Consider the following 132,736-nt stretch of genomic DNA (forward strand, 5'->3'; position numbering starts at 1 on the left):
AGAAATAGAAATAGAAATAGAAATAGAAATAGAAATAGAAATAGAAATAGATATAGATATAGAAATACAAATAGAAACCAGATATTGAAACGCCACATTATAAAAAAAAAAACAAAAAAAGAGTAATATAACTAGAATAGAAATAAAACAAAAAACAGCGTAAAAACATTTAAACAACAAGTTATATAATACTATACTGACATGTGTGCGGTTGTGGCGTGTACAAAAGGATCCCATTCAGCTAAAGTCACAACCAAGGCTAGGTTGTGACGCTGGTTTTCAATGGGTCCTAGCTGAATGAGTGAGAGTGACGGACGAATGCGTCCCGAAACAGAAAATAAAATAAGCTACGTAAATACTTATGTCTTATGTGTGTATCGTGTTATTGCAGTGTGTACTCATATATCGAATACATACTTACACATAATCTTTGCAATATATACACACAGTTATAAGTGCATATAGTGTGAAAACAAATTAATAAAATATTTAAAGTACATTACTACAAATATATTAAACAAGATTAACTATTCTTCGTAAAATACAAGTTCTGAGATTTGAGTTTGATGTAATGATAAAAGTGAACATAGCCCTGATATAACTGAAGCGTTCGGCACAATTTGAATGAGTGGCTGAGTGGAAACTTGGCTCTAACACACAAATTACAAAATTAACAGGATAAATTACAATTATTTTAAAGGGAAAATGAATAAAGGATGATACTATGTTGAACGTTTTGCATTTTTAATAGGTATTGTATTTTACTTTGCTTTGGAACACGACGATAGTTAAGCATGTATAAAAAGGAAAAAAATATAGTGTTTTAAACTTGACCAACTCAAAATGTTACGTGAGTATTTTATTGTATTCTTTATCATAAAAAATTCACTATAATATAAAGTTTATGGAATATCCGATGTTTTATTATCATGATGTCGTCGTTACGAATACGGGCTTGCACCTCTAAGTTTTTTGGAATTTATATGCAAAATTTCATTTGAAATTTACCAGGAGCTTTTCGGTGAAGTTTCCTTCACATGATAATGAAACCTGCACGCTGCCGTACGTTAACTAATAAACGCGGCTATGTGACAAAATAATTTTTGAGATATCGCTCTGCTATTACAATAGTGTTGTAACACAAAATATGTGAAATTTAATATTATATCATTACTGAACTTAAAATTTGATTCTCTACACGTCAAAAAAACCGTCGGTAGAATATTGTAAAGAAACAATCAAAATATATCTATTTAACTCAAAATGAGAGAGCTAGGAAATGAAACTATTTTTCCGGATTTAAATCGCGTATATTTGTTTTTTCAAACAAACCGACGTTTCGGGCCCTTTACAGGTCCCATGGTCACGGTTGACTGAGGTGGTACAGTCTTCAACCAGTTATGTCTAATATTAATGCAAACCACCCTATTTTTTCACTATAGTTACAATAGTTATTAATTAAATACCTTATTTTTAATTTTACAAAGAAAACATTTACGCTACATTAAGTTTTACAAATTATTTTATTGAATGAATTTTTATTAAGTTTAATTTATTATTAATTATTAATAGAAATTAGAATAAACTAAGAACTCGATATGAGAGAGCTAGTTATTATAACATATAAATTTTAATGATTTTTTGCGGGAAGTGAGTAATTCGTTTTTCATCGATTCTGAGAAAATCCTCGTTTTGAGTTAATACACCATAATATTAACAGTGCGAATCATAAAAGATCATAACCCAGTTTTAGAATATTGAAATTGTTTAATGACATTTTAGCTATGTGTAATTAGTGTAGGTAAGTGTTTTGAACGTGTGTTTGTAAGTGTTTGCTATTTAAAACGGATGTTTGATCAATTGTCACTGAACCGCGTTTTAATAGTGGACAGCAGCACGATGAAGAAGTTTCTCAACCCTTAGAAAACGTTCACACGTCGCCAATCCGCATAGGGCCAGCGAGGCGGACTATCGCCTAACACCCACGCCTGATAGGAGACCCGTGCTCAGCAGTAGGACGTATAAATGGGTTGATAATGATGTTGTGACAAAAGTACTTTTGACCTTAGAATAATAACGCATAGAAACCTAGCCCGCACACGCTAAGTGAGGCAAATTGTAACGCTCCCAAAGGGCGTACACGAGCGGGCGGGCCGTCAGTGCTCAAGGTCAACTTGCACCGCGAACAGCTCAAGAATTATAGCTAAAAATGAGGAGATGTGCGGTAAAAGAGTATAAAAATACGTCAGACAAACATAAAATAGATACGAACATCACATTCCACAAGGAAGTAACGCGTTTCAACTTGTATTTTTATATAAATATTCACTAAAACCGAAAAGTAACCTACTACTAAAACTAGCCTACATGAATTTGATTTTTGCCTCACTTGTGACAGTTCGTTTCATATGATACTATCATTCTATGCGTTATTATTCTGAGCTTTTGACATATAATTACGTAATTACGTACATTATTACATCAATAGGGTATACGGTATACGGTATACGGTATACTTTTTCGAATGTTTAAGTTGTTTTTTTTTTTTGCTAAATTTCGTTAAATGAAATGTAGTTTTAGTAGCAGTAGAGCTCGTGAAAGAGTTCGTCCAGGGAAGTACTGCCACCTTACCTATTTCTGCCGCCAAGCAGTGGTGTGAGCATTGAGCATGTGAGGTTTTGAAGGGTAAGGGTGCTGGTGAAATTACAGGCATCCATATGCCTATAAGTCCCATGACTTTTCAACTTATGTCTCAAGGTGACCGGCGCAGTGGCAGTGCCCCTGATCTTTGCGATTTAAAGCTCTGAGTGGCATTGCAACTGTTATCGACAGGCGTGTAGTGTACCATCACTTGATTGGTTAAAAAAAGATTACGAGGTCGACGATGGAGCATACACACCTAAATAATGCCTTATTCACTTTCTTCTGGAAAAGGCCCAAGTTCTAGCATTCAGGGAATAACTCTGCAAGCAGGGAATTCCACTCCGTCTATAGCTGATCGCCATATAAATGTGAAATCGTAACGCTTCGTGCGAAACCTTGTAATATTCACAACATAGGGGTGGAACCCCAGCCTATGTCTAGTCCCTCGATGATGTAAAGGGTAAGGCGGTATTAACTGCCAGTTCTAGTCATCTGAGGTTTCCACAAGGTGAATAGAATGCTCCATTCGTATTATTACATAGCAAGAGTGTTTTTTTTGTTACAGTAGTCTCCTGGTTGTTGGCGTTTCTACATCTTGCCAGTTCTATTTATGGCGAAGAAACCAGTTTCTACCACAATCTATCCAAACAACGGTTCTCCGTAGATGGTTTGAACCACAGCTCTTTGTTCGGATATAGTACCTCCTATCTACACTATAAGACACAAAAAAGGTAAATACAGTCACTATTCATTTGAATCATCACATGAAATCACACATCGAATCATCCGAAGAACAGAGTCCTACGTGATTATACAGCGAAAAGAGGATAAATATATAATATCATAATTCAAATCAAAGCCTAGCTATAGGCGTTTATCAGAGTTTTTATGTCTTATTTCGTTTTGGAAATAGAAAGTCGAACAACGATCGAACTGATATCCACAGCGAAGAACAACGAACAAAATGTAGTGGCCTGAGAATAAGCAGTCCTGCACATAGGACTTTGTTTTACGGATGAGTCGACATGTATCTAAAAATTTCAATATTAAAATTTAAAAAAATATTTAAATTGAAGATCAAATTGAAACACAGAATCGAAATCCGTTCAGCAGGAAATTGAAAACGCCAACAGCTATATATGACGTCACACATATCGAATATATATTTATTTCGTAGGTAAACAAATTACCCTTGAAATCTTCTTAATTAAACTGTACTACTCATTCCCTATTATCTGACCCGAGAGATAGGGTTCTCCGGAGAGACTTAACGGCAAGATGAGGGAACGACGGGCGTCCAGACCAAGCCCTCCGCCAGTCATACGCTTTCACGGGCGTCTCTGGCGGACCCGGACTTGGGTATGGACTCCGGGGTTTGCGGTTAGCTGTAAGGATGTGATGGACACGTTCGTCTACCCCGGTGGTGTGTGGCCGGGGTGTTCGTCCCGCGTGCAGCTAGCGCGTCTTAGTTGAGGGCCTGAGGCGAGGAGACGCGCGGGGCACGTGAGTTGCTCTTTAAGTCGATAGCTATGTCCGGACACTGATACTTGGCGTCTCCGGCACTAACCCGGAGAGCTAGTAGTGGATGAGCTAGACATTTTCCGGTCCCTCTGGGCGCGTTGGAATTTGGGAACTGGAGAGACGCCGTTCATTCGGCGTCGGGAAGTGAGCGTGCCATACAGCTCCGCCACCAATGAGTAGATTTATTAGTCGACTTAGAATCGGCGGCTCAGCAGTGGCAAAGTCGTGCGCAGCGCGACGGGAAGTAAGCGTGCTTACAGCTGGTGCCTATCTGAAAAATAGGGAGGGTGCTGTATGTGCACCCGGGGCGGGTCACCTAAGGCACTAGCCTTACAGAGACTGGGATGAAGTCCGTACAAACGTGCTGATCCGGGGTTAGGACCTGACTTAGATGGTCCCGTTGCGGGTGTACTCGCACTGGGGGCCTACCACAACCTCTTAATACAATACATAGACTATTCGTACCATGACGCGCTTAAAATAAGCTTATTATAATGTTAAAACTATGATGTTTTATTGGCAGCTTTGTGACTATTTATTCACTCAGTTCGTACTATGACGCGACTTTAAAGTAATATTGTTCTTATGTCAAATTTAGCAATTTTGAAATAGTTGCACGGAAGCAATGGAAACAATATTATTTTCGAACTTATTGTCTAAATGTTGATTTGTATTGATTAAAAATTAAGTTGAACTTATTTATGTACATATATCTCTATAATATTTTGTTTATTTTAGTACATAGGAAATAATTTCTCGTTAAATAAAAATACGCGATGTTTTGTTTCGTAAAATTATGACAGCGTCATCTACATGCTCCTTGGCGACACTAACAGTTAACAGTAGACTATAATTCCGAATTCACAACGTGACTATCAAGCCTCGGCATATTTTATTTATTTTTCTTCAAGAAAATGCGGAAAAATAATTAAAAACAACGTAATTTTAATAGATTTTATTACTACATACTTTTCTTTTTTTGGCAGTAAATTTCTCTGAAATTAAATACTTTACATTACACTACGATAGGACGATTCGGAACATCAAAAAAGAAAGAGATGGCATTATACAGTTCATATAGCATTATTTCATTCCTATTTTTTAGTAAGGAATAGACAATATTGGGAAATCATTCGTTCTTTCAGTCAAAGTGACTTTCTTTCAGTGAAAGCAATAATACATTACTTGGTTGATAGGTTTGTCATGGTATGAATATGAGTAATATTATAATAAGCTTATTTTATACTTACATTGAAATTAGATTGCTTTTTTGAAAGGTTATGAGCTCCCCAGGTCATAGTGCCCGTCACGTATATACTAAGGGTCGGTAGGTGATAGTGACCCTCCTTTAATCAAAATTAATGTAGAAAGATATGAGGCTGTACTGCTCATTCGTAAAGCAAAATCCCATGACAACAATTAATAAGAAACTCTAAACGATTGCGATTTGTAAATAAATATACATATATATCCATTAGAATATTTATTTCAAATACTATGGGAACAATCTGAAAGAGCTAAACGTGTCACTAACAAGGATTTCTTTTTTATTTCACTATAGTTTTAAACCTCGTAAGTGGCAAATTTTGAACATCAACCGGAATCTTATTATAGAGTCGTATATAATTTGCCTCTTAAATAAATTTGTGACTTTATGAAGACGAGTGTCAAGAACAGCTAGTTTATTTTTATTTCTCGTATTAACGTATGTCTAAAACCATTTTTTATGAAGAAAATACTATTCTTAACACAAATTAGGTTTTCATAACGAACCATTTCTTACACCACGATGGCAAATCCTGTCACCACAATGGAAGCGTTATAGTGCATATCATCGAGACAATAAGAAGAAGATAAATGCATTGTGCCGTTGGTGTAAGAAGTTGAGCAGCAGTACAGCTCCTTGTGAAAGAGTTCGTCCAAGGAAGTACTGCTACCTTACCTATTTCTATTCTTTTCTATTTCTGCCGCCAAACGGTAATTCGAGCATTCTGCGTTCCAGTTTAGACGGGTAAGGGTGCTGGTGAAATTACAGCCATTTCAACTTATATCCATAAGATCTTTGCGATTTAAAGCTCTGAATGGCATATGGATAGGCGTGTTAAAAAAAACGGAATGTTAATTTTTTATACTACACTTTCAAAATCGCTGTGGGACACGCATTGTAATTTACCCTAACCGCACGTCTTTATAGGACAAAGATTCTATTAATATCAGCGGCATTGCTCCACAGAAATTATCGTTCCTTAAAATATCGAAAAACCAACTATAGATCCATTTTCTGCGTGTTCACATGAGTTAGTTAATGCAAAAAAGTCAGTACAGTTCAGGAGAAAGACTGATAGCAACAGGTTAGATATCGTTGCCGAAAACCATCGAGTATACGAGGGTCAAACTGAAAGTTCTTAGAAAATTAAAAACTGATTACATTAGCCAGTTATTAGTTTTATTATATCTTTTCAAAATATTGTCCATTCACGTCAATACACCGCTGCATGCGATGGAACCACTGGGAAAAGCACTATGCCCACTCGTCCTTAGGGGTCTCTTCAATGGCATCGCGATACGCAGCCACCGCTTCTTCAGCATTCATAAACCGCTTTCCTTTAAGTTTTTCTTTAATTTTTGAAAATAAATAAAAATCACAAGGCGTGAGGTCGGGGCTATACGGCGGGTGACCCAATAATTCAACGTTTGATGTCGCCAAATAGTCGATCGTTCGCTTGGCGGTGTGCGACGAGGCATTATCGTGGTGAAGGAGGATCCTACTGCGAGGTCGTTTCTCTCGAACTTTTTCCAAGACAAGTGGCAAACAATTGGTAGTGTACCATTCTGCAGAAACTGTTTTTTGATCCTCTAACACAATTGTTGCGAAATGACCTATCCTTCCAAAGAACGAGGCCACCATTTTTTTTCCCGCACTTCGATCTCTCTTCACTTTAGTTGGCAACTCCTCGAAAGGAAACACCCACTGAGCAGATTGTCTGTTGGTTTCAGGATCATAACAGTAAATCCAGCTTTCGTCACCTGTTAGTATGTCGAACACAGCATTTGAGTCACCTCCGTTAAATCTTTCAATCATTTTACGGCACCAATCCACACGATGAAGTTTTTGAGCCTCAGTCAAATTATGAGGTATCCACCGGGCGCAAAGCTTCCTGACCGCTAAATGTTCGTGGAGGATTTTGTGCACTTGACTCATACCGATGCCTAAGCTTGTCCGAATCTGCTGATAGGTCACTCTTTTGTCAGTCTCTATCATACGCCGCACAACACAGATGTTATCTTCAGTCGTCGCCGTAGAAGGCCGTCCCTCACGTAAATCATCAGTGAGATTAGTGCGACCACGTTTAAACTCATTAAACCAGTTGTAAACAGTCGCACGAGATGGGGCTTCATCGTGAAAGGCCAATCGTAGTCTATCATAACTTTCTTGTTGACTTAAATGACATCGAAAGTCATAAAAAATCATTGCACGAAAATTTTCTCGTGTTAAATTCATGTTGACGTGACACAGACAATTTTCAATTTGCCGCCAAATCGTAAAACAAATGACAAATGAATGAAATATATACTCAGTAATATTGGCAAAGAGTTCTATTTTCAAATTTAAGAATTATTTTTTTATTATATTGTTTATAAGTGGCCAGTTCTAAGAACTTTCAGTTTTACCCTCGTATTACCAGAAATAGAGACGAAATGTCATTTAATTTGTTTGAAAACTATTCTGCCAAATCATTACGGTAACAACTGCGCTCCAATTGGCCAGCCCGAATTTGAAGCAATTGACGGCTGTCGTCAATTGTATCACTTCAACTTGAGCTTTGCTATAATGTACGAAAATTGTTAAATTACATATTTAATATTTAATTACTGATGAAATGCGATTCCGTTTGTTTTGTAATTAGACGTTTTATTAACAGCCTTCCATTGTGAGAGATAGGTATTATCTTTATTATAATAAATACAGAATATTTTTGGAATATACGGAGACGTATACACAGGTCAGCTGTTGGCGCTGTACTATTTCATCTTTATAATTTGTGATTTAGCACAAAGAGATTTGATATTTAAATTTAAAACTGATATAAGGCTCATCTGCCTGATAAGTTGCCAGGGATGGATCGCCCTGTTTCTGGTTATAAACTCGATGCTGAAAACGCAGATGCAAGCTATAAATTTATCGCTTAGCGAACAAAATCGCTTAGGTCATTCCAAGTAATTTTATAGGAGCGCGAAAGACTTATATATATTATTGTATTAAAGATTTCTTAAAGTATTATTAGCAATTAAGTTAAAATTAACTCATTACTAATAATAGATTAAAAAGATTATAAAAAATCTTTTTACAATAATATGAACAGGTTTTTCACGCTCCTATAAACTTACTTCAAATTACCTGAGCGGTGTTGTTTGCTAAGCGACGAGGATATCCGGATGTTTTAATGCTATGCAAGTTGATTTACTTTGTATCTATACTTATTATATAGTATACTTATTTCAATTTTGTTTTGTCTCTACAATGATCTCTACTTATAGAAGGAAAACAAAGGACAAGAAGCCAAAGCAATTCAGTATATTTTTCATCATCTTTTGCGTATGTAAAGCAATATCAATTTATGATCATGTGCTCGTACTCAACAACGTAACAGACGTCAACGGGTGTCGTTATAAAACGATAAAGCCGAAGTAATTTTGCTTTTTTCGTTGGATAACCTCGAAAGCACAAATAAGTGTTTGTTGATTATCAACTACTACTGACAACAAGACAGATGAAGACACAAAAGAAGATGAATAAATTATTATTTATTGAAGACAGAAAAATACAAATTTTAAAATTAAAAAAACAACAATTACAAGATACACGATAGGTATGTTCTAATTACGATTTATAATATGTATGACAAAGACATGTGGTATGCCCAGAAATAATATCCTCATTTATAAGCTATATAAATAGCTGTGACAAACAGGAAAATGTCTTTTTGACAATAAAATCATGGTTACACATAGTGAGCCTTAAACGTTATTTGTTTCATGGACATTTTGCAGTTTTGGTCTCGGTATCTTTTCTATATAATATCATCAACCAAGTAGACGTCGGGTCGGTTGCGAATTAAAGCTCGTGGCACTGCAACTGTTATGGACATCCGTGTAGCTTACCATCAAACGCACGACTTGTTTGTTCCATCAAATGAAATCAAATCTCATTTATTCGCTATGAACAGGGTACATTATAAATGTTGGTGTTAAAATTAAATTGATGAACTTAATCCTAGAAGAGCTAGAAGACATCTGTTCGAATCCGGCCGGATCGAAGGAATTTTTTCTGAGTTTTCGATCGTTGTATTAATAATTATAACAAACTAGTGGTAGTCAGTCAACCGTGACCATGCCTGTAAAGGGCCCGAAACGTCGGTTTGTTTGAAAAAACAAATATACGCGATTTAAATCCGGAAAAATAGTTTCATTTTCTAGTGGAATAATTTCACAAAAGAAAAAATTTAAAAAAAAAAGAAAAATTTAAAATACAGTGAATAGCGATATCTCTCGCCAGGGCTGGTAACTGTAAAGATATCTAACTGGGTGATAAAACTTTCATAGATTTCTCATAGATGGCGCTACGACTAAAAAGTCGTTGAAAAAACCAAATACAAAGATACGACGCAAGCACATAGAAAAATTCGTGAGGTCCACTGGTTCGTTCCGTGGTTTACTTGGTATAGCATCTGCCACGGTAAGCTAGAAGAGGTCGGTTCGAATCCGGCCGGATCGAAGGAATTTTTTCTGAGTGTTCGATCCAAAGATCGAACACTCAGAAAAATACAGATATTACTCAGATTAATACAAATATTAATAATTATAACAAACTAGTGGAATAATTTCACAAAAAATAATTGAATAGCCTTGGCAAAAGCATGCAAATATCATAATAAAATACATTATAATATAAATTCGTTAATAAATAGATAAGCTAAATCAAGATTTATATAGGCGTCGATACGGATCAGTCTTTAAATTTGAAAAAAATTTCAACCGAAATAATTTATTTTTGTAAGAGCCATTAGCGCAGTTCTTTTTTTGAAACTGATCAAAGGAAGTGTTTTAATATGACACGGTAGCTTATTAAAAATCTTTCCACACATTGCATAACAGTTATTTTGGAAGCGTTTAGTCTTAAGAATTGTGCCTAATACTTTCTTAAGGTTTCTTAAGCTTCTAGCAGTCATGTCTTTAGCGTGTATAAATTTATGTTGATTCGTCTTTACAAATATACTAGCTTCGAATACGTACAAATAAAGCAGAGCTAATATTTTTAGTGTTTTAAAATGGGGGCGACTTGATACATCTGTTGGTAAGTTGCAGATGACTCGTATACGCCAATTTTGAGCAATGAACGCTTTCCCAAAGTCTGTGCCATACCCTCAAATAATAAGGTCGTATCTGAGTGCTGATTCTACATACGCAAAATACGCTGTCATTCCCGTGCATTTATTTGCCACTCTTGTCAACTTATACAGAGCAAAAGCAAATCTATTTATTTTAGTGCACACTTTCTCTGTTTGTTGTTTCCAATTCAGCTTATAATCTACAATGAATCCTAGAAATGTCACATCTGTGGCATTCTGCAAAACTTGTCCGTTATAATTCATAGCATATGACTCAGTTGTCAAAGGCTCTGGTCATGTCTCAAAATATACCCGCCGTGTAGAGTTTTCTATTTACGTTTTGCAAAATCTTGCTAATTATATGAAAAGATGCATGTAAATGTGTAGATTTACTTTTTTGAAATCCGTATTGGTTTTCTTGTATAATTTGAAACTATTGAAGTAGGATAAGTTTATTGTAAATGACTCTTTCAAATATTTTTGAAAAAACAGGAATTAATGTTATGGGTCGATAATTTGTAATCTGTTGTTTTTGTAATCTGTAAAGTCTGTTGTATCTCCTTTTTTATGTTACCATGGAGCATTTTAATTTTTCTGGGAAAGTTACAGTTTCTAAAGAGAAATTAATTAAAAAGGCAAGAACGTGGCTTATTTCATCCTTGCAATGTTTTACGACTTTTGTACATATAGAGTCATAGGTAACCCTCAGACGGGATATTATTTAGCGACATTATGATTTTACTAACTTCATTCTCGTCTACAGGAGTAAAAAAATTTAATTTAAAATTCTATTATTAGGAATAGTATATTGTTTATTATGTTTTAAATTAGAAATCGATTTTATGATATAATTATTAATTTTATGGTTCCTTATTTCAATGTCATTATCTATAATTTTATGCATATTATTTTTGGAACAGTTATGAATAGTTTCTTTTTTTATTACAGTCCATGTTGCTTTACATATATTCTTGCTGTTTAGTATATTGCAGCTTGATTTGCACGTTAATTTAATTTTCAGTTTTATTATTGGAAAACAGAGTTTGAATAGAAGGCAAAAAAGATCATAAAACTCATCAAATGCTTTCTTCAAGGCCTTGTATTTGTATATATATATATATCAGAAAAGGAAAGGTCGCTTAAATAATTTGTAAATTTTCGTAGCTCTTCGTATTACATCTTTTGTAAGTAAACGTAGTATCAGGAAGCTTTTTTTTTCGCGAACTGATGTCACTTGATAATATAAAAAAAGTATCATCACGTTTTCTTTCACCATTAGCGATATGCATGTCGTTGTAAGGATTTGAACCCTCGAAGCAACCGTTCTCCTACTGGACTGGACCGCTCTTATCCTCAAGTATCTATCTACGAGTATCTGTTAGTACCAGTAGGGTCGAAATTATAGGCACATGGGAGTTGTCAACTTATGTCTCAGGCTGACGGGCGCAGTGGCAGTCAGCAACTGTTAAGGTCAGGCGTGTCGCTTATCAGCACGCGTATGACTTGTTTATCCCGTCACTTGATATCATAAAAATAAAAAATATATTATATATAATAAAATAATATATGACTTTTCAACTTCTGTAAGTATTTTGGATAAAAAAAGTTCAGATAACCTTACGTGCAAATATTTTTATCTTACAATAAGATAGCGCGTACAAAAAAATTGACGTATGTTTTAAAATACTTAGGTATATAAAAAACAATCAGTTAAATCGCCAAAGTAATCCACTGGTTCGTACCGTGGCTTAGTTGGCATAGCGTCTGGCATGGTTTGCTAGGAGGCGTCGGTTCGAAGGATGTTTTTCTGAGTGTTCGATCTTTGTATTTATAATTATAAGAAACTAATGGAGTAATTTCACAAAAAAAAATATAAATAATACGGTGAAACATTCTGACATTCAATAAAAATTTAATAATAATTCTTATTTGCCTGAGATGTCTATTTCCCTGATTTGTTAGTGATAGTTTTCTCATAGGTGGCTCTGACAAGCACATAGAGAAATTCGTAAGAACTGCCGACTCCGTCTGTAACTGAGTTAGTAAGAGACCTCAGCATGGCAACAGATGTTGGTTCGTGGCCAGTCAAATTGAAGGATTTTTTTTTTGTATTATTCGATCTTTGATACAAAGTTAATAAAATAATAATCACAAACTATAGTATAAAAGCTTAGATAACTAACTAAAAGTAAACAAACTTCAGCTGACAATTGGTTAACCGGTCAAATACAATATTTAGTAGTGAGTTTTATACACAGACATATATCTAGATAGACGTCGCAAGTGTACGTACTTTGCGTACCCAATGTAAGTGAAATTCACTTACTTGCCGCTGCTACATTTCAGAACGCGCGTCGACCGTTACCGTAGATAAACGCCAGTCGAAAACGCGAAAAAATACATAATTGTGTCATTACAAACTACAAAAGCACCATAACTGTGGGTAAACCGGTAAACAAAGACGTTTCCCTCCACGGGCAAGTGATTTTGTAATCTGAAGATGCATAATTTATTTTAAAAACAATTATTTTAGTTTTGTATGAATTTCGAGAAAATAAATATGCAACCTAGTGTATGCCTCATTTTCGTAACACATTACGGCTTTTACTTGGTGCGATATATTTGTAATTGGGGGTTAAGTAGCTCGCGTCCGTAGGCTGTGTACCCTCGAGACCCTACACGTGACCCCTGGGTGGTGCCAAATAAGCTACAAACTCCGGTGGTAGACCTTGGTCGTGGCTGGTGACCACCCTCTGGGCGAAGCCTAGCCGCCAAACAGCTATAGCTGTGTTCCGGCTTGACGCCCAGAGTAGCCGCTCTAGAGTGAAGGGTCTGTACAGTTGCACTGCACTGATTTGGTTGATCTCGGGGCTCCCTTGTTGTTGCGCTGGGAACCTAGATGCGGAGGGTAGCGGGATCCGAAGCACGGTGCTCCGCTGGCCGACCGCAGGTAGTAGGGGGCCCAATTAGCTGACTAGCCTCCAGTGAAAGGCTGCCCCGCCAACTCGCGAAAAATCCCGGGGTGCTCCATCGTGCCGGTTGGCGACCGGATGAAAGGACCCGATGGCCACTCCCGGGGGGGTTCGGGCGTCCCCGCGCGCTCCAGTCTAGTTTCCCATCGGCTTACCATATAGGGTATGTGCCGCATGACTTTCAGTAGTAGTGTCTCGTACAACTGCCTTCGCTCTCCCCATTCACTCTAACCCTAATATGAAAAGGTCAAGAAAATTGAGGAAGGCTAAACAGCGGATGCACGTCCTTTCACTTAAAGTGCACCTCTCGAACATCCGAGGTCTGCACTCCAATCTCTCATCTGTCCACCACCATCTTGAGACTGAAAGGCCTCACATGCTCTTCCTCACGGAGACCCAAATTAGATGTTCTTCGGACACGGCGTATCTGCATTACCCAGGTTACATTCTGGAGCACAAATTTAAGCAGCGCGCTGGTACATGCGTTTACGCTCGTGATGACATCTGCTCTAAACGTCTCCGTGACCTTGAAGACCCCGATCTCTCTGTAATGTGGGTTCTGGTAGACACTGGACTGGAACAAATTGTCTACGCCAGTGTGTATCGGTCGCATTCTGGAGACCCGGAGACGACTAGGCTGTTCAACCATCTCTGCAGCTCGGCGGAAACAGTGCAACAACGGTATCCTAAAGCACAACTTGTCTTTTTGGGGGACTTTAATGCCCATCACCAGGAATGGTTGTTCCCATACCAAAAAACCGACCACGCTGGAAGAGAGGCGCGGGCATGTGCTCTATCGCTAGACCTCACCCAGCTGGTGAGTTGCGCTACCAGGGTACCGGACGTTGACGACCACACTGCCAATTGCCTGGATCTTCTGCTGACAACCGATCCAGACCGCTACCAAGTATCGGTCTCATCCCCACTAGGGACATCCGATCACTGTCTGGTGAAATCTGTATCTGTCTACTCCCCGCCCGATCTCAGTACGGGAAGTACTAGGAGGATGTGGCGATACAAGTCAGCAGATTGGGATGCGATGCGGCATTTCTTTGCATCTTATCCCTGGCGGCAGCTGTGCTTCTCTTCTGACGATCCGACGTGCTGCGCGTCTGCCGTCTCTGAGGTGATTATTCGGGCTATGGAATACTTTATTCCGTATTTCGAAGTCTCCTCCAGCGGCAAAGCTCGCCCTTGGTTTAACGCTGAGTGTGCTTCTGCGGAAACGCTAAAGCAATCTGCGTACCAGGCTTGGGCTGATGATGATGATGATGCTCGAGATCGCAAAGCACCGGAAACCCTCCGTCTCAAGAAAGCCTTTAATAAAGCCGCTAGATCCTGCAAAAAAGCGATATGGAAAGCTCGCTTCGGCCATATTAGTCGTATTGGGGTCAGGTTAGCTTCATACCCATCAGGGAGTAAAGCATTCTGGTCACTCGCTAAATCGGTCGAAGCGAATTTCTGCAGGTCATCCCTTCCGCCTTTAATGAGAGATGACGGATCGCTGGCTCATACCGCTGAAGAGAAAGCAAATCTTTTTGTTTCTCTTTTTGCTTCCAACTCCCGTCTTGACGCTACTTTGCAAACACCACCTACACTACCTCGATGTGACTCGGAAATGCCCGAAATCACTATCCGTCAAAAAGAGGTGTTGAAAGCTTTACGCAAATTAGACGTCAACAAAGCCAGTGGCCCTGACGGAGTCCCAGCGATTGTCCTGCGGAACTGTGCACCCGAGTTGTCTCCGGTGTTGACTCGCCTGTATCGCCTCTCTATGAGTTCTGGACAAGTCCCGAAATCCTGGAAGCTTGCAAATGTACAGCCTGTACCTAAGAAAGGTAGCCATGCCGACCCATCTAATTATCGACCTATCGCAATCACCTCCATACTCTGTAAGACTATGGAGCGTGTATTGAACAGCCGTCTCCTTGGATACCTCGAAGATAACGATCTCCTCAGTGATCGACAATATGGTTTTCGCCGTGGACGATCTACTGGGGATCTTCTTGCGTACGCCACACATTTATGGAGCGAGGCTGTCGAGAAACGCGGTGAATCGCTTGCCGTGTCTCTCGACATATCAAAGGCCTTTGATAGGGTATGGCATGATAGCCTGTTAAACAAGCTTCCAGCTTACGGAATTCCTGTTGGCTTTTGCACATGGATAGGCGATTTTCTGAAGGATAGGTCAATCCGTGTAGTTGTAGATGGTTACTCGTCTGCTCCTCATGGTATAAATGCCGGTGTACCTCAGGGATCTGTCCTCTCCGCCACTCTATTCTTGCTGCATATCAACGACCTGCTGCTGATGCCCGGTATCTTTGGGTACGCAGACGACAGCACAGTGGCGGTGAGTTATGTGCCAGACGCCCGAGACAACAGTGAAGAGATCCGGTGTAAGCGAGAGGCGATGGTCACCCGGTTGAACCTGAGTCTGAAAGCTGCTTCCGACTGGGGAGATGCTAACAGGGTCAGGTTTAATGCGGCTAAAACACAGGCGTGTCTTTTCTCATCAAAACGGAGTCCCCTACACCTTACTCCGACTTTCCGAGGTGTATCCGTGCCGATAAGGGACCACCTTGAGCTACTTGGTCTGGACTTATCATCCAACCTCAACTTTGGGTGATACATCGAGTGCTTGGCAAAAACTGCTGCCAGAAAACTAGGCATACTTTTCAAGGTCAGGCGGTACTTCACACCTGAACAGCTTTTAAATCTGTATAAAGCACAAGTTCGATCCTGTATGGAGTACTGCTGCCACCTTTGGGACGGCTCTGCCCAATACCAGTTAGCTGCCTTGGACTCGGTGGAGCGTAAAGCAAAGAGACTTATTAACAATAATCCTCTTGTGGTGTCGAAGCTCCAAAATCTCGATCATCGCAGAAAAGTAGCCTGCTTGTCGGTTTTCTATCGGATACATTTCGGGGAGTGTGCGCAGGAACTTTTCAATTTGGTTCCGCCCTCACCGTTCCTCCTTCGGTCGACTAGAAGGTCCGGAGCACTCCATTCTTATGTCGTTGATATTCCACCTATTCGCACTAAGCGCTTTGCCTCCTCCTTTCTGATGCGTACGGCAAAGGAATGGAATGCTCTACTTCCCTCTATCCTTCTATCTGTATTTCCCGAAAAGTACAATTTGGGGCTATTCAAGGCTAGAGTGAATAGGCATTTTTTAGGCAAACGCGTCCCATCGTCGGTCACATCGTCGCTTAACATCAGGTGAGATTGTGGCCAAGCGTGTGTCTATTATATATTAAAAAAAAAAAAAAAAAAAAGATCCCTTGTTAATACGCCATGAATATCGAATAAACGCACTTTTGTATAATGTATTCAGTTTCGTGGTACGGCCGCTTGTACATTTCTTTGGCCAAATTTAACATTTAGTGATGTATACGTTAGGCAACACTGTTCTCGATTCTGATCGATTTTGAAAACAAAGGGACGAAAATTATTATGACCTTAGCAATATTATAAAAATATTCTATAACTCTTTTGTTATAACGTTTAGTAACGTTTCGTTTTTTTTTTCAGTTTTATAGTATCTATTATCAGTAGCATCTGTAATTTCGATAATTTTTTCAGCACGTTGTCTCGAACGTCCGAATATGTGAGCAAATAATTACATACATATAGTACGAGTAATACAAAAAAAGCAAAGAATTAACAGTGCGCTGTCTTTACAAAAACCTGGAGTTGGTCACATGACCAACTACAGGAGTATGAGTTCGTTGCTTTCGAGGACGAAGGTGGTCTAGTTTATTCCACCTAAAATGCTATCTAAGTATGCAGAGTAGCAGAGTTAGAAATCCGAGAAATTAAACAAATCACGAAAATTTCACACGAGGCCGTCATTAAGTAAACCTCCTCTCATTAATAAGATTTTAACATATTTTGTCAGCAGTAATATTTTCTTTTATCTTGGCATTCATCAATTTGATCAATTACCACCAGAAAACCATCTAGTAAAATTAATTAAGGCAGTCGCAAGTTCATATACTAACGCGCGTATTTAAATTAACCGATAAGATCTTCTATTACAAAAATATGTTATATAATAAGCTCATTTTATTGGAAGGACCATAATTTCAATATTTGAAGTCGATTAAAAAATAAAGTCTTAATTTTTTTTAAGTATCAACATTTTTTAAAACAAGTAACATAAAGGACTTAATTATCTTATTCTAGTATTTTTCTACTATATTATTATTACGACTACTTGTAATCAACAAATACTTGAACAAAAATTATTATATTTACAAAAATTATTTATACACAGAAGACCGAAGAGTATAACCGGCCATTTTGCTTAGCGTTTGTGGACTATGAGAAGGCCTTTGATTCGATTGGGACCTGGGCGGCGGTATATCGAGGTGTAAAGGTACTCATATAAAAACACCACTATGTCAGTCCGATTACAGGATCAGAACTCTAATCCTATTCAACTGCAACGAGGCGTGAGACAGGGAGATGTGATATCTCCGAAATTGTTCACTGCTGCATTGGAGGATATTTTCAAGCTTCTGGACTGGAAAAGACTTGGCATCAATATCAACGGCCGGTATCTAACACACCTTCGATTTGCCGATGATATAGTTCTTATGGCTGAGACCTTGGGAGACCTGAACACAATGCACGAAGATCTCAGTAGTGTTTCTCAAAGAGTGGGTCTTAAGATGAACATGGACAAGACGAAGATCATGTCGAATGCCCATGTTGTACCAGCTCCAGTTAAAATTGGGAGCACTACACTGGAAGTTGTTGACCATTACGTATACCTGGGACAGACAGTCCAGTTAAGTAAGTCTAACTTTGAGAAAGAGATCTCTCGGCGAATCCAGCTCGGATGGGCAGAGTTCGGGAAACTACAAAAAATCTTCGCGTCCAAATTACCTCGATGTCTCAAGACGAAAGTCTTTGACCAGTGTGTGTTGTCGGTGATCACATATGGCTCAGAAACGTGGTCCCTCACTATGGACCTCATAAGAAGGCTCAAGGTCACTCAGCGGGCAATGGAGAGAGCTATGCTCGATATTTCCCTACGTGCTAGAATCAGAATCCGTAGGAGAACTAAGGTAATCGACATAGCTCGAAGAATTGGTCAGCTGAAGTGGCAGTGGGCGGCGCGCATAGCTAGGAGAACCGATGGCCGTTGGGGCGGAAAGGTTCTTCAATGGCGACCGCGCACCGGACGACGCTCAGTGGGTAGACCCCCACCAAGTGGACCGACGAACTAGTAAAGGTCTCGGGGGAAGCCGATGGATGCGGGCAGCGCAGGACCGATCGTTGTTGACATCCTTGGAGGAAGCCTATGCCCAGCAGTGGACGTCGTATGGCTAAATGATGATGATGACGATATAATAAAAGCTGTAAGATTAACACTTCCTGGTCAGTATGACCACCCAAAACAAATAATCTGTAAGCGTTTTAACTAGGTTATGTTATTGCCTATGAGAATTAGGAAATTACTCAGACTGCCCTGTCTAAATGATAATCCATGCCATCTTAAGACTCGATTTATCAAATGGACCACAGGCAGTCTGGCACCATTAATACGGTCGGGTCAAATTAATAAATTTATCAATTCGGCCGATGCTCTCTAGCATTATTAATGCGAACCGATTATCATAAATAATTACCAGTATTAATAATACCCGATTAATGAAATTGTCCGTAACGAATAAACTGTAAAAATATTTTTTTCTTTTCAGTCTAATAGTTGGCTGTCCAAAATGTAACGATAAAGGCAATGTATTCAAGTGTAATATAGAGAAAAACACTTGCTCGGATATGCCTTTTGACGCAGATGATCTGAAACGAGAATCATGTAAGGCTTTTAAATACTTTTACTAATCACCTTAATCCCTCGCTGTGATTGCTGCCAACTACTTTCCCCTCAGGGAACACCCTAACAAGTCCAACCATATAATCGTGAGACGGCTTCACAAGCTTTTGTCTACCCCATAGACGTTCCATTTTGTAACATCGTTTTCACCCACTCTCCGTGCTCGCACCAGGAAAGTCCTCGATGTCCTGACGACCCTATCACTCGCACCACATTACAGGTGAACCAGATCATTTTTAGAAACAGCAAAGCTCCGTGAAAGAGTTCGTCCAAGGAAGTAGTACTCTCACGTCAACTATTTTTGCCGCCAAACGGTAATGTGAGCATTACTACGTTTCGGTTTTGAAGGATAAGGGTGCTGGTGAAATGACAAGCACATTTGATTTGTCAACTTATGTCTTAGGGTAACAGGCGCAATGGCAGCACCCCTCAGATCTTTGCGATTTAAAGCTCTGAATGGCACTGCAACTACTACGGACAGGCGCGTAGCTTACCACATCCTGAGTCAAAGTCATCGCCTGGTTTGATGCTTTCAGGCGTTAGAGCCGTCAGTTCGCGATATTATCTGAATAGAAATCTAGTGTTTTACTGAACTGATAGGCATTGAAGCTCTCGAGATGTTTCGGTGTATATTCCGCTTCCTTAGCTTCCGCAGTACAGATTGTTCCTACGCTCTCGAGACACAGTTATAATTTTTTATAATTTTATTATTGCAAATAGATGACGCGCGTTGCGCGAGGGCTTTGTTTGAGACTTGTGACTGGTTTGTGAATTGGAATTTATATTTCAGTAGGGAAATTTCTTTGGTTGAGTTTAGGTGGGAGGGTGCAGAGTTACTGACTGCTCCAGTTTAGTTACTTATGGTGGTATTTGGTATGATCGCGTCAAGTCTATATCTCAGAAGAAACCACTCGTATATCATTGACAGCTGCGAAGATTCAGAAAAGTCAGTTGTTTATGGCGGCCATCTTGAATTTGAATTTGAATTTGAATTTGCCATTAAATCAATAAAATAATTTATTTCTGTGTAATATATTAGAATTAGAAAATTTTTGGTTCCGGTCGATCCTAACTACTTTTTACTGAAAGTCTCTGACTACTTTTGTTTGAGGGCGATGTACCGATCTCCGACGCTTGAGCGAGCAGCCTCTGTCCTACCTGATGCGGAGCACTAGTCCAAGATTTCCGGTTTTTCTTGTACTTACAACCCTTTCGACCTCTGTTCCCGTAAATCGTTATAAACGATCTATGTTCCTTCTGGGAGTACAATTACCTAAATGGCATACCTAGTATGTTGCGCGTTGAGCTGGCTGGAGGGCTGTGTGTAGACTTTCACTGTTTACTAGTTATAGTTTTTGTTTCAGGTTTTTTTTTATTAAGTTCCATTGGGTAATAGGGAGCAGGGTAACTGGTATAACCTAAAAGCAACCCACGAGTGGAGGGAGTGCTGCTTGTGACTTTAAATGTAGAAAAGATTTCGTCAGTTGGTAATTGTGCTTTTTGTTTCACTGGTTATTTTTAGTAAGGTTTATTTGGAAAGGCGACCAGGTAGTTGGTACGATCGCGTCAAGTCGTATCCCTAATTACTTCAGAAGAAACCACTCGTACAATATCATCAATAGTTGCGAAGTTTCGGTAAAGTCAGTTTTGTATAGCGGTCATCTTAGCGGGTCCTTCTATCCGTCTTTCGGTCCGTCTGACGCTTTCACCGGGCAGGCTCCTGCTTGATGCGGAGCACAATTCCAAGATATCCGATTTTATTCGTACTCACTTAACACTTTCGGCAACTATTCCTGTCAATTACTTTAAACGATTTCTATTTCTTCTGGGAGAACCTACATATCAGTGAATCGAGTTATCTACACAATAATATGTTATATACGGCCCGCGAAGTCTGTGTGTTAGATTTGTGACTGTTTGCTAGTTGTAGTTTTTGATTATTTTTTTTATAATACTACGTGACGGGACACGCAGGACGCGCCTGTCCCTAACAGTTGCAGTGCCACTCAGAGCTTTAAATCACAAAGATCTCTCGGTCAGTGATCGGCTCTGACACTGCGCCCGACACACTGGGATAAAAGTTGACAAGTCCCATGTGCCTATAAAGCATCTGCAGCCTTACCCTTCGAAACCTATGCGCAGTAATGTTCACATTAGTACTTCCTGTGACGATCTCTTTCACAGGGAGCTCTACTGCTACTAAAAAATTCTGCTTGTTTCAGAAATGGTCGGGTTTCATTGGGTCAAGTCTTATTTTTAAATATATTTTATATGGCGGCCATCTTGGGTTCACCATATTGGAAATTTTTTGGTCCCGATAGAACCTGACCAGGGTCCTTTAGACATATTTACCCATTTCTGACACTTTGGCTGGGCTGTATATCCCAGAGACCAGGTCGACATCCGAGTCGACGACTCGGACGTCGATGTTGCGCCGGGCCGCCAAGATGGCCCGCGAGGGCTGTGTGTGAAGTTTGTGACTTTAAATGTAGAAAATACTTCGTCAGTTGATATTTGTCTTTTTGTTTCGTACTGCTTAGCTATTTCTGCCACCAAGCAGTAATGGCAGCATTACTGTGTTCCGGTTTTGAAGCGCAAGGGTGCTGGTGAAATTACAGGCACATGGGACATATCAACTTATGTCTTAGGGTGACGGGCGCAGTGGCAGTGCCCCTCAGATCTTTGCGATTTAAATCTCTGAGGACACTGCAATTGTTATGGACAGGCGTGTAGCTTACCATCAGGCGCACGACTAGTTCGTCCCGTCACTCGATATAATAAAAAAAAACCTCGATTCGTTCTAAGAGAACAAGGTCTTGGATGTTGGAAAATGTACGGCGGCCATATTGGAAAAATACGAAATCAAAATTTTAACCACAGATTCGTATTATGGGGCAATAAATACGACGAAGTGCCATTGCAGCGCGATCGGTGCATTATTTTTCGAGCCGCTTCATTTTAGTTTGACGAACGTACCGATAGTGGCCAGGTAGCTGGGGTCCTTCCTGATGCAGTCGATTTTTCGAAGGTTTCGGAGTTTTCTGGTACTCACCGAACCCATCCACCACGACTCCCATACATCATTTTTTTCTAGACCTAGCGAAGGCTTTTGATACAGTTTACATCCCTGTGCTGTTACAGAAGCTTGAATCGCTTGGTATAAGGGGCATACAGCTTAAATTACTCGAAAACTACCTGGAGGACCGATCCCAATGTGTTAAAATAGGTGACATTCACAGTTCTGATCTGAAGTGCACTTCATTTGGAATTCCTCAAGGAAGTATTTTAGGACCAACACTTTTTCTGATTTACATTAATGACCTTTGTAACCTAGATTTACAAGGTGGAAAGATCATATCCTATGCTGATGATACTATTCTACTCTTTTCTGCAAATTCTGACATGGAGGTATACGACTATGCACAGCGTGGATTCAATACTGTAAATAACTGGCTCCAACATCATTTGCTAACACTGAATACGGATAAAACTTGTTTTATGCAATTCCATATGCGGAAATCAAAGTCATTTATATCTAACCCTAAACTATATGCTCACCATTGTTTTGAACCTACTAACAACCTGTGTAAATGTCCAGACATTGCTATTACTAACAAGATAAAGTATTTAGGTGTTATATTAGATGATAACCTATCATATAAACACCATATCGAAGCACTAAGCGCCCGACTCCGTAAGTTAATGTTTGTGTTTATAAAACTACGCGTTTCTGCTGATTTTAAAATAATCAGGCAAGTTTATTATGCATTATGCCAATCATTAATTACTTACTGCATTACATCATGGGGTGGTATAGCTAAAACTACTTTACTAATCATTGAAAGACCCCAGCGAGCTGTCCTAAAGGTTTCTACCTACCGCCCTTTCCGTTACCCCACTGACCTTCTGTATAAGTCATGTAAAGTATTAACTGTAAGGCAATTATTTATTAAGTCCACAGTCTCAAACAGCACGTATTGCTCCCATATATTCCTGAAAACACTAATAAAAGACGAAAAGATATTGTCTGCCCCAAAATTATATCATCAAAACATACTTTTATTTCAAGATTGTTTGTGTTTCTTGGACCATTTTTGTAGAATAAATTAAACGCCAAATATTCCATTTATAATTTCTGTTGCTTCAAGGTAAAGAAAATTCTCCAAGAAGCTCTTCAAAATATGTCCTATGAGGATACAGAGAATTTATTTATTATCGTAAAATAAGTTTTGTCTTGTATAAGTGTAAATTTTTTTCTTGACTGGCAATTTATTGTTTAATTGTTTAATTTTATTTCATAAGATTCTCCTAAAAAGTATTTATAATATTAATAGTATCCACGTTTTATAATTAGTAGTACTTTTTACCTGAAATACAGGAATTTCCTAGTTCAGGTACATGTGCTATTTTTACATTAAATCGCATAAGTAGTCTTTAGTTTTCTCTGTACATTATGTTACTGAATAAACAATTTTATTTATTTATTTATTTTATAGTTTCAAATTTAAAAAGAAATAAATTCTAGACTGTCTAGACAGTATCATTTTGACCCACCTCGACTCCTTCTAGGAGAACAATGTCAATGACTCTATCAGTCTCTCAGTCAGACAGTCTGGCCTAGCGTTTAGTGTTTTTTTTACATTCATTGCATTTCGTTACTGGGAATGGTAGAAGTCGTTAAAAATGTTTGCAATTATTATTTTTTGAAAATAAATAGCTAAAGGTGGCTCCCCGCGGCCTGTGATATCACGGACCGCGTCGTGCCGCACCGATTTATACGGATGAGCTCTCGTCAATATATGCTCTCGCCGACACAGGCGACACTCTTCCCACGGCGCACTGGCGCGAGTTCGCGTGGTGCGGGCCGTGGGAAGCCAGCATAACACAATGTCCTTAACTTCGCATTTTTTTTAATTTAAAAAAATTGTCTGAATTACTAACATGAAACATTTGGTGTCTTACTTCGTCTGTCACCCTCCTCCCTGTTGATACCGCTATACGTTTAGAATATCAAGTTCTTCGGAGCTCAATGATTTAGTTTGTCTAAAATCTAAACCTATAAAACTGACTTGTTTTTTTTGCAGTCGAAGGCGGGGAGTCCGTAGATTTTTGGCTAGGTGCGACTGTACGGGTGGGATCTGACTTTGTTTTGGTAAGCACTTTAATTTATAATGTAGAATAATAGTCTCTTGTGAGACTATTAATGGAATAGTTTCACAAGAGACTATTGGGTCTGGATGCGGGTGAGAGATCTAGGAGTCGGCTGCCACTTTTTATAATTAAATTTTTGTGAAACTTATATTTATTGTTATTACCAGTAACCTAGTCTTTAAGCTATATTTGTAAGTTTACTAACAATACTGGATCTTAAAAAAATGTGTTGTTTGAATAAATCATTATAAAAAAGAGTTCCGACCATGATAACCTTCAAAATAATATTACAAATATGTTTTTTGCTTCTCCATACACATTTTTTTTTCATAAATTGTTTACAATTTTCTTTTTTATTGTTAATTATTTACCATACAAAACAACACACAATAATGCTTGTAGTCGCATTTTAAACCACTAAGGTTCGTCATAATGCGAACTGTATCCACGCAATATGTTTGATTTGCTAACAAAATAAGCATTATAAAATTTTAAAATTACATGAATGCAATAAACTATTCTAATATGTTCATTTTTATCTTTTTCACGTTGCTTCTTTTTCACAGGCCTGTGCTCCTCGTTACACTCATAAATCCGGCGACCCTTTAAAGACTAGCGGTGAGTTAATACCGAGCCGACACATTTATCAAAATATGCTATTCTATTTCAATTGAAATCAGGTCTTAATTTCTAAGCTCTAAGACGACCTCGGTACATCGCGGCGCAATTATCTCTGCGGTATTGAGAGCTCGGTAGAGGATACCGCGGCGGGAGACGGAATCCACCGGCATGCACCGGGATCCAGCTTTCCAGCATTCGGGGAGTTCCAGCGGCTGGCAATGTGCGCTAGCGGAAATAAAATCATCTTGGATGCTCTCCTTTCAATCCGCCGGTTTCCGCTTGCCATTACCGTAGCAGTAATAATAATAATAACAATTTATGTGCGTCTCGTTTTCATCACAAATGCAGAATGTCGTGCTGCTTGATACGGCACTGGGGATTTCAGTATGACTCGTTCCCGTTCGCGTGAACCACAATTGTCAAAAGACGACGAAGTCTTTTGACAATTGCGGCTAGAAGTCAGCAAATTGATGAATTTCAATATAAAATCAAAACGTCGCAACTTGCAATAATAGATATTGAACTTAATAGCAGTAGAGCTCCTTGTGAAAGAGGTCGTCCAGGGTAGTACTGCCACGTTACCTATTTCTGCCACCAAGCAGTAATGTCAACATTACTGTGTTCCGGTTTTTAAGGGCAATGGTGCTGGTGAAAGTACAGGCACATGGGACTTGTCAACTTACGTCTCTGAGTGGAGGGCGCAGTGGCAGTGCCCCAGATCTTTGCGATTTAAAACTCTGTGTGGCACTGAAACTGTTATAGATAGGCGAGTAGCTTCAAGTCAAGAATTGTCACATTTTTTAAATTAGAAACTACGACCAATCGTTATCAAGATTTCATAGTGTTTAAAATTATGATAGTGTGAGTTTAGTAATCGAGGCTTAAGACCCTTCCAAGTATCGGAGCGAGACAGTACAAATATCACCTTCCACACTTGCTAAAATTGAGTTGACGTTCTTGACACGGCAAAATGTACATGTCGTATCGAGTTCTTAGGTTTTCGCGATTGTTATACATAGTTATGTCATGTCATTCCTATGTACATGTCGTCTCAAATATCCCGACGCGGGGATCGCTGCGTGACATTAGGTCGTGTCATTTGTCCGCGTGACAAAAACCGTTCGCAAAAACCGTACACACGTGGGATTTTGTCACGAGTCACGAGTATCTGTTACGGTCACAAAAGTTGAAATGTCACAAATGTGGATGCACGCTAATGTTTCTTACCAGAGGCAGGCATGATTGTAGATATATTTTACAGGGGGAACGTTCGGCCGCTGCTTCATGTTAAACCTTAAGAACGAGTCCACCGAGTTTGTGAAGGTATCATCTGTCACTTTTGAGGAGAAAAGGAAATACGCCAACCTGTTGTACCACGCGGGAAAAGACGACAATATCTCAATTGGTAAGAAATAACAATGAATAAGTCATTAACATTTCGTGACACAAAGCAAGCAATCAACAAAAAATAGCTATTCTTTACTCATAGCAATGTTACCCTGTGCTTTATGGACTCCGGTATTCGATGTCAGAATTACACAAATAACAAAAAGGTCTGATTAAATGTCGTTTGAAAACACGTAAAAATAATGATTGCCATTACATTTTTTTGTTACAGCCTGTGAATGCGGCCTATTGTTTAATAATTTCAATAAATACAATGTCTTGGAATCGTTAAACAAAATATATTAATTAATTACGGTTCCCATTTTCTTTTGTTTGTCCTCTCGGTTATATTATTTTACAACGTATATAATACATTTCATATCTTTTACGTATCTATAATTATAATAAGATATACCGCGTAGAGATAAATTTGTATGAAACGAGGGTTTTGAACGGGTTTTCTGTTTTTGATACTTTAGATTTGCAAAATAAAAAGCGGGTGTCTGGTGAAAAGGCTGATGCTAACACAACCACGTGTGTTCTTTCGCTTCCTACATGGAAATGGCAACAATTATGACACGCACGGTTCAACTGAATTTTTTTTTTGTATGTTACGTGATACGTGACTACTCATTTGTGAACTAATTTTGATGATTCTTTTTTGTTGGAAAGGAGATACCTCCGTATTGGTCACATTTAAATTTGAAGAAAATGTTCCACCTCCAAGGGTGGCAAACTAGGGGATGAATCCGGTTTCGCGTATTAACCGATTTTAATAAAACTTAGCAAATAGAAGTAACTCCACGAACTTTTGATGTCGGTTTCTTTTTATATAGAAGTTGTGTTCATTTTAATCACAACGAAGGACTATTTTCTAATTTTGCATGATACACTATTTTATAATCCCTGCTGCAAAAAGAGGGAAGTTATAAGTCTGAAAGCTTTGTTGTGTACCTGTAATGATTGTATGTAGCAAAGTAACTTCCGAACGGATGGAACGATTACAAAGCGGTTTCTTTTATTATTTAAAGATTAATTTAATCGGTATCGTTGTTATCTACGTTTGATGAACACCTGTTCAGGTGTTTAAAGATCGTCAGGTCTTCTTCCAGTTAGTGTAGGTATCCCAGTCATAAAATGAATATTTTTATTTCCTAATGACTGATCGACTCGATAAGTCTGCAGAGTTTATTTTTATTTATTTACTTCTCCACCGATATACAAATCTATACTTATTCTAAAGGACTTACCTTAGGAAGACAACCCTCTTTCCAATTACATATATCTTGATACCTCCAATGGACTCTACGCCAACTTAATTTTTGGAGTTGTTCTGTTTTAATTTTGTTTCTTTATTTTTTATTTTCACAAAAAAATTTCATTTTTTCCTTTTTTTTTAAATTTTGTTTTTTGTTTCATTGGTGTTTCACGAAATTCATAAATAAATACGGCTGTTTATAAAAATAACAGAAAATGACCAAAAAATTAAGTTGGCGTAGTGTTCATTGGAGGTATCGATTATTCTGTTGTAGTTAATTATTTTCAATAATTAAGTTACATTAAGTACTAACTAATTTTCTAATCTAAAACTGTCTGCTAAATAATATTACTATCTGTAGCCGCCAGACCCCTAGACTCAAGTAGAAATGTAAAGGATTTCGTCAAGCTCGTAAAATTAAAAACGATTTAAGTTGACTGTAATATATTGGCAATAGGTCACTGGTTTACAGGAGTCGTGCCATTAATCGGTAAATAGTGGTATTTTATTATGAAAGTACAATTCAAAAGTGAACGGCCTTTTTGACATTTGTTAGTTCGTAGAAAAGTTAGTTAAATATGTGGTACGGGATATTATAACATGTTTGTGGTGTTAGTTGATTGGTTCAAAATAGAACCCCCGGTCTACGTAATGTGACGAGCGTTTAGTTACTACTACGAAAGTTATATTAAATTTTATTACAAAAATTATCAAGAACCATGGTTGATCCATGGATCAGCACGTTTGCACGGACTACATCCGGTTCTCTGTCCTTACAGAGAACTGCACTAGCTTTCTAGTGCATTAGGTAAGCCGCCCCGGACGCACGTACAGCACCCTCCCTATTTTCCAGATAGGTACCGGTGCTGTAGGCACGCTCATTTCCCTCGCGCTCCGCACGACTAACGGTTGCCACCGTTGAGCCGCCGACTCTAAGTCAACTAACAAATCTCCTCATTGGTGGCGGAGTTGTAAGGGAAATAGACAGTAGTACATATAACAAATAGTACAGAGCACGTTAACTGTGGCTAAGGTCCGGCGAATGACGTATTTGAGGGCTGCATGATTTTTAATTTTAATTAAATTTTTTATTCTCCTTGTCATTACAGAAGAAGAAATGGATTCTTTTGGATGGAGCGTTCACATTGCAGATGAGGGCAAAGTTATAGTTGGTGGACCCGCAATGGCTAATGGTACGTCTCTATTTTGCTCGGTGTCTTATTTTATGGAAAGTAAAGTAGTAAAGAGTACTATACTTTTCAAATATGTTTAATGTCATATGTCTTAACTTTTCAGGCCGAGCTATGTTTTATAAGACGCTCGACAATCCCGCACTGATCAAAATAACGCTAAAGGACTCTCAGTTTAATTTTGGTAAGCTGAATTATTGTAAGATTCTGAATCCACACCCAGGCCCGCAGCGCCCATTGCGCGATGACACGCTAAACTGGCACGCTCTTCGATTTTTCGGTGTCGTTACAATACAAAATAACCGATATTAAGTGAAGAAATAGATTTCTCACAGATGGCGCTACGGCAAAAAAGTATTTAAAAACCAAAAATAAAGAGCGGCAACAAGTACATAGAAAACTTCGTAAGCTCCGCTATTTCGTTCCGATTCCGTTTTCCGTTTTCGTTTCGTTCGGAAGACGTTGGTTCGAATCCAGCTGGATTGAATGAATTTTTTCTTAGGGATCTTTGTATTAATAACATACTAATGGAGTAATTTCACAAAAATATATGAATATCATGGTGGTCCAATATAGTGTCATTCATTAAACATTTTTTTTAAATTTAAAAATTATAATCGATATTAGCTTATATTTGCGGCTCCATCTACCATCACCAGCCACACCTCAAGTTCACATAAACGGTACTAGATAGTAATAGTAGCCTTGCCGCTAGATGGCGTTGCTTTGTAAGTAGTATCGGTGACGAATATGTTACTAATTAATATCGATCGACGAATAGTGACCATAACAATTGTAAAATGACGACACGGCTTAGTTAAGAGAAAGGGTTGATTTAATTGTCTATGTAAAAGGTGCACTGTCTTTAGTTTATGATTATTTTTCAGTTGGTTTTTTTTAAACAAACCGTTACCCTGCTGGACTGCATCTCAATTAACTCACTCATATAATACTTATTATCCAGTGTTAACACATTAATGGCTCGTTCTAACTCGGTGCTAACACCATCTACCGGAGACTTGCTGAACTATTTATATTTTATAGTTTTACTTTTCAATAAATCAGTTAAAACTACATTTCTTTTCTTTTTTTCCAACACGAAATTGTATACATTTATCCTTTTTAAGTCTAACCTACCTACTGCAATCCCTTTAACGGGTTTATACGTAGGTGGGTACAGTCACCGCACAGTATTATAAGCGCATTCCTTTTGAAAAACGAAAATAAACATTAAACTAAAAAAGAAATAATGTTAAACAAGAGACACTGTAGACTGTTACTACTACTAAATCATAATATTTTAAATTTTTATTACCTTAATTAATTTTTGTATGTATTAACAACAATAACCAATAATATTAGTACATGTCAAGTTCTTTCATTAAACAGTACTAGAGTATTGTTTGATGAAAAATGCCTTCAACCTGTTTTTACATATTAAAATTTTCTGTATAAGGTATTTAGGTAATGTGTTCTGCGTATCCGGGAGCATGTAACCCCTTGTTCTGTCTATATACATTTTTATATTTCGGCAAATTGTAAGTCGGTAAATACGATAAACTACGCAAATTAGAAGGTCTCCTTTTTTTGACATAAACAGCGATTTTAATTGGCTCTATTCATAGTGTCCTTAACTCTTTTATAATGTTCGTTTCTTTTTCACAGGTTACAGTATTACGTCAGGACGCTTCAAAGCTGATAATAATGCTATATACGCAATAAGTAGTCCGTACGGAACTGATGGAATAGGAGTGGTTAGTACAGATGTTTATTGACTTGATATTTTATTTCCCTGCTGCCTATGCTTTTGCTACTGCACAGATGTAAAGCCGGGTATTCATTAGCGAGCTGTAACTGTAACTGACAGACGCAGTTACAAAGACCCAGTGTGTACGCGTTCCACTTGCGTGGCAAGCTCGCGAACCATGTACACACTATGATTTTTAGTAACAAAACATGCAACGGGTAACCGGTGTAAATGGGTAACGGGTAACTGTACAGTTCACTAGTGAGTACCCAGCTTAAGCTACATTAGTTCAAACATTAGACCCGCAGTGTCATTTATTTTGGTTGTCATTTTTTTTATATATTTATTTTACAGAAGTCTGCCTCTTGGCAAACTGGCAACAGTTTGTTGGCGAGCACGCTCTTAGACAATTATAGATCTACTTAATGATTCACTAAGTACCTAGCAGTGAGAAGTTACTTCTTATGTCGGTCAGACTTACTTAGGAAATAAAACAACAATAACAGTTACAAAAATATATTTAAAACATCAAGTTCTTCTTTACAGCAACAAAATATTTTTTTTCAAACTCTCTCTTCTTTTTTTTTCATATCGGAATTTTTTATGTTTATTGCATTGACTTACAAATAAATGGACGATGGGTCTAATACAAAAACCACGAAAAAAATGTCCCAAGTCAACCTATTCGAAATTTAAATTGTTATGTCATCGCAGTATCGCGCTGTCCGTAGAACAAATGAAGACTAAAACGGAGTGTCGCGCTCTGTATACGATTTTAGCGCCTTACAAGTGCGGACACTTTTTAGCGCGGACCCGACGTCCATATAATTGTAAGTCAATGGTTTATTGCATGTATATTATTTCGTGCAAAAAGTTCCGACATCGTCCGTTGCGGATTCGTATAATGTAACTGGTCGTAAATGGGGCAATACTTGCAATAAAGCTTCCTGTGAAAATGTTCGTCCAGGGATGTACTGCCACCTTACCTACTTCTGCCGCCAAACAGTAATGTGAGCATTACTGCGTGCCGGTTTTGTAGGGTGAGGGTGCTGGTGAAATTACATTTTCAACGGACTGACAGACGAGTACACCACTCGCCTGTAATGGGACTTGTCAACTTATGTCTCAGGTGGTGAAAATGTATTGTAGATTTGGTAATATTGTTATTATACTAATAATTTAAAATGTTAGAATCACTTACTATTTTTTACTGATTCTAGACATTTCTAGACTGTTCTAGACATTTTCTAGAACAGCGTCTGTGAATTTCGACGTCGAACAATAAAATATGTCAATATCTTTCGAAATGTCATTCTATCTCATCATGATAATATCTAATTTTGTTTTTAACTAAAACAATTTTCCGACTGCATCAATGCTATAATTATTAAAACAAAGATTCGAACCTTTCGATTAGGCCGGACTCGAACCGACGTCTCCTAGTAAACCGTGGCAGGCGCTATGCCAATTAAGACACGGAACGAATTTTTATATGTGCTTGTTGTCGGATCGTTGTTTTTCGTTTTTTAAACGATCTTTGTATCAATAATTATAGCAAATAGTGGAGTAATTTAAAAAGAAAATAATATTATGATGCTGGAACATCCTGACATTCAATAAAAACTTAATTGCAGGTAATGTTCTTCGACAGTAAAGGAAAACCAATTCGCAATTTTAAGAGTATAAAACATAACAAGGTAGGAGCTTTATTCGGAGCGGCATTATGTAGTGCCAAGTTAGAAGCCACCCGTGACGCTCTCCTGGTGGGTGCACCGGTTTCCACGGTTGACAGATCTGGATCTTACGACGTCGGTGCTGTTTATGTGTATACTTTCAGAATACAGAATGAAAGTAGTATATCTGTAAGTATTACAATTTGCTTGACACTTTTGGAAGTCTAGAAAATTGCTTTATTCGACATGCAAAATAATTATAACATTTTTTATAAAAAAACCGACTTAAAAAGTTTGTATCTTCGCTTTCGCTGTATTGGTTACGGCGATCTCCTCAACGATAACTAAAACGCAAATGGCAGTCCTTGTCCAAACGAATCATATGAGCCCATCATCATAATAGAATAGAACAGAATAGAATAGACATTTATTGCAACGCCACAATACATAGATTAGACTAGGCGTAAGCTTGGCTTCCACCCCTATGTTGTGGATATTCCAAAGATTCACACGAAGCGTTACGCTTCCACATTTATATGGCGAACGGCTATGGAGTGGAATTCCCTGCCTGCAGACTAATTCCCTGAACGTTATAACTTGGACCTTTTCAAGACGAGAGTGAATAGGCATTATTTAGTTGTGCATGCTCCATCGTCGACCTCATCGTCACTTTCTATCAGGTGAGATGGAAAAAAAAAGATATAAAAAAATATTGATAACAGAGACAAGCAAAATAAAATTAAAAAATGAATAAACAAAACAAAAAAATACTATAAAACAAAAAAGTACATAAATTAACACAAAACTAACAAGAAACAAAATATACAGAGTATAAATTTTGTACTGTCATGTGTGCGGTTGTGGCGTACGCAAAAGGACTTCATTCAGCTTATGTCATAGTCATAATTCACTGTGGCGCTGGTTTTCAATGAGCCCTGGAGTCGAGATGAGCAACGAACGTGTGTGTCGCGAAATAAAAGAACTTAAAATACAAAGTAACCGCTATACACTGTTCGTCCTTCGAGGAGTTCGTCTCATCTGTATGCCATTTCCATCAGCAGATCAGCTCTAGGTTACCATAGCAAAATTATATTTTCATTGAAGTTACATATGTACCAAATGAATTGAAATCAGTTGAGAGTCTGACACACACACACACACACACACACTCACACATACTTACACAAACTAACATATAGGTTAATTTATTTTTAGTCTATAAAGTTAAAAGTAAATGTATTAACTTACATTTTTGGTAGTTGTAACACCAGTTTAGAGATTAAAGTAGTTTCTTTCTTATTGTTTAAATAACATAAGAGCAATGTATGCGTATTAATATTATAGAAGAGCTGTGTTTCCTGACACAGGCCCTATCAAGACTTAAAGAAAACATTAGTTTCTGGATTATGTCATGTAAAATGAACAAATAAACCATTTTATTTGTTTATTACATGAAATGGCTTTGGTTGTCAGTGAAAGTGTCGAATCGATTATTTCGGAAAATGCCATTTGTCATCAATTCCGACGATGTTTTCCTTTACAGTATTTGTTATTATATTGTTATTTGTGTATGTATTTGTTGACTGAAGAAAAAGGTTTACGATCACTGCTTCTTTGTTTACATTTTTTGTAATTCTGAAGAAAACGAAGTGTGCGATCTAATCCGCTGTTCCATAAAAAATAATCAGAGCAAGATGCATAGGTGTTGGTGAACATTGTGGCTTTTTTTGTAAAAGCAAGAAATGAACAAAAATGTATCAACGCCATCTAGCGGCGTGTGGCAGAACATTATGTTCCGACAAAAAATGTTTTTTGTATTCGCGTTTAAAACGCATTTTATGTAACTTCATACCACATTTCGCTGTTAATAAAACCATTTGACTGGTCAACGTTCTTCTGTATTCCTAGCACGAATGGACTATATGCCCACATATTTCTGTTATCATTTTCAGAAGATACTAGAAGCAAGCGAAAGGAGAGTACTGAAGGGCTACAAAAATGGCGGCTACTTCGGCAGCGCAATTGCCAGTGTAGGGGATTTGACCGGTGACAATTTTGATGGTACGTACGAGTCTTTTAATAGCTTCCTTCATCACACTAACTCAAATCAAAAGATGATGCGTAATCCTGCCAGTATTATAGTAGAAACTGAGCCATGCGCAAGAAAATCATAAATTTAGAACAGATATTTCGCAAAAAATTCTAACCTAGAAATATCCTGCCCTGTATCGGCAAAATACATACAAAAAACCATACAGTCGAATTAAGAACCTCCTCCTTTTATGAAGTCGGTTAAAAACGAAAATATTATAAGCATTTTTATAATTCCCGGGAGATATAGTCTTATTAAAACGTATAAAATTTCATGTACCTTAAATTATACCAGAAATCGCGATCGCAGCACCATACGAAAACGAAGGTCGCGGAGTAGTTTATCTGTACTCTGGCGGTGAGCTACTGAAGGAACTGACGGAAGTACCCTGGCTTCAGAGGCTCGAGGGAGATACTCCGGATGAGTACTTTGGCCTCAGTCTCTCTCCGTTACAGGACTATGACGAAAATGGATGCAATGGTGAGTTATGCAAAAATAAGAGTTTTAAGTACTTACGAGTCGATACTATCTCAGCTCGAATGAAAATTTTGACCTACTAGCCTTAGAATAATAACGCATAGAATGATAGTTTCATATCAAACGAACTGTCACAAGTGAGGCAAAAATCAAATTCATGTAGGCTAGTTTTAGTAGTAGGTTCATTTTCGGTTTTAGTGAATATTTATATAAAAATACAAGTTGAAACGCGTTACTTCCTTGTGGAATGTGATGTTAGTATCTATTTTATGTTTGTCTGACGTATTTTTACACTCTTTCGTAATTTTTAGCTAAAATTCTTGATCTGTTCGCGGTGCAAGTTGACCTTGAGCACTGAAGGCCCGCCCGCTCGTGTAGGCCCTTTTGGCGCGCTTCAATTTGCCTCACTTAGCGTGTGCGGATTAGGTTTCTATGCGTTATTATTCTAAACTACTAGCACTGTTCTTTTTGCTTAGGCCGAACGACAGGGACACTGGCTTTATTTCAGAATTTATTTTTTTACAAACGAAATTACAGCCATTTCAAAAATGTATATCGTTATGCTATAGGTGTTCTGTTTAATTCAGTTGATGTTCAAGAAAACATTAGTGTATGTAAAGTACGCATTGAACACAGCTGTTTTCTTGTGGTTTTTTTCTATCTTGTAATTTTTTAGGAATAGTAATTTCACACTGTATCAGTAATCAGTGTATATTCTCAATTTTACTACATATTTCTCCAAAGTGATTGAATCGACACTTTCACTGTTATGCGAAATCAACCAACACCATTTGAGTTTGTATAGACTCTTAAGAATTTTAATTATATCTTTACCAATTATGAATTGATTTACAGAACTTGCAATTGGTTCACCTGGTAATAACAGGGTAACCCTTCTAAGGTGTATGGCGTCAGTCGCGATCGAAATTGAAGCCGAAATTCCTGATTTGACGGTACTTTATATATTATCTATTAACTAAAAATAGCTTTTACGAGTAGTTTCCCACGTCAGAGATGTAAAGAGTATCTGAATGACTAATCCATGATGCTGTGTATATGCTCTATTCTACTCTTGTTACCTTAGAGTATGGAAAAAAATGTTACGCACATTTGGTTGACACCTCATTTGATTTGTCTGTTTGAATTAATGTCTGATAATATTTTGACTAGTGCCACTACCACGAGTTTACGGTTTTGGTATTCGCTAGCGACCGCATAGGATATTTGACAATGATATATCGTCGGGTATAATGCGTAACTAGCATTCGATTATGAATCTCCATTTCGAATCAAATGCGCGTAAATGTCGTGGCAACCAAATTAGCGTGATTTACGGGAATCTATTATTATCAGTCGGTAGACGACATAAATAAATACTTACTGTGCAAAAATGGAAGTCGTAGCCATTGAAATAACATAGTAATAACGTTAAATCCCTCTCCTGTGAAATTTGGTTTGGAGCAGATACGCGCTTTTTACCAATACTACATATGCGGATTTGCACTGTAATATAGTACGTATATTGCATAAATTGCACACGTAAACACATGGTAGGTGATCTATCAACAAAATCGACGCGTTACCACCTTAAGTAGTATTTGCGCGTAAGCAATGGTGGTCAGTAGAGGTCACCTTTGCTTTTTTTTTGTTTTATCAATCAATGGCGTTTTGAGATCTGATTAGATCATATTTTCATTATAAATAAAAGGTTTTCACAAAAAGCAGCCTACCACATCGACAACAACGACGAAAATCGTCATTTCAGTTTTATTTTAAGAGTAATATAAAACTCATTAAAGTTTTATTTTTCCACAGGCGCAAACACAAGAGGTGCTTACAAAGAACACTTCTTTTATGTTCAAAACCTGCCTTAAAGTGATTCGATCAGAAAAACCCAATATTATAGAAAGCAGTGAGTACTTATTTCTTTTTTAATACACTTACTGCAAGAATAGCTAGTAGCTGCTGTAGTCACGAAAAATAATATCACCCACCTGTAGAACGTAACATGTAACTTTTGGAGTTACTTATTGTACGTGATTATGAATGAAATGATAGGCGTAAAGACGCTAGATAGTAATCGATTTATTTTAAATTTTTTTTTTAATTTAAAATTTGTTAACCAATATGTATTTAATCTGTTTTTTTTTCGTGGGCAAATCCTCCTAGGATAGCTCTCCGCCGCGGGAGCAGCTTGTATGTAGCGGGGAGGTACTTGTACCGATAAAAACCCCAACATAGCTTCTCAAGTGCTCTAGTAGGAGGGATCCAGGATCGACTTTGCGCACCGGAACCCCCCAGCACCTAAGAGGAGCTACGTCCTCCCCCTCCCCTCCTCACTACGAAGCGGGCCACACCGCTCCGTCGTCCTCCTCGCGCCTGTCAAACTTATTCGATCGCCCGCAGCCGCGAATGGATCGGCCCTCTTCCGATCACGTTCAGCGACCTCCTTCTGGAGCATCACCGCTTCACAAAAGGAGACCACTGCCTATATATATTTAATCTAATTTGAGATCGCTCGAGCTTCACTGTCTATTGAATACGTAGTCATCGTCATTCTATTTAAGAGCCAGACTGTTGTCGGTTTAGCCTCCTCCACTCCTCACGATTCATAAACCAGCTCCTCGACCTTTTTGTAGCTGCTCACTTCGATCTTCTTCTTTATTTATTCACTATACGCCATTCTTGGTGTTCCTCTCTTTCTTTTCCCTTTTATCTTTCCCAGAACTATCAGTGTCACAAATTCGTCATTACGTAACAAACAAAGGGGGAAAATGTTTTAATGAATGAAAAACGGAGTCAGTTGTAATAATAGATAGCACAATTCCTCAATTTGTAGAAATAATGCCGAAAAAATAGTACCAATAATAAATTAAGGTTAGGTCTAGTCGTGGTTTAGTCGGTCTATCACTACGTTAAGAAAGTGACAAGTTGTTTCATGAGGCCTTCGAAACTGTGTTTTATTGATAAATGGGTACGCCGAGATCGTATAAACAAAGAATTTTACGTACGTGTGCCAACCAAGGCCGCGCTTTTGGTATTGTTGGGAAAACAGCATTAAATATGTAAAATAATATGTAAATATGTAAATGGTATACAAGTGTGACTTTAGTATACGTATAACTTGCGTTAACGGTGAAGTAAAACATTGTGATTAAACTTACCGGCCGTAGGAGCTTCTTGTGAAAGAGTTTATCCAGGGAAGTACTGTCATCATATCTATTTCTGCCGCTAAGCAGTAATGTGAGCATTACTATATTTCGATTTGTGTTGGTGCTGGTAAAATTACAGACACATGGGACTTGTCAAATTATGTCCCAGGGTGACGGGCGCAATGACGGTGCCCCATAGGTCGTACGATTTAAAACTCTTGTGGCGCTACAACTGCTATGAACACAGGTGTTGCTTACCACCAGATGCACAAGTTCTTCGTCCCTATACTTGATATCATAAAACAAAAGGTTAATTACTCTTTCGAAAAATATTTTATCTTGTTTTCAGCTATTTTAGTCAATGTTACGTTAAATCATCCTCATGTTAGAATGAGAAACGAATCCGTCGACACTGCAATATACACTTTTGATGTTAATCTGAGAACTCGACCATCTGAAGACAAATACTGCAACAATATTTTTGTTTCTGTTCCTTCTGTAAGTAGTATCATTAACATTACAAGGTTCCAAAAAAGACGTTTGGAATTCTAAGCAAAACGTCTCATGCTGCCGAGCATGATATGTTTTGCTTAGCAATATTTCAGAGCCAGTGACCTCATATCTTTGTCTCTTCACCTCTAAGTTAATTTGCGATTGACCGCGATCAAGTAAATACATGAATTTCGTAAAGCATAAAGTTTCATGAGCATAGGTGTGGTACTGTAGATTTGACTATAGGTACTACCCTTATTGACTAAGTGAATCTAATGATTAATTGATTACACTGAAGGTAGAGATCCGAGTTTAGTGACCCCGACCAAGCATTATCGGCAGTAACATCCTGACACCGTTGATTGCTTTGTTTAAATACTCTGTTGTACATTTTGCCTGATACCAGCGCTTTGTCGTGGAACGGGAGAATACTGTCAGTAATATTTAAATTTACTTTTTTTAACCTTGCATCTAAATAATTATTAATTATAAGTTTCTTCCCACGGTATGATTTCTTTTTGTTTTCCCAATATTTCGGAACTGAAACACGCTCCATGATCACGGGTTGTCTGGTCAGTGGCAGACAGACATATCTGTCTACCCTCTTTCGTTGTGTGGTTTGTCGGAAAGCAGTCAGTGACGCCACAAGAAATCAAGATTAAGGTCGTCGTCGATAGCGAAAGAGTTGGCAGATATGTCTATTTTAAAGGCGTCATCTACAATTAGCCAGTCAACCCATGACCATAAAGATATTAAAACAAATCATACCGTCATAAGGAACCAGTAGCAGTAGAGCTCCTTATGAAAGAGTTCGTCCAGGGTAGTACTGCCACCTTCCCAATTTCTGCCACCAAGCACGACTTGTTCGTCCCGTCATTTGATGTTATAAAAAAAATCTGTGATTAATGATTCCATTTAGTATAAATATGAAAGTCTTAAAAATCTATTAGGATCTCATTTGTGCTTTAGGCACTGTAGAAGTATGATCAAAATTTACTTTAAAATACAACGTAATTTTACTTCAGGAAGGGGATTACGATAAACCAATAGAATTCCACATATCGGCCAAGCTGTTGCAAGACCCTTTTAACAGAACGACGTTCAATCCAAGACTAGTGGTTTTGGATAAGAAAAAGAGTCGGTCGCAAGTCAATGTCAGCAAAATGTTCAATTATGCATCTGCGCTGAACTATACTGTTTTTACTAGTTTAAGGTAAGTATTTTCAAAAACATACGGAAGGTGTATCTATTCTTGTGACAAGACTCTCCTGGACCTAACCTATTTTTTCCGCAAAGAAGTCCTGTTGTTTTAGGAAGGTTGCTGCTGTTTATTGAAGGATTGAGAGAAACAACTTAAGCACAGGAGACTACAGATCTCATGTTTCAAGGCCAGCAACGCATCAGCAATATATGGAAAATCCATAATGTCGGAATTTTTTTAGGCTACGGTTACCACTTTTCATTAAGTGGATCGTTAGACTTTTTGCCGGTGTGAATGCCATGAAAAACTAAGCTTAGATAATGAAATTCGCTCATGGTTTTCTATATTCTTCCGTTCGTACTATTCGTACCGCAATAGGTGTCCCGCAAGCATCTTCGTTGTCTAACCTGGCTTACTCTATCCTCCTAAATGACCTGCCTGATGCTATAGAGCAGGCAGAAATTTTATGTATGCAGATGATGTAGCAGCAGTTATTACTGAACCGAGTCTAGACCGTTAGAACGGCAGTTCAACTCTGTTGCATATAACCTGACAGGCTGGTTTCGGAGCAACGGATTGATACTAAATCTTACAAAGACGCAATTCATGAGTTTCGACCTTTCTGGTAGGCCCCGCCGACCACTTATACTCAGCGTAGACGGTGTGCGTATAGAGCAAGTGCAGATGGTATCTTTCCTTGGTTTCCAAGTAGATCAAGCATTGACTTAAGAGCAACACATTGACCATCAATGTGAAAACTTGCGAAAGCATGCTTTGCTCTAAGTCGTCTCTCTGCGACACTTACAAAAGCTAGAGTTCGTGCATGCTATTTTGCCTCCGTACAATCGGTACTAGAATATGGCATAGAATTTTGGGGAAATGCGGTGGATTGGGAGCGTGTTTTCCGGCTACAGAGACGTGCAATACGGGCCGTGGTGCGTATTTCTAATGATGAGTGCATACGGTCGTACTTTACGTCTTTAAGGATACTGACGCTTCCCTGTCTGCTGATACTCCAGATAGCCATGTGTGCACGTAATCACTTGTATCAGTTCGCACAGAGATGCGACAATGAGCGGTACACACTGCGATACGAAAGCCGCCTCCGCGGCGATCTTCGCCGACTGGAGGAGGCGACTCGGACCATTCATGCAATGAGCCATCGTGTATACAATCACCTACCTGACGATGTCACTAGCGCCCCGAGCACGTGTTCCTTTCACTTTAGGTTTAAAATATGGCTAATCCAGCGCTCTTTTTTAATTTATCGGATTTTTTTTATTTTAAATAATATTATTATATTGTATGTAGGTTACTATTTTTCTTAAAGATCAGTTTATAATGCAATTCAATATATTTACTTAACATTCTCATTGACATTTAAGCTACTAAATTAACATATAATGGAAATTAGGAATGTGGGTTAGCGTAGCGAGAGGCACATTTCAATGAGAAACGAGGATTATATTCATAAATAAAACTTTACTACGTGTATTCAATTTGAAAGTTTTGTCCAAACAACAGTACAACAACCTTCTATTATTTATACAATTCTAAATATAACCTGAACCAGCCTGCTACAGTACTTACGTAATGAGGTAATTTATTTTTGTTCGCATTTCGCAGCCAGGATTATCTAATTGGATCAACGGACAAAGAAACGGTAAATATCACAGTAACAAACAATGGCAACACGGCGTACAAGCCAAGCTTGCGCGTGCATCTTTCAGGAGTCGGTGTTTATGAAAAATCAAGTACATGTCAGGCACCTGACGGCCATATGATGGTGTGCTCACTGCCCGATGTGATAAAGAGGGGTGGAAATTGGGTAAGAGAAGATTTCATTAACACGTCATAATATCACCCACAGTTTTGCAAATAAACCGTAATGTTAGAAGTCAGACAGCTGCTGTTATCTATCCTAAAGAGACTATTGAACATAGTCCTGGCCTAAAGCGATTATATTCCCATCTGGTCCCCAAAACTGATCCACCGCCAATTTAAAATTGCAACTGATCCCCTCTATATTTTATATTTAAAATTTATAGAAAAAGAAGTTTTGAAGTCAAATATTCATTTATTGAGGAATTATGATCAAATGTTACAATTATCACAGACAATATTTTTTTTGTGACAGGTCATTAATATTGGTATATTGCTAATCACAAACATAAATCAGTCTTGAGCAATATTTAAAATCTAGTTTAATGTTATGATTATCACATAAAATGATATACATTTTCTTCATGAGATAGATACATTTTCTTCATGAGATAGATACATTTTCCTGTTGGCTGTACCACAGTACCTACCAAAAATAAACTTGGAAGTACCAGGTTATCAGGTGGGAATAAAATATTAATATTTATTCTTGATCCACTGCATTGGGGATCCGATGGGAATAGAAAATAATTTAAAATAAAACGGATACCCCAGGGGATCGGTTTTGGGTGATCATATGGAAATAAGCCCCTAAAGCAAATTGACACACACTTTTTATTCTAATTCAAATTTTAAATTCAGAAATGTATTTACACTCAACAAATTTCAACTACAATTTAACGACTATGTAATTCTAGACGATGAAATTCATTATCGAACCTTATAAAATTAACTCTTACTATTGGCTCCTACAGTATAGATATCAATAATGTTTCAAGTCGCCTTTATTACATCTGTGTTGTTTACAAATATGCTTAAATACTTACAAAAACTTTCAACAAAGTCATTAAAACTAGCACTAATAATATTATTTTGATAACACACAAATAAATTACACACGTAAACAATTTTGTAAGAAAAAATATATTCAGCTTGTATATAATCCAGGTTATATCTTCTAAATTCTACCAACATATAACCAGGTCCAACCATGTGACTCAATGTAGTATGTTCATATTATATTGTGATTTTTGGGAATAGCTTTTAATTTTTTTATTCTTAGTGTCTCCAGATGAATTCAGTTTAGCTAACTTATATGTTTTTCAGACTGTAGACATAACATTAAACGTGACGATGCTCACTACCGATAGCAAATCAATAACATTGGAAGTTGAGTTGTTCAACCATGGCGTCAAAGTCAGCAACAGTACCTACATGATTATCAATTTGAGACATGACTCCATCATAAAACTCACAGGGTAAATTAATAGCTGACTTGGAAAGAGCTTTACGTAAAAATTCTACATCTATATTGCTGATTAGGGATGCCGCGGATGTGGGCTATGATAACATTTACAGATGCGGATGCGGATGCGAATGTTTTCAAATCTGCAAATGCGGATGTGTGAAAAAATAGGGTTTCTTTTTTCAAAACATTTATTATGAAAAAAACTTGATCCACAACTGCCGATCAAGTCTGTTGATCATTGAATTAGAAAAGACGTAGATGGAATAGTACATTTATTAATATTGAAAGTTTCTGATGGGCAAATTACACTTTTAAATAACAATTTTGCAGCTTTTAGCGACTAGGTAGTCTATTTTTAAGTAGAACGTAAAACCCGCGCTACTAAAAAGCTGTTCACTTTGGGTTATCTTGAGTGAAAAAGTTTCAAATAACACTTTTTAACGGTAACAGCATCGTTTATACTTGAAATTACTAATGAAAATGAATAAGCTGTGACGAAAATCAATTTAAATTCAAACAATATGTTCCCAACTACCATGCGCTTACTCAAATCAACGTAAACTCAATAACTATTTATTTGTTTAGAAAACAAACAGGTCGTTGCCTATCACTCGTTGCCGAATCTTATCCTGCAAAATATTCGCATCCGCAAAAACTCACTTAATTTTGGTGAAATTACATGCACATGAGACTTGTCAACTTATGTCTCAGGGTGACGGGCTTAGTGGCAGTGCCCCTGCGGTCATTACTGTTTAAAGCTCTGAGTGGCACTGTTATGAACAGGTGTGTCGCTTGCCACCAGGCCCACGAGTTGTTCGGCCCGTCACTTGATATTATGAAAACTTTACATCGATTTTTGCGGCTATTGGATGCAGATATTTAAAAATATGCGCATCCGCATTTGCAGACGTTTGCGGCATCCCTATTATTGATATCATTTATATTTATGAAACCTTCTTCATTTCTTAAATATGGATAATGCAGTAGCATTCGTCTTTTTTTCAAATAATCAACAGTGTTTCTTCGTATTTCTATTTATTCTCCAATTTTGTTACATTCCATTTCAGATCAGAGTCAAATTTTAGTATAGATAAAGAACAATTCATCAAATCTGGAAAGTCCAACATACAGCACGATTATGCGGTAAACCTTTTTATAAATTTAGCATTTACGACTTTTGTATATAAGGATTATCTGTAGTCAATGGTTTCTTATAGTGGTATGATTTTTTATGCTTCTCCCGATATTTCAGTGTGGTATACAATAGATATTTTTTATGACAACTCTAAATAATTATATCGTATTGGCAATTTCCGAATCATGCCACGTTTAATTTCTCTCTTTAACTTTTAAAATTTCTCACTCTAGTTGAATACAGTGGCTTCCAATTAAACGACTTACTACTCTGACGACCTTAAAATCGCAGCAAACCTTGCCAGACTCTATGTCAACTATGCCACGGAACGAACCAACGGACCTCACGAATTTTTCTATGTATTTGTGGCAGATCCTTGCTTTTTTGGTTTTTAATGACTTTTTGCCTAAGCGCCATCTGTGAGAAAACTATGAAAGTTTTTTCTTTCTCAGGGAGGTACCTTTACAGGTGTCCGCCGCTGACTAGAGTCTTCACCTTAATAATTGTAATCAAGTTTTATTCAATGCGTTGTTTCACCACCATAATATTAAATTTTTGTGTTGGCTGGTTCGTTCCGTGGCTTAGTTGACATAGCGTCTGGCACCGTTTGCTGGGAGACGTGTTGGTTCGAATCCAACCCGATCGAAATGATTTTTTTCTAAGTGATTGATCTTTGTTTAATAATTATAACAAACTAGTGGAGTAACTTCACAAAATATAACTGAATGTCATGGTTGTGAAACATCCTGGCATCCAATAAAATCTTAACTTATACTTTAAAATCGGCAGATTCTCTAAATGCATTTTGTTTACATGGTTTCTTCGCACTGTTACTTGGCGAAGCTTGCAAATTTCAGTCTCGCCATTTTGAAAACCAAAACCACCGCGTTACCTTTATTATGGCGCATTTACACCAAGCCGTCAGGCGTTCTTCGTTTGCCCGTCGAAGGCAGCAAGCTGCCTGGTGTAAACAGGGAGATGTCTGACGACGGCAGTTTGCAGCCGAAACCGGACGAAGCGACTAGGTACGTCGCCTTCGGCAAGGCGAAGTAGTCTGCCGAAGGTCGGCAGACGGCCCGGTGTAAATGCGCCATTATTTGATAGACCTTGCTTTTATACCGATAGAACCGCTAAGAATATCGTTGTAATTGAGATACTAATACGATATTGTTTTCAGATTATAAACTTAGGTTCCAACAGACAGAACTTAATATGTGTGGTCACTCTACAACCGGACACAATAACTTTGGTTAGTACCAAGTTAAAGCAGTAACAGTGCCTGTAATTGTTGTATTTCTTAATAATTAGTTTTATCATAAGTAAATCTCCACAGGTGTCTATTGGAGATCAAGAATGTATCATAATGGTAGATACGGCAGAGTGCATAATAACATGGCTTCGGAAGAATGAGCAAATAATCGTAAATGTTGTTATAGATGTTCCCCCTAAATCACCATTAATAAGTAAGTGCCTTTGTGAAACATATTATTTTTAAATTATATTTTCATTAAAAACTTGTTACGAATAAACAGGTAGGTTTGCATAATACGAATATATTCCTTCTAGAAGTTGCTTTTTATTCGTATTTTACGTTTATCGATATTATTTATTATGAATATTGAAATGTTTTTTTTTTTTTCAGATAAAATCGTGGATGGCAAGAGTAACATAACTACAAGCCTCTCTCTTTATTATGATAATACAAAGAAATCTGTAAGGTAAGAATAATATATGGACCGGTCAAAGTCCATTGATTCATATGGACTCAAATGTGGAAAACAAGAATATTACACCGACAACATTTTACTCATAAAGACCATGGCCCACCAAAGTATAAAAACCCACGGCGTGCAGAAATGATATATTTCCGGATTAATAGAAAAATGGCAACAAATACAATGATGTATTGATTATAGAACAAGAAAAATGTATATTTGTATAAAAAATGTATGTTAGTGCAAAATATTTGTGTGTTTTGTATGTATTGTTGATCACCCAGGTAACCATTTCGGTTTAATCCGTCTTATTTCTACTACAACTAAATTTGTGTGATAATTTGGAATTTCGGATATAATCGATAGAGTTACAAGAATTGAAGAGGATGTGGGTTATAATATATTTTTCTGTATCTAATGGAGCAATAAACATTTTTGACGTAACTTCATCTATGCCATTCTTCCATGAGGGGTTCCATTTATTTTGACAGAATGTCTGACACGAACCTAATTAGGATTTTCACACAAATTTTAAATTAATATCAAATCTTTTTTGCCCCGTTACATCCGTCCATTTTCAGTATTTTTTTTTTCTCTTAAAATATACAATTGATATCAAGTAATTTAAATAAGGGTAGTTCTAATCACGATGGAAGTATTTTTACAAAATTCTGACTCATAATTTTTTTCTATTTTTTAGTTCGTAAACTGGCGTTGCATATTTGTAAAGACGTTCGTAATGTATTATTAAGAGGGACAGTAAAAAAAAACAAAAATATACGAATTATGGCGATTTAAAAAAAGTTATCAGTGGGGTGATAAAATAGTTGGGGATAGTGAAATATGAGTTTTTATAGGAAAAAATCTGATTATTGAAGTATATCTATTCAACAATTATTAAGATATATTTCCACAAAAAATTGTTAGATTAATTTAACCTTGGACATCGCAACCCAATAATTACAATTGTAGCTTTCACATCGCCCTCTTATCTATTGGCACAGTCAAGGCCATCAGCGGCCAACTGCAAAATGTTCTTCACAAAAAAAAGCATTGTAGACTATATTAGGGCCTCTGTGCACCACCTAACTTGCTTCCGGGTAAGTTTCCACTTGTGGGACAGTCGTAGGCTGTATCATCGCAGAGCATATTAATCTTGTAATGCTGTACAGTGTACACGTTGTATCCATAATAAATGCCTTGTGTTGTTGTCTGTGCCTACCTCGCCCCGCTTTATAGCACTACAATCTTTCCTGATCCCGATTTTAAATGTAACTCAATTTTGATAAAAATGTTAGTTGTTCCGTTCCGAGGGTTTTTCATAGCTCAATTAAGCATATTTTGTTACAGCTTAACTACATCCGTGACTCTAATAAGCATTGCGGTACCAACATGGATCATCATAGTTGCAGTTCTGGTCGCTCTTCTGGTTATTGTTGTACTAGCATGGGCTCTACATGAAGTAAGTTACTTTTCGATCTCTCTATCTCTCTCTTTTGGTTATATAATCCAAAAACATTTCAGCAAAAATCAGTTAGCAGGTCTTGATAGCGGTTCTCTTAAGGTACTCCCAGTAAGTTTGTATAAACCATATTTGACACTGGAAAGGCAAAACGCCTAACGTGCATTTGGAAAATATTACAGCAGGGCTAAAAAGGCCGCATTTCCAGGATAACTTGACAATTATTCATATTATGAATTTTCAAACACAACAAAAAACGCAATTCATCTTTTTTTTTAATAATATCAAGTGATGGAACGAACAAGTCGTGCGCCTGATGGTAAGCTACACGCCTCTCCATAACAGTTGCAGTGCCACTCAGAGCTTTAAATCGCAAAGATTTAAGGGGCACTGACACTGCGCCCGTCACCCCGAGACATAAGTTGACAAGTCTCATGTGCCTGTAATTTCACCAGCACCCGTATCCTTCAAAAACGAGAGACAGTAATGCTGACATTGCTGTTTGGCGGCAGAAATAGGTACGGTGGCAGTATTTCCCTGGACGAACTCTTACACAAGAAACTCTACTGCTGCTATAAAATGTAGCCTCATATATAGAAAAATATGGAGACCTCCACAGAACACTGTCAAATAGATAAATTGCGTTATATGAATTGATAGAAAGTCATAATATGAATTGTTAGATAGTCATAATATGAATTGACAATTAATCATATTATGATTCTGCCAATACGGTCTTTTTAGCCCTGCAGGAGAACGATTTAAAGTACTTTCTTTTTAGAAAATAAAATTATAACTCTGATTTTATTAAATTGTTATATGTAAAACTAGAAAGTTTCAGCTTTTCCTTGTAACGAATAAAATTGAAGTTACGATTTATTTTTCTTTAAAAAAAATACTTTAAATAGCTCTCATAACATTTTCCAAATGCATGTTAGACGTTTTACCTTTCCAGCGTCAATATAGTATGTCTTTTTTCTTCTTCTTCTTTTTGCTTACTGGCGCTACCCTTTAGATTTCGCCAGTATCGAGTTTTCCGCTTAGTAATTTTAAGGGCTTCTGTAGACTCTGCTATACAATGAGTATTGTGAGAGCACAATGTGATATAAAAAACTGTCTTTTTTAAAGACGGAGTAAAATGACATTTGCAGGGTTGCCAATTTTCATAAAATGTTAAATAGTCATGTAGTTGTTGTCGACAGTTTTATAGATAGATTGTGAAAGAAGGTAACATTTTGCCAAAAAGTCTGAATTGTCAATGTTACTACGTTCTAATGATTACTACTTGCGTTATAGCCTTTTTTATTCCTACTTGACCATTGGCCTACTAGTCTCGAAATAAATTTTTATTCATATACATTTTAATAATAACTGCCTCTGTGGCCGAACGGTTACCATGCCGGACTGCCACGCAGAGGTCCCAGGTTCGATTCCCGGGCCGGGAGAAGTATTTGTATGGCCTACATTTATTTCTCTCGTGAGTTTGGGTGTAATTTGTAGTTGTCTATGTGTGTGTCCATGGCACCCGCGACACATTGTTTCCCTAGTGCGGGGCTATGTTGAGTGTGTGCGTTATTATTATTATTAATAAGGGCAGGCAGCGAATTTTATTATCTATATTGAATTAAAATGAAAAACTTTGAAATATGTCTCTGCTTTGAATTTTTAATAGATATAATTCTAAATGTAGTACATGTATGAACTTACAAAAATTGACAATCCAAATTAACTTGAGCCCAATAGCTAAACGAATAATTAATTGGTCGATGGTGATTCAAATGATACAAGTTCTGCTTTTTATTGCATAAGGTTAGCTAACATTCAGTCGATAGAATCACTAGTTGCTTGAAAGCGGGCAACACTTTTGCGCAATGAACTATCATTTTACTCCGTCTTCAAAAAAGACACAGTATAAGCATTGACTTACAATTATATGGACGTCGGGTCCGCGCTAAAAAGTGTCCGCACTTGTAAGGCGCTAAAATCGTATACAGAGCGCCAAACTCCGCTTTAGTCTTCATTTGTTCGACTGACAGCGCGATACTGCGATGACATTACAATTTAAATTACGAATAGGTTGACTTGGGACATTTTTGTCGTGGTTTTTGTATTAGACCCGTCGTTCATTTATTTGTAAGTCAATGAGTATAAGTAATTAATAGATTCAGGCGTTACTTTGCGGAAGTAAATTGTTAACCATGTTAATAAAAATGGAAGTAAATTAATTTGCTACCCCGCGAACCCAGTGAAGGTTAAATCGTGCAAAATAGCTGCGCTTGTGTTGAATATTTTTTCATGCAGTTAATTATCTCACCCTCTCTCCGCATAAAATTAATAAAATAAATAACATAAGCGCAACTACAGTCAAAAGCCACCACCAAAAATACACTCGACACTTGTTTCGCCTCTTCACGAGGCATCTTCAGGGGCTGTTGACTGCTCGACATTCGGTCGAAGAGACCATCGGCCTCTTTTTAACAAATTAATTTACTTCCATTTTTATTAGACAGACTTTATAGCTTTATCTTTAACAATCAAAATTAACTCAGAGTACTCACCATTCGAAAGAAACCTTATTAAAAATGTTAACCTCTGCGTGAGAGGCGATAGGTGAAACCACGGCTGTTGAAAATAAAATATAAGTACACACTCAACACACTCAACACACACTAGGGAAACCCAGTGTTGCGGGTGCCATGGACACACACATAGACAACCACAAATTACACCCAAACTCACGAGAGAAATAAATGTAGGCTATACAAATATTTCTCCCGGCCCGGGAATCGAACCTGGGACCTCTGCGTGGCAGCCCGGCATTGAAACCGTTCGGCCACAGAGGAGTTTAAGTATAAGAAAATAAAATATATATAAATACAGGAGTTCAGGAAGCGATCCTCGACACGTTGTTTAAAGAAATCTAGAGAAGGGAATCGACTGTAGGGGACATAAAAATATAAGTTAATTAATTAAACTTAAAAAAACACAGTATCCTAATACAAGTACAAAAATATATTATATGATTTCAGTGCGGTTGCTTGAGAAGAAAGAACAAAGAAGAATTAAAGAAACTAAAACAGGACATTAAAAGACAAACTACGGTAAAATATCGTGCTTAACATAAACCCTTTCTTATTTGTGATATTTTTGTTAATAACTTGTCTTTTTTAACACAGAGACGATCAATACGCCTGCGCGAGAGTATGATCGAAGTAATAGCCAATCAACAAGCGACAGATGACCAAAAACCGCTCGTTGGTCTCTCGGACGATAAAAAAACAGCGAGCTGTGAGGAACTCGACTTAAGACTAAATCTTTCTGTAAATGAGATAAATGAAGAAATCGCTAAACTTGAGGCGGAAAAGAATTGCAACGAAACAAACGCGTCAAACGATCAGTTAACAAAGCCCGGTGACGCTAAAAACAGGAAGGACGTTAAGCGGTTACTAGGCCCAAAAGTTATTTTTTGATTTGTTACTTAGACTTAAAGTTGACTTAGACTTTCTTGCTCATTCTTCTTAGGAGAATCTGCCCTACGAAAGAGCAGTAGAGTTTAATCAGTATGACGTTTTCAAGTGTAATTTACTTACCTATGAAAAAAAAGTTATTTCACTTTGACTCTAACTAATCATTATTTAATTTTTTTATGTATTCAATATGTGTTTTGAATAAATTATTCTTTTTTTTAATCATTTTTAAAAGATACTTTGATATTGTACTTAATATTGAATGCAACGAATATTATAATTTTTTACTACTATGATATTTGTTTATTTTTGTGAAATTACTCTACCGAGATTGTTATAATTATTCATACAAAGATCGGACTCAAAGGAAAAATCCTACGATCTGACAGAACAAACTATATCTGTCTTACGGATTTCTCTTCCTTTCTCTATGCTTTTGTTACTTATTCTTAATCGCTTCCTCAATGCTGAGGATCGTGACTCCACTTCATCCTGCCAACCGAACAGGTAGCTCCAGTTGTTCGGAGATCTGATCCGACCACCTTTTGGGACCCCTGCTTCTAGGTTTCTTTCCCTCCACCTTTCCTGTTACCATCAAACGCTCCAGGTTATCAGAATCTCTATGTGTCACGTGACCAAAATAGCGTATCGCACCTAAGCAAAAGCATTTGTTACAGATCATTCAAAGTTTTCTTTACACGCATGGAGAAATTCTTCAGGTCTGCCGATTCGATCTGTAGCTCAGTTGGTAGAGCGGTTAGCCTAGATTGGTAAAACAGACACAGATTCGAGTTAGATCAAAGGAGTTTTTCATTGTCCTCGATCTTTGTATTAATTGTTATCTTTGTATCTTTATACAGTTACGCAGGTCTTGCGTAATAATGATAGAAGCGCGCAGTCCACGTGAATTTTATTGTAGAAAGTGTAACAAAATGGAGAAAAGGTCAAGGATAATGATCAGTACAGAGTACTAAAAAGACCGACCTCAAAAGTACGTGGAATTACGTCTATTTGCTAAGTTTTATTGAAATATCCCCTAGTTAGCCACTATACAGGACTTGACACTGGAGATAATAAAAAGCCGTTCTCACTACTCAAAGTATATTGAGAGAAAAACGCCTTGAATTGGAGAAATAGCAAAATCAACCATTAAAGTAATGCTCCTAAATTAAAGTTAGGCGCTATTTATAAAAGTGAATCTTCATGCGTGAACAGTCACAATCATGAAAATCGGTTCACAAATACCGGAGTTAAGTCGGTTTAAAAGGAGAAGAAAGGCTGTAACAAAAATGATATAAAAACAGGCACAATACTATAAAAACACTCCCTACATAAATGGGCCTGTATTCGTTGAAATATATTTGCTACTTTATAAGCAGTTGCTATTTTTGCCGCACATCAATGATATGCTGTTTACTGACGTACTTACTAGTTATTACTTAAGGTAGGTTATTACTTGGTGTACACTCCGCTTGGTGCAGCAAGCGAACAGCTAGCTAGCTGCAGGCAGAGAACAAAAAAAGTTACGAGAACGGACACTCTCCGCCCCTCCCTAGCTTTAGATACCGCACCACGCCCCGCACATTGACGGTCACATTGACTGAACGACAACAAGGCTGTCGGCGAGCCGTTTTCGCCGGCGAGGCTTTGATATTCGAATGTAGTTTTCATTTATTCATTACGAAACGTGTACATAAATATATATCATCACCATCATTTTACGTTACTATTTATAATGGTCGTGAATTGTGCTGTGCACGGCTATTTATCTTCTTTAAACAGGATAAAAAGAGGAGTTTCTTAAGTAATATTATACCGATATAAATATCTAATAAGCATGTGTAATTATTAGGATTCTATTAATAGAATTATAGATAAGAGATTTGCGTTACAATTTTTGCTATATTTCCGCTCTAACAACGTAATAGTACGAGAAAGTAACGGGTAACCCTGCAACTTCACGCACACATTTGCGCGTGTGCAGATAGCGCCTTGCTGTATGTAGTAGCAGGTAAATAAGTTTCGACCGTTGTATGGAGTGTCCGAGGTCTGCTACAGGTGAAGACTGAAAATCAGCAATGCCAAGACTTTAACCTTTTTGTTCACATCACTGAATTATTTTTTCTATTCGTTTCTTAAGTATTGTGTTTCTTATGTTTTGTGGAGAAATAAATGCCTTTATTTTTTTTATTTTTTTTTATTTTAAAGAGAGAAAAATAAAATTATATCTGTATATTTATATGGTATGTAATGAATGCGGGACATAATATCGGTAAATAAGAAATTACTAACGAGAGTGTATTACAATATACTTTAATGAATGACGGGGTCTGTAACTTTTACCGCCCGTGCTACATACAATGTTTTCATCACATTTGCGAGGACATAGATACAATAATAATTTATTTCATAAATGAATAAATATCGCTTCACAACACAACATTTACGGATTCTGCAAATGGCGGTATCTTGTTTTTTTAAACAGATTGCCAGCTATCCTTCCATAGATAATACAACTTGAACCAAAATGTTATAAAAGGCACAGACGCATACAGCCACAATGTATTAGATATAAAATAATGTAATTTCCAAATTCAAATAATACTGCAGAATTTGAATTCACAAAACAAATTTAGTAAAATAGTATTTAAATTGCAAATGTTTAGTTTTTTTATACTTCAAGTTTAAGCAAAATGTACGTTCAGATTTTTCGAGCATAAAAACCTTTTGCTTAATCTTGACGTAAAAAATCCATAAGGCGATAATGTAATGAATAAGCCATTATGCCAGCGTGGGCATAATTTAGGACATTACGGTCGACTTTGCCTGCATGTCATGACACTGTTTACGAGCGAGTGTGATGAAAATTATATTACACCAAGGTTACAATTGGTAAACAGTAGAGGATATTAACAAAGCTGCGTCTCGGGGCATCGTGGTAAACTTATCCTTTGACGAAAGTAGCTGCGAAAAGGTACCGGAGCCTTCAATGCGAGCTTAAAGTTCAGCTTTTAAGTAGTATCGCACCCTACTTTACAACTACGTTCTTCCGCTCTAGGTTTTACTTTTACAATTGTTCGAGAAATTTCTTTAAAATTATGTTTTTTCAGAGGTTAACCGCCCGGGTTTAAATCTGGTTAAAACCCATTAATAATCGAAACCGAGGACAACAACTATCTACCATTAAATATTTATAAATCGAGTTTTGTTCAAATGTAATGATATTATTACAAAATGTTTATTGCTCGCTCACTTCGCGCATTTTGCCTTTTTATTGAAGTTTCTGTTCTAGTAGTAAGCATCGAGTACATAACCAGTATGTAAGTGACAGTCCACAGGATTGCAAGGTGGATATTGTGTCAGTTGCCTCTTTTTCATCTAAAAAAAAATTTCATACATCGAAATTCCTAATAACTATGGAATTAAACCAACTTCCGTATTATTTTACTCGTATAATAGTTTCGGCCCACGATTTTTGGCAGAATTGAGCTAAAACTTGGCATTTTGTGTAAAAACCACGGTAAAAACTCGGTTGTAACCCGGTCGGGTAGATTAGGTGTTAACCCACCTGCCCACCACTGCGTTTTTTATATAACGGAGTCCTCTATACAGATTATTATACAGAGTGTTAAGGCTATAAGGACACGGAGGAATAGAACTTTAAATGTTGTATGCAGGATTATATTGCTGCATGGAGACATTTTTATTTTATTTTTAAAAGTAACTAAGTAGTACTCCATTGAAAGACTTTTATTAAGTTGTTTGTCTAATCTGAAAACGAACCTACCAAATACGAAAGAAAATCACCAGTATTTTTATGATGCCTGTCGAAAGTGTCAATTACAAGGATTAATGTACGTATAAATGATTAGTAACATGGCATTTTAAAGGAACGTCGTTCAATTACACAATTTATTCAAAAACGAAACAAACTTGAAACTTTCAATGTATTACGGTTAAAAACGATAAATAACGCACACACTCGGCGGGGAAAGCACATATTTTTGTCAAAAATTTTACAATCTTGAAAACACTTCACAGCACTTCACAGCGGACAAAAAAACAATCAATATCAAAAATGTAAGTCAAAAGTACAAAAAACGAAACTAATTCCAAATGTAATTTTCATTACATAAAAAAAGTATATGAAAGAAGATCTGTCGCCAACAACGGTATTTGCAAATAATTCATCAAATGTGCAAATTATTATTTATTATCTTTCACCTAAATAAACTATGCAAGTAAATTGTTCCTTGAATGGGAATTAGTAAATAATCAAAATTGTCTATGACATGATAAAACCGATATTTTTGAAGTAAAAACATTGACAATAAACTACTTTAATATTCATTTATTTTAAGGCTCAATGTAAAATTTCATGGTGTTCCTTGTTACCTATGTTACTTCTAACTAATTAATTTTTATAATTGAACCTTTAGATCTGCATCATAAAAATACAGGTTGGTTTTTGTTAATATTTGATGGGTTGCGATTCTTAGACTAAGCAAGCAACTTGTAAAACAAGTTTTTGAATGCATTATTATTTATTTTAAAAAATAAAATAATGTCTATATGAACAATATGTAAAGTATAGGAAATGAAACTATTTTTCCGGATTTAAATCGCGTATATTTGTTTTTTTTTTCTCAAACAAACCGATGTTTCAGGCCCTTTACAGGTCCCATGGTCACGGTTGACTAAAGTGGTACAGTCTTCAACCAGTTATGTTTAACATTAATGCAAACCCTATTTTTTCACTATAGTTACGATAGTTATTAATTAAATACCTTATTTTTAATTTTACAAAGAAAACATTCCAATTTGCGCTACATTACGTTTTACAAATTATTTTATTGAATGAATTTTTATTAAGTTCTATTTATTATTAATTAATAATAGAAACTAGAATAAATTAAAACATATTAATTAGTACTGCAGTCTTATGCCTGTTTGGGATTTTTCATCAGAGAAAATACTGGATCTCAAACTGGTGGTACGGAGAAACCATCTTCCCTGTTGAAATTAGAATGTTTTTTAATTTCAATGGCCTCTTGCAGCGTCCTGGGTAGATAAAGGACTTCTTTTCAAGGACCTGGGGTTTGTCAAACTTCATTGAATGTGTAGGTTTATCCATGATATGCTCGCAGACTGCAGACTTGTTTACGCGACGGTGTTTGACATCAGCTATATGTTCTTTGACGCGGGTACAAATACTTCGCTTCGTTTGTCCAATATAAGAGAGACCGCACTCACAGTCAAGCTTGTAAACTCCTGCATCCTGTAAGGGGATGTTACATCTCACGGGTCTCAGGAACTGAGAAATCTTTCTCATGCTTGCATGCAGGGCTTGATAATGACAAATATACGCGATTTAAATCCGGAAAAATAGTTTCATTTTCTATGTGTAACAATCGCGAAAACCTAAGAACTCGAAACATGCAAAGTACTTTCCTTTCGTATTTATATGCGCTTTACGTTCATTATAACAATTATTTGGAGTTTTACTGTCTCCTCGGTACCTCTTTTTCGCAAATAAAAGCATGGGCAGAGTTGCAATTGACATCGTTGAATTTACCATCTAGGTAACTTACTGCTCCACAATATTCAGAGTCCAAGTAGTTGTCGGGTTCTCCGACAGACCACTTATTGTACCCAGCTTGGTCTAACGTCTCGTCTGTAATAACCAATTCAATAATTAGGTGTTATGGAAAAAGCTACTGCTAAACGAAGGATTATATAACGGAACGACACTCGTCTCTTGGAGTATAGGCTAGGCAATGGTGTGGATATATTTAATAATTATGTGTTGGAAGACGGAATGGAAGTCGGAATGGTTGGAAGAAACTATGGCTAGACAAAAACAACCGGAGATTATGTAACAGAATATGTGGAACGCCAAGTGTATCGACACACTTACCCCATTCCATAACTCTGCAGTTGAGCTCGCCGAAAAACTAAAGAGTAATAAGTACCAGGACCTCGGCTCCGATCACCTATATTCACCCTTTGGAGTTGAAACCCTTGGCCCAAATTTTATCAAAAACATGAATGGACTATCTGGCAAATCCAAAGGCAGCTACATTGTCCGCCGTATTAGCATAGCCAAATAAAGGGCGAACGCTACCAGCATCATGGTCACTTTGCCGCGGGGACCCAATTTTATACACATAATTTAATACTAGTTTTAGGTACCTTCGGACCCTGCCTGCGGACTTATTCCCCGAACACTATAACTTGGACCTTTTCAAGGCGAGAGTGAATAGGCATAACATAGGTGTGCATGCTACATCGTCGTCCTCATCATCACTTTCCATCAGGTGAGATGGCGGTAAACTACGCACTTATTTAAAAAAATGATTCTAGTAGATTATACCTTTTATAGCTTTTAGATTATACCTTTCCAATAGAATAAAAAATGTCCAGGACTCAGAAGCAGAAGAATATAAAGATTCCCTATTATCTTCACATTAGTGCCTGTCATCGTGGGCATATTTTCCCCAATAGTCATGTCATCCTTTGCCAGTTATGTGAATTATGGAGCCTGTTCATTGAACCCTAAACTATAAATATGTCAAAAAAAAAATTATTTAACAAACTCACTAAAAATAGTATGGAATTCTCTGGGACGTCCGCTATCAGTCCGTTCGGCCCGAAATCCGACAAAGAAGGAATGTAATGCTTTCCTTGACTTCTGAGCTACCTTGACCAAATCCCAAACCACCTTACGCTCAGCTTCAGAGTTAATCACTACTAGATGAGCTCCTTCTTGTTGACACTCGTTATATGCTTGGTCCCATATATAATATTGTTTTATTACTTTGTAGCAGCTGGCAATAGAAGAGAAATAATCGTAACCTGAAAATCCAAAAATACTGAAGTCATTAAGAAGTATTGAAGACGTCGACGTTTTCATATAATGTTAAAACAAATTTACAGTTTGAATATGGAAACTCGTGATTTTGATGGAGACAGAAGTTGTCACAATAAGTTAAAGCGATGCCACACGGGCGTAGCCGGTGCGTTGAGTCTTAGCAACCCTATGATTTTAACGCACCGAGTGCCACACAAGCAACGCAATGTCGTAAACTCGTAACGCCCACGGAAGAATAAACAAAGGAAGCGTCTTAAACCTCGATTACTATCACACCCGCTCGCTGGCGCTGTCGCCAAAACTCAATATTCATAATTTGAAACACTATGAAATCTTGATAACGATTGGTCGTAGTTTCTAATTAAAAAAAAAAAAACAAATTTTGAATTGTTAATATAATTTAAACTTTACCCTGTTGGCATATAGTTGAAAGTTCAATACCATAAATACCTATTACTGCAAATTACGACGTTTTGCTTTTATATTGAAATTTCTTTTTTAATTGAAATTTTAAAATTACAATCAAAGTGCTGCGATCTAGCGGTTAATAGCTGAACGACGACGAATTCGAGATGCTTACTTATTTCTCTGAAAAAGAAGCGACCATATTGGACCGGTATAAAGTTTGCTTTCGTTTTTATAACAAAAAGAAATGCGGTAAACAGAAAATAGGAAATAAAATAAAACATAATGATGATACGAAACACCACCATAGATAAAAGGATAATAATTACAAGCGCGACTATCATTTTTTACACTCCACAGTAACGAAATAAGGCATTCTCTACGAGGTTTCGCGCGAGATAATTGACATCACCGTAACGTACAAAGCGAAAATGGCCGACTAAGCTCAAATTTGCGGAACGCCGCAAACTGTTGGCGCACGTGTCACGTAAACTAAGCACTTCAACTGTATTATTGTTCTGTCATAACGCCGCTTACCTATGCAACGCAGAACCGCTTTATCTCTTGGTCCCTTCTCCGACGCGCATGCGTTCCGCCACCGCGTGCCGTTTCTACACAACATATTGCATGTATAGTTCTATTTTATATGTAGTGCAACGCAGCGTCATCGCTCAATTGTCGCACCGTCGCCGCGACACATCGTGTGGCATCGCTCTTAGGGGTTGTAAAGCAAATTGATCATCCCTTGGGAATAGGTCATATTACCTTGAGCGTACACGTTGCACTGATCATCGTAAGGAGCATCTTTGGCATCCACCTTGCAGACGAAGGGTAGTAATTCATAGCAAGAATAATCTTCGACTTCACCCTGGTAGCGATTCAACACGCTGCATCTGGACGAAGACTCTTCATGCCCTTAATTTTTTTAAATTTCACAAAATGTTCTAATAAAGGATGTTTTGATTCACTCATAGAAACACCGCGTTAAGAGATTTAGGTTGAATGATAAATGCCCTAAATATACCTTAAAATACTATCATATTAATACCTTATCGTCATTATCAGCAACCAGCATTACAAATACATAATCCGCGACGCTTACGATGCAATGCGCTCGATTCATTCAAATTCATTGCAAATTCGATTTTTCGACGTGCAGATTTCATCACGATGTTTTCCTTCAAAATCAGCAAGAGGTGTATAAATAAATATCTACAATTTTCAATTACAAAAACATAACTAAATAAATATGATTTCGTATAACCACTTTAAATGTAGGTTTTGGTACATATTAAACTGCATTGAAAGCACTTTTAAATGGATAAATATCAAGAACTTACATTCCTCCTCAGAAGAATCATATTCCTCTTCACCTTCAATCCACACAAGATTGCCTATATCAGGATATTCCTTGAGCATTCCATGAACCTGTGCTATATCTTCCGCTGATGTAGGTAGTATCAATGCAGAGCCTTCCACTCTACAAACAATTTCGCTGTCATATTTGTCGTTTTCTTCTATATGTAATTTATAATATGCCATTGTTTTTCTATTGTACACGTAGTCTCTATATTTGTGCGGATCTGAAGCTTCTGAAACTGAAGAAATGTTGTATTTTGGCATCAGAAAAGAAAATTATCTTTAAATCAAACCATAAATCAATGATAGTATCCACCAGTGTAGTATTCCATTAGTTCAGCATGTTGGTTCCTTCGAGCTCGGCGTTGGAACTTGTCATATTTCAACGGCAGAATTCAGAAAGTAGACATAAATGGAGTCACTTCTTTGAGTTCTCCGATAAAAATGGGTATTCCGCAGGGCTCAATTCTTGGACCTTTCTTATTTCTCATTTATATTAATGATCTACGATTCTTTGTGAAGGATCTTTACGAAATAGTATTGTATGCTGACGACACACCCTTATTTTTAAAACAGACAGACATGACGTTAACTATGACTATATTAACAATACCCTCTCAATGGTAGTTTACTGGTTTAATGCTATCAACTTCTTGCTTAATGCCAGGAAGACAAAGTGTGTTAAATTTGAATTACCTACTTAATGGGTCATTCCAGCGAAGATGACTCCGCGGGCCATAAAAATAAATTACACAATTTGCTTTTTAGAAATTTATAAATAAATGAGTTTTTACCGATATTGTACAATTATTATTATATTTTTTTCTCTTAACTAAAGCAGCCATAGTGCGGTCGTCTATGGTGAAGCATTTTTGCATATAATACTAACAACAATTTTCGAGGTTATTTGTGCGTTATTCTAGAAAAGTTATTACTGTCGAAAAAAATGCAATTACCGGATTGTAAAACAGTGATAAGTGATTGCATGGAAATAAATATGGTGAAGAGTTATTAAACTTGCAATAAATACTAATTTCAAGTACCACCTGTCGCGATGAAATTATAAAATATTTACTTACTAACGAAGGATTTCATATAAACAATGTAATTTATTTAATTCCGTGTATTCAATTGTAACTCGTCACAAAATGGTGTACCACTCGTCACAAAATGGTGTTCCACCCATCACATAATGGTGTCCCATCCGTCACAAAATGGTGTCCCACCCGTCAACCTTAATATTCGATTTATATATAATAGATTATGAAAATCTTGCTGAACAAAATATTAATTTTAAGACTTTCGTGGTTATTCACTGAATGATTATCACTAGTATCAGGTTTCTTACCACGGTATGACTTCTTTTTATCTTTATTATAATATTTTTTATTTATTATTTTTATAAAAAGAAGTCATACCGTGGTAAGAAACCTGATACTAGTGATAATCAAAATATTAATTGTTTGTCTTGATCTTGGTAGTGAAGCCATCAACTCAAACAGGCGAGTGTCATGAGATTTTCACCCGTTACATTTAAAAATGTCATAATTTTAAGTCAATAAATAATTGCGATTGAAATGCACATCATGCTTCATGATGTTTTCATTTTAAATACGGGTCAATCAAATTGTTAGTTCAAGTTTGCGGAAAAAACGAGTCAAAATCCCACAAACCCACCCGTCAATTTGGAACGACCCTAATTTAGAATCGACTAGTTCCATCATAGAAATAAATTGAGAAAAGTTAAATCTTGTCAATAAGCAGTCTTCTTGGGAGTGACCTTACATAGTAAACTTCAATGGTTTCCACATATACCTTCCCTGGCCAATAGATCTGAGCGTCTGACACGCAAGCAAGCAAGCTTCCCTCTTATGGGCTTCCCACTGACCTTTGCAACTGGATTTCGGATTTCTTGAATGAAAGTTCGATTCGAGTGGCCTTAGAAGGCTACTCTTCCAAACATATGGCGATAGAGGCCGCGGAGTTCCTCAGGGTTCCGTACTGTCCGCGACTCTCTTTCTGCATATCAATGATATGTTAATTCCGAGAGCCTTTGGGTATGTTGATGACAGCACAGTTGTGGACAGGTACTTGACCAATGCAAGGGTCAGTGGAGAAGAAATCCAGTTTTGTCGAGAGTCCATGGTTAGTCGTTTCAATTTGACACTTAAGGCAGTCACTGATTGGGGCCATGTCAATCTAGTCAAATTTAATGCTTCCACAACGCAAGCGTGTGTATTCACCACAAAACGGAGTCCCTTTCACCTGACTCCGACTTTTCGTGATGTATCCATACCGATAGCCGACCGTCAACAGCTACTTGGAATGGACATGTCGTCAAATCTGAACTTCGGTAAATACATTGAATCCATGGCCAAAAATGCAGTCAGGAAGCTTGACATCCTTCCCAAGGTGAGGCGTTACTTCACACCGAGACAGTTGCTTCAGCTGTACCAACCACAAGTCCAGTCGTGTATGGAGTACTGCTGCCACTTGTGGCTTATGGCTCTGCTAAATACCAACTGGCCACCTTGGATTTAATAGACAAGTGTGTCAAGACGCTTATAGGTAACTCGAAATTAGTAGAAGCGAACCTGCAGAGCCTTAAACACCGCCATAAAGTTGCCTGCTTATCGATATTCTGCAGGATATATCACGGAGAGTGTGCGATGGTATTGCATAATTTGATTCCGCCTTCCCCTTTCCATCATCGGGGGACTATACGTGGGCTGGGATTCCACCCCTATGTCGTGGATATTCCCAGGATTCACACGAAGCGCTTCGCTTTCACATTTATATGGCGAGCGGCTAGAGAGTGGAATTCCCTACTACTGCTATAACTTGGACCTTTTCAAAGTGAGAGTGAATAGGCATTATTTAGGTGTACATGCTACATCGTCGAAAAAAAAGATTAAGCTCTGCCACATAGGCAGTCTTCAGAATATGCAGCTTACCGATGTTGTACTACTATTATAATTTACTATATTATATAAGTATATTGCCCTACGGGATTCTCATGTGGGATGAGAATCACGACAAACCATATTTGTGTTGAAAAAACAGGCGATACGTTCTGTGTTCCTATAGGTTCTCGGGTTACTCTCAGAGAAAAGTTTAAAGGGACTGGTGTCATAACTGTGCATTTACTCAAATGTTTTGTATAAATATATATAATTTCATTAAGAACATACGTGTCCATAACATTTTCTGATCCAAGTCGAATTTCATGGTACTACGATTTTATTTCTTCCATGGGGAACTGTATACATTTTTATAATAAGATTCCGGGGCATATATTAAGATTATCATTACCTAAGTTGAAAACTTACATTAAAAGTATTTTAATTAAAAAGTCATATTACAAAATTGAAGACAATGTGTTAGATAAAAATATATGAAAAGACGACATGACTATAGATTCCACACAAATTTGATTCAAAGTGTTTTCCAAAACATGTAAGTTTATTTGAAGAGCAACCACTAGATTTTCTTGCTCGTTCTTCTCAGAAAAGTCAGCACAGGGAATGAGCAGTAGCTCAAAAAGCTTTTACTTTGACCTTACAATACTTACCCTACAATTTCAAATTCAACTCTATCCCACTTACAATATCTTAATCCAAAGTTCAAAGCGTAAACCCAGCAATCAATATTGTTAAAATCTACTTCTACAATTCAACAATTATTAAATTAAACATTGGCTTACCAACTAAAACAAGGAACAAAAAGCACAACCACTTCATTTTAAAGATCTCTGAAATTGAATACAAAAACCATTGACACGCCTTTACAGCGCAACTAAGTTAATCTGGAACAGTTCGGAACAATTATAATGTGTATACTTTAGTCAAGATAAATTGGTTTGTACAATACTGACGTCGTATCACACTTACATAGAAAACTTATACCTATATCTTGACCTCAGTGAACCAGAGTTGAGCGCACCGAGATAGGTGCCATTATAAAATACTAAGCGGAATATGTCGTAATATTTAGTCTTCCCTATTTTCATAGCTCTGCAAAAATTAAAATTTACCTCTCATTTTCGCCGCCGGGTTGCACGACGCGGCAATGCGTTAAAAAAGCTATACAATATAAACTTTATGCATTAATGATAATGATGTCCTGGAGATTCTTCGCTCCTCCATCCCTCCGGCGAGATGGCATCTGCTCGGCCTTGCCAAGCGTGCCGAAAAGCAGCGCCTTGCCACTGCAAATCTCTTCCTCATTGAAGTTTGACTTGCAGATCTGCACGAAGCTGACCTCGTCCATAGTGTCGATGGCATGTTGGCAGCAACTATGAGTTGCTGAGGACTATATAGCATAGTCAATTACGCGCAGTGTCTATTTGCCGCTCGGGTCGCGAATTATTATAATTTTTACTGTGTAGTGAAACCGAGCGTGCACCGTAATTGAAAATGAAAAATATTGAAAAGGTATACGGTCTATAGGTTAACGAACCGCCTAAATCGAAGAAACACAATGAAACGGTCAATGAAGGCCTTAACTATTATATTTACTCAAACAATACAAATACTTGACCAATCAGGCTTAGGCAACACAAAGGCGGCCGTGACTTTCAGTGTAGCAGGGTTCATATAACTCGTACATTACAAAAAATCACGTGCCTGAGACACTTCTACGGCCGCCTCTGTGTGGCCAGAGCATAAATAACAACTATTTCTACATTCTGTAATTAATCGAAATTTGGCGTTGCAAAATAACTTTCGGTGATAGACAGCTAGAAGTAATAAAACATGTAGACTCGTAGGTTAACACGTTTGCTGTCCATGAATCCACCTAAAGTCGCAAATTGGCTTCAACCATAAGTCCACACCACTTCACGCATACCTACGGAGTTGCAGCTACATATCATATCACTGTCAAATATTTTGTAGAAGTCCAGTATTTTTGTGAAATTGGGTTTAAAAAAAAGAAATGTTTTGGATATATCATATATAAAATGTGAGTAAAAGACAAAAGCAACACTATTTCACACATATTCCCGTGGATTTACTGGGTTAATTTCAACCTTTATATGTGAAACTGTGAACGTGTTAAGGGCACTCTTCGCTCAGCATTCGTTTTGGACGTCCTTAATTCGGTCGTAATAAGTTCGCCTTTGCCTTAACTTGCCCGCTTTCTAAATTTTGTTAATCTTCTTACAATCATCCTCTCCACATGTCTGTACCACCTAAGCATCTCTTTTACAATCTTTGTCACTGCATGTTCTTCCACATCGGAACGCCCTTTTATGACATTCTTCTGCAATTTGTCCACCAGAGTCACTCAAGGAATACTTCTTAAAGCTTTCATTTCTAGTACATTAATTCTACTCTCGTGCTTCTTCTATCATACTTAACAAAACAACCACGTCAATTAGCTATTCTCAAGCTAGAGAATTCAATCCGCACTACCTAGAACACCCAAACCAGAATCGATTTAGGAAAGGTCATGTCCCAAATTAGTCCTACCAGGAATCGACAGTGCAAACCGTTGGGCCAAGCCATACTAGGATATAACGAAAACGGACGGTAAGGTTGATGCCAGATATGATTGCGCACAACTAAAAGAAATCCTGAGTCAAAGTATTCATAATGTTAACTTGAATAAAAATGCTTTGAATTTGACTTTTAGTATGAATTAAGAAAGTAGAATAAATAATAAAATGCATAACTATTTTGACCCAGACCATACATTTTTCTATGTCATCCTAACGAATCGCCAGCTGCCAAATCAATCTGGATAATGGGAAAAAACCCCACGGGCCAGACCAGCCCCATATCTTTCTACATTAGTTTTGATTATAGTGACCCTCCCTACTGAACCTTACGGTATATGAGAAGGGCACTATAACTCGTGCGCGCACTGAAACCTTATAAGTTCAGGTTCTGACCCCAGATCAGTCAGTATACAGGGTTGTCACAGACCTCTGTCACTTTACTTCATCCGGTTCTTCAACAGGCTAGTGCCTCGGGTGAGCCGCCCCAGGTGCACGTACAGTACCCTCCCTATTTTCCAGATAGGTACCGGAGCTATAGTAGAACGTGCCTATGCACGTTCGCTTCCCGTTGCGGATTGTGCAACTAGCGGTTATCACTGTTAAGCCGTCGACTCTGAGTCCACTACCAAATCTTCTCATTGGTGGCGAAAGACACGCTCACTTCCCGACACCGAAAAACGTCGTCTCTCCAGTTCCCTATAACCTAAGCGGCTGGAGGGACCGTATCTAGCTTATCCTCTACTAGCTCTCCGCTACAATGTCCGGATATAGCTTTCAACTTAAAGGGCAACGCACGTTGCCCGCGCGTCTCCTCGCTTCAGGCCCTTAACTACACCGCTACTAAGCTGCTCACGAGACGGGCGCCCCGGCCCGGGGTAGTGTGTACTACCGGGGCAGACAAACATGTCCGTCTCTGCAGTTATCTCTTATCTATATATTGTCTTATTATTATTAGCCATTATAATTTTGTCTTGAACAGAGATGGACAAGCGCCCAGGTTTTAACTCGGCGCTTTGTTGACGGCAGGTTCAAATCGCGTTAGAACCCATTAACGCCCGAGATCGAGAGTATAAACTATTTACAACTAAATATTTATTGTAAATTGTGTTTAGTTCAGATGTAATGTTGAGTGTGTGCGTTATTATTACAAAATGTTATTGCTTTCTGACGTAAACAATTCGATTTGCCTTTCTATTGAATCGATTCGCTAGAAATTAGCATTGAAATAAATCGATACAAAAAAATCGTTACATCATGTGCACTTGAATCGATCTTCATAAAAATCGAATCGTATAATGTGCATCCTTGATAGTGATAATCCATAGAATTGCAAAGTTTTATTGTGAGACGTTGCCTCTTTTTCGTTCAAAAATATTATTTATACCGAAATTTGTAATATGTGTAGAATTATACCCAATTCCGTATTTGCCCACAATTTTTGGCAGAAATGCCCATCTGCCCACCCACTGCCCATCACTGGTCTTGTGTAATCAATACAAATACTCTTTCTAGCACTCAAAAGAACGTTTATTGTAAAATAACAATCTCTTTCAATAACCATAAACACTTTACTGAAGAGACGAGAACGATGTCAAAGTGAATTTGTTGCAATTGAAAAGTAGTTAAATGTAATTAAAACTGAATGATGTATACAAAATAACAATAGACAATCAAAGTTATCAAAGGGTCAAAACGAGAATGTTCCGCTTGGATAACAATTAGGTAGTATGGACTTAAACGTCGTTCTACATAAGAGTTAAATAAACAATAGAAATAAACAGTACGTTTATCGATAACATATAACATTATGATTCAATAGTTACATTGCATTCTTATTGGAATTGTGCCGGGAACTACAAGATGGAGGAATATGTTTTGTTTGTGTTTTCGCTATTGACTTGTGAGTACCTACGTATTGTAATATTATAATATTGTGTTTATACTCCTGTACGTCAATGTGTCAATTATAATTTTATGAACCATATATCATCACAAGCGCGCTCTTTTTAGTTCAGATTCAAAATTCTATTGTCTGTGGTACGCGCTACTGAATTTATTTTTTACCCTCCTCTAAGTATTGAACTGAAAAACTTAATTAAAGTTCTGGAGGTCTACTTTCTTTCTTGAAAATCAAACTTCGTTAACGAACGAAATTTCGTCAAAAACCTTACAGTAATTCTTTTTTCGTCAGGCGCAAGAATTTCGTTGTCATTTACAATGTTCGTGAACGAATGGAATTAATGATATTATATAGGTCTTTTTTGATGTCAACTACGGTAAATTACTTTAAGTTAAAATTATTACAATTGTTTTGCCTTATTTTTAAATTTTACATTTAATATGTGGTTCATCAAGCACTCTTTGTGATATTCATGCAGAAAATGCAGAGAAACAAATAAAAAATATTTTTGACGTAATTAGCCGAAACTTTATGAAATACTTATTGTTGTCCAATTTATTTGAAGAGTACCATTTTATGCAAATTATGGGTGGCAAAAGTATGACAACCAAAAACCTCCGTATATTAGAAGCTATATACTATAGATTATATTCTTTGTAAACTTATCGTACATGATATTTACATTATAGATACCAAAATGAAGGCAATTGAAGCTCTTGGCAAAATTTTTCGTAATCATTATCTCCTAAAAAAGCAAAAATATAATGCAGTAAACTGATTTTACTTAATGAACTTGCACCATCTTTATTTCCTTGGGTAGAACTTTATTTTGTACATGTTTTCCGAAATTTGCACTGACGCTCTTGTTCTGCGCAGCAGCTAATTCAGAGACAACCTTCTTTCATCTTGGAGTTCATTTTTTTCCAAATCGAGAACAACAATCGTGAACTCATGTCCATGACGTCTTTCTTTTGAAAATAATAAGGGCACTATTCTTGTCACTACTTTCAAACAGAAATGTCCAATGAGATATGCAATAATAAATTAAAAAATGACGGTTTTTGTCTGTATTTTCCTACAAACTTAAGTCGGGAATTTCACTTATACGTAGTTGGTTGCACTGGCGGCGAGGATGGTTCTTAATACGCTCTGAACGTCTACACGCAAAGCCTTGATCAACAAAAGCATTGTTGCAGTCATTTCAATCAAATTTTTAATAAAATTCACTCAATTCAAGAAAATCAAAAGGTAGCACTTTTTGTTTCATCAATTTGACATTATAATTTCGAAGAATTATCTGTCAAAATAAAAATTTCGTTTAGACGTTTCATGAATTAGTGTAAGGTGACGAAAAACTTAAGCGTAAACAAGTTTCGTTCGAACGAAATTTCGCAATGAAATGGAATTGTGGCTAGAAACGTGCGAAACTTCGATCGAAATTTCGTTTTTCGTTGATAAAGAGTAGATCTCCTGTACCTTAGACGATACACATTTCTAGTCTAAGTCCTACAAAGAACTTAGAAGAGTCTCCTTTACGTATATAAGATCACTGCGTCTCCATAAGCGCGTCGCTGTATTTCCGAACAGAATAACGTCACTACATTCGTGAAATTATAAAAATTAAAATTATTTTATTAAATAATACCTCAAAATATTGCATAACAGGTAGAAAGTTCTTTTTTGCTAAATGATTTGGTACTATTTGACAAAAAAAGGTATTTAAAAACAATATCGGATATGACGCTACTCAAACGCTGCTGCTGCCTCTTGATTGGTTAAAATATAACCGTTACTTGGGCAACATCGAGTATATAACCAGAAATTGAGACGAAATAAGGGCCATCCATCCCTGGCAACTCATCAGGTAAATGGACCTTATATCACTTTTAAATATCAACTCTCATTTCCGCTGAAATCACGAATTAGAAAACTGAAATAGTACAGCGCCAACAACGGACCTGTGTGTACGTCTCTGTATATTCTAAAAATATTTCGTATTTATTGTAATAAAGATATCTCTAACAATGGGGGCTGTTCCATTCGGTGGTGTGAGAAAAGCAGCAAAACATCTAACTACAAAACAAACGGAATTTCATCGGTAATGAAATATTAAATACGTAATTTTTCAATTTTCGTTCATTATAGCAAAGCTCAAGTTAAACTGGCCGTTTTGAAGTGAAACAATTGACAACACCCGTCAATTGTTTCAAATTTGGACTGGCCAATCGGAGCGCAGTTGTCACAGTAATGATTTGGCAGAATTTTCAAACAAATTAAATGACATCTATTTCTGGTTATATACTCGATGTTTCATATTTTTTTAGTTTTGTATGGAGATGTCGTGGATTGTTAAGAAAACAATCTTTAAATATTGGTTGTTTCACTATTTTAAATTACTCTTATTACTCTTATAATTACGTAATTAGACCTTAAAATCTGGTATCTAACCTAGATAGAACCATTATTATGCAACTATTGCATAAAATACTATTAAGCTCGTTCATGTACCAAACAAATCGATTTTGGCTTTAATGTCTTTCTTTGACTGGCTTTAATTTAGATGTCTGGGACTGTGTTTACAAAAGCGGGCTTAATACTGTATCGCGCGTGATACAGGAACTGTAAAACATCTTTACGTTAGAAGGAAAAGGGAAAGACCGCCCGATTGCGCTGTCAGTCGCACGCGCAATCGCGCACTCCAACACGCGCCAGTTTCACGCGATCTATCCTGCGCTACTAGCCCTTACACGGACGCTCTTTCTGTTGTAACAAAATCGAATACGTCATGCCAACAAAGGTGATTACAGTCTACAAATGCTGGTAGTACTAGAGTAGGTATAGTACTTACCTTGTAAAATTTGAATGAGACCAATTCGGATCCCGAGCTAGAGTTTACCTGTGGAAATATGGTTATATGTTTATTTATTATTTTCCAGTAAATGTGATAGCTCCACCCCCTTCCAATAAAATGCAGTACCGCACCGATTACGAGTATGATCAAAAAACCAACGCCTTTTTCAAATTCCACATCGACGAGGCTTCCCTTCTTCGGGCGAAAACAATTTGTCAATTGGAAGGAGCTGAACTCCTAGTCCCGAAATCTAAGCAAGATTTTTCTATGGCTCATGGTTTGTTTAAGAGATATCCTGACTTGGGAGACCGCGTGTTGATTGGTAACGATGGTCAAAAGCATGAGTCTGCTGAAGAGGACCCTTTGATGAGATGTAAGTTCTTTTGTTGATAATAAATGTGCATATAATACCCAGTTAACCTTTGGTCAAATGTTTTCATAATTTCTTGTTTTTTTTGCGTTTCTGACGTCTTATCCAGAACTGCGTGTCAAAGCTGGGCCAAAAGAGATATCTTTTAAGCATGAAGCCAGATTATTGATATGGCTGACTAATGTCTTTAAACAAATCATCATCATCGTCACCAAGACCCCCTATAGACGTCCCACTACAGGACATGGGTCTTCTGTCAATGGAGGGTTTAGGCCATAGTCCACCACCCAATGCGGGTTGAACACGTCACACATTTTCTCAGGGTTGTGAACCTTCTTCCATATGCAGGTTTTTTTTTATATAACATAAAGTGACGGGACGAACAAATCATGCTACTGATGGTAAGCTGCACGCCTGTCCATAACAGTTGCAGTGCCACTCAGAACTTTAAATCGTAAAGATCTGATGGGCACTGCCACTGTGCCCGTCACCCCGAGACATAAGCTGGCAAGTCCCATGTGCCTGTAATTTCACCAGCACCCTTACCCTTCAAAACCGGAACGCAGTAATGCTGACATTACTGTTTGGCGGCAAAAGTAGGTAAAGTGGCAATACTTCCCTGAACGAATTCTTTCACAAGGAGCTCTACCGCTACTAGTACTAACTAAGAGATGCGAACCCGGATTCGAACCAACGGCCTCTGCTTGAAAATTCTGCGATGTCGTTTTTGTAATAGAGGTATTCACAATTGAAGATCTCAAGAAAACTTTCGTTGATTGCTACGGATAATACTTACCTACCTATTTAAGGTACGGTGGGCCACATTTGTTTATACAACACAATTGTAGTGTAAAAGGTGACCATTTGTGTCAATTTACCTGTGGCTGAATGTATGTACGACGCCATACGTTTAAAGTTACCTTTAAAGCTTTAGAGAGTCCTTATTTCCCTTTAACCCCGGAAATGACTTCACTTTTTTCCAGTAGAACCATCTCCACCAGACTTACGGCTAGAACGTTTTGGACCTGTGGTATATGATGTATTGACACGTCAAGGCAAGGTTGAACGAACTTACTATTACCGACAGCTGCCGTATATCTGTAAGGTAGAAGCCAGGGATGCTGTTTACGACGGCCAGTGCGATGTTTATGCGAGTGGTCAGTGACTTCATGTTGGCGTCATAGATATGATACAAAACACACCGATATAATTATGGAATTGCATTTTTAATTAATGGGCTAGCAGCTTAATTGATCGCAGTGTTTTATGTCTGAACATGTCAGTTCTTGATTCTGACTTGATCTTTAGCAAGTTAGATCCAGTCAATTTAATGCCTGTGTTGAAATTACCAAAACGAGTCTTGTGAATGACTTGAAAGAAATGAGATACATACGCTTATATTAAGTTGAAATCGCGTTATTTTGGATGTACTTTTAAGTTTTGAAGAAACAAATATAAATGCTTCTTTTCAGATTACAAGTACAGTGAATCTGCGGGGAGCTGCTACAAAGTCCCACCATTTGCCTTGACTTGGAACGAGGCAGAAGCCGAATGTAGGGGTCAAGGTGCTCACCTGATAATTCTCAATTCTGCAACGGAATATGAAGCTGTTGCAAAGTTCTTGAAGACCGCTCCGAGAATTCAGACGGCTGTAGTCGATTATTACTATCTTGCTGGATTTAGAGCAGATCGGCTGACCAGAAATTTCAGAACCATATTCAGTGAGTAACATTAACTTCCGGTTGTTTGGGAGATAAATACTACTATTTATCTCCCAAACATCACGCAATGTACCTACTTACACTAATTATTAACAATGATTAGCGGAAACATCATAAACTTAACATAGCAACTCGATGTATGTTGACCGTCATTGAATAGATAAATGAATTCGGAATCATGAAAAATTTGCAATCCAGCACATTAATTTTATTACCAGGCGTGTACACTTTGGTATTAGCAGCTACATAATAGTGTCTAGAAATTAAGACCAAAGTCAAAGTCAAAGTCAAATAGTTTATTTGCGTGTTACAGTAAGACATATAAAATACAATTTAAGTTGGTTGGTTATTGTACAAGTATCATGTAACGCCCTGTAAGGGCATAGCAAATTTACAGAGGTATAAGTTTTTATAATAAATCACAAAATAAGATACATAATAAATTAAAATACATGCTTTCAATTAATTAACTAATAACAATAATGTCCGAAAATTTTAACTTCCACATATTTACAAGGTATTATTTTTATTGGTAGATAAATGCCAAAAAGTTTCCATAATTGAAAAAAAAAAAAAGGTTATGTCTATGTCCAGTCTATGGGATTTTTATTATAATATCGAGAGACGTGTGCCTGATGGTAAGCTACACGCCTGTCCATAATAGTTGCAGCGCCATTCAAAGATTTAAATCGCAAAGTTCTGAGAGGCAATGCCACTGCGCCTGTCGCCCTGAGACGTAAGTTGACTAGTCCCATGCGCCTGTAATGTCGCCAGCACCCTAACCCTTCAAAACCGGAACACAGTAATGCTGACGTTACTGCTAGGCGACAGAAATAGGTAAAGTGGCAGTAGTACCCTGGACGTACTCTTTCACAAGGAGCTCTACTGCTACTAAATATAATATTCAATATTTTGCGGGCGCATTTGTGCAGAATTGTGAAAAAAGAAAGATAGAAAGACTGCTGTGCTTCGGTAGGGAGTCGATATTCCGCCACTTAAGTATCTTTCTGTAATGGTATTGTGAATTTATTCACAGACCAATCTCTACCAGAAGCTGGGTTTGCGACTTGGCAAGAAGGCGAGCCAAACAACTATGACGACAGTGAATACTGTGGTGCACTGTTTAGAAACAATGGCAGATATAACGATGTCGATTGTGCGGCAAATTTCGCTTTCATTTGCGAAAAGGAAGCTCAGTTGAAGTCATGAGAGATATGGCAAATACTATAAATTTATTCAATGTAAGGTATTATTGTCTATTTTAGACTCTCGCCACTTCCGTGGCTTAAAAATTTAATTTAGAATGTGTTCCCTGACAATAGCACTGTCGACCATGCATGCCTTATCGAGCAGGACCGCTTTCTAATATTTTTTACAGGTCGTCTATTACTTTCTGACCAAAATTTAGATTTACTCGAATATAATTGCCTATTTTTCCAAGCCTTCGTTTCCTTCTCACAAATATGTCCGATCCCCAGAATAACTACCAGCATTTTGAGCACGTTGTCACGGGAATCCATATTTCTCTATTTATCTAGTTCTAATTGTGATTAAGTTATTATTGTATCATATCCTTTTATTTTATTTCTTGAATAAATATTTTTACGTCTGAAACTTCGCAATCCGTATCCGTAACTAATGAAATGTGAGTGAACAATTTGTCACTTGTCAATGTAAACCAAATATAAAAAGTGTTTCACGCAAAGCAGTAAGTAGCAACTACACCATACAAGCAAACCGCAGCAGTGTCAATGAATCCTTATCGAGACCTTTGATATTTGATACGAATGCAGTAAAATACCTTATTCATTCTTATTCATTCTTGTAGTATGTTTACTTCATTCGGAATCACAGATTGTTTTCATTTGATCTCCATATCAACTAATGGAAACGATGAGGTCAACGATGGAGCATGCACACCTAAATAATGCTGCTACGCTGCAATCCGGCTGACTGAGCCGGTAAAGTTCTGTCTCATATTTACCTTACAAAAATTATTAATATAAATACCTATCTTATTTTTAAATTACCAAAGAACATTCCAGCCATGGTTCAGCAAGATGGAGTTTGGCAAAAAAGCTACCTCCGCTATTTGTCGGCTACGACTTGGTCACATGACAACTCCAGCGCACTTGTTCAAAGTCAAAATTGTTCCTGACCCTGCATGCTCATGCGGGGCCTTTTGGGCCACTATACTTTCATATCCGACCTCCTGGCATACTGTGTCCCACTCCCCACCTCCATGACAAGTTTATTATATTTATGCAACAAAGATGTTTATAACGTACTGGCCTTATTTATCGAAATATCAAGCGTTAATGTGTATGCCGATTTATAATAGCTACCCACCTATCCAACCTACCATGTCCTTTTTCATCCAAATTCCGTTACCCTTCCATAATCTGTGATTCTGCTTTTCCAGCCCTTTCATAGGCTAAATGTGAAGGCAAACCCAATAATAGAAAAAAAAAATTGCAATTTACACGTATGTAACGTTTCGCAAAACATTTCATTTTAACAATAAGAATTTTACTAAATTATTTAATTTAGTTATTAATTAAAAGGAAATTAGAAATAAAGGGGTGTATGAAAGGAACCTACCCTCACTTCCGGCTACAATCGGCGAGTAAATCCCTTCACCACAATGGCAAGCATGACCCACCGTTCAGCACTAGAGCTGGCTCTATATCGATACGATAGACGACGACCTAAATAATGCTTATTCACTCTCGCATTGAAAAAGCCCAAGGTACCACAGAACAAGTCTGCATGAATGGGAATTCCACTCCATAGCCGTTCGCCTTATAAATGAGGAAGCGAAACGCTTCGTGCCAATCCTTGGAATACCCACAACATAGGGTTAAACCCCAGCCTACATCTGGTCCGCCGATGATGGAAAGGGGAAGGCGGAATTAAACTTTACGGCGGTGTACAAGGCTCTGCAGATCCACCAATGAGTCTATCTCTACTAATGCCGAGTCACCTAAAAGCTTCTAAGCGCGCTTTTCAACTGAATCCAAGGTGGCCAGTTTGTATTTAGCAGAATCACCCCAGATGTGGCAGCAATACTCCATACACCACCGGACTTGCTTCCTACAGCTCAGTGACTCACGAATACGGTGCTCACAACTTATCAAAGGCGAAGGGAATTTTCCTTTCCACCAATTGTGTAACAGACAGAATCTCGCAACATTTTTATTAAAGACACAAACCAGTTTTTGTTAATTACATACATCGACCCCTCATACGTAAAGTAACGTATGTCGAAATTGTCAAGTTTACAGGGGAGCGTTTTAAAGTTCTGAATTCACTGATATAAGCATAACACGTGATTTTAGCATTTCTCAGTTTTATTCGGCAAAGCCCGTTACTCACATAGATTATTATAAAATCCTAGATATCGGTTAGATGATCTATTAGATGACCACTCTATGTGGTGGTTAGCAACAACCCAGTGCATGGCAGTTGTAGTGCCATTGCAAAGATCTGTGGGGTCATCGATTTATATAAGATGTAAAACCAGTAGTATGAATTACCAGTAGTAGTAGACCTTCTTGTGAAAGAGTTCGTCCAGGGAAGTATTGCCACAACAATGTGGACACTACTGGCCTGGGTTTCGGTATTGAAGGGTAAGGGTGCTAGTGTAACGACACAGGCGCATGGATCTTACCAAATTTATATTTCAGGGTAATAGGCAAAGTGGTCGTGCTTCTCAGATCTTTTTGACTCAAAGGTCTGAGTGGCACTGTAACTGATATGGATAGGCGGGTCGCTTACCGACAGGCGCATGACTTTCTGTTCGCCCCTTCACTTGATATCATATAAAAGCTGTTACTAAGTATTAACACTAACCACTGGGTCGAGTTGCATAGCCCCCAGGTACTGTCGACAGAACGTCACTACAAGCCACGGTTGGTACGAGACGCCATCGAGATCACGAAGTACAAAATATTTAACCGTGATGATGGTTTTAAACTGTCCAGTGCATGGCATCCAGTCGTTAGTGCGTGCAGTAAGAAAAACAAAAACACCTCGAGTTCCGTTTCGCGTGTGGATACAGTGAGTGTGGTTTGTGTGAAAAAAAGTGAGTGACAATGGTAACGCCTCAACAAATCGCGATGAAGGTAGTAGTCGACAGCGCAAGAGGGTAGACAGATATGTTTGCTCTTAAAGCTGTCATCTGCCGCCGTCCAGTCAACCCGTGACCATGGAGCGCGCAACCGTTCCGAAATACCGGGAAAATAAAAAGAAGTCATACCGTGGTAAGAAACCTGAAATTAGTGATAATCATTTAGTGAATAACCACGTAAGCCTTAAAATCTATAATAAATATAATATTTAAGTATTAACAGTCTAACATGCCCCTAAAAATGCGAGATAATGAGGCATTTTTGAAAATATTAAAGGTTCTGTTAAAATATGCGACTTATTGCGACTTCGCGTTAATACCATATTATAAATTCAAATTAAACAACCACTTTAATATTATTGCAAAAATCATACTTTGTGTACCGACAAACATTATATTTAGATATAGGTACAAAAGGCTTGATAATTTAAGTACTGGGACTAGAGCAACATTAAAGGGATGAAATTGAGACCCCCCGGCATGTCGGCCAAAATTATGGTAGCGTTCCCCCTTTCGAGCTATTGTAATAAAATATTTTGGAGAAGGTACCTTGGAGGTATTACAAGGTATTTTGGAGACCTCATTTTTTTACCATTAGACAGAAGTAAATTTCGAATTCTATGTAACACGCCATTTAATTCAACAAAATCGTAGTTTTAGTAAAATTTACTATATTAGAATTCGTATATCGTTATTTTTATGAAGACACAGTTCCTTCAATAGAAAAAAAATATCCAATATGTATGTCGTTCTTAACAATTATAACTTTATTATAAAACAAAACGAGCTTAAAAGTTAGCTCCGCTTTCGTTGTATTCTTTACCGTGATCTAACATACACTCTTCTTTTTCTAGTGGGTTAAAAATAGGTTTTGTCTATACATCGCAGTCGTATTACACTATTAGATTACATTATTAGCCGCAAGACGGATCGTTGTTTTCTATTACGGCAACCTCGAGTTCGGCCGAATTGCAATTCGCCTAAAAAGTACGCCGCATTGTATAATAGCACGTGGTCGTTCACAAAGCGGCAAAGAAATCTATAATTCTTGGCGGCTATCCGCCACTGGCGCTGCATTATCATAACAACAAAAATGATCATTACATAATCACAATCCGGATAAACACGTTGTAGCCATATTAGAAAACAGCGTCGTTTTACAAACCGGCTAGCCGTAATGTAATACGGCCCTTTGTACAATACGGCTACGACATATACTATACGGGAATATCACATTGAAACATGTCAATGAATAGACCTCGTTTTCCTAAAAGTCCTTTGCCGTACGAATTAGGAAGGAGGAAAAAAATCGCTTCGTGTGAATGGGTGGTAAATCAATGACAAAGGGATCGAGTGTTCCGGGCTTTCTAGTCCAATGAGAAACTGTGAGGGTGGAACAAAGAGCGGTTACACACGGCACTTTTAGCAACGCGTTTGCAGCGATTCAGTCGGTAATTGTCTACCTTCACACATACGCGACTTAAACAGCGATGCAAACAAGATCCAAGTTCGTTAATGTATTTCAAAATAAAAACAACATGCATCCGCCAAAGCGACAATCAATTCGATTCGCTTTTTATTATTGTTTTTATTTTGAAATACATAATACGTTGTCAATTCGTTAGTTTCCTTATTGTTAGTTTCCATGACTAGGTAGGTACCTAGAATAACTGATTACTAAATATGTCCCTACAAAATGTATGGTAAAATTTTTTTTGCGATTTCTGACATTTCGAGTACTCTTACCTGTTGTAGAGACTATTGATCGTTACCAGAGACAGGATCGACTGGCATAAAAAGTTTTGTAAAAATTGCCTTTTATCTTGCAGATTGCACCATTTTTTCAAATTCTGTGAATGCCAATCAAAATATTTTCAAAATTCATGGAGTCTTCTAGAACCGTTTTCCTGTAACTACGATTAAAGTGGCTGGCCTTGCTGTCCCGTCTCACATTTACATCCTGTATATATATATATTTCATTTATTTTACTTTTAAATGTACGGGCAACGGCACATCAGACTAAACATTTTTGATCGAAAATCGCCTCCAGTGCAACGGAACAAGATACGTCAATGTGTAGCTTGATGTGCTGGCGTGTGTACAATTAACAAAATAAACAATACGCAGAAACCTATACAGGTTTTTCGCACAATAATGATTCCACACAAGCGACTGCATTGATGCAAATCGCGCGTTGCATAAACGCGGGTTTATACCGGTGCAACAAATTCGCGGTGTGTAACCACTCGAACTCGCAAAGGGTCTAAGGGAAAGTTCTTCTCGCATGTTTTATTTTCGTATATGTTGCAATGGTTATAACGAAATAAAAATGACAGAAATAATTATGCAGTAGTTTTATTGTTACAAGTATCGAGTCATTGACCCGCGTATGGTACAACCAACTACACAAGTTTACAAACTGTCCGACCTCTTACTAAGCTGGGGATATCATAATGCTGAATATAGCTGCCAAGTTGCGCAGTTTAAAACCTACTACATAATATTGTAATGTAATTATTGTAATGTCGCAACGATACGCGACAGTATGACTTCGATACTATGGCCTGAATCGTGTCGCTTACAGCACCACACTCGGCTGTCGCGTTCCGGAGGCGCACGTGATTGCAACATCCGCATGTGACACAGTCGCTCCGTACAAACTATTGTTATGAAGTTTCATCAACCTAGTTTGAAAGTAAAATTGTTTCTGTATTTTTCATTCTCTTATAGAAACAAAACTATTTTGAAAACTTTCAAACTAGGTTTGGCATTCATGCAAACAGAATAGATTTCAATTTAGCAGCTATCATTCAGTTTTATGAGGGGCACAATCGATCGTACCTGTTCTTTTACATGGTCGCGTAAATAACGCTACAAAATTATTACAATAGTTTTGGCAGTTCGCAACAATGGTAAAATGCAACTAACTTCGTTATCGACAGTGCCTAACATTTATATTTACAATATATTCTGTCCCGAAGTATGAGAGTCCTATTCTAAAAGTACTCGTTAATCTAACTAGCAACTGTTTTTTGTTGCTACAATTGCAAGTTAGAACAACGTATACTTAAAATTAAGAGGTTATAATCCTAAACAAACTTGTGAAACTAAGTCCAACTATACAATTAGGAAATATCGACAGTAATCGCAAAGCAAATATAAGTCTTGAGAACATTCGTCTCGGCGTTTGTCATTATGAGAATCAATACAGCCACTTGATATCAATACCTAAAAGTTAAAGAGTAACTTATAAACGACTATCAGTGCACGAAATACCTATTTACATTACGACTGGTACAAATAAAAATTAAGTTTTTTTTATTTACCTTTTAAAAAAATTAGTCATTTTCTTACCATTACATTTTTTTACTTTTTGTAGTTGTAAATCGTAATACAAAATTAAAAAGGATTGGTTACTGAACACAAACTAAAAGACAGAGGCAGTTATTTTAAACTAAGCTTAAAAAAATTACTACTTATATTTACATTGAGAAATTAGTTTTAAAAATCTTATATGCCTCTGAGGAAGCGTGAGTGTGAATTATTCTAAAATAAACTGTGACTGACCGCTGGGTGCTTAAAGACGAAGGGATCCATTCTTGAAACCATCGTTATGCATAACGCAATTTAGGTTTGCTCTAAGCGCTCGTTCGTATGACATTCAATAGACACATTGAACATTCGATGTATATTAACAACGAACAATTCAAAAATAGACCCCTTAATGTTCTAACAACTAAAGAAATAGTCGTGTACTTAAAACGAACGAGATCTCTGAAAGTCTGGAAACGCAATACGTACATTTAAAATACATAAACATAAGAAGCAAGGTTTCGAAACCATAAAAGCGACCCGATTTTCATGATAGTAAATTTTAAATCGCATTAGGGTATAAGACATTTCTCACCACGATTCAGTATCATACACCATGATTACTTTTGCAATACACTATAGCTAGAGCTATACCATACAAAACTTATAGTCACTTACTTTGACGGCTGATGTACAGAAACGTGTAGGATTCTGCGACCTAAGTGACGTCATAAGGAAATCGGGCCGCTTCCAGCTTGGCTTACGAAACCGCGAATCTACAGTCAACAAATAGCCAATACTTTTGCATCTAATTAATATACTATTTACAAACTGTTTTCTTTGCTCTGTTTGGATACCATAACGGGGTAGTCAAGTCGACGAGAAATATTACGAAAATATTTTATAGCATTTAACTTGGCCCAATGTATTTAGAATTTGTTATAAGAAATATTCTATCAGATGCAAGGCGCTCCGCATTTACATTCCTCCACTCTCCCAACTTTACTTGTAGTACATATCTCATACATTATAAAGAAAATTATAGAACAACCAAATTATTAACACGAAATTAAAAAAAAAAACGTAAAATATGGATTAAAATATAGATAGTGTTGACCCATACAAGACTATAAAGATATTAATTATTTTATATCTCGATATTTTTAATTTAATGTTTTACGTAGATATTCGAATAGGAACCACAATTTTAGTGATCCGTACAATTATTTTGTAAATTCATTTAACAAAAAATTGTGTTCTGAGACGAGTAGTCTTATTTTAAATATTTGAACGACTAACTCAAATCGCCACTCTCCAAAGACACTGTCTTAGTATTAGCACAGATTATATTATACTATTATGTAGTATGAGGCAAATCTTTAGGGGCAAAGTATTTTTGGTTGGGGTAATTTTCAGGTTAATTTTATCTACTTAATTTCAGTGGCAATTTTTATTATTTAAGAAACATAACAAACACTTGAATAGTAAATAAGACTTCATGATAATATTGAAATTAGGTAGAGTAAAGCTAACCTGAAAATTACCCTTTTAATATTTCACATCTCAAGCTACTGATAACAAAAAGTGCTCGATACAGCACTTATCATTTCCGGTTCTTGAACCAGAGTCCCTTAGCCTGCCGACCGTGCCATTCCTGGAGAATACTGCATCACCCATTCAAAATTAACCTTTAAGGCCATGGGGAAAGGCGACAGTCTAAAAAAGATATCCAAAATAATAATAATACCTGGACCGTACCTGCACTGAAATTAAGAATTTCTTGTACTATGCAGCACCAGAGCCATGGAAATAACACTGGGGCACTGCCCAGCATAAATTCAGAAAATTCGCTTCCAAGGACTTCCTCATCCAGCGCCCAGTGTATACCATTGGGACACAGAGGTCGTGTTTAATAGAATAAGTTTTACTACTCGAGTCGTATCAAACATTAACTTTTTAATGTCTTTTGAACCGTAATTTTCTTATTCATCTACGAGAAAAATGTCATTATGACAGTCAGAGAAGGGGTGAGTTGGAACTTGATGATGCATTAATCGGCGCAAGCGCCGAACAAAATGTAAATGCGGAGCGACCGACCAGCGGCTGGCGTTTGGCGAAATATTTTTTATAAATCTACAAACAAATCTAAGTGCAAATTACACATTGTTCTTAGCAGAAATTCGGCCAATTATTTCTTGCTCTGTCAATCGACAGAACTACCTTCGAAATTATTAAAAAATGGTGAACCCAACAATTTAGTCTAATATTTTTTAATCTATCAACACCATTTATCTAAATAGCCTTCAGCTGTATACATAAAAGCTTTTAAAATAAGTTCTCTCATCTAAGGACTATATGTACAGTAGGGAAGGGGTGCTTGTATGACCAATATAATTACGCCTAACGGATCACAGTGATAGTTTTTTGAGTTAAGGCAAGGTGGGATCTCTGACCTGGACACTACATTCTTACTCTAAAAAAAGAACACCGAAATAACAAAGATTTTTCAGGTTGTTATTGCAAGTTACGATTATACACGACTTTCGACGATCTTGTTACCGATTTTAGATATAAAAAAATTAATTAAAGGATGCAATGAATTCTACAAAAGGTAATTAGAGCAGAAACGTAGTGGCCAAGATCGATTTCCTTTGTACCATCGAAACCTATACAAAGGGACCGATCTTTGATTACGTTAAGACAAATACATTCGTTTTGTTGGCATTACATATTTTGCAATATAAAACTCTTTTTGCCAACATAACGTGATAACACACGAGGGTTAAAAAGGAAATAATTATTACTAAAGCAAAATGTTTCCTAATATGTAGTAATAAGATACTTGTGTATAAAAGAAAATCATAGATTGGTCTCTTTATACGGCTTTCCTACTTTGTGTGGGCTTGCTACATCGGCTTACATCCCAAACCATACTATGATATGAAAAATGCATTAACGATTTTGTTTATTTTTTATTATTTGTGATGATAACGTATTTGCGCATCAAAACTTGAACGCCCTCGAGCAGCAAACAGGTGGAGGTAATCCATTGAAAAACGCGGGAAAATTTAAATCCGTTCTCGCACCGAGAAATCCGCGAGTGATAGGTTTCCAATACCACAATTCGCGAAATATTATTTGAGTCAGTGCCGGCTTTACCTATGGTGTAGGTGGTGTGGCGCACATGGGCGTACGTACTTAGGGGTCGTCAAGCGCCACTCACGACGCCTCTAAAGAGCCAGTATCCGTCACGGCGGTGAATACCAGTAAGAACGGCTTATCTATTGTAATAATGTGCCAAAGAACCATAAAAGTTATCTGGACTCGAGCCTACGGAATTCCGTATACTAAGAGCAACAGAGCAACTGATTTCACTCCGGGACACTACTCAGAACACCCAGCCCAGAAGCTATAATTTAGAAAAAAATATTTCTCAAATCCAGCGCCTACAGAACGGACCGTTGGGTCACTGTGGTCGTAAAAAATTTAGTTTTTCCTACAGAATCACGATAAAAGTAAACGGTGTTAACAATTACTACTGTGTACAAGTGTTCTACATTATGTAGTGTAAACATTTATGTACAACACACATACATATATTTATTGTGAATTCTTGTGAAATGTTTCTGTAAATAAATGTGTTTTGTCTCACACTGTACTTTGTAATAACAATACTAGCTGTGTACATTAACGGATGGCATGTGCTTCACCGAAACGACAATTCTTTTGTTTCATTTTTAAATTTAGCAGCAAAGCTTCTCCAAGCAAGGTTTCTCCAAGTCTAATTGATCTAAACAATATTTCGCGAACCATATAAACATCAAAATTCAAATTCAATTCAGAATGTTACGAAATGTTTTATACCTGTCTGGTGTTATTTTTAATTTTGTTTTATTGGACATTACTGTGAAACTATTATATATTAAAATATTTTTGTTCTAATATTTTCTTTTATACGTGGAATTTTAAACAGTAATAATATGACAATATAATAATTAAAACCATATTCCATTCTAGAACTCAGTTTTAAGAATTCTAATAAATATTAGAACATGACGTGTAGCGATATCACAAAAACCTTCATAAAGACTCATGCGCAACTTGGGCATTAAAGTTATAGTACAAAATCTTTTACGCATTTTTCATACCTAATACTAGAGTCTAATATGTTTGTAATACTAACGCGTTTATATATTTACAAAACTTTTGTTTCTTTTATAGTTTTGAACTAGTTTTAAGGCTACGTTCCGTGACACTCACAAAATCTCCCTATCTCTATTCTTATATGTTAGCAGCGTGATAATATACAGGATGTAGCAAAAATATGTACTAAATTAACACTATCTACTTATAATTTTAAATCTTTTTCTGCGACATTTGGTTCAAATCCTAAGTAGATAGAGATTATGCATTTTTTGACACACCCTCTATATAAATAGATACAAATATATTATAAATACTACGCAACACAAAGAAACATCAATTTTGGAAAACATTATACGAAAATTCATATTAAGTGCCAATTACAACGCATAATTCTTAACAATAAAAATCACGCACACTAACACAAGTCAGTATACTTATACAAACGTAGACTATAAATGCTTGAAATACATGCGTATCTTTAACATTTACACTCTCTATACAACATCTCACTATTGCAATGAAAACAATTTATTTGCAATGGTCCTGGACGCCACTCCTATCTCCTTCCGCCGCGTTATAATCCCATGCGGCAGTAAGACTCAACGGCATTTCTCACCGGATCGGTTGCAAATAATTTGCTCTTAAGTGATGAATAACCATCTCTGCATTAAGTAAAATTAATAGTTCTATAACTAACCTAGCTACGTAAAAATGTTCAGTCGATGTTACATACAATGGTGTATAGGAAGGAGTAAGCTTATGAATAGTTTATTTAATAAAATTACAGGTATTTGTTTCTAATCAAAAATAGTCCGTAGTAAGTTGTTATAACGTTCAAGTGCAAACGCAAGTAGATCTGTTATTGACATGGCCACTGAAATGCTAGTATCAGCTGCAAAACTCAATTCACATTTTTTTATGATACCATGGACCAATAACAACTGAGAGATAATATTATTTTGTGAACTTTGATAAAGATACGTGTCAATAAATGGCATTGTGTTACAAAAGCAGTTTATGCGACTGTTACATAATGAAATGCATTAAAATACGAGTGTGGTTTTAGTAATTTTAATGCCTAATTATGTATAGTTACATACATAGCTTTATCTATATACATATTATAAGCTCTTTATGATGTGTTCAGGAACCGCAAGTTACATTTGGCGAAATGGCGGTAAATAAAAACTGTTGTTACGCATGTCACACAGCTGTAGTTTCTATTTCATTTATAGACAAACTAGAGTCGGCCCAAACTATCATATCGTTCGCTATCAAGTAACATGTGAATTCGATCCCTCCTACGTAAAGTATCGTATGTCGAACTTGCCAAGTTTACAGGGGAGCGTTTTAAAGTTCTGAATTCACTGAAATGTGCATAACACGTAAATTTAGCATTTGTCAGTTTTATTCGAGAATGAGTTTTAAAGTAACGTGCTTTGCCGAATAAAACTGTGAAATGCTAAAGTCACGTGTTATGATCATTTCAGTGAATTCAATACTTTAAAATGCTCCCCTGTAAACTTGGCGATTTCGACATACGATAGTTTACGTAGGAGGGGTCGAAATTTGTCAAAATTGTTTGCTTTTGACATTTAATTTCGACTTTATCTCGAATCACATTGTTTTGTTTCTCAGAGATGTTCGAAATTTGAATGTAACAATAAAATCGAATTCATGTTATTATTATGCAATAACAACATTTTAACAGATAAGAAATTTGTTCTAATAAAACGTTTATCTTTTTTTGTTTTGTTTTTTTCTTAATGAATGGCTTGAGACTGCTTAGTCTCAATTCTGCCAGTGTTTATCAGCAGTTTACAAAAGTTTATCTTTATGCTGGTTGTAATTTGCGGTTTTTCAACAAATACAGAGTTTATGATATGTGTGTAGACAAAGTAATTTATAAATTAACGCTTCCTAATATCGGTACATGGCGCTAAACCTGAACAAAATAAAAGAATAGAAATCTGTGCAAAAAGTGCTATTTAGTTCATTTGTTTATTATCACTAGAAATTAGAAAAGCTTTGATAATTGCAGCTTGTCGATGTAAAACAAATTAGGTACCAAAATAGCAGTTTGGTTATCGTCGCGACATCTGGTGTACGAATAGGTACTAAACTACGCTGTCTTGTATCGCAATTAGCATTCCTCGTGAGTTATTGGTTCATGATGATACTAAGTAACGGGATGAACAAGTCGTGCGCCTGATGGTAAGCGACACGCCTGTCCAGGACAGTTGCAGTGCCATTCAGAGCTTTAAACCGCAAAGATCTGAGTGACATTGCCACGGCACCTGTCACCCTGAAGTTGACAAGTCTCGTGCCTGTAATTTCCCCAATACTGCAGAATGGAATTGAAGCAAACTTTTGTATCCATAGCGTAATGAGCTTTATGACAATTATCTAACGTTAGGTCGCGCGTCAAATGCGACCTCCGTGGTCGAGTGGCTTGCACGCCGGATTTCATAGTGTCGCCATCTTTAATGTCCAGGGTTTGATCCCCGACCGGGGCAATGTAGATAACAAAACTATCTTTTCTATATTATCTGGGTTTTGGATGTTTGTGGTACCGTTGTCGTTTCCGACTTCCATAACACAAGTGCTTTAGATACTTTGGGATCAGACCAACATATGTTATGTGATGTTATCTAATATTATATTATTATAAAATAATTCCCGTAGCATCGTTACTTTGTACGTTACGCAATTTCGTTACATAAATTCCGTTCCATTCCCTTTCACAGCAATGTAAATTGAGCCTAAAACACTGTCCAAAAAGAGTTCATAAGTAACTCTTCAAAGATAGTTTTTCCGACTTATTAACATCTCACGAATTTGTTCTGGAACTTGTGTTAGACACCTTTAATTTGCTTTCAAAACACGACCTTAGAATTAGAAATAAATACCTGGTATCTATTCAAGTTGTTACCACTATCTTGTTAAACTGTAACGTGTTTTTCTCTACGCTACTATCGCTGCACATGAAATACCAGTGTAGTTAAAAATTACACGTGACTAGAACCAAGTAGTAGTAACCGAGAATAGAATGAGATGCTTTGCACGGATGTCGACAAGATTCTCTGGCTGATGCCATAGCTTTTAAGCCTGGGATTTGTTAAGGCTACTATGGATGTACAGTATCACAATAATATTGAAACGCTGCCATGTTAAAAAACATTAAATTTACTGCCAGGCATGTACAAAAGTTGGTCACAAAAATAATCTCCTGTCAGTTCTACGACTGAGTAGGACAATTTAGAATAGCGGAACATTCTATTACATCGTCTTGGTGTTCATCTTAAGTCAGTCTACATAATACATAATTAATTATTATCTGTATTACTTTGAAGGTACGTTTATTTAGGAAAGCCTTAACTAGTCGCAATCTCATCTGATGGACTGTGGAAGATTTGAACGAGGGCCATTAAACTCGAATATTAAGTACAAAATCGACATCCGTGAGATCTAAAATTAATAGAGAACACAAATTAAAGTTCACCGTATAAAATAATGGATACGCTAATATATATTGCAACGTTTTATTGCTTGCAAACGTTCATTCGAAACACATTCAGGCACTCGTCTACTTTGAAATACAAATTTAAAAGCCTATTATAGCTTATAGAACATACCATTCCTTTAAAATCGTGTTTTAAGATTATATCGAATTTGGGGATATTTCTGATTCTTTTTTTGTAATACACTTATTTTAATACTTTTCAGTAGATGATATGCGCACGAGTAATGTCGCTGTGAATGGCGCCCATAGCTGTGTACTAACAAAGAGAGTAAAAAAGCATTGATTTTGACATTAATGTCAATTAGTATTAAGGCGAGGCTATTTGAAAGCGAGTCTAGATTTTAGGAAATGAGGTAGGGAGGGCGCGGCCTGCAATCCGCGTGCAGAAAAGGACAGGAGGAAATTTTATATTGACAAGCGCCCTATGAAGACTGACGAAGAAGCGGGCGGCGCGGCGTTAAACCGCTGAGCTATTTTCAAGTTTTGGGATAAACGTGAATTTAGTAACTATAGGGCTTCAGTTTAAAACCAAAATTTTGCATGTTCTCTATAGTACTTAAAGAGACAAATGTCCATATAAAAATTACGTGCATAGTTTGCATTTTATCCTTGATAATTGGACGTAGTTAAACAAAATAATCCAATCCACGTCCACTCCCTTTCGAAAAATGGCAGTTTGAAGTTTAAAAGTGTTTCTCACTCTTGTTTTATTTTCAAAACTTATAATGTCATGTAACTCCAGAGATATTTATATATTTTTATATGTTGGATTTTTTTTGCGGGTCTAAGAGGTTAGACTTTAGGAAGGGTTTGGTATATATAACTCATTTTTTGATAATTTCGTGGACTGGATCCTTTTTGCTTAACTACGTCTAATTCGTTTTAGACTTTTGTTTTAGCCTGTTTTCGGGATTTTATATAATCGGGTGAAATACATCCAATCGTGTCACAAATTAGCATATTCTTTAGACTATATCCTTAGGTGTATGGTATATTTCTTGTAAGACCGTTATTTAATGGTAAAATCCTAAAACATTTGATTTAGCAAAACAGTTTTTCCCGCTTCTACTAAAGTGACACGCCTTAAGTACATCGGTTTTTTTTCTGTCGCAAATAAGTATTTGACCACAAATTCACCTGATGATAGGTATCGACGTAGTCGAAGATGGTAGACGCTTAAAAGCTCATCGTATTGACACAAATTGCAGAAGAATGTCGTCGGTAAAATTCAATTTTTATAACATAGACTTTTATTGCTTTTAATGTGAAAATTCAGTACTTTTTTACACCCTTTCCGTTCTCGTTTTTATTTCCATCGAAGTTTCGTTGTAAATTAATGTGCACATTCAATGATCCTATAACTGCTTTCGAACCCTAAACTATATATACACGAACCGCCTCTAAACTACGCAACTAATCTAAGCTACATCTAACAAAGGAATAGGACAAAATATATTTGGTAGTATGACGACACACGTATACGTACACATACAAGTCCGTAATGCTCTGTGAAAATTACCTCATGCTTTATACGAAATATTATGTAATGCTAAATTTTGAGTACAGATTAAAGATCAATGTTACATGGGGCGATATAAACTGGTCGGCTCACTAAATGCAAGCAAGGATCAGACAGTTTTCGTTGATAAAAAGCATAGTTTCTACTTATTAATTCTCATATTTCTGCTTAAATATTCGTATGTCACAGTGGCTTGAAATCTGCCTAAAATTAAGGCTATCTTCACAGAAGCATTGTAGACTTTTTTACAGACAGATAAAACTACTTTATTATCGCGATGAGGTATGGTACGGTTTTTTACAATCGAGTTACAATTTTAATTCACAATTGTTCTCTTTAACTTGCCGTTAATTTTTTGAAAACCAAAATTATTTTCTATTATTTTTTTTTCATATTACATCATATTCCGTTGCTTTCTTATAATGTTGTTTAAAAAAATGTACTGTATTGCCTATGACAAACAAAATGTAATTCCGCCGATTACATATAGGGCAATACTAGTCCATTTCCTATACGTGGACGACAAGAATGAAATAGCTTGAGACATTGCTGTAATTCATTATAAACTTGACATATCAAACATGTAAAAATAATATTACTTTTACGGAGTGATGACAATGACTCAAGTTACTTTTTACATGTTGGCTGTAATTACAGTTACTTTTTAAAAACTCTTGACAGTTCAGTTTAAATTCATCACGTCACAAATATAAACAAATATGGCCGACTGACTGTGACATCTGCAGGGCTAGCACGACAAAGCGCGACTTGCGCGAGAGCGCCATAACGCGCGCGATTCTCTATGCGAGAAAGGTATCTCGCGGTTTATGCCGCTCTCGCGCAAGTTCGCGCCCTGTCAGGCCAGCCGTCTGGGGGTCGATTCAGAACTTTACAATAACTCAGTTATCGACCGATTCGATTTGATATCGTAAGATGTGTTTTCGTTTTTATTAACAACACCAGAATATTGTTCAATTTCAATTTTTCATTTTTCATTTCAATAATTTTGTTCAATTTTATTAATGCATTTTAATGCAAGACTAATGCATTCCTATATTTTAGGACTTCAGTCTTAAAAATGTATATAAAAGGATTTTAATTTCTCTTATAATCTATTTCACGGACTAACTCTGTAAACGCTGTTGGATAACGATATCGTATCCGAATCCGAACCGAACGTTTAACTTAGATGTTCTGAATAACTTGGAAAGCGCCCTTCGCTTCGAGAACGATATACAATGGAACGATTCGGTTAAAATATCGAAAAGTTCTGAAAGCCCTGGTCATCTGTGAAATCATGAGCCATTCTAAAAGCGTGTGCTTCCTCACACTATATCTCGATACTGGCGAAATTCAAAAAGTTCGCCTCAAAAGCAAAAAGAAGAGGAATGTTTTTAATATATTCACAATTTAAAAAGTACACAATTTGATTAGTATTATTCTTTTCTTGAGTAGGTAGATATTTGAGCAGTTTTAATGTCGATGGACTTTATATCAAATTTTAAAATCAACGTGATTTTGCGTACGATAAGCTGGTTGGTTCACATAATCAAAGCAACGACCATGAACAGTTTAAATGTAAATTTTGTTTAAAAATACATACTTGACTGTGGCTTGATACAGAGTAAATATTTCAGTGATCTTTATGTCGATGACACAAGGTATTAATTGCGTCGAACGAACTGTCGAGAGATCATAAAGCAGTAAATGTCGATGTGTGTAGCAACGTGCATCGCGGCGAGTTAACGCGTGTCGTTGAAATTCGCGCGCCGCCTGTCTTGGCCGCGGCGCGACTCACGTCATTCCCATTGGTGCGGCGACGGCGGCAGCTCCGACGGGTGCGCCACGGTGGAACTGCAAGAGTCTGCGGGTTAGAGTCGTGTAGACCGGTAGGGTACCCACACCCACGCCACTAGGGTGTACATGTTTTATGGATTTGGCGAATTTGAAAAAAAAAATGTTCAAGTAAAAATTTATCATCAAAGGCCTTGTGTGTTGTGTATCTTAATGTAATTATCTCAATACCTCTCATGTAAGTTGTTGTAAGTCAAAATACCATTTTATTTTATTTTTTAACTTCTCCTCAACTCCACGTAATATGTAGATCAAAATGTACATATGTGATTCAGACGCAGATAATATTATTCCTATGGTCAGGTAAACGCCCAGTATACATTATTATGAAAATATCGCATTCACATTTAGCGCTACATATTCTATAATTATGACCATAGAGTATCTAGAAAAATACATTTTTCGTACAAAACTATAACGCTCACACTCAACATAGCCCCGCACTAGGGAAACCCTGTGTCGCGGGTGCCATGGACACACACATAGACAACCACAAATTACACCCAAACTCACGAGAGAAATAAATGTAGGCCATACAAATATTTCTCCCGGCCCGGGAATCGAACCTGGGACCTCTGCGTGGCAGTCCGGCATGGTAACCGTTCGGCCACGGAGGCAGTAAACTGAAAGTATACTTGCAGTTTGCTGGGTCTTGGCAGGTTAAATATATCCTTTTTATTATATTATAGGGGATGGAATCAATAATACCACGATTTTACTATTAGAAAAGCTATACATTTCGCACCGCTGTAAGAGCGACTAACTTGCATTGTGACAAAAAATGGTATCCAATGCAAAACAGGTACAATTGGCTCATCAGTCACGCCATTATTTACTTAAATGAACCAATGATGTTCACAACAAGTTTTATAATAAGTTATTTTTACTATTTTAAGTATATGCTCTTAAATAACGTAAATATTTCATTAAAATGTAGCTGCCTACATATATTAAAGGTTCCATGTTTGAAAGTAAACATAACATGAAACGATTTATTTACTTTTAAATATAGAACCTGTCATATACATAAAAAAAGGATATATTTAAGGTAAAAAGCCAAAAAATGGTATTTTGACTTACAACAACGTACGTGGAAGGTATCGATCTGAATACCAAGAAAACTTAGGCTCTGCTAATATCGTCGGTGTTTTGTAGAAAGGGCGAAAGCGCCATTTCGAAAAATTTTTCAAGGGAGCATGTTTCAGTTTTTCACAATAGTTTTAAAATATTTACGTCCTGTTTTTGTAATACTTAAAACTATATTAAAACCAAAATTTTATTTCAAAACTGGACGCACATATTTTAATAGTCGTCAAAAACTAAAACATGGTCACCTGGTTTTTTTTTCTAAATGGCGCTTTCGCCCTTCCAGCAAAACACCGACGATATAGCGGGGCTAGCACGAGAGAGCGCGACTAGCGCGGGAACTCGCGCTTTACGCCGCTCTCGCGCAAATCGCTCCTTGTCGTGCTAGCTTTACAGAAACAGTTTAATAAAACCTAAGTCCATAAGTTACGTACGTACGTTCGCCACAATCCACCAAACATTGTACTCCCATCATGCATAATAGAATCAAAAAGGTTCGTTTAAAAGACCAAGACTGTACTATGATAATAAAAGAGAACTCGTAGCAAATCTGCATCACAAACTACACTTGTCTACTGAGTATCACCACAACCATGTGCTTGGCACTGTGTACACTCTACGCATGCACTACTGCCATTCTAAGCAGACACTCCAGATCTAGCCTTGCAGGGGTCACCTTACGATTGGTATTTCAATAAATGGATTTTAAACTTTTAAGGACGGAAGGCGCGTAAATTTTTAACTAAAGCTGTCTTAAAAATAGTAAAAATAATTATGGTAACAAATATATTCACATATTATGAATCTATAAATTCTAATTATTGACCCATACAAAGCTATAAAAACCTAGTTTTATACCTCGATATTCTGAGTTGAATGTTCTGCCTAGATATCCGTAAAGGACCCACTATTCCGCATATAGATATATTTTCTGATCCGTACAGTTATTTTTCGTCAATCTATTTAGAAAACAAAGTGGGGCAGTCATAGTCCTATCTAAAGTATTTGATCGAAAGAATATAAGCATTTGAACGAATGGATACGAGACCAAGACTGTTTTAGTCCTTGGCATACTTTTCAAGGCGACTTATATTCAGTGTAACAATATTTCACACCTTATACTGTATCTCATATCAATTCCGTTATGTCAGTGATATACCCATGTATAAAAAAGATAAGCTTACAACGATTAGTGGCAAATTTACGCGTTTGAAAGCTGAGTAAGCAGATATATTTAATTGCTCAAAAAACGAATAAAATGTGATAAAATAATGTTTTAAATTCAACGTAGTTTAATGTAATAATATCTTTTAGACATACATAATTCATCAGACGTTTTGAGATTCAGAGTGCTACTGTATTTATACACTGACCGACAGATTTAGCGGAACACTAGTAAAACCCACAAAATATTGTAGTGTTTCTTTCGAGAGTTTGGTCAGTTATTTTAATTAGTTATTTTAAATTGAAAATAAAACATTAGTCGACTAACTTATTTTTTTTTTTTCATTTAATTGTTTTGATTTCCAACTAATCCTGGCTTGTGTAGTGGTTCGAGGTTAATTTTGTGTTCTCTTAAACTTTAACTGTATACGCAAATGAAACTATTTTTTTCGGATCTAAATCACGTATATTTGTTTTTTTTTTCAAACATATCACGTTTCGGGTACCTTTAGAGGTTCCATGGTCATGGCTAATTGTCCTTCCTGTAAAGGGCCCGGAACGTGGACTTGTTTGAAAAAAATAATTTTATTTATTTAAATTTGATTAATACTAGACTTTTAACAATTGTAAACTGTTACTATTTTTCAAATTTAAGGTATTTCGGCTTTGTTACAATTTTTTTAAATAATGTGCAATTTGTCTAATTACTATTTTTTTCTAAAAGGACTAGGAAATCGACGTTAAAAGGTCTTAATTGAACTGCTATTTTATGTCTAACACTTATTTGCGTAAACATGAACGTTACTATTTTATTTTCTTACTTTTTCATTATTCCGCTAAATGTGCCAGTGTGTGTATTAAAATGTATTCTAAATAGCTGTCGACAACCCGTAACACAAAAACGTACGAATCAGAAATCATGCATTGCAAATGAACCATTCGCGGGACGGATTATCTATCGATCAACCCTTTTGAAATTACGATTCGACGCACGACGACGAAGCAAAGCATGCATTTTATATTACTAATGGAATTTATAAGAATTGCCTCGCCGAAAAGCGTCGATGTATACCGTCCAAGACCTGTAAGGAGACCAACGACGCAAGATCACGAATTCACTTATTAAATAACGCTTGCGTATTAGCTTGGAACATTATCTTCCATAAGAAACTTTGTAGAAACGATGATGTTAGAGCGGTTACACAAGGCAACTTCGCGATGCTGAAAATCACCGCGTATAACCACCCTTAGGCCAAAATTCGACGGTGCGTTTAGCAGAGCGTTCAAAGTTTGCGCGCACAACGTATGCGCAAACGCTCTGCTGTACGCGCCACAATTCCGAATTTGCGGCCTTAGAAGTAAATACGCAAGCTTATAGCAGCGGTCTCGTTAAAGTGTTGGAGCAGTACACAGATAAGGACAACACAGGAATGCGTGCAGAGCGCTTACTGGGGCTGCGGCGCACTAGGCAGCGCACAGAAATATCACGGGCGATAGCAGTAGTATTTTTGCCGCCGTCTTGAAAGGGGAACAAACTTTTGCTTTCGAACCCGCTCTAGAGCTGTCGCAAAACACAGAAAAAGCAGAATGTTATTACTACTGTCGGAATAGCGGTGCTATGCTAGGTGAAAGCGGGACACCACCATTTCAAGAGGGTTGATTAGCTTGAAAACAGCGGCGCTGCGGCGTGGTATGTACAGAGAACTATCGCTCGGAAGCGGAGAAAGTAAGACAAAACAAAATGTATAAACCCATGCACAAATCGGGCGCCCGCAAAATGGCCCGTCAAGTACATAAGTTGCTCGTGTTATCGTACAAATGAAGGCACAAAGTACTGACACCTACACTGCAAAAACACAACTACTGTAAGCGAGGTGTCGGAGGGGAAGTGTGGGGGGATACGACATAGGTTTTTTTTTACTGCGACCACCGAACTTAAGGGCCCGAGTAGAACGAGGTGTAGAGATGGCGAGACACATGGTGATGATACGTTATGTACATAGAGGTGACACTGACGTGCACACACTAGCAGATCGCACCGTGACACACCTAGTTGTGATGCCTGCTTGCCGTCTCTTATTATCTTTACTTGAACGGTGGACACAACACTGGCTTTAAACTTTGAAAGTAAGACAGAACACACGAAGAATGTTAGTTGCAATTTGAACCACGCGCTAAGACGTCGCCTCTGGAACTTCGGGTACCTAGTACATATTCACGACCGAACAAATTGTTAGACTTGTACCACAACCGAACATGGCGTCCCATTGATACATAGACATTGAAGAACATTTGTGCTCGATCGACTGTATCAATATACCCAGTGTAATGTTCAGGAAGCTTCGTGTTAGCGTGTTGGGTGCAAGCAGTGTTGTCCCATGGACGGGGGGAGGACGGGGGTCGTGGCGCGTCGAGTGCGGGTGGTCGCTATACAGCTGGGAGACGCACTCCTGCGCAACGACCGCGACGGTGTAGATATGAGACATGAAGAAAAATGTTGTTTTTGACAGTGATATTCAATTGCAGCCTCTCAATTGACAGTTTGAAAATGAAAATTTTGAACTGTTTTATATTTTAGTTCTAGTGTCGAAACGGTGCTGTCATCGTCTTGTTTTGATATATTCCAGTCAGAGTAATTATTTTAAACATAATTTAAATTCTCTTCATGGATATTTAACATGTGGACTATTTAATAATAATACTTTCCACTGTCAGCAAACAGGCTAATATTACAAATCAAAATACAACCAATCATCATTGACCCCCCTATCTCCATCCAGTTGCGGTAGTTTGCGCGAGAAGTGAGTCTCAAGAAGGTATCGCAAAGAAATCACCTAGTGTCGGTTGGTTGTTGGTGGCGGTTGCGGCTGCGCCTTACCTTGCGAAGCTCTTGAACGCGGCGGACTGCGGGTTGATGCAGAGAGGGACGCGTGAGGTTTGGAGCTGTTCCGCTATGAATTTGTGGATCTCCTCTGCGGAAGTTATAGTTAAAACATGTTAAAAAAGGTTATCAACTTCTGCTTTTCCATTTTTTTCTACAAAGTCATTGAAGTCATCCTTATAAGAAAGTGGAGTCTATTAGAATTTAAAAAAAATTTTAAATTTTATTCATTTGGTATGAAAAACTATTTTATGAAATTTGACCAACTTCTGCTGTTCCGATTTTTTTCTTCCTTTACAATGAAATGATCCCTTCATGATACTGAGTCGATCAGCACTAAAAAAATTTGATCAATTTTATTCATTCTTACGGACAACTCACGCTTGACCAAAAAATTTACAATTACAAAATCGTTTTCACAAAAAAATACTTAATGGTTCCTAAGAGTGTCCTTGTATCCTCTATGGTTTCGGATTGCCCCATACTCTCATATTAAAAAAACACTTTTTTTTTTTTTTCAATATGTATATTATTACAAGCGGACACACCCATTCAGTAATACAATAAATAAATTTCTTGCTATCTCGTTTAAGTTCATAGTAATTATTATAAAACGATCCTATGAAAAGTCAGTTTAGCAGGAAAAGGTGTACCCAAAACTTTTTATTTCTTTTGCGTCTTCATAATAATGACAATGCCAAAATTTGACGGAGATTGATAGGACGAATAGTTAGTAGTAATCTCTAGGTGTACGAGTAATATTCGTATTGTCTCGGATTCGTATCGGACTTGGTGCACAAGCGACATCCGAACTCGATCTAAGCTCTCTAGATTTGTATGTTCTCTGACACACGCAAATGCGGTTAGGCCGGCACAGAGTTACACGCTCCATAATTGCGTGCGTTCTTTTTTTGGAAGTAATGCAAAAATTCCCGAGCATGTTTGAAAAAAAAAATCGCTGGAGTGCAGATACATAAATACAAGAAAAGTACGCAAATATTAGCAACAGATGTCAAACGCACCTTTGACCTGATGTACAGACGTGAGCTTCCTCTCCCAGGCGTCATGGAAGGGATGCGTCGCGACGGGCTCGAGGTCGGGCGAGTAGTGGCGCGCGGGCGCAGGCCCGCCCCCCACGCCGACGCCGCCCACGCCGCCCGGCGCGCTGTAGCAGCACTTGCACATGCATGAATGGTAGCGCAGGCGGCCTTCCTCGAGGTACGGGTGGGCCAGTGCGTCCACTACAGAGATGCGCTTCGCCGGATCGAATACTAACATCTGAAATCATGTTCACAACTTTGTTTAGCAACAAGACTTACTGTTAAAAAAAGTCAACATTATCAACCCAAAATAATGATTAGTTTGTCGCGTGAAATTAAATTGTCGAGCAAATTTTATGCTATTTATTTACCTAAATAATCGCAGCAGAAATAAAAAATATGGGTATTACATTTATTTGAAGCCGAGGTAACTTAATCGTTTGACAAACCGCCTTTCAAGCAGAGGCTGTGGTTTCGAATCCGGGCTCGCACCTCTGAGATTCTCGGAATTTATATACGAAAAATTTGAAAATTTACCATAAGCTTTTCGGTGCAACAAAAACAAACAAGCGAAACTGCACGTCGAAGAAGGTTCGCAAATCACAACCCTAGGAAAACGAGTTAAGTTCCCAACCCTCATTAATCCATAGTGTCCGACTATGGCATAAATTCTAGCCTGAGAGAACACTCGCGAAAAGCAGCGGGACATATAAATGGGTTGACAAAGATGATACGTCCCATTGCTGAGCATAGGTCTTCTCTAAGGAGAACGTTTAGGATATCGTCTACGCTGCTCCAATGTGGCTTGAGGGCTTCTCAGTTTTCCACAGCCAGGTTTCAACAAGACGTATTTCTTCACCATTACCGACATTATTTTATTGCTACTAAACACTTACGACAGTACGTAACTTAGAAATTACTCATCGACCTTCCAGTTACGTTATGACCGTTACACGCTATATGATGTAAAGACGTAGCCAACGAAATAAGTTCAAATTTACTGTATTTTCACAGAATTTGCAAAAGAGTTGTTCCATTAGTGGTACTAAAATAAAAGGAAAATTTTACCAGGCTTTCAGTAGGCGTTTTGTAAAGATCTCTCAAAATGTCGAAATTCTGAATCAAAAATATTTTTTTCTTACCTGCAATTTCCGAAAATCGTTAAGAATTTTTAATACAACGGAATCCCACGTAATGTAATTTTTTGGTAATGGGCTAGTGGCCAATGTCATGAAAAATATATTGACAGAACAGAATTAGAGGTGGGCTTTTAATTTAAGACTTTCGTGGTTATTCACTAAATGATTATCACTAATATCAGGTTTCTTACCACGGTATGACTTCTTTTTATTTTCCCGATATTTCGAAACGGTTGCACGCTCCATGGTCACGGGTTGACTGTACAGTCAGAGAAACCTGACACTAGTGATAATCATTTAGAGGTGGGCGTTTAAACGAAAAGCACTTAAAAAGTCTGCTTTTTAAAATAAGCGCATAAGCACGCTTTTCATTTTAAGCGTAAGCGTTGTTTTTAAACATAAGATCTATGCACTTAAACGTTTTTCTAAGCGACTTTTTAAGCGTCAAATTAAAAAGCGATTAGGTGAAAAGCGCTTTTACAAGCACGCTTTTTAAACGTACGTTTTAACGTTAAAAAAATAAGCAGTTTTTTCCATTTCAACGGTTAACAACTACAAAAGTTAAACAAAACGAACGCTTTTAAACGCCAATGAACAAAATGTTAATATAATAGTGTTACGTCATAATAAAAATATAACTCGTTTTTTACAAAAAAACTTACTAATACCTTTAGTGGTCTACTCTTGCGTTTCGCTATCAACACAACGTTGTAAGCTTTTTTTAACATAAAAGACTATGCGCTTAAACGTTTTCTAAACGATTTTGTTAGCTTCAAATTAAAAAGCGTTTACGTGAAAAATTAAAAAAAGCGTTTAAAAAAGCACGCTTTTTTTAAAAAAGCATAACCTTTAAACGTTGAAAAAAAATAAGCAGTTTTTCCCATCTTTAATCAGAATGTCAATTGCAATCAAGTATTTGAATATTTTAGCGATTAAGTGTTGCTGCTTTTTGGACTTCTTTGAGAATCGCAATGATGCTGATAGTTATTTAAACATGTTTACCAAATTTTTGTTTTAAATAATACTTCAAAAAATGCAGGTCTGCTATGTTGACGCATGTTGCAAATGTACCTATCTATAACTACCTGCTATATTGGAGTGAATGAACTTTGTAAAAAGTGACCAGTAGTAAACGTAACGGTAGTTTCCTTAAAACATAACAAGGTCACAATTTTTTTTATTGTTTTTGCACTTTTTTGCACATATCTAGCAAAAAAGTTGAGCCTGGTTAATTTTTTCTGGCAATAAAGTACCAAGCTCCATATCACTTTGGTACCAATTTTTTCCAGTGTGATTACCTTAACAACGTGTCAAGCTTACCTGCGCGAGCAAATGTACGGCCTCGTGCGTGGCTTGCACGGAGAGCGTGTAGAGCGCAGCGAGCGCGGGCGGGCGGGGCGCGCGCCGCAGCATATGCGCGCGGGCGCCGGCGCATGCATGCCGCATGTCTTCTAGTGACGGTGTGCCCAGAAGCTCCGTTATTAGCTCCAGCTGCAATGCACAGGTACACAAGCGTAATTAAAAGTAAGCAATTAATAAATTAATGAAAAATACATTTCTTTAGTATACCTAGTTATACAGGGCGCTTCACAGCTATGGGGCATGGAGGGCGGATGCTTTAAATATTGTAGATAGGATATTTTGCTTCCTCGATACATAGTTTTAAAAGTACTACCACTACATTTTCTTATATACTCGTAATTGAACATTTCTATCGGCATCATAAAAATATATATTAAATATGTTTTTTCAAATTTAGTCGCTTCCATTCCCAAATGAGGCAAGAAACTTTAAATCTCTAGATGTAGTATTACTTACTTTTAAAAATAAAATAATGTTTCCATGAAGCAAAATTTTAAAGTACTTTTTTTTGTCTACTTTGTCAATTCCTCAAAGATTACTTTCCAAATTTATTAACGTAAAGATCGAACACTAACAAAAATTTGGTTCGAATTTAGTCAAATCCCTTCGATTCGTCTAAATTCAAAAAATGCTATGCAAAAAATGAAGAACACTAAGAAAAATTCCTTAATTTTTCTTAGTGTTCTATCGCTGTATTAATAATTACTACAAAGTAGTGGAGTAATTTCACAAAAAATAATTAATTACCATGGTGGTGAAATATTGTAACAATCTATGTTCAAAATTAAAACTATAATTTTATTCTTCGAAAGATTCGTAGCAAGCAAGACCCTACAATTGAAGTTCTCATGCATGTTATTTGTAAATAATGTCACCTGTTGGACAGGACTCTGCGCCTGGAAGAGGATCCGTCGGCCCAGCAGCTCGCCAAATATGCAGCCTACTGACCACACGTCCACTGCCGCTGTGTAGTGGTTTGCGCCCATCAGGATTTCCGGTGCTCTGGAACATAACAAAGTGGAATTTAGATGAAAACGATTATCATCAGCTTGTCAACAAAACGTCATACAAAGTCGCTAAAAATATTCTCATACCTTTTGCCCAAAGTTGATAACTAACTGTAATTTAACTCATATCGATAATTAGTACTGTAAGTCTTTATGTTGTCGTATGAAAAAAAACTTTTTATTAATTTGATCAACTTCCGTCCCGATTTTTTCTTCCCATACAATGAAATCATACTTATAAGAAACAGTCTATTAGCATTAAACAAAAGTCCATTTTATGTTGATTGAGGATGTTTGCCCATCGTTTTGACTGTACAATTTTAAAGTTTTGGGTAAACATTACAATTGGTCAAATTAAGTAATAATTGTGCATTTTCCAAATTTTAATATTTAAATTTTCTATCAATATCTCAAAATTCAATGTAATCATACTAACATAGTTCTAAGATTTTCTTTTGTAACCAACACCATTATCTTATGGACTATTAATTAATTATTATTATTATTATTTATTATTTATTCATTATGTATGAAAAATATTTTATGAAATTTGACCAACTTCGGCTGTCCCGATTTTTTCATCCCATACAATGAAATGATCCCTTCATGACACCGAATCGATTAGCGAAAAATTTGATCAATTTTGTTCATTTTTATGGACAAATCACGCTTGACCAAAAAGTTGACTGAAAATTGTTTTCACAAAAAAAAGGTAACGGTTCCTAAGACATTTTCCTTGTATCTACTATGGTTTCGGATTTCCCCATACTGTCGCATTAAAAAAACAGTGTATATAGAAACCCAATAATACACAATATTTTCCTCGCCATTTTTGAGCAACTTGTAAAAAACCGTATACATGTATATTGTTTTACCAAATATTAAAAAAAAACAGGGGTTTTAGAAGTTATTTTGACTGAACTAACAGAACAACGCAAGACATCAAATCAATTCCTCAAACGAGTTAGACAAACCTGACCCAATCCAATTCTGTTGACCCCACTGCTTGTCGATCTGTTCAGTTGTCAATTAGTTACCATGAAAACAATAGGTCGTAGAGCAACGGTCACAAATTGTAAGAGCTTGTCACTTGTTATTTACATATAAACCACCCTAACAACAACAACACCTTAGTAACAAGTAACAAGCAACATATGAACAAACTGTTTTCAATTTTTACATGTAACATGACGGTCAGCTGGGGTTCGAACTCGAGCTCTCTTTTCTCTAATTGTTTCGATCCTCATGAAATTTGAATTTAAATACGTAATAAATAAATAAAATGTTTCTTTATGTTCTAGGTATACACCCATTAACAAATTTAACATTATTTATTTATTACATTACATTACATATCCACTAAATTGAATTTTAATAACCGAATATTATTATCATTAATGAAGTAAATAATTAAGAATCACATTAAATTGAATTCAATTTACATTACAAATAATAATATAATTATAATTAATTTGTTTATATTTTAAAAATAGAGTGTTCTCTTACAAAGTCGCACGTATCGCATACTGTCCTTACTTATATTGATTGATTACTTACTTATATTGACCGAATCGCTCACTCTCGTAAGAAATGACCAATATCACTTTCGTATTATGGCGAAAAAATCGTCGACTGTATTCACGGCAAACATGCCAGACGCACTACACCGCCAGGGCAGCAGCAGCATAGCACGCAATGCGTTATTGTACTGAACTCTGAGTCTATCAAAAAGTCGCTTAAAGTAATGATACCACAACTGACTAGTGTCGAATGCCTGACAATAAGCCCGTTATTTTTACTTGAACTGTGCAATGAGCGCATCGACGTGTTAACATGTTACTCTTCATGGCTATAGTCGGCGTCGGTGTGATGAAAAACATTGTATGTTTCAAGGGTGGTACGGGAATTAAGAATCTCGACTCCGAAAGATTTTAATAGAGTCTCGTTCGTAATTCCTCATTCACCGCCTTTAATACACAATGTACTATACTGCCTTGTTATTTTTCAATAACTGTTAGTATAAGCTGTTGTACATATTCTTTACTTGTTATTTGTGTAGAATAAGGTTTTAAATCGTTGTATGTAAATGTAGTACGCAGAATGCCATATGGCATAGTACTTATGTACGTCATTCATAATTGAAGCTATCAGGGCAAAAGTGGTGCAACCACCATTTTTTCTGCAATGTTACTTTAAATGATACTAAAGTACTAAGTGAGTATTATTTTATATTTAGATATATAGAAATAATTATGTACTTTAGTATCATTTAAAGTAATATTTTAGAAAAAAAAAAGTGGGTTACACCACTTTTGCGTTGATAGCCTCAATTATCTTGTACAGTAAAGATCAAATAAATAAATAACATGTGAACACATGTTGGCTAAGTAACCTGGTAATCGTCCGATAAGCGGTGATCAATAAACTGTGAAAAGTTAAATATAAAAGGAATTGTATCTTAAATGTTCTCAAGTCACAATAATTATGTAGTAATTAAATTTAAATAATATCTTAAATATAAGATTTTATTCGAAAAATTTGATTACAAAGTTAATTTCACAAGTGAAAGTTACAAAGTTAATAAAGTGAAGATTATGAACTCCGTATTATAAGTAAAATTATTACGAAACATGTTATATCCGCTACTTTCGATCGTTAAATCAGCAGATTTAAGATAAATTTTATAGAATAAATTATAAGATAAAATTTACAGCAGTAGAGCTCCTTGTGAAAGAGTTCGTCCATAAATGTACTGCCACATTACCTATTTCTGTCACCAAGCAGTGATGTTAGCATTACTGTGTTCCGGTTTTGAAGGGTAAGGGTGCTGGTGAAATTACAGGCACATGGGACTTGTCAACTTATGTCTCAGGGTGACGGGCGCAGTGACAGTGTCCCTCGGATCTTTGCGATTTAAAGCTTTGAGTGGCACTGTAACTGTTATGGACAGGCGTGTAGCGTACCATCAGATGCACGTCTTGTTCATCCCGTCACTTTACGATTTACATATAGGTATACAGGTCACTGATAATTTAGAGATTTTTCTTATTTTATTATAAAAAAGAAAAATAATTAAAAAATTGAAACTATTTTTCAGGGTCTAAATCGCGTACAATATTTTTTTCAAACAAACCAACGTTTCGGACCTTTACAAGTCCCATAGTCACGGCTGACTGAGACAGTAAAGTAATTAACCAGGTATGTCTAATATTAATTGCAAACCCCCTATTCTGACATCCTTATCGTACTCTATATCATACTAACGTAACCGACATTTTTAGCGAAATTCAATTATTAAGGTATCTGGAATTGATTTTCGCTAAACGACTCTTTTATGGGGAACTGTATACGTTTTTACAATAAAATTCCGGAGCATATACTTCCTAAGTTTAAAAACTGCATTAAAAATATTTTAATTAAAAAGTCATATTTCAAAATTGAAGACTACGTGTGAGATAAAAATGTAGGGACGACATGGCTCAGGATTCCATACAAATTTGTTTCAAAGTGTATACCAAAGCATTTAAGTTTCTTTGAAAAGAGCAATCCCTTAAAGTTTCTTGCTCGTTCTTCTCAGAGAAGTCAGCGTAGTGAACGAGCAGTAGCTTAAAAGCGACGCTTTCAAGAGTAAATTTATTTTACCCTAAATTTATTTTTATTAAATTTATTTATTCTTTGACTTTCACTTTTACAGAATTCAGTCCAAATTCGGTGTATTTCAAGATACCAATCAAAGTCCCATAAATTCCTTCCAAATAAGATTACAACAGCAGACCCAACACCCCACAGAATGTGCAATACGTATGTGCGATTGTGTAAGACGCAGAGGTCCCAGGTTCGATTCCCGGGCCGACATAAATGTGTGTATGGCCTACATTTATTTCTCTCGTGAGTTTGGGTGTAATTTGTGGTTGACTATGTGTGTGTCCATGGCAACCGCGGCACAGGGTTTCCTAGTGCGGGGCTATGTTGAGTGTGTGCGTTCTATATATATATATATATATATATACACACACACACATACACAATACTAAAAAGACGAAATCAGTTATAATTTGAGTTCCTTGTAGCCGTTCTCAAAAGGACGCGATTCCCAGAAGTCTTCTAATGGCTGCGTAGAGTTCCTAATCAATATTCGGTTGGAATAGTCACCATTCAAGGGATAAATATTAACATCTACATTTCGGATTTGCGTCAAATTAAATAACGCTATCTAGCGTCTCTTGAGGGAAGTATAAATACTTATAGTTAAGGAAGATTATTGCGTTAAAACGAAAATGGTAACGCGGCGTAGGTTTTACGTGTGAGTTAAACGAAAAAAGGTGCCTTAGAAATAAGAAGAAATTGGGTACCTATTAGAAATAAAATATCTCTAATAACAATCGAATTAAAATTATTTTTTAACCGACTACAAAACAAGGATTCGACTGTTTTTTTTATGTATGTTACGTGATAACTCTTTTTCACTTTAATTTGTGAACCGATTACGATGATTTTTTTATTGTTGGAAAGAGGGTGCCTCAGAAGTAGTGCCATTTAAATTGGAAAAAATAGTCCACCTCATAGGGTCATATTCCAGAACTCTACTCAATGCTCAAGTCAGGACTTGAGTAGACTTGAGTATGATTTCAAGAACTGGAAATACGACCCTAATGGCAAGGACTTGAGTATGATTTTCAGTGCTCACTGCAATACTCAAGTCCTGACTTGAGTATTGAGTCGAGTTCTGGAATACGACCCTAAGTGTGACAAACTAGGGGTTGAATAACTTTTGAGGTCGGTTTTTTTTAGTACTCTGTACTGAGATGATTATTCATAGATGAATGTTTAAAAATTATAATTTTGCGGAATTTTGTGATTTTATTTATCGAGAGACGTTTAGACAATCGTTTTTAGGACCCATATTTCACTACAGCCCCCGCAGCATGGCTACGCATGATAGTCGTAACGCGCGCGATAAAATTGAAATAAACGCGCGCTACTGGCTGTCTCAATCAGATCTAATTTAGATAGCCAATAGCGCGCGCTTATTTCAATTCTATCGATTAAAAAAAAAGTCGAAATACCGATTTTCCGTGTGGTTGAAATAAATGAAAACGTCTGTTTTGGGTCTCAATTCACCTTAAATGTAATCATAAAAAACTATAGATATTAATATGGACGAGTTCTTCTAATCGTAGGTACTGAGATTTTCTTTACACTGCGAGAACGTTTTACAGGTTCCATGGCATTTCAACTACTCAATTTATCAAAATGAAGAATATCTAAGGATTTATCCACAGCTTCTTGTGAAGCATGAATAAGCAGCTCTCATACAAAGAATGCTCGATATAGCTGTATTTTTAAAAGAAACATTATTAAAAATAAAATATTTACCCACCTATAATATTGCGTGACGACCTCTTGCGTCATGTTTTTATTCGTATCCGGTTCCTCGACTCTGGCCAGGCCGAAATCGCAGATCTTGAGCACACAGTTGCTGTTCACCAGAAGATTGCCGGGTTTAATATCGCGGTGCAAGATACGGGCTGAGTGTAGATACTTTAGACCTGGAATAATAAAAATAGTACTTTAATTGTGTTTTAAAGAACTAGATGAATTTCTAATGTAAAATAGCACAGTAAAAAGTAAGTTACCAAGTCGCACCCCTCATGAAAGAATGGCATAAGTGGAGTTACATCAAACACGTTCACTGCTCCATTAGATACAGAAAAATATAACCCACATGCTCTCCAATTCTTGTAACTCTATCGACTAAGTTTCAGTCCAATTTTCAATAAGGGGTGCGAAGTTCGCAAACGCCAAAGAAACTTTCATGTTCAATAAAACAATAATACACTTTGAAGACACGTGAATATTCATTCGATTTAGGATTGCACCCTTCTTATACGCACGCATCAATATCATGGATGCAGTGCCGAAGCGTGCTGATGAATATGGTAAAGCGTTGGGACGTACGTAATGTAGATTATAGACAAAGACTGCTATTACTACAACAGTAACATAATCAACCCATTTATACGTCCCACTGTTGAGCACAGGTTTCCTCTCAAGCGAGGATTTAAAGAATAGTCTTCAACACTGGCCTAATACGGGTTGGCTAGGGAGCTCACACATTTTCCGAGAGTTGTGAACCTTTTTCGAAGAGCAGGTTTCGACGTATCGCTATCTAAAACGTGACAAAGTGACAAAATACTTATTTGAGATATCATAAAAAAACATAACCCAGTTTTAGAATATTCAAATTGTTTAATGATATTTTAGCTTCGTATCGTTAGCGTAGGTTCCGATAAGTCGAACACGTGAATTAATTTTAACTATTTTTAAAAGAGAATTTTGCGCGCTATCTTAACGGATATTTGACCATTTGTCACTTAGCCGCTTTTTAGTTTTGTTATTGGACGGTAGATGTTTTCCTTCACTGAAAAGCTCATGGTAAATTTCAAATTAAATTTCGCACACAAATTCCGAGAAACTCAGAGGCGAACCCGGATTGGAACTCACGGCCTCTGCTTGAGAGGCGGTAGGTCAAACCATTATAGGCTACCACGGGTTCAAATAAACGTAACACCCATATTTTTTATTTGTGCAGCGATTATTTAGGTAAATAAATAGCATACATATTGCTAGAAATTTTAACTTCAAGCGACAAACTAATCATAATTATTTTGCGATAACACATGAATAGCAAGAAAGTCAAATCTTAAAGGATTAGTTTATACTACATGACGCATTGTTATGTTTATTAACTATTCACTAATTAAACTCAAAAGACATTCCGTAGCCACAATCTAGAAGCAAATACTTGATATTTGCTGTAGTTCAGTAGTATGTCAAATTCTGCTTAGTTTAACGGCTTCAACATAAATCATGATAAATATTTTAAGTAGCTCCTTATATACGAGTCTACATTTTTAATTTGTCCCTGGTGACATTGTTAATTTTTCTTTAAAGTATCCACACGTGAAGTATCTATATAAACTGCACTACATAATATTATATAATTTTTTTCCTTGTGATTTATTGTGTTAAATTAATATAAAAACTACGTGTTTTCGATTATTTTTGTGGTCGTTGAATTGTTTTTATCTAAGTGCCAAAAAGTTTGGGAACCTATGATCTAAAACAAAAGGAGCCGGTTAAAGCGTATGTTGTCATTTAAAACCACCGACACAAATGTTAATAAACGTTGTCGGAAATTTATGCCGATATAGTGGGTCGACGAATTAACGGCTATTGTTGAGGCAAATATAGGCGATTTCTGAAACGAATTATTGAGAACCAATTCAAGTGATATTGTTATAGCATGTACTATAGGTAGTAGCAGTAGAGGTCCGGTGACGGGAACAGTGGCAATGTCCCTCAGATATTTGCGATTTAAAGCCCTGAGTGTCATGGACAGGCGTGTCGCTTACCACCAGGCGCACGACTTGTTCATCCCGTCACTTGCTATCATAAAAAACTCATACAAATATTTTCGTCAATATCAAAACTGATATGGGGTACGTTGAAAGACGTAAAACAATTGAAAGGATGCTACGAAGGAGGCCACTAGTAATTATTACGGAGTGTGTGTGTGAGATACTTCTACAGAAAGGAGGTGTCGCGCATTGTGTTATATGTAGATATACAAAAACATACAAATTTGTTAAGCGAGAGGGGAGGATGCAAAGGGGTGTACAGAAATAAAGTTAACACAGACTAAGGCTTAGTTTATGCCAACTGAGTGTATACTGCTCATTTATTGCATCTGCCAGTTAAGCCGATTCCTGTGAGCGCTGGATGACATGGTGGCGGGCTCTATTACCGGTAGAACCAATTCGGGCAATGAACTTTTCTAAATTAGTTCTAGGTGTTCTGGATGGTGCCCCGAGTAATTTCAGTTGTTCTGATATACCTACAAAGAATTCTTTCACGTGACAGGACGAACGAGTCGAGCACTTGGTGATAAGAGACACACCTGTCCATAACATTTACTGTAGCACCACACAATGCTTTAAATCACAAAGATCTGAGGGGCACTCACTGCGCCCGCTACCCTGAGACTTAAGTCGACAAGTCCCATTTGCCTGTAATTTCACCAGCACCCTTACCCTTCAAATCCGGAACACAATACTGACATTACTGCTTGGCGGCATAAATAGGGGTAAGGTGGCCGTACTTTTCTAGACGAACTCTTTCACAAGAAGCTCTATTGCACATAAAGTTCTCTAGTTTAAGAACAGGTAATCGGTATAGATGTCTGACACATTATTATTATTTATACAAAGATCTAACAAAACACAAAGAACAATGCCTTCAACCCGGGCTGGACTCGAATCAGTGACTTTTACGCCAAACTGGAGCTATAAAAACATAATGGTAATAAAAACACCATGATATTCAATAAAATAACTATGGCACATTATCTTTATTATTCCAAAATACTTAACTGATGTTCTTTCGCACTTTAACATAAATATTTACCTTGAAAATTAAACTATGTTTTCAGATATAAATCGCTTATAGGTATTTGTTTTTTTTTTTCAAACACACCAACGTTTCGGAGCCCTTAGGCGATTATCACTGCAACGCGCCCCGCAACGGAGCGCGAACCTGCGTTTTTTAACGTTGTACTGAAGGACCTCAGTTTGTATGGAAAACACGCGCCGTCGAACACACTGACAACGCTTCTCAGGCGCGTGCGGTTTCACCCATCCGGTTCACGAACCGCAGGGTATGGCACACTGCGCTCTGCACTACCGCGCAGATTTTTAAGCTAAGGACCTGTTCAGTTTTCTACAATAGATCTCGACGTCGATAAATTTATATTTGCTTAGGAAATGAAACTATTTTTCCGGATTTAAATCGCGTATATTTGTTTTTTCAAACAAACCTTTTTGTTTGTTCCGGATTTAAATCGCGTATATTTGTAAAAATAGTTTCATTTCCTACACAGAAAAAAAGGATTTCTACTAATAAGAAAGAGCAATTTCTCACAATATTTGCTAATTCTGAAAAAATATTTATTAAAAGTAATAAAATATTGTCATTACAAAAATACTGCTTATCTTTTTCTAATACAAATTTACTCTTAACTTTATTCTAACTTTGAGACAAATACGTTCACTTCAAAATTTTATTTCATTTCTAATCAATTCATTGGACATTACTTACATCAAGAAATTTTTACCTCTTACATCAAATTTAAATAATCTTAAATGAATTCAAAATTTCTTGGGTGTATTTTAAGAAAATATATTCTTAAACAAAAAAAGAAGATGTTTTCTATTCAGATTAATATTCTAAATTCTAGAGTATATTCTTAAAGCAACATTTCGTTGCGTTTTCATAGTCAATCTTGTCGTGACATGTCGCCGAAGGCGCACGCGGTAACGATTACTTTTACTTGTGCTTGTAATTATAAAAATCATAAACAGTCATTTATCCAAAGAAACAATACGTAGTATCTCTAGTTTGTTAGGGTGTTATTTATATGTAGTCATAATTTAAGAAATTTGGTGGATGAAATCAAACTACACCTGTAACAAGCACAACTTTAACATGCAATTAGTTCCATGACGCCACTGCTAGATGGCATTAGTTGTACTCTGAAACGCGCTATCGTTTTGTTAACTTCAATAGTATAAAGTCATCTCATATATTTGGAATTGTTAGTGTATTCTGCCGCTGTAGCATTTATACGGCACTGAATGGTCCTCAATAAGAAGATTCCGTCCTATTTCTGCTACTTTAAGGTATGACACTGAACCGTGTGCTTTCACGCTAGTGAGACATACTGTTGGGTCCATAACCCTGTAAATTTACCCTTTTTGATATTAGAAAACACAAATCTTCAGTCAAATAATTAAGTACCTCTCAATTTTTCATTCTTTTTTTTTAATCAAAATCGGACATTTCTAATAACAAATAAATATTTTGTTGAATCTAGAGTGGCTTTGTGAGTTGAAGTAAATTAATTTGCTCTTGGATTAAATATTTCTGTCTTGTAACGAAAATACACTTTTGAGACGTTTTTTTACTATTATCAAGTAATTATTGTCTAGCGTCTATAGGGAGAGGATCGTTTTGTTGGATTTAATAAATTTGTCTTCATAAAAAGAATTTTGTATTTTTCTAAGTAATCTGTTTTTACCGTGTATGTGTAACAATCGCGAAAACCTAAGAACTCGATTTATATTTGCTATTGAAAATCGACCAAATTTATCTTCATATTTTCTTAAATCTTTGTAATGAAGTTGAAATTATCCATTTATGATCTGGTTCGTAAAAAGGGATGTATCCAATATCTTCGATGTCTTTTTATTTGAGTAAACAAAAACCTCCTGAATAAGTTCTGTATTATTAACCATTCTTGTCAAAGAAGGATCTCGGCTACATATACAATCACTACGGCGATCAACTGCGAAGCGAGTACTTTAAGTGACGCGGGGTCGCTAGACTGCTGCCCCCGCGCAGATTAAACCGCGCGTTGACGCAGATCTGCGTCTCCGCCACCGCGCGCGTGATTACGCGTGCAGTGTGATTATCGACTTACAGGTCCCATAGTCCCAATTAACTGAGATAGTATAATCATCAATCACTCGAACTAAGAACTCTACTAATATTCACCACATTCACCATCCCCGACTCAAAAGAGAAATTTGAGAACCATAACTTTAAACTATAGTTACAATTAGTCACAGCTTATAATTTTTAAACCCCGTGCTAGAAATAGGGTGTAATTAAGTTCCATGCTCGGTGGGTCGCACCGTCGCATGCTCAGGTTTCGAAGCAGCGTGGCAGTCATTAGGGGCGAGTGCCAGATTTCCGAGTCGTAAATAATAGATGGGTAGAACGCCTAACTCATTAGAACCCGACATGTCTACTCTTTACGAGCAAGGGAATTGTTTCTTATTACCATATTATGGGTAGTAAAATGTGCAAAAGGGTTTTAATTGTTCAACAATAAGCTAATGAATTCGTTAGCTGCGATCGAAAGTTTTATTTAGATTAACGTTTAATACTCACCGTAAACGTAAAAAATATTCCAAAAATCCAAAATCACGTAACATTATATACCTACAAAAGGTTATAACTTCATAATATAATATATAATGTAAATAATATATTAATAACGCACACATTCATAGCCCCGCACTAGGGAAACCCTGTGTCGTGGGTGCCATGGACACATACATACGTAGACAATCACAAATTACACCCAAAGTTACGAGAGAAATTTGAAGGCGAATTTTATGGAAAAGAAATTTGATGGTGCCTGTGATTTCACCAGCACATTTCATTTTCACAAATTCACACAGCGTTTAATTTCTTAAATTTAAAGTGTTTACGTGTACAGACGCGATGCAGTTGCGCCACTTTTGCAGACTAGATATTGTACAAAAATTAGTAGTGGTCAACCAGCGTTTAATTTTAAAGCGCCTGTATCCTTCAAAACCGGAACGCAGTAATACTCATATTACTGCGTGACGGCAGAAATAGGTACGGTGGCAGTACTTTCCAGGGAAATCTTTCACAACGAGCTCTACTACTACTAAACGTTCAATCAAACATTGTTTCAGTCTATACAACCTCAATTGGTTTTGGTTCTTCCGCACAACTTTGCAAGCTTTGAATCAATCAATTTGGAAAAAATATATAGTAAAATTGAAGATATGCATTGATTACTATACGGTGTGAAAACACGATCCCTAAAAATTTGCACAATAGAAGAAAAACACAAACTTACAAGAAATTTTGCAAGAAAACCGCGTTACATATGGATCAAATCACGTATACTATACGATAATATTTCACATGGCTTTAATTTTATTTGTAAAAAAAATAATTCTGAAATAAAGCCAGTGTCCCTGTCGCTCGAGCCAAGGAAAATGAACCGTATTAGTACGGGGGAAAATTGAATTCGTGAATGAGATAGTATTGACTCTTAAGCTTAATGCATTTAATACTGAAAATGCAAGGTAGCTCGAATTATTTGTCCGGGAGTGTACTATAAAGTTGTAGAACATTGAGAAACTTAGTAAATATCATTCACAGTCGCGTCACCTAGTAACACGTGCCACATTGGAACTTTAGCTGTCTCTAACATTGTTACGTCATAGTACTACGTGTTTCAGTTACCTGCATATAAGGAGATTAGACTAGAGACTAAGTAATTTATGAACAATAATGTGCGGTTGCGGTAATAATAATACAGGATTATTTTTAAAATACTAACAATCGCACAGTGCCATAATAATAAACATCAGCTTTTGTTCCATGTCTTAAATATTCATCAGATTTTACTTTCGTACAAAAATAAATAGATTTAAACAGTAATAACTCTCTAAAGCTCTAAACAGTAATAACTCTCTAAAGCTCTAAACAGTAATAAATCTGTGCAGGACAGGAGTGGGAATCGTCGCGGAGGACGCTTGCACGTTTGAACTTATTCTACCAAATACAGAAAATGTTAAAAGTGTCAGATGGCATAACAAAAACTTAAGTTTGGTACATTAATTATTTTGTAAAAAGTCATGGAACAAAAGTTCTTGGTTATGACGTTAGTAATATAGGCCTGCGAGATAGTTAATACTGTAAATTACCCCTGTATAAAAAGGTGATATCTTCAAATTTGCAGAAGATACCTTCAAGGATGAAACAGGTTAATGAAAATAAAGATCAGACGAGGCGTGTAAATAAATAACAAAGATAGAGCACATAACTGTACATGTATTTAAAAGACTAATAAGACACTATCTGCGTCTAAACTGATTATTTTTACGTAAACAAAGACACAAAGTAGACAAATGAATTACGTAGCTCTGCTACTCATTCTACAAGGACTTGTCTAGTTTAAGACCAGGTATTTGATGCGTAATCTGGCATATAACAAAAAAATTATACGACAAAGCTCATACGTCGTTGCGTGCGCCGAAACAAAAGCAAAGCTTATACCCATATGGTCGCTTCTTGATAAGAGAACTTGATTATTAATACCTCCAAATCGTCGTCGTTCAGCAATGAACCGCTAGATGGCAGCACATTATTTAAATTTTCAATATGATATGAAAATGTCGTAACTTGTAATAATGGGTGCTGATGGTATTGAACTTTCAACGATATACCAACAGGGTAAAGTTTAAATTATGTTAACAATCCAGTATTGTTATTTCTGTTTAAATTTGAAACTACGACCAATCAATATCAAGATTTTGTAGTGTTTCAAATTGTGTGAGTTTTAGCGACATCGGTTCACGTAGTAATCAAGGCTTAAGACACTTCCATTGTTTTTTTTTTCGTGGTACTCTCACATTGGGCTTATAAATCTGCCCCGTCAATCTTCTTTCATCTTATCTACATGTCCAAAACACCTAAACATCTCTGCCGCTATTAGAGCTTGTGCACTACGTCCAGTCATATCAGTTCCGAATCCGAGAAATGACGGTCCGAAATGTCACAGGTGTCCGAAGTGTCATTTTATCTTTAGGTGTACAAGCGATATTCGTATTTTCAGCGATATTCGAATCGGAATGACAATGCTCTGTCATTCGTAGTCAGGTGCACAATGCGTAACGGCCCCGTGTCGCGTGCGCCGAAACAAATTAGCGACTCGGTCTGTAAGTTTAATTTCCCTACGGATGTCCTGTACTCACCTCGACTTTAACGCTAAATGTTAAACATTGCCAACGTAATGTACCATTTCACTTTATCTCAGCTGTAAGGTGTTCTGAACAAATGTGACATTGTTTTGAAGAGTAGCACGCAGTTGTGTGAAGCTACGAGCCGAGTCATAAAGGCTCGTTAAGGAACTCAAGAAACTTAAGTGCGACGTGAAATGCGTCTAGGTTGTATACTGAGGTCTATGTCGCCGATGGAAGTTTCAAATTGCAACTAAAATTCTCCGTTTTCAGAGAGTAAGCGTGGTGGTGTGCACCCTCGTGCCCAAAACACGAAAGATCTAAAAGCGACCACAAAAAATGCAATAAAGGTGGCAACATACTCAAAGTCAATGTCATTCTAAAATAAAAAAGTAACGACAAAAAGAAGAACTGTGTAACTTTAAACTTCTAATTATTAGTACAAAAATCGAACATAAAGAAAAATTCATTCGATCGGGCTGGACTCCAACCAGCGCATTTACCATTCATAGATTTCTCACAGCTGGTGCTACGGCAGAAGTCTTTAAAAACCAAAAAACAAAGATCTGTAACAAGCACATAGAAGAATTCGTAAAGTCTGCCGGCCCGTTTCGTAGCTTAGTTGGGAGAGTGCATGGCTAAATGCGCTGGTTCGAATCCAGCCGGATCGAATGAATATTTGTATCCGATCTTTTTATTAATAACTATAACGAACTAGTGGAGTAATTTCACAAAAAAATTATTGAGTATCATTGTAGTAAAACATCGTAATATTCTATTCAATAATTTTCTGGAAACAGTACAACGTACAGACATGTCAACCTGTCTGCATTCGCATACCGTCAAGAACAACGACCGTCTTATTAACCAACGTTCAACAAAGGTCATAAAAGTGTTTAGCATCTAAGCTTATGCATTTTATAGTTCCTAGAACCTGAAACAGAAGTTAACAGCAAAGTTTGTCTGTACCACCTGTCGGTCATTTCATCCCGAGTGGCAATAAAAAACTAAACAATGATTCTTCAATGCGCTGCCGAGAAAAGTGCCCCGTAAAGCGGTTTACATATTGCTGCCATTACATAAAGTACCCCACATACGTACGGATCCCGTCAGATAATCTGATAATGCTTTTTAGAAGTTTCCACGATGTAGCAGCACGTCGCTTATTTGGTGCTACATTCACGCTATTCTACCTCTTGACAGGAGATGGATTTGAATTGATTTTTAAGTTTGTTTCAAACATATGAAGCTTCAATGAAACCGTGTATTTTTACAATACATATAAATTTACAATTACCGCCATTTTTCTTCGAATGTAAACACTTGTTATGTTACAGATATATACTTAATTCAATTTTGCCAAAATTACAGTTACGTCAATGTAGCACCAAATGAGAGAATATTTATGCCACTAAATTTAATTTGAATCCGACTGGAAAATTACTAGTATAAAAGTAGTTTTAAGGCAACCAGCGTTCATGCCTTACGTGAAAAGAATAACGGACAAAATCGGTACAGTACTAAAAAAATACTCCATAAAAACTGAGTTTACGCCGTTATCTAAGATCACGGGGCATGTCAGATCACCTAAGGACGTAATCCCCTTTCAATCTCCGGGCGTTTACAAGATTGATTGCAGTTGTGGGAGTTCCTATATTGGGCAGACAAAACGCACCATAGCGGAAATAGTGAGCCGAAAGAACACATCGCGGCTGTTAAGAACCGTCTGCTCAATAAGTCTGCAATAGCCGGGCATTTGCTAGAATCAGGACCAAACCACTGGATTGAGCTTCATAATCCCAAGATCCTTTCTACGTCATCACTATAGTAGAAGCGTACGTGAAGCTATTGAAATTAAAAAAAAACCGTAATTTCAACCGAGAAGATGGTTTTAAACTTTCATCGTCATGGGATCCAGTTATCAGCAAGTGTAAACGACATCAAGTATCGCCCGACAAGTCGCCGGATGTCGTGAGTGTTGTGTGTCAGTCTAGTGAGAACCCTAGTGCACAAATAAATAATGAAGATCAATGCGGGTAGTTAGAAAAACTCGCACGGCGAAGAAGATGCTGATACTCGCGTCTTCAGTCCCTTCGAGACCATGGACGTTGCAATATGTCCGAAACGTCGAGGTAAATAAAATAAAATATGTTTTTACGTGATTAAGTCCGAATTAAAAATTAAATAACTTGCTTACCACCAGGCACACGACTTGTTCGTCCCGTCACTTTATACCATAAAGAAGTTGGAAAAAAAAAAGAGTATCACAAAAAACGAAACCGCCCAAGTAAAGAAAACCTAAAATAGTAACAACAATTCTCTAATATCCCACGAGTAATTACTGTTATATTAAATTTCACATGTAAGTTTTTCCCACGTTTTTATTTACAACATATAAAATTGCAAAACTACGTTTTGTATTGGTATTGATATTTTGTTTTGTAGTGATGGTCTCAATATTGAATATTTCTTATATACATATGTGTTCGGACAGGTGTGTAGCCCTAGTGACATAACGTATTATGTTAGTTTAGAATTACGTAGAATATTAATATAATTTTTGTATTACTAGACGTAATATTATTTTCAAATAAAGAAATTATAAATGAAAAAAAAAAAACGAGTATTATAAAATTAATATACAAAATACTAAAATTACGTGTCTTTCCTTGTGTTTGTTCGATTCTTTGTATCAATAATAAGTTATATAGATATGTCTAAGTATCAAAAGTTCATCAAAATCGGTCTGTGTGTGTTATAACGCGGAGGTCGTCGTCCGTGCGGCTGCGCGCACGCACCCGACCGCGACGCCTGATGACCGCTAGTCCTTGCTCCTTCACCACGAGGACAATGCACTATATGCAGGTTGATACACAATAAAAATACAGGTCTACTATCTACTCAGGTCACCTACTTACTTTTGTGACGTAATATATACGAAAGAACCGCATAGACACTTAATAGAGATACAAGCTCAAATGGTTTTGCATAAAAGTGAAAATGTTGAATCAACCACTGTTGATCCAAAGGATATGCATTTATAGTATATGGTGTGAAAACACGATTCCTTAAAATTTTCACGATTTCACAAACTTACCTCGAAATGTTACAAGAAAACCGCTGTATTCATTCAATTGGTACTTTACATATACCAATGTTTTTTTTTATCAAATAAACTAAATAGAACACGTATAGTATGCTATGTATATTTTCCATATGGCTTTAATTTCGTTTATATAATAATAAATTCTGAAATAAGCCCCGTGTCCATGCCGCTCGACACACGCAATAGAACCGATTCAGTATGGCAAATATTTGAATCTAGCTGCGGAAGTATCGACTGTTAAGCATCACCTAAAAATCTGCAATATAGACAATCACTACTCGTCATTTCCTAGATTATTCTTTAGTATGCGTAGCGAACCGCAAAAAACCGCTACAAATCTTATTGTATCTCTTTATATTTATTATCTTTTTAACTCGTCTTTCTTGTTTTTGGTTCCTTTTTATGGCATATATTTGTGTCATTCTTTTGTTGCTTTAGATTGCGGTTTTCGTCATATTTTTGTATATTGTGTACGTCGAGTATATAACCATAAATAGAGACGAAATGTCATTTAATTTGTTTGAAAACTATTCTGCCTTATCATTACTGTGACAACTGCGCGCCGATTGGCTAGTCCGAGTCCGAAACAATTGACGGGTGTCAATCGACAAATTAACTTCAGCTTTGCTATAATGGACGAAAATTACAAAATTACATATTTAATATTCAATTACCGATGAAATGTGATCCCGTTTGTTTTGTAATTAAAAGTTTTGCTGTTTTTCCCACACCACCGAATAGAACAGCACGGCATTGTTAGAGATAGTATCTTTATTACAATAAATACAGAATATTTTTTGGAATATACGGAGACGTACACACAGGTCAGTAGTTGGCCTATCTATATTTTAGTGCAAACGAGAGTTGATATTTATAAGAGCTGTATCGCTAATGTGTTACCAGAAATATATGGCCCTTATTTCGTCTTTATTTCTGGTTATATACTCGATGATTGTGTAGCTCATAGTTTTCCAAAGCGGTCACTACCGCCCAGTGAGCGCTAAAGAGCCCTATGGCCTATAGGCAGGGAACTCGGTAGCAATAGGGGGGTATTGAGGGGGTGTCAACAAAACCTGAATTATCTACATAAACTACGCTACATATAATATTAATATAAAATTACTATAGTACTTTTTTCCTTGTCATGTGTTGATATAAAAAATATAAGTGGTGGTGTGCGTTGAAATTTTTTTACCTTTAGTACTCTCTAATTACTAATTAATACATTCAGGTGTCGAATTTGCGGAAACCTACGTCAATAAAAATGGAAGTACATTATTTTGCTATTCCGGAAACCCAGTGCAGATTAAATTATATTTTCATGCAATTAATTTTAGCACCCCCCATTAATAAAATAGATACACTAGACATGCAACTATATTCACAAACACCACCACTAAAAATAGTTTATAACCAAAAACTTTCCCGCATATTCTTAAAATGCGCGCTAAAATATTATTTTGAAAATGGCCATAGACAATATAACATTTTAAAAGAAAATAATTTTTTTTTGTTTAAAAATAGCGACTAAATAGTGACTAAAACCGTACGGACTTTATGGCCAACAAGGTAAAATTTCAAAATAATAATAATAACAAAATTTACTATAGGTACTGTAGACCTGAAATCATTTATAAACACATATAGCAACCGTTCAGTTGAAAAGTCTGCCTAATATCCTTTTTTCATGATACCAAGTGACGGAACGAACAAGTCGTGGGCAACCGACTCGCCTGTCCATAACAGTTGCAGTGCCACTTAGCGCTTTAAATCACAAAGATCTGAGGGGCACTGTCACTGCGCTCATCCCATGTCCCATGTGCTTGTATATTTCACCCTTCAAAACCGGAACGGATTAATGTTCACATTACGGCGTGGCGGAAGAAATAGATAAAGTGGTAGTACTTCCCTGGACGAACTCTTTCACAAGGAGCTCTACTGCTACTAAATATAAACATTCGACTATGATAGTTAAGTGACCATCTATCAAATACCGGTTTAGTTGTTAATAATTCCTTTACTGCAGATAATACCTATGTGTTTTCTCTGAATCGAATGTTTTTCTTCACAATGACTCAATGACCACTTTAAATTTTCTAATTTCGAAAACTACGAAAATCGTAGTTGCGTTTCGGTTGACATTAATATATGGAATGACAGAAATCGTACTCGTTGAATAGCAGAACCTGCAGAAGTCTTTAAAATTACTAAGCGGAAAATTCGATAACAAAAAAGAATGAGAATCCAGCGTTAATTCCCAAATAATATTTTACAAGCAACCTTTCAAAGAAACCGTACACGTCCGTGACTTGCCTACATGGAAGAGAATAAAAAATCAGTCAACGGAGTGCGTTAAGATTACAGAATCTCGGCCAGTTCCTTGCCTAAAGCCAGGATGTTGTATAACATAGTGAAATTAGCTACTCCTTGATTGCAATATCTCAGTATTATCTCCATGAGAGTAGCTTATCTATAAAGACAAAACCCTCTTTGCGTATTTATGATTAAGAAGCAAGCATGATAGAGTAAGTGCCTGTACTTTCGATAGCAAAATACTGGAGAGATGACGAAACGCCTGCTTGATATAAACTTCACTTTACGATGCGAAGAATAAGGATCGTTTAAACAGTTGTATTTGATATCGGTGTGGAAACATTCCAAAGCACAAAGAGTAACAGTAAAGCTCAGTATGCGGTGTATTTGCTCAAGCGCAGGTCGGTAGACGGCGTGAAAAAAGGTTCCGAGTGATGGACGGAAATTTTAATACCGAAATCAAATCTTTTGAATTTCGTTCTTTTAGTCAAAGTGCAAAGTCGTTTTTAAATCTTTTTTAAATTAATTTAATTTTTATCTCAATTAAACTGAACTCGAATAGACTAAAGACAAAAACTGACCCGATTCAAAAGGTTTGTTTTACTTCAGACCGAAATTGATACAACCATATCGACTATCAACGAATAACAGTTGTGATGTGCATGCGCAGCGATCTCACGCACGTTTAGTGGCTGAGCTTACACAATTAACATTGTGACGCCGCCACAGCCAGCCTGTTTTAGCAGATGCCGTTCAGATTAACGATTCGATTTAAAAATAATACTAAGTTCATAAAGGCTTCGAATACCATTTTGCTTATAACACCTGGATCTTATGCAGCTGTGTAGTAATTAGCATCCGTGACTTTATATAAAGAAGAGAAAAGTTGATCACATTTCAAAAACTGGTTCTAGTAATTAACATGTGCTACTTTAAACAGAAGCATACACATGGAATAAATAGATTTTCAAACTTGTTATGCATACACCAAGGAATACACACACTGGCACATTTAGCAAATCACTACAGAAAACCCCAAATAATTATTATATTCTTTATTGTACAAAGAAAAGGCACATAAAACACACGTTACAATGGACATATACAAAGGTGAGCTTATCTCTATAAGAGATCTCTTACAGCCAACCCTTTTTTTTTTTTTGACGGGGGGGAAATCTTTATGGATACCCCTGAGCCCAGGGAGATTCAGGGGTTATGTGGGGACTCTCCCTCCAGACTGGAGGGCCTACCCCACTAAAACCCCCCCAGGTTTCCCTCTCGCCGGTTGAGTCGGCGCCGTGGGATCAGTGAGCATTCACCACGACGCCGCCCGGGTTACAGCCAACCCTAGCCGTGGTGCAAAAATGAAGTCTGTGGGACTAATTATTGCACAACTAAATTAAAATATAAATGTGATTAAAATATAAATGTGAATAAAATATAAATGATAATAATATACATACGACAGACATACACACATACGTGAACTTTATATACATAAATACAATATATATGATAATAACAAATTACTAGTTTATATATAATGTTACCGATTAACTAACTAACGCGTTCGACGGGAAGTACTCTTTTAATTTGTGTTTGAAAGATGACTAGAGATAGACTGTCACGAATGTCAACAGGTAGTTTATTCCACATACAAGCTGCACTTACAGTAAAAGAATTGTGAAAGAATTTGGAGTAGGATTGGGGATATAAAAGTGTTCTAGTGTCACAGGTACGTTTTGGGCGAGAATTGGGGGGTAAAGGGGAAAACGGGAACCCAGATAATGAGGAAGCTGGGGGTAATTCAAAATTTTATAAAGAAGACAAAGAACGTGGATATCTCGGCCAAGTCGGATTGGGAGCCATTTCAATTTAATAATTTTAATAACCTAACCTCATTTACCTGTGTCTCCAGGACAGTGTATGGTCGATTATCAGACCCAGGTTCCTTGTGTTTTCAGCATATGCAAGACTCACTCCATCATACGAAACCTTGGGGAAATTATTAATGTCCAACCTGCAGTAAAGTCTGTTGCTACCTACAATTATTGCCTGTGATTTCGTAGGGTTTACAAGCAAACCAAACACATCAGCCCAAGACTTCACCACAAGAAGATCCTTATTATGATTCAATAGCAGATTGGGTATTGGCTCCATCAAAATGTCTATAAATTTGCAAGTCATCTGCGTATAAGCGGAATAGAGGAGAAATTAATTTAGTGAGCTCGTTTATGAACAGCGAAAAGAGAAGAGGTGAAAGTACACCACCCTGTGGCACCCCTGAAGTCAAAGGAGACCAATCGGAATAAATGTCATCATTCCTAATCCTTTGATAGCGATTGCGAAGGTAATTCGAACCAAGCAGTTGCAGCAGGGGAAATGTTAAGAGAGCAGAGAATGGCAAGGAGGATGTTATGGTCGACAGAGTTGAAAGCACTGCTGAAGTCCAATAAAACAATAATGGTAAACAACTTGTTATCCATGGCGTAGCGAATATCATCGATGAAGTTAAGCAAGGCAGTTACAGTGCTATGACCAGGACGAAAACCGGATTGATACGGACTTATAAGTTCATGACGAGAGACATACGAGAGAAGTTGTTTTTGAACAGTGCTTTCAAGGACCTTGGACAGAAATGTTCTCAGCCACGGCACATGCTGAGCGGTGCCCATTCAGTATCAGTAATTTTAGTTTTAATTTATTTTTATGTACATACAATTTAAGGGTACTGAATAAATGTTTCTTTCTTTCTTCTTCTTTCTTTAAATGCAGGATGGAGATAGGACGAAATTGGGAGAAAGCCGTGGGAGTAGCGGATTTAGGGATGGGAATGACATGGGCTAATTCCCAATCGCTAGGAAAGACGCTAATTGCATGAGAAGTATTCAAAATGTGTGTGATAATTGAAGCAACGTAATCCAGGATAGGTAACAGCATATCGCGGCAAATACCATCTTCATTCACGGCCTTGGAAGTTATGGATAAGATACTCTTCTTAACTTCCCCCTGTGTGAAGGTTGACAGTTAGGAGAATGATGGGTGGCAGTAAGTGGGAGCAATACAAAGTTCACAGCAGATACAAGAGAGTTAAGACGTGAAGACCGAAAACTATTCTTTAATAAACAAGTATTAAGATCACCCATCAATATTACATGATCATAAGAGGCACTCAAGGATTCAAGGGTAGTCTCAAATAAGTCAAAATAGTTTACATTAACACTAGGGCTATAAATAACACCAACTAGGATATTGGTGTAATGTAAGCTAAGGTCTAGAAATAGATACTCTAAAGACCCAGTATAAGTGCTAGGAGGCTGGCTGACGACGGAGCACGGTATGTAGCTCTTGATGTAAATACATACACCACCACCACCAGTCCCAACTCTGTCGTTTCGATATAATGTATACCCATTGAGTGTAAATAGGGGGGATGGTAGAGAGGGTTTGAGCCAAGGTGTGTGTAATTGATATTACACTTGGGCAGTGCGTAAGTAAGCCGTTCATAGGCGTACGTATATCATGTCACGTCTATAACTCATTTAATCGTCTCGTGCCATCCTGAATCATTGACTTCCCGCTATTTCTATATTATCTCTCTAGGGAGGTATTCTATCTTTATACGTATACAATATAACAAACAATAGATAGACAAAAAGTTCCTTAGGATGAATTTCTTGTCTAAGTCATCAATCTCTTACGACACTTGACAGCAGGTGTATCTGGCAATATTAATATGTATAAAAACAAACAGTCTCACAACATAGTCCACTAACAACTTCAAGCTTTCAACTGACAAACCATAGTAGGAAGAGATTAGCATCGCATATAACGTCAACAGGCATTAATGGGTGACATGCTCATTGGAGCATTGTGAGCACTAATCAATTGGCTTACACCGTTTCGGGGATTCCGATGACTAGATATGTCGATTTGATTAAACAATGTTCGTAATTATTTTTTTTATGATATCATAATGCACTGGACGAACAAGTCGTGAGCCTAGTGGTAACCGACATGCACTAATAACACTAATAAGAATTGCAGATCCACTCAAAGCTTTTAATAGTAAAGAGAGGTCATCTTGAGATATATAAAGTTGACAAGTCCCATATTTTTTTATACCTGACAGGCAGATGACTCCACCTGTTGTAAAATGGAAAGTGGAATCCAAACTTGAAGGAACCTAGTGCAGTGTTGATACAATCACTGCCCTAACCACATGCATGCATGCCTCTTCACGCCTCGTTTGAAGAGGATATCGTAAGGAGGGAATAAGTGCGTTGGAAGGGGATTTCAATTGTCGACGTGGTGACAGTGAAAGGTGCCACCAAACATTTTAGTTCGCGATGGAATACGGAAAGTAGTAAAGTGGTGACTACGAAGGCACGTGTGCTTCGGAGCAGAAAAGGGGAGGGTGGAATAGATTGAATAATTCTTCAGAGCATTCGCCATGGTACATCCGATAAAGGCGCTAAGCGAAGCAATATCTCTACGCAGTTGTAGAAGTTCAAGGTGTGATGAGATTTCTTTATCGCCAATGACTCTAGTCGTCATATGCGTGTAGTTTCACCAGCATCCTTACCCTTTAAAGCCGGAACGCTCACATTACTGCTTGGCGGCAGAATAAGAAGCTAGCAAGCTCACTTCTAGCTGAAACGTTTAAACGAACTAATTTCCTTTAAAGTCAACAATGACAATGGTCAATTTTAGCACAACAATCACTTAAGAAGGCAAATAAAAGGAAACCTGTGCTCGTATCAGCCTACATTCGTCCCTCTAATGAGCTTACAAATGTAAAAGTATGAGTCAAAATTAAATAAGACATACCACAATATAGCACCTCACCAATACGTTACGGCTTACAATCGTGAAGGACCTCTCCAACAAATAGAGACAAGTCCCAGAGCGAATTCCAATTCCATTACTGAGGCTAAAGGAGCGACATCGACAGTCGGTCCCACTTAGCTTGCCCTGCCCCTTATCAATACATCATTTCATCTTATGAGCACCTTTACGTATGTATAATATGAACTTAGATAGGCATCTTAATTCGAGAGCCAAGAGAAGTGTCTCGAATAGGCCTTTCTAAGTTTAATGACTCACAGCGTAATTAGTTGATTACAGGCCTTAATATCCGCATTTCGCGGTATTTATTGCAACGTCATTAAAAGCTCATTAAAACGGAGAAGCAACCAGGAATCCTAGCCATTAATCAAGAGATCCGTGTGCGTAGAGCAATCTCCCTTGTATGCGTAAAGGTGATTTCCTGGACGAAAAAGCCGCGCATAAATAATATCCTACCGGGGAGCGCATTTCCATAATTCAGCTCGTTACTCGCGAAGCCTTGCTATTCCGAGATGTTATCTCCCTACTTCGTTAGCAATACAAAATTAATTAAAAATTCCGACAACGGTAGAGCTTCTTTCAAAAAATATGTTTTGGCTGACGATATAATTCGATTGGCATAACTTGGGTTATAAAAATTCCAACTAAATGGTTGTATTCGATTGAGGGTATTTTATCAGTACAGTTTTCGGAACTAACGCCCATCTATCACTCTCTAGGGGAAATGAAAACATGGCGCAGAAATATAACCGTTGCTTCACACCGTCGCAACCGCAAATCCTTTTAATGCTCATATTTCTTGGAACTAAATAGAGAATACGATTCCTCAGAGATGCAGCTTTGTGAATATTAAACACCGATTCAGTAGGATTAATTCAGTCGTTCTATTCCTGTTATTTTAGACAGATGATAATTAGGGAATCAATCATTCGGTTTTCTTGCATTTCAATACATTTCGGCGACCAATTTCTGTTTCACTGGTTTGACCCACTTGGTTTTAGTACTTTCACCAGTTTTGATCGTGGTCAGTTTTTCCATTTCATACGCAATAAGCCTATGCACGGAAATGCGACAGTGCCGGCAGTGCAATTCGTAGTGGCGTGTTGGCCCGACGCCGACTAGTTCGTTCGGCCATACATTATTAATGTCAGCCGGACGGGACATTAGCATACCTCGGCATCGTCAAGGGACAGTGTAACAGCTCTGAATTCGTCTCTGTAGGATATCGAACTGTATGTTTGGTTAACCTAATAACATTTCGATGGTCATAAGAATCATTTGTAGGAATCGGTTTCAGATAAACCCGCATTTCTGTACCACTTTTGTAAGAAAGGGTTTTCTTTTATCGTTTTTTTTTTGTAGCTTTCACATCTTTAAGTACAATTTGGCATACATTTCGGTTTTCATTCCACATAGAAATAGGAATAAAGAAAGATAAGTGACTCCTTTTGTTGCACTCAGCAGTAGAAACAAAGAACTTTGGGCTGCATTGTTTGAAAATAAAGTACGCCGTTTTCATCCCAAGTGACCCATGAAAGAAAATAACTGTCATTTCACATAATGAATCTCATATCGACCGTGATGTTCAAGAATTTAATGAAACTTTGCAAACGTCACTGAATTTACTGGATATACTGGGACTATTTCTACGAACGTTTGAGACACTAAACCGAAGCGCACGTGGTCTAATATATGCGGTGGCGGCGCAAACAAGAATTCCTTAGAATCCTCAGACGCTGTTAGACTAAGGAATCCCGGTAAAACCTTGTTTACATTTTCCGCATAACCGACTTTGTCCTTTAATAGTTTGCATTATCATAAACTTATAAGCAACTAAAGTGAAGCTAGACGCCACTCGAAATCAGTTTACAGAGCTTGTTAGAAAAGAGTACAGCTGTGTGCAGAGCAGGCAAATGCATGCTTCAATTACAATGTTCTTTTCCGTATGTTTTTACACCACTTTGACATAAAATATTCAGATATTAAGAGTACCCTAAAAGCTGTCTTATTTGTATGCTACTTTAACTTCAATATGTAAAGTGGTAAAAATAAACAATTGGGTTCCACAAACTATTTCTTACTTCTTTCAAAGCAGTAAAGTAAGGTATACTAAATTTAATCTATGTGAATTTTATAGCGCTTTGCCATCAAAGCGGCGCAACTATAAAGTTTTTAATTAAACTCAGATCCTTCGGGGGCTTAACGAGCGCATTTTTCTAGCATCCCTTCGGGTACACCGCTCCCGGGGAAATCTTCTGACAGTGCAAGAGTAATTGCATAAATTAATAATACCAAATCGGGAGCCGACGCGTCTTTTCATCTGCGAAATGGAGTCCATTAGCATACTACATAGTGCCACCCTAAGTTTGATGATCAACTTTAATGAAACCAGATTAGTCATCCTTTATTAAATTTATTCCTTTGTGAAGGCGAGAGCAATGTACTAGGTTTTCTGGTAGAGTTGTAGTAGAGAATTACGGGCAGTAGGGAATTTTAATTGATTTAGTGCAGGCAGTGGCGGTGCGGCTCCGGCTCGACTGGCCGCGCGCAGTGGGAGTCCGGCTTGTTTCAAACTCGAATTTATCGGAACACGGCAAACCTCACGGGCACCGACCGGTCTTACACTCTGTTTACCGAGCGGCAAATGGGCTCAAGTTTTGTGGCGCCCCCCAGTCCGCCCGTCGGCACTACATTTAGGGATGTATGACCACAAATTTGCATATTCCCTCAAAAAACATCGCATATATTAATTTTAATGTAAGGACAACACATTAACATGATAAACGTAGTGTAATGTAAACAAGATTGCGCGTACCTAATGGGAAAAAGTTTGCCAGTTTGTGAGCGAGGTATCCATTAAGGTACACGCTATTATATGAAGCATTAGTTTGGCCATAAAATGCGTATTCTCTCGCGTAGGCGAAATCCGTGAGAACGATATACAATGTACAATACGTCGGTAAGTTTGAAGGGCGTCTTGCGTTTCATGTCACGTTTTGCAATACGGAGAATATAAAAGTTGAGAGGCTAAATTGTGATCGATAACGTTAACGTCAGAGGTTTGTATCGAGGGTTACCCTTCGTCTAGTCTTCATCTTAGATATCATGGCTTGCATACTTATTTCAAAATTAGAACTCCAACGTCATTTTAAAATGGAGCTCGAGGTTAAGTTGTTAAATTTATGCAAATACGGCCCCGTAAAAAGCCGACTTCGTATTTAACTACACATGGTTTTATTTTATTGACTCGCAAACTTCTCATAAGGCATTTCTATCACAAAAAAAGACTTTCATTTTACGCCTTTTGAAGATTCATAAAATGTTGTTTTGATTCCTTAATTAAAAGCATCCTCAATAATAAAATGATCTAATTCGAAAAGCAACTTTTGGGATTATGACACAACATATCAACAAAAAAAACAACGTCTGTGGCACCAGCCCATATAATTATGTATACGCCGGTGATAAATATGATAAAATTTTATTTAATATGAAAAACGATATATACTATCGAGTTATTAGGTTTTCGCGATTATTACACATAGGAAATGAAAGTATTGTTTGGAATCTAACACACACAAACATTTACGCGGTTTTATACAAAATTATATACAAAAAATATTTATTTTTTCTAATTAATATAATAAATAAACTTCCCAAAAATATCACAATTTTGAATTAAATCAGTTTATTACCGACAGTACGATATCGTTAAACTGCTGATTCCATAATGTACGTTAAGTTAGAAGTTTATGCACATCGTGTGAAATAAGGAACAATAGATTCACGATTTATTATACCAGCACCACTCATGTATATTCTCGTTTCTACTAAAAAACAGCGTATTAAAAAATTAATTAAGGACTCACCTCTGAGAATCTGATAGAGGAAGACTTTGATGTGATCGGCGGAGAGGTGCTGCGGTGAAACGATGATCTTGTGCAGGTCGCTTTGTAGTAGCTCCGTGATGACGTAACTGTTCGGCTAAGGTTAAGGAAACTTGGCCAAAATAATGCATTACAACTATTGAACAAGGCCTGGTAGGCAACACGAATGTTCATAACAGTTGCAGTGCCACTCAGAGCTTTAAAACGCAAAGATCTGAGGGGCACTGCCACTGCGCCCGTCACCACGAGACATATAGTTGACAAGTCCCGTGTGCCTGTAATTTCATACCCTTCGAAATCGAAACGCAGTAATGCTGATATTACTGCTTGGCGGCAGAAAAAGTGACAGTATTTCCCTGAACGAACTTTTTCACAAGGAGCTTTACTGCTACTAATTTGTTGGGTTGATTGGTCGAGAGTGTAACCCACACGGTGTTACATGAGCACGCTCCGGGTTCGAACCCTATTTAACACAGCCAGCTGTATAACTTAGTTACGTCGTAGATTGGTGTATAAAAAGATGAAACATCCAGTTGCACAAGGAGAAATTTTTCACGCGGCCGCCGCGCGGCGTCCGCTAAGTTACCACGCCTTCATGTACATTAATGGCGAATATGAATTCTATTTACTAGGCAACAACATTTAAATTCCTCTGAATAAAATACCGCGCGGGCCGCCACGGACTCCGTTCGGCGACCGCGCGGTCGTCGCGCGGGCCGCCGCGTAGACCGAATTCGAGCCAGTCTCGCCCGCGTGCCCAGAACGCTCATTTAAGTTAAAACGTAAAAGCTAAACAAATAGAGCGTATTTTGCCCTAACAGGACTTGAAATGAACGACACACCGGGAAGATACTATATACAACATTCTTTTATATATTTATCTATTATCAATGTCACAATTTCAACGCGTAAGTGTTTTTTTATTTTAGTAAGTCATGCGCGGTGGCACTGACAAATAACGGTTGCAGTGCCACTCAAAGCTTTGAATCGCAAAGATCTGAGGTGCATTGAAACTACACCTGTCACCCTGAGATATAAAGCTGTAATTTTACCAGCACCCTGAATCACAGTAATAGATATGACGGCAGAAATAAGAATGAAAATGATCTAGATCATAGGTTCCCAAACGTACAAATAAGCCAACACCCTCTCAATTGGGAAGCAAACGACCCACTGGTCTGCCACCGTAATAATAGATATATAATCAATATATTTAAAAAAACACGTTTTCATTGGTTCAAATTCGTCCCACACAGCACTAATGGACGTAAACAATTTTGAAGTATACTAATTATATACATCAGAAAATTACGAAATGGACTATGTAAATTAGTTTGTTCCGTTAAAATGGTAAATTATTTATATTTATTACGATAATTTGAAAGGAGGTACTTCGCTTTCAATACTCTCGAGAAGCAAAGTAAAGAAATATAAAACAATGCACTATCTATAGTATGAAACTTGTTTAGATATTCAAAATCTAAACAAAGGAGATAACCGAGCAAATATGAAAGGTTTAGCACACCTGCATGCACATTTTGACAATGTCATTTCTTTGTTCACATTTTGGACATATAATTGTGATTCACACTATATGATTAGAATAATCTTATTACAAACTTGTATGGACTGCGACGAACTTTCAATAAACAACACCGATAAGATACAAAAATATTGAGTATTTACATTTTTGAGTAACATTTAAATGAAATATTCACTTCGGAGTTCGTGACAAACTTATGGCGTAATTTGAACGCCCACGCTGTACAGGCGAAGGAGGGAGAGGGTCCCACCCTCGTCTTGTTCCCTTGCGGTATCTTCTATTTGGATATATCGACAAAAGAAGCCATAAGTAAAACGGATTTTGGGAGCATATAAACATGTGCGTTTATCTGAAGATATGAGTGTGGTTTCAACTTTTGTATGACGGTAATCCTTCTACATACATATACATATTTTAAAATAAGTTAAGAATCGGTAGAATAATTACTTTTGTACTTCACAGTTGGACGCCGTTGGAAAACTTCGTCTCTAAAATTACTTGCTAAAGAAGTGTAGTGGTTCGTGTCGTTATTACGGAAAAGTAAAACGAACTTTGTATTTATGAATGTCCTTGAAGAAACATGCACTTTATATCCACTAGATGGCATTGATCAATTTTAAAAGGTTGTGGTTATTAAGAACGGTATAAAGCACTTTCTATCCCTGATGAATACAAAATACATTCCGTGTCTAAACGTACCGACGGTATACACTAAACTATTGCAGCCCAGAGCTTAGCCACGCCGACAGCGTCACTAGAAGCCGCCATTAAATCTTCAAGCGTGCAAGTGTTAAGTAAGGCATGTAACGTAGGCCGTCATTTCAATCGCACTACACGAACAATTCGGCTTCACCTAAAATCCCCACCTGAACAAATTATCCTTGGCCCAGCCAACCTCAGTTCGGAGCATGATTAAACACTTAAATCTACCCTGGCAATGTTCAGGATGAAGCATCTTAGAAGGCGGTAAAGGTTGCACCTTGTGTGAGCCGATTCAATACTCAATAACTACCTATAGATACAATTCACAGGCAGAGTATTTCTGGGAACAATATCGAGAGCAGACCGGTCGCAGGACGAGGGTCCCGTTACCTCTATCCGAGCAGCACGCGCCGCAAACTCGCGCCGTCATTATTAAAATTACACGTTTATGTGTGAATACACAACGTTGTAGGGAGCACTTTAAACGTTACATGTCTGGATTGGACACAATGTTTGGGCACACTTGTTGATTTAAACTATGATTTCGATCAATCCTCCAACTAACACTACGCCTACTTAACTGTTGGACCAGTTCTGTATTAATTTTGTTCTGGTTTCTTTTTTTTCCACGAAAATCCTTTTTTTTTTTCAAATTTAATTATTTATTTTTCACTAAATTCGGGGAGCATAATATTATAATTTTATAATATTAGTAAATAAATATGGCTGTTTACAAAAATAAAAAAAACAATGACCAAAAATACAGTTGGCATAGTGGAGGCTTCGATTGGTTTTATGACATTACGTTACGGAAAATGTGTATACATAAGGTGACCACAGATTTGATTACTTATAGAAACATAACTACAATATTATTTTTGAGACAATAATTTTTAGCAAATACTTAATAGAAAAAATAAAATGGATTGAAAAGACATCAAATGAGGAAGTTTTGGAAAGGGTTGGCGAGAAGTCTTTTGAATGCAACAGACAGGAGAAGGGGGAAAATGTTTGGACATTTGATGCGTAATAACGAATTTGTGAGAATGATAATTGATGGGAGGACAGAAGGGAAAAGAAAGAGAGGAAGACCAAGAATAAAAAAGAAGACAGTGAACAGCTATAAAGAGGTCAAAGAACTGGCTATAATAAAGGCTACAATAATACTAATATACAAATATAATCAGTTCCACGAAGTTGCGGGATTTGTAGAAGGGAATGTCTACGTTGTTAAAGAACAAAACAAATTTAGCTAAGCTAAAGAGCTTAGCTAAATTAATCCAATAATTGTTGATAACTCGTTAGGTTTTACTTTCGTATAAAAATAAAAATATTTAAATAGAACTTTCTTAACGGTGGTAACTCTATGCGGTAACAAAAGAAAGCGCAATCGTCAATTTTGCATCAGTCTGATGCAAAAATCTAAAACGTGGGAGCCTTCGGGAGGACGATTGCAAGTTTGAATTTACTACCTTACTATCAAATATAGATCTAAAAAGTGTCAGATACTACAGCAAAAACTTATAAGTTTAATTTTGGTGAATTTATTTCGTTTTGTAAAGAGTCATGTAACAAAAGTTGTTGCTTATGATGTTAGTCTTGCGAGGTTTTTAATAATTTACACGTAACCCTGCATATTCTTGGGGCCACGCTTTATCTTTGGATAAGACTTTGGATACCTAGGCTTATTCTTTGGCGGAATGGCTGCCAGCGTTCTATTCATCGGAGGCTATAAAGCCTTGTGTTGTGCTGTTCTGGGATTTGTATCGATTTTCAACTGTATTTTAATTTTAACTGATATTCAATTATTTTTTGTGAAATTACTCCACTAGTTTGTTATAATTATTACAAAGATCGAACACTGAGAAAAAATTCCTTCGATCCGGCCGGATTCGAACCGACGTCTTCTAGCATACCGTGCCAGAACGCTATACCAACTAAGCTGTTTGTATTTTAATTGTTGTTTTTGCTAAGGTCTGCGAGCGTTTGTTACTTTTCGGTGAGTCCTAAGCATTTTTGGCTATAGCAAAATATCAGCAAAGGCATGACGTCATAGTCGCCAGCAACTGAATCACATTTCTCCATTATCCATTTGACACATTTGTTATTATTATTAATTTGTACTGTATTGCATATCAAAAACCTTTTTCATCGTGTCCATAACGCAATTTCGAATGTTATGTATATTCTCCGGTGTTTGTTTGCCGTTTTAAAATTATGTTGTTGATCATCTGTAGCTTCCGCTTCATTCCTCAACCACTACAGAATATCAATATCGTTTTTTTGCTTTTTTTTTGCTTCTTTTGTTACATGCACAACCGTACAAGTGCTGAGTGGAGAGATCATTTTGGATCTTAATGTTCAGTAATTTAGATTTAATTTGAATTTGTCATAAGGAAATGAGACCAAATTTTTTTTTTCTTTCCGTTACAACTACAATTTAATTAAAAACTATTTGTTATAAGGAAATAGTAGTAGGTATTTACGGATATGTGGTTTTATTCATATTTAACCAATGTCACATATAAAAATGTAAATTAACACACTAAGTAGAATAGCACATTACGAAAAACGGTACACAATACTGTAATTAAATGGTAATTATGTGATTGCTATCTTTACACATGCGTGCAGTGGCAGTGAAATGATTTATTTAACACAAATACTTTTGTTGGTGTTCTAGCTCTTGTTCGGTGGACTGTATTGTTCAGGTTCTTGATCTGGATCGCAAATGAAAACTCTTGATTAAAGTGGATTCAATACGTGTTTATTACCAAAAATGTTCCTACTTAAATACCAATTTCACTCTCTTATCTAGTACAGTGGTTGGCGAGTAGGCGGTCGGCGCGGAGTGCGGGG

The 132,736-nt window shown here is 37.0% G+C and overlaps 4 protein-coding genes across 6 annotated transcripts in view; 2 read left to right on the forward strand and 2 right to left on the reverse strand.

Moving 5' to 3' along the window:
• Positions 1–3,215: 3,215 nt before the first annotated feature.
• LOC113237259 (integrin alpha-PS3-like) lies at positions 3,216–50,983 on the forward strand. Its single transcript, XM_026473646.1, has 24 exons — positions 3,216–3,374; positions 19,234–19,349; positions 24,452–24,519; positions 25,085–25,136; positions 26,401–26,544; positions 28,893–28,976; positions 29,080–29,157; positions 30,639–30,727; positions 32,355–32,582; positions 34,346–34,454; positions 34,780–34,965; positions 35,818–35,915; positions 36,778–36,874; positions 38,464–38,612; positions 39,632–39,819; positions 41,434–41,635; positions 42,796–42,947; positions 44,005–44,080; positions 45,250–45,321; positions 45,406–45,535; positions 45,715–45,790; positions 47,138–47,249; positions 50,279–50,350; positions 50,426–50,983. Exons 2-24 carry the CDS (start codon positions 19,313–19,315, stop codon positions 50,717–50,719), a joined length of 2,793 nt encoding a protein of 930 aa, XP_026329431.1. The 5' UTR covers positions 3,216–3,374; positions 19,234–19,312; the 3' UTR covers positions 50,720–50,983.
• Positions 50,984–56,066: 5,083 nt separating this feature from the next.
• Positions 56,067–60,083, reverse strand: LOC113237461 (macrophage mannose receptor 1-like). The gene is made up of 4 exons (XM_026473946.1): positions 59,333–60,083; positions 58,758–58,907; positions 57,317–57,571; positions 56,067–56,390 (listed from the first exon to the last, which is right to left on the reverse strand). Exons 1-4 carry the CDS (start codon positions 59,613–59,615, stop codon positions 56,218–56,220), a joined length of 861 nt encoding a protein of 286 aa, XP_026329731.1. The 5' UTR covers positions 59,616–60,083; the 3' UTR covers positions 56,067–56,217.
• A 6,210-nt stretch (positions 60,084–66,293) lies between these two features.
• Positions 66,294–73,429, forward strand: LOC113237358 (hemolymph lipopolysaccharide-binding protein-like). 2 transcript variants are annotated; one of them, XM_026473782.1, is made up of 5 exons: positions 66,294–66,751; positions 69,688–69,975; positions 70,956–71,129; positions 71,445–71,693; positions 72,730–73,425. In XM_026473782.1, the coding sequence occupies exons 1-5, from the start codon at positions 66,712–66,714 to the stop codon at positions 72,900–72,902; spliced, it is 924 nt and encodes a 307-aa protein (XP_026329567.1). In that variant the 5' UTR covers positions 66,294–66,711; the 3' UTR covers positions 72,903–73,425. The 2 variants fall into 2 exon arrangements, with proteins under 2 accessions (XP_026329567.1, XP_026329568.1); XM_026473783.1 differs by lacking the exon at positions 70,956–71,129 and having other exon boundaries at positions 72,730–73,429.
• Positions 73,430–89,418: 15,989 nt separating this feature from the next.
• LOC113237246 (serine/threonine-protein kinase NLK) overlaps positions 89,419–132,736 on the reverse strand; it is a 239,800-nt gene continuing 196,482 nt past the window's right edge. Inside the window, exons 4-10 of one of the 2 annotated variants that reach the window (XM_026473620.1) lie at positions 127,615–127,721; positions 105,237–105,405; positions 99,725–99,851; positions 98,808–98,978; positions 96,331–96,586; positions 95,306–95,399; positions 89,419–90,177 (exon numbers count right to left, since the gene is read on the reverse strand). In XM_026473620.1, the coding sequence (XP_026329405.1) occupies positions 90,123–90,177; positions 95,306–95,399; positions 96,331–96,586; positions 98,808–98,978; positions 99,725–99,851; positions 105,237–105,405; positions 127,615–127,721 (979 nt within the window). In that variant the 3' untranslated portion in view covers positions 89,419–90,122. Of the gene's footprint in view, positions 90,178–95,261; positions 95,400–96,330; positions 96,587–98,807; positions 98,979–99,724; positions 99,852–105,236; positions 105,406–127,614; positions 127,722–132,736 lie in introns of both variants that reach the window. The other variant, XM_026473621.1, reaches the window with a different exon arrangement.

This window comes from Hyposmocoma kahamanoa, unplaced genomic scaffold, assembly GCF_003589595.1.
Source record: "Hyposmocoma kahamanoa isolate Upper Pololo Valley unplaced genomic scaffold, ASM358959v1 93, whole genome shotgun sequence".
Classification (NCBI taxonomy): Eukaryota; Metazoa; Arthropoda; class Insecta; order Lepidoptera; family Cosmopterigidae; genus Hyposmocoma; species Hyposmocoma kahamanoa.

Coding starts and splice junctions, on each gene's coding strand:
- LOC113237461 (XM_026473946.1), bottom strand. CDS start 59,615: ATGCCAAAATACAACATTTCTTCAGTTTCAGAAGCTTCAGATCCGCAC. Junction 57,572..58,757: donor GTGCAACGTGTACGCTCAAG/GTAATATGACCT, acceptor TTGGATTTTCAG/GTTACGATTATTTCTCTTCT. Junction 56,391..57,316: donor AGAATTCCATACTATTTTTA/GTGAGTTTGTTA, acceptor TGGTTATTACAG/ACGAGACGTTAGACCAAGCT.
- LOC113237259 (XM_026473646.1), top strand. CDS start 19,313: ATGCCTTTTGACGCAGATGATCTGAAACGAGAATCAT. Junction 39,820..41,433: donor ACTGTTTTTACTAGTTTAAG/GTAAGTATTTTC, acceptor CGCATTTCGCAG/CCAGGATTATCTAATTGGAT. Junction 42,948..44,004: donor TCCATCATAAAACTCACAGG/GTAAATTAATAG, acceptor ATTCCATTTCAG/ATCAGAGTCAAATTTTAGTA.
- LOC113237358 (XM_026473782.1), top strand. CDS start 66,712: ATGGAGGAATATGTTTTGTTTGTGTTTTCGCTATTGACTT. Junction 66,752..69,687: donor TGTGTTTTCGCTATTGACTT/GTGAGTACCTAC, acceptor ATTATTTTCCAG/TAAATGTGATAGCTCCACCC. Junction 69,976..70,955: donor AGAGGACCCTTTGATGAGAT/GTAAGTTCTTTT, acceptor ACTTTTTTCCAG/TAGAACCATCTCCACCAGAC.